Below are 136,650 nucleotides of genomic sequence, written 5' to 3' on the forward strand. Positions count from 1 at the left end.
TAACTATCAATCACCATATCATGTAATTTACAAAAAATGATCTAAAAATTTGATATCCCTAGCATTTTACTATTGATTATTCATATAGCTTGTGGCCTAATATATATATGTTAGGATATTAGTACACTCGCTTTTGACATACACTTTGACACTCATTTTGTATGGCTCATTTCGTAATGTATTTCAACGGTCCGAAACATCTATATTTTAGTCTATCATTCATAGATCATCATTGCAAAAAATTCAACAAATCCAGAATCATTAAGGCGTTCATTTGTAGCGAAGAAAATTGACGATTACGGTTCAGTAAAGTAAATGCTAAATTTAATCCAATGGTTATATAGTTTCATATCTGGGTATTATTGGTAAACATGGTCTTTAAGGTAAAACATAAACAATCACAGTTGAATCATTTATTTTATATTATGGAATGGTCCCACAAAAAACATGTTTCAAAATGTGTGTCAAAAGTGTGCCTCGGATCCCTAACCGTAAGAATATCCTGTCAATTGTCATGCATATCATATAGTCAGGCTGAAATGCCGAGGTTACAATCAAATTCATTCAAAAAAGTTCGGAATCTCGTCTATTTCAGTCAACAAATAGTAATGATACGTTAATAGTCACAGTACCACAATCGGACAGCGTCCATGAAACCGATGATACTTTTCCGACCTTTTCGCTGTTAAAGGAGTACGAAACACCGAATCTACTTTTGAAACACGAGTAATGTAGTACTATGATCCGACATGAAATCCTCGTACAGATAGCAGGGCAAGCTTGTTCACTGCTCATTGTGCCCGGAATCTGCATTCGACCTTCCAAAGATACCAGCGCTTCGCCCCTTCCGGAGAAGAGAAAATTTAACCAGACCAGAGACATGAGAGGGGTTTCCCTTCTCGGCATGTTTTTACACAATCAAGTACCATCTCTTGCAACTGTTCCTCGACGTCCTCCATGGATGAACAGGCATCTATGATCTGCATCAAGCCAAAACAAAATTTTAACCTCTGCATAATATCCGAGTAAATCAACTTACCTAGGAATTGTATACTTCAAGAATAACAGTTGCGAACCAAACAATCTAGCAGTGTTGCAGGCTTAGTTGTTTTTGAACCGCTACTGCAATGAGTCTCCACAATATACGAAAATTACCAACTTGCAGCATCGCTCCAAGTTAAAATGTGTAAACAATCGTCAGATAATGACAGTCAAGCTATGCTCTTTGTGTACAATCATTCAGGATGACATGCTCAAGATAGCATCACAACCGACAACCGGAAGCAAATATCCAGGTTCTGTATTGAACTTCAAGAATGAATCAACAAACTACCTTCCAAGTGGGACTGCAGAGGACCTGATAGTTGTGACCAACCTTCTTCTGAAACTCAAGCTGCTCGTATCTCTCACCTCCATAGCCTCCTCTTTCCGCAGCTTTCTGACAATATATAGATTCATACTTCGCATCAAAAAATGGGAAAAAAGTTACAACGTCCATCTAATTTGCAGAATCCACCGTCCAGGTTAATCATTTACAAGAACTAATATTATTTAAAAACTGAGGACCATGTGCCAACTTCACAACAGGATAAATGTAACAGCTCTCATTTTATCAACAATCATTATCAGCATAGATAAGAACCTTAAGATATCAGGAATATGTTATATTGTTCCTCTATTTGAGAACCTATTGACTGTGCAAAATCAACGCCTATCCGCTAAACTTCTTATGAGGGGCTGTTTGTGTATCTCGGAAGATATGTCAGATCATATAGGTAACGAGAAATCACCGTAACCATGTTCAAAATTAGATATATAATCATGTAGGAATTAACTGAACTAACGCAGCAAGATCCAGAATTACAGAATATGGGCGTTTTTCTTCACTAAAATTCACTGTAAACACTAGAATGGCTACATACTTCAGGGGGTATGTCAAGGTACACTACAAGATCTGGAGCCAACAGCCCAATCTCCGGAGCCTGCAAAAGAACACCGCAATTTTTAAAATATCATCATAGAGAATATAAAGCTCTATAGGGTAAAAACAAAAATAAAGAGCACTTCCCCACCTTACACCATTCGATATCAAGTCCCTTGGCAGACGAAAAAGCCACCCCCGAATAAGAATAACGGTCAACAACAAGAGTGGTTCCACTTTTCAATTTGCTATCCATCAACGATCTGCAGAGACATTATAGAAACAAAAACTGAACCACTTATTTCCTCGCCGTTAGCCATACAAAGGAAGTAGCTTTTGCTGCTTACATATCTACTTTAGATTTCATTACATATTTTATCCATCAGTATATTACATTGGTTTCTCAACGCAACAGAAGCTGAAAACTATCACTTATTGCCCTGACATCAGTTAAAACTAAACCAACAATCAGAAGAAGTGCATTCTCTCTTTCTCTCGTGAATATACAAAACCCCACAACAAAAAGAACAACACAACTAACCTCTTCTCCCAACGATTGGCACTAAACAGTAGATGGATTGTATGATCGTCCAGTTGTGATTCGTTGGAAAGATATGAAGATATCATTTTCCCAACACTAGTAGTTCTGTCAGGAAACCGCCACAACTCAGCTGAATATCCTAACCTCTCCAAGTTTGTGACTAGTCTAGCAGACTGTGTCGTCTTCCCACACCGATCCAAGCCTTCAAGAACAACCAAGGCACCTCTTGAATCCTCCTTTCCACCTCTTAGGCTACAGTTCTGATTTTTACCTTCCATCCGAATCTGCCCGACTAAAACCTTGTGAGCAAAGTATGATTGAAAACCCAATGACCTTCGTACTGCTCTGGCTCCAAAGTTCCTAGACAAGCAAATGTACTCTATTAGATAACTCCCTCAACCTCTCCTCAACCAATTTCGACCAATTTCCGAAACCTACCATTCAACGTTCATTCTTGGTTACTCAAGTTCAAATTTTTCAATAATGGCTATACAACTAAACATTTTTCAACATGGGAGGCTGAGAAATCGAAACCCGACTCAACAGTCACTGAAATGAACCAAAAACATACTATTTACAACAATTCTCTTCCTTAAATCGAAAACAGCAAAACATTATCTCCGGAAGTAAGTAAATTCATAATGTGTAAAGATTAAGAGTTACGAATTCTTACAAAGCCTTGCAAGCAGTAGGAAAAGAAGCATGGATCATGTCCCTTACAACCTACAACCTACAACCTACAAACTGGAGATTTAACATAAAAAAGGAAAATAATTCACCAAAATTTATATGATAACTGTGAACAAAAATTGATCTTGGCTAAAGATAAAAAATCACCCAGAAAAAGGAAAGATTACCTTGAACGATTTGCTCTTCTGGGTAATCAGATTGTCTATACAAATGTCACACAGAAATGACAAAGAATTTAAAGTAGGAACTTGGGGACCTGCGTGATTTCGCCGGCCAGTGAGGTATCCGTAGTGCGGGGAAGGGAGGCGGCGGGGGAGGTGGGTGATGCCGAGGAGAGTGGCGGCAAGAGGGGTGAGAGTGATGGTCTTAAGGGTTTAAACTTTTTTTAATTATTTTTTTATATCGAATGGTTTTTTTTTTTTTTAAAGAGTAATTTTGAACATGATTTTGCTAAATTTTCTATATAAAATGGTTTATAATATAAGAAAACTAATTAAAAAAGTTTGAAAACTTCGAGTTTTTGAGTTTTAACGATAAGAGCAAAATAAAGGGTAAAGTAAATAGTATCAGTATTTACTTTTTAGTGTAAAAATATGATTTTTCGTTAAAGTAAACAGTACCGATAACTTTTCGTTAAAATTCCATTCTAATATTTGTATAACTTAGACCATCTCCAACCCTTGGGCTAAAAGCCAAATTTTTTAGCCCGGAAAATTTAGCTTTTAGCCCAGAAACATCTTTTCTGCTCCAACCCTTCTACCCTAAAATTTTAGCCCGGAATTATTAAAGAATGAAATTAGCCTAAATTTTTTTCTTAAATCAATTTTTTTTAAAAAAAAAATATGTAGATTATTGTAAATTAATTTTATGAACATTTTGATCTAAAAAAATTTAAATTCCGATAAACATTTCGCATTTAGCCCGGGAGGAAAGCTGGGGGGTATTTGGCCCAGAAATAGCATTTGGCATTTAGCCTAAAATTTTAGCATGGGTTGGAGAGTGTTTGGGGGGGGTAATTTGGGGGGTAATTTGGCTTTTAGCCCAGGGTTGGAGATGGTCTTATCATATTAATTCCTGGGATTTGAATTGATAGAAACTGGTCTTGAGTTTATTCACTGTTAATCACTTTGGTATATTTGTCATTTTGGTCTTTATTTAATACAGATTTTTCACAGAACAACCAAAGTGATTGATGGTGAACAAACTCAAAAACTAGCTCTATCAATTTGAAATCTCATTGACCAAATAAAAAGTTATGAGCTCGTTTGGATGTGTTTTTAAAATGATTGAAAGTATTTTTTTAGAAAAAAATGTTTTTAGATTTCAAAAGTACTTAAAGTGTTTATACAAGAAGCACCAATTATGTGCTTCTTCCAGAAAGCATATAGGATTTACTTGCATATTTACTAAAGATTGATTCTAAAAACATTTTCACAAAAAACGCTTTCATTTATACTAAAAGCATGTCCAAACGAACCATATACCAATCTTAGGCACAGTTTTAGATAAAGAGCCTTCTAAAAGAAAAAAAATCACCCGCTAATCCGCTTCCATCAGCATAACCGCTAAATCAGATCCAACGGCTGAAATTCGAAACCTCGTCAATAGTCGGTTAAATTCTATCCAATGGTCGACACCTGTTTTAACCGATATTTAAATCAGAAGGCTTTGACAGTCAAGGCAGTCGGAGTGATATTTTTTTTTTCTGTTTTTTTTTTTTTTTTGAAGTCGTGATTTTGCTCTGCGGGAAAGAAAGAAACCTCGCATTCTTCAAGCTAATCTTCTTCTTCGTCGCTTCAGGCGGGTACGGGTAGTGATCCGGTCACTGTTCAAGTCGGGGTTTCTAGGGTGTTTTACTTACTCTGCACTCTCCACCCTTCGCAGTTTCTGCGTCTCATTGCTCTGAAGTGTTCTCGACCTCGATTTGTCATCGCGCAGAAGACTTCGTGTAATTTGATCGCAGGAGAGCTCTGGAACTCAAGTGGGCAGCCCAGAAATTACTACAGGTATTTTTCTAGGGTTGGGGATTACTTTCAATTTTGGGATTTTTTGTGATTTATGTAGTTCAATTTTGTCGAATTAGTTGCTGTGCAAGATTTAGGGTTTTAATTCAATTTTGTCCAATTTTCACTTCTTGTATAAAAATTGAGCACTGGAACTTACCCAGGACTTAATGTTACTGTTGTTAAACTTTGTGATGAATGTTTCTTCTTCGTTGGATTGTTGGTTCTCAATTTTTTTTTTTAAGATAATTTAAAATTAAGCTCTGCTAAGTTTCTTCTTCGTATGTGTTTTTTTGGTATCGAAAAGTAATAATTTTGGCGGTTAAATTGGAGAACTTGATTTTATTGCTCCTTCCTAGGCAACCTAGCTGACCCCTTTTTGTTTAACTGGAAAATCACTGTTATGGTATAAAGAATAGTGCTAGGAGATTCTTTGAGATATTTGGTCATGGCCAAGAAGAACAAGAACCCGGGAAGGGGAGGGTACTATGGCAGTGCTTTTGGGCAGGCTGGTGAATGCTCCGGTAGCTCAGGAAGAATCGACGCAGAAGTTACTGGCTCGGAGGATTCAAGTGCTCCGACGAGGAAATCTATTAGTTTGAATTCTAGTAACCGTGACAGTTTTGGTGTGCCCATACAAATACTTCCCCTGTCAAACATGCTGTCATCAGAGAAGAAGGATTTGAAACATAGGTTGAATATGGAACTTGAACAGATACGAGTACTTCGGAAGAAAGTTGAAATGCATAGAGCCAATGGTGTTGCAGTGTCCTCTTCTAGTGATATCATCAGCAATGGCCAGAATGGGCCGCATGTCAATAATTTTAGAAAGTCGTCCACAATGATTTCTGAGCCAGGTAAAAGACTGAATCCTGGGGCTTCAAAAGCACAGAAACGGAATCCGGAAACTTCTGGGAGGTTTGACTCTAGGACTGCTAGTGTGATTCTTATGAAACAATGTGAGGCACTATTGAAACGGTTGATGTCCCATCAATCCAGTTGGCTTTTCAATGAACCTGTTGATGTGGTGAAGTTGAACATTCCTGATTATTTCACTGTTATTAAACATCCAATGGACTTGGGTACAATAAAGAGCAAGGTAGCTTCAGGATCTTACTCAACCCCGCTGGAGTTTGCTGCTGATGTCAGGATGACTTTCACCAATGCTATGACGTACAATCCACCACAAAATAAGGTCTATAACATGGCTGATACTCTTAGCAAATTTTTTGAAGTCAGGTGGAAAACCATTGAGAAAAAACTGCCAAAGGCTGATTGCCAACAACCGCCAACTAAATCTGGTCCTCATGAAGGCATAGAAACTCCTAAACCATTACCCCCCTCAAAAAAGAGGACTATCACGTCAGTGCACAATGAAGTCAAGTCTGAGCCTCCTAAGCGAGTAATGACAACGGAGGAGAAGCTCAATCTGAGCAGAGAGTTGGAGTCTTTGATTGGAGAAATGCCCTTACGCATCATTGATTTCTTGAAGGAACATAGTTCAAATGGAAAGGACTCTGGTGAGGATGAGATCGAGATTGATATTGATGTTCTAAGTGATGATACCTTGTTCACATTACGGAGGCTTTTAAATGAGTATTTGCAAGAGAAACAAAAGAACCATGTAAGCGCTGAACCTTGTTCAATGGAGGTATTAGCTCGACGTCACCTTTTTCCTATTCCTGAATCAAATAGAATAATAAAAACATAGTTTGTTGTCAATATTATTGCAGCTTGTCAATGAATCAGGGTTGAGCAATTCATCCATGCAGCCATGTAAAGGTCATATGCTTCTTTATCTACTTGCATATATAAGTGCCGACTTCAGTTTTAGTTCCCCCCACCTCACGTATGTGCATTTGTAGGGAATGACCCGGCTGATGAAGATGTTGATATTGGTGGAAATGAGCCTCCTGTCTCAAGCTATCCTCCTGTAGAGATAGAAATGGATACTGGCCGTAAAAGTAGTAAAGCCATCAGCTCAAGCAGCTCCAGTGGTAAATTGAGTTTATCCCATGTTTCTTTGTTTAGATCCTTCATATGTTCTGTTTCTTGACTTTTTGTCCGTGTTTTGGGTCTTCATAGGTTTCTGAGCTTGTGTAGGGCTTGTTGAAGCAACTTTTTATTTCTCTAATTTCATGCATTAAATTGTATCATCTTTTAGCTTTATTTAATGGAGGCAGAAAAAAAAATTAGAGTAGGGCTTGTTGGAGCAAATATAGTGTTCAAGTTTGGACTTAAATTGAGGCCAACAAAAAAAAAAGGCTACGCATGCTTGTAAAAGAGAAATGTGATATTTTTTCCTGAGTTTCATAAACACTAAATGATTTTGTATCTTGTGTATGCTTTACAGATTCAGATTCTAGCAGTTCTGAGAGTGAATGTGATGATGTGAAGGCTGGAAGTCCGGTAAATGAGCATAAGCTGTCTGAATTTTTATGTTAAACACATCAAATCAATTTGTGTACCTCTCATGATGGATGGTTTATGAGCTATTATGCTGTGTGCTATTGAGTTTGTGTGGTACAATAGTGTATGGGTAGTGGTTTGACTGACGGACCTGACATTATACTTAATTATTCTTCAGGTACCAGAAACTGTGGGTTCTGGAACTCATTTAGATGAAAAGACAACAATTGATAATCCACTCGAAGGAAATCGTGAGTATCTTTTTAATAAAATTACATTCCTCCTTCCATTCTCTAGGTGTTGCATGAGAAACACAGGGTGGGTCTAGAATAGTGTGCATAGTTATAGAAAATAATAGGGAATCTTTTTGACAACGTCTTGGGCAGGAAATTAAACAGGATCATGAATAGAGAGGAAGCACCTTCCTGCTTAAAATAGAGATTAAAGTGTTTGGAAGAGTGTATCATGTTTTCTGTTGCCAGATGCAGAACATCTGATCACCTCTTATTTATAATAAAACATGTTTTCGTTTATATAATAAACATGATCTCATTTATGCTGCCATCGGATCATTTATTACCATATATAGCTTAATGATGGGGCATGAAGAATTGTCAGTCATTTTAGTAACCATCTTGGTTGTACTCTACTAATGACGTGGTTTGGACTTCTCTGAAATATGATTGTATTTATGGATTTTGAATTACTTGTGGATCATTAAATTTTCTAAACCATGGGATCTTACAGATTCTGATAGTGGGTTGGATCAAGTTGAACAAAGTTCCCAGCAGAAGCCAAGTCCTGTTGAGTCAGATTGTTGCCAGCATGGTAAGCCAAAGAGTTAAACCAATATAAAGAAAAAAAAAACAGTATTTGATTTAAAAAATAGTAGCTATGCTGTTGGTTTTGTGGTAGCATCTCATAGTTCAATTCATCTCTAAAAAAATGTAGGAGACAGTGCTCCTCCAGAGAGGTCAGTCTCCCCCGAGAAGCAGTACAGGGCTGCTCTATTGAAGAATCGTTTTGCTGATACCATTCTAAGAGCACGAGAGAAAACACTTAATCAGGTGGGTTACAGAGTCACGCTACTTGTGTACTTACCGCGTTTGTATGAATCCATTTTGCTAGTATTTTCTACCCTGGATGTGATCCGGTGCAATTTGATCTGGCTGAGATCAGGGTGATAAAGAAGATCCTGAGAAATTGCGGAGGCAGAGGGAGGAACTTGAATTGCAACAGAAGAAAGGTGCAGATCTTTACGTTTAAAGTTTACTTTTCTGTTTGCATCAATTCCTTTGTTGTGTGCATGTGTTGTATTGGGTTGGTGGCATAAAATTTTGCAACGAGTCGTTTGATTGCACACCATGTTCACCGACATCCCCGAGTTCATTGAACTGAAATGTCTGTTGGTTTAAATTAGCTTATTATGTTGCCACTATATGAGCAGAGAAAGCGCGGTTACAAGCGGAAGCTAAGGCTGCTGAGGATGCTCGAAGGCGAGCAGAAGCAGAAGCTGCAGCTGAGGCTAAACGGAAGAGGGAGCTTGAGAGAGAAGCAGCAAGGCAGGCATTGATGCAGGTAAATCACGACACCTCCTCGTATGTTGCTTAAATATACCCCTCGAGTGTCTCTGGATTTTAATTGGGAAATTGTATGTGTACAGATAGAAAAGACTGTTGAAATCAATGAGAACTCTCGGTTTCTTAAAGATCTGGAGATGCTTAGAACTGCCCCTGCGGAACAGCTACCGAGCTCTGTAGACGAAACGAGCCCTGATCACTCGCAGGAATGCTTAGGCGGCTTTAAGTTTGGGGGGAGTAACCCGTTGGAACAACTTGGCCTGTACATGAAAGACGATGAAGAGGAGGAAGACGCGGATCCTGTAAGTAGTGTTCCTCCAAGTCCTGTAAGTGCTTCTATAAGTCCTGTAAATGATATAGAAGAGGGAGAAATTGATTAAATCGTTTGCTGCTTTTGTACTCATGGACGAACCAAGGGAGCACAAAATATAATATTTTGATAAGAGGATTGAAAAAGAAGAAATGTCTGCGCACTTTTGTTGTTAATGCTTTCAACGAGGAAACTTATCGTTCGCGCGGTGTATGCAAGTCTTTCTCCGTTCACGAGTACAAGGCCAGTGCTCGTCTATTGCACCTAAAACCATCTCCAATCTAAAAGACAAAAGTTACTAGTTAAAAGCACATATATGATTGTAAATTTTGTGGTGCAACTTAGCAAACATAGTTAAATTTGACTTTTAATCTTTTAAGCAGAGGCATTAAACCGTCAAATCATAGTTAAACATAATTTTTGTATCTTTAGAAAAAGGCAAAGTCTCATTTGAGCATTAGCGTCATACTCAAAGATAAATATGACACTGCAGATAACATCAAAGTTATATATGATTATAACGTTTCCAAATTATTGAGGAAAATTTGAGTTAAGCTTAAAGTAAAAAAAAAGAAATTATAACTTTCAATTGTATAACGACACTTGGTGTATCAGACCGTGTTTCTAGCATCGTGTGAGAGTTAATTTTGTGACATAACGATTTAGAATAGGAAAACTTTATTTGGATCTATTTATTCTTTTTCTACACCTAACTTATTATTTATTATCATGAAATTCCAAATGTGCTCAATAATTCTGCCTACATCCAACAAGAACAAAAATAAATAAATAAATTAGGCATCTTTGGACACCCTATCTCCCCAAACCTCAACCCAAAAGAAATTTATGTGATTTTTTTTTTGGCAAAATTCATGATAATATCAAAATTGTGATTTTACACCTGTATCGTACACTCAATGGTCCAACCGTTAGATTTGAAGGGTCGACAGTTTCAGCGGAGTTCAAACATGTTAGAAGGATTGCGTGAAAGATAGAGTTGTAGTGTGGCCAGAGAAAGGTCGAGAGAGGGATTGATTGTTGAGATCTTTTCGGGATTTCATTGTGGGTGGTAAGGGAGGTGACGGTGGGGGATTAGGGAGGGATAGGAGTTGGTGGTGGTCAGTGTTTTCTAGTGCTGGAATTTTTTTATTTTTTTTGTTCTTTTTACATTTTGAACATAGAAAGAGAGTTCCGGCCACATTTGAAATTTTAAGATTAAAAATAATACATTAATCGTAAAAAGAGAATAAATGGATCTGAATAAAATTTTCGGCAAAGTATCGCTTTGTACAAGTAGACAAATAAAATTCTTTTGAATTATTTTATAAATACAAAAATACAAAAAATTTATTGCTATTGGCTTTTCGGATAATGACACGTGGCGCAACGAGAACGATAAAAAATTTTATCCGAAATTACAAATAAAATTATTATGTATTATTTTATAAATAAAAAATCAATAATATTTTATTGCCATTTGCCAGGGCAATTCAGTGTAAGCGTAGAGATGCAAAAGATAATTGCCAGAAAATATACTATTCATTAAGAGCAATTAGTCTTCACTAAGTGGATTAAATAATGAATAGAGTGGCGGAGGCCCCTACACTGGAGTTACTCTAAATAGAGTTAGCGGTTCAAAAGGGCACCAAATTATTTTGAACTCTCTCCAACTCAAACGCAGTCAGTCCGTATAGAGAGTCACCGACCACACCAGTCGTCGTTTTCCGTAATCTTCGCGGAAGGCCTTTGATTTCATTTCCAGCTCAAATGGAATTGGAAACCCAAAACCCAATCCACTTCCCCCTTCCATGCCTCCCCATCTTCTTCCTCATGTTCTCCATCATCTACCTCATTGCCTACTTCATCGTCTTACGAACTTGGAGCCCCAAGATCCGACCCGAAGCCTCCAGCTGCCTAATCTCCCTCGCCCACGGCACCCCCGCCGTACTCCTCTCCACTTACGCCATCCTCTCCGACCCCGCCACCGGATTCGCCGCCCCCAACACCCTTTTCCAGAACTCCGTCCTCGACTACAGCGTCGCCTACTTCCTCACCGATCTCCTCCACTACCTCGTCTTCTTCCCCAGCGACGTCCTCTTCATCGGCCACCACCTCGCCACGCTCTTCGTCTTCCTCACCTGCCGCTACGTCGCCTCCCACGGCGCATTCGCCATTCTCTCCCTCCTGATCCTCGCCGAGGTCACCAGCCTCTGCCAGAACGTCTGGACGCTCGCCAACGCCAGGAGAAGCGACTTGAAGTTTGCAGCTAAAGTGTATGATCTTTTGTCTCCTCCATTTTACATTTTGTATTCGATTGTCCGTGGCTTTGTGGGTCCGTATTTCGTGTACCGGATGGGGGCGTTTTACATCAGCGGCGCCGCCGACGGATTGATTCCGCGGTGGGTTTGGGTTTCTTGGATTGTGGTGGTGGTGGCCGCCATTTCTGTCAGCATTTTGTGGATTTCCAATCTCTGGGTGGAATTGTTTAGAGCCCGGACCGGCGAATTGGAAAAGAAAACTAGATAATTAGAGATTTGAAATTGAAAATTTGAGCTGTTTCTCAAAGCTTAATAGCAATTTGGGTTGTTTTATTAGTGGTTATATATGTAACAATTTGCAACATGTATTCTTAATCACAGTTTCATAGTTTTTTTATTCAAATGTTGTTACAATTGGCCAGACCGCAAGTCTTGGCGCAACGAAAAAGTTACTCTTTTACGATCGAAAGATCATGGGTTCAGTTGTAGAAACAATCTATTTGCAAAGTAAGGGTAAGCTACGCACAATAGCCGTTCCCCTGACCCTTGCAAAGCGGGGAGACGTGTTTGCTTGTGTTGTTGCAATTGGCTAGTTTATGCGTAGGATTGCTTGAATTCTCTTGACAAAGCGATATTCTATTATGCTCTAACTTACAATAAGGGATTCGAACTTGGTACAACAAGCAGGCACAATATTGTAACTAACTGGCATAACTCACGTCTGGATATGTTTGCCTGAATTGAAGTTGTCTTTGTTGAAAGACGTATCAATTATTGGCAAATGAAATAAATAAATTGATACCCTATTATCTAGTTGAAGAATTGAAGCAAACCCAAAATTTGAACCTTTCCTTGTTCAGCAATGTTCTTCTTCCTCCCAAATGCTTTGGTTTTGGGTGGACTTTCAACTTTGCTGTGCTTGGTAGGATGTCGAAGTTCGTCGTTCCTAACCGAAACCAAGAGAGATGGAAAACCTCGTTTTCGTGTGTCTTTCGTGGTACTTATTCGTCACATAAGCTTGCAGCTACATATAATGCATTGATTTTACAGAGTAGACTAGTTTTGTTCGTGTGCGTGACAAGTTCGTTAATTGTAGAAGTGGTATTCCTTGGCCTGAAGTATGATATTCCGGAGACCTCCGATAGGCGAGACGATCATCAGCAGGACGCCGAGTATGATGCAAATCTGAAATCGAGGACAGCAATTGTTAATGGAGGTCTGGTTTTACCACCTTTGAACGAAAGAAGTTACGTACGTACCCAGTTAATAAACCACGATAGGCTAAACTTGCGCGGTTTCTTGATGGCTAGCCATATAATGCACGGGAGCTTGAAGAACGAAATCAAACGGAGAGTGAGTGAGTGAGATTTAAACTTAGATTTGACTGCAAACAAAGAGACGGACAGACATGGGACTTACATAGTATGATGTTGGGGAATAAGCAAATCCTCCGAGGAATCCCATGATACCACCGAAGAAGGGAAAGGTCATTCCGACGACCATTGTGAACGCTGAAATTATCACACACGAAGAACATCAATTCAAGCAACGCAATACACTCAGTAATCGCATAACGGAGGTAAGTCCGTTCTCAAACTCACCGACGTATATATTCCTGGTAATGAAGCGAAGCTTCGTTGTGGGCCGAAAATTCAGTTTCTTTACCAACACAGTTTCCATCATGTCAAATACTGGCATTGCAAATAGCTGCATTGCAACAAGATTTGATCAAAATCGAACCGAATGACCAAGTTTACCAAGAGCAGACCTCTGGTGCAAATTTACCTGATAACCCCCAATGATATGGATGATGACAAACATGTTTGCTGTTACAATGAGCCATCCGGGTTTCTCTAACGAGATTAGGATGTTGTCCTCCACCGTGTTCCCAAAAGTGTAATATCCAATGAAAGCCACCGGAAAATAGCACAAGGCCACCACTATGTAGGCGATCACCACCCCTCTCCACATAGCATACTTCGATGGCTTTTCTGGAGAAGTGGGCAGTGTAGCTTGGATCTCCAAAACCACGTTGTGGCCTGCATAGGCAAAAGCTACTTGCCCCAAGGCGTTGAAGAAGTTGAAGACTGTCCCTGACGTGCTTCGAGCTATGTACCCGTACTCTACGTCTGGCTGAACACCCTTGTGGATTGAAGTAGTCCATGCTATAGTGGAGTAACTGCGACCAACACAATGAAAATCAAGTTTGTTTTAAGTAGAAATTCTCTGTGCAAGACGTCGGTTTCTTATGTACCTTAGTGACATCACCGCCGCGGCTAATGAGATGCCGGAGATGGAGTTGAAGTTGGGGAGATGGGAGAGGACAAATTCCACGGAGGCAAAGATCATGATGAAGTAGGTGAGCTTGATAGGATCCTTGTCTTTCTTCACTATCTTATGGATCTTCTGCAGGGATTGTCCACCTGTGACCATGTACAAAATGTTAACACCAACTTCGCATACGAGCTGCTGAGGCACCACGATCCAGAGGCCAAGCTTTTCGCCGAAGGCGTGTTGCCCTAGCTCATGGTACCTATCGAACCGCTTGCCGGGAACCATTTCATGCATCTCAACCATTTGCCACAACGTGAACAAAGTGATCACCCATGAGAGCACCATTACAACACATCCTGGACCCCTGAAATGAATGAAACAAACAATTAAAAGCTTGTCTGCGGTTTAGTCCAGTTGGTCAGGGCAGTGTGCTCGCTGAAACATACCATCCGAGATTGGACATTGCAAAGGGAAGACCTAGGACACCAGCTCCAACCATGGAATTGACATTGTGGAAAGCTGCGTACCACCAATTTGCATTCCTTGATGAAGTAATTGGAAGCCAATCATTTATTTCCTTCTGCTTCCTTGCCTTTTCATCATCAATGATCTGCGACCGCTTCTCCGGTCTCTCGTCCACCTGCGGTTCAGCACACAATTCTTAAAGCAAATCGATTCGCAAGCCAAATGTAACCCGAATGCATCAAAATCCAGTAAAAAACAAGAACATATGAACACGGTCCTTGAAGGCAGTATAAACCAGTCTTCTATATGCGTATGTGCGTGCGCGCGCGTGTACCTACGGAAAGAGAAAGGAGAGAGAGACTTACATTGTCGGGGTTGGAAGAATTTCCGTCAGTCGGAGCTTGAACTACCATAGTTGCAGAGAGTAGCTAAGGCTTGGCTTCGAGTCTTGCAGGAAATGGATCCAGAATTTAATATAATTATGGATGGGAAGATGAAATATATTTAAGTATTTTTTGGTCAACGACAACGATGACCCGTATAACTTAAGCTCACCTGAAGATGATATTTTTCGGTCACAGGAATAATGTTATTCGGCCAACCAAAGTTGATTTCTTTGACCTGGTATTGCTGTGCTTTGAAAAAAAACTGCTGTGAGAATAAGCGGTTGTGCTGTGAGAATAAGTGGCTGTGAAATAAATCAGCAGAGTGTTTGGTAAACTTTTTTGTAAAAGTGCTTTTAGAAAAAAAAGCAGTCTGATAGTAGATCTTTTCATTAAAGGAGCAATGTAGTTCTATGTGCTTTGAAAAAAAGCCAGTTTTCCAAAGCTACAAATTGCAGCTTCAGCTTTTTCCTTTGATTTCAGCTTATTCTCACAGCAGCTTCCAAAATAAGCCATTTTTTTTTAAGTTTACCAAACACCAAAAACACTCCCAGCTTTTTTTTCATATGAGCTTTTTTTAAAATCACCTCAACCCCAAACTGGGGCTTATGTCGATATTCCTGTTTGCTTTGTTGCCAGGATTTAATATTTCACTGGGGTAAAGTGATGGATTTTTACCAATGTGTTTCGGGTTCAAAATTACTCGTTCTCTTAATTATTATAATAATTTCAAATCATTCATCTCCTTTTAATAATGATTATTTTTTCAGAATAAATTATGGTTGGGTAAATAGTCTGCATTTTCCTTAATTCTGTAATTTTTTTTGTTAGTTTGATAACTCGTTGCGTGTTGTTTTCATATTTTGTTGATGTGAGTGTTATATGACTTACAAAATTATAAATAAAAATAAATTTTATTTATTAAACTTCTTTATGTTTGTATTTGTATTTTATTATTATTATTTTAATTAATTTGGCTACATCAACGAGTCAATGAGTCCACATCCACAAAACATTCAAACTAACAATGCCCCACGTTTCGTAAAGTTCAAAGGCCAAATCTAAAACAATCAACTCTATATATATATACACCTAGTTTCCTGCGACGACTTTGACTGTTTGTACATGTAGCTTGTTCTTTTCAACACAAAATTGTTTTCAATCTTCAATACCAACACGCATTGATTAAACATGCATATCGAAAGCGGTAAGCAATCCACAAAAATGAGAACTCTATTTCATTGATGCTGAATATACATGAATTAAGGTACAGAGTGACGGGCTAAAAGTCCACTTTCAACAAAATCTATTAACTTATTAATTACAACAGCCGAAATGTATGAGGTTTTATTACAAAATGTTTTAGTGTTAGTTAATTAAAGTAAGACATGAATATTTAAACTCTTCTTTTCTTAAAGAGAAGGCCGATTTAGTATATTTCAACAATACCAACATACAATGCAAAAATACACACCGAGAAGGCGTGTTACATAAGTTTTCTTCTGGTTAACTCTGTTGGCACATCGTTATTGTAACATCCCACATCGCCAATGGGAGTGATACTTAAATGTATATTCTCATCCCTACCTAGCATGAGACCTTTTGGGAGTTCACTGGTTTCGAGTTCCGTAGGAATTCAAGTTAAGCGAGAAGGTGGCCAGAGCACTCCCATGATGGGTGACCTACTGGAAAGTTGCTCGTGAGTTCCCAGAAACAAAACCGTGAGGGCGTGGTCGGGGCCCAAAACGGACAATATCATGCTACGACGGAGTTGAGCCTGGGATGTGGTGGCAGCCTTGGCCGGGATGCGACAATTTGGTATCAGAGCCAATCCATGGCCGGAAGTGTGCCGACGAGGACGTCGGGCCCCTAAAGGGGTGGATTGTAACATCCTACATCACCCAGGGGAGTCATCCTTAAACCACATCGCCCAGATGAGTCATCCTTAAATGTATATTCTTATCCCTACCTAGCACGAGGCCTTTTGGGAGCTCACTGGCTTCGATTTCCGTAGGAACTCAAGTTCAGCGAGAAGGTGGCCAGAGCACTCCCATGATGGGTGACCCACTAGGAAGTTGCTCGTGAGTTCCCAGAAACAAAGCCGTGAGGGTGTGGTCGGGGCCCAAAGTGGATAATATCGTGTTACTGTGGTGGAGCAGGCTCGGGAAGTGGTCTGCCCCGGGCCGGGATGTGACAAGGCGGATCACTTCCCAGGTCCGCTCCACCACTGTAGCACGATATTGTCCGCTTTGGGCCCCGACCACGCCCTCATGGTTTTGTTTTTAGGAACTCACGAGCAACTTCCCAATGGGTCACCCATCATGTGAGTGCTCTGGCCACCTTCTCGCTTAACTTGAGTTCCTACGGAACTTGAAGCTAGTGAGCTCCCAAAAGGCCTTGTGCTAGGTAGGGATGAAAATATACATTTAAGGATCACTCCCCTGGACGATGTGGGATGTTATAGTTATAAACACTAGAACCGTAAGTGTTCAATCATGGTACTTATTCGTAACATATGCTTATCTGTCCATATCTACTGCATTGAAGTTCAGGGCAAAGTACTTATGTTTGTGCCAAGTTTGTTAATTAGTTGTAGAATTTTGTAGGTACTGGCTTGAAGTATAATACTCCTCAACCCTCCAATAGGTGATAGAATCATCAGCATGACGCCGAGCGTAATGCAAACCTGCAATTAAGGAAAGCCGATTTAGAAATGACGATGGTTTTGGAAAGGGCTTTGTTATTAGCAAAGTGCGGGAAACAGTAACAACAGAATTTGAACAAACGTATGTACCCAGTTAATAATCCATGATAGGCTAAACTTGCACGGTTTCTTGATGGCAAGCCACATAATGCAAGGGAGCTGAAGAATGAAACCAAATGGAGACCATGAATCAGTGAATCAATAGTTTAGATTAAACTAAAATATTGCTTGGACAAAGGAAAAGTAGAACTTAAATTTGACTGCACATAAAGAGATTTGAGGGCTTACAAAATATGTAGTTGGGGAAAAAGCAAATCCTCCAAAGAATCCTAGAAGACCACCAAAGAAGGGGAAAGTAATGGTGATGAACATTGTGAAGGCTGAAATCAATCACACATGATCAAATCATTAATTTAATTCTTCGGGAAACGATATATGAAACACCCATTTTCCCTTTTTGCACGTCATGTATATCTTTTTCCCTTAATTTTTCATTGATTTATTCAATCTAAAGAACATAAATCAATAAACGATGGTGTGCATAGAGAGAAAAGGGTCGAGTGATTGCTGTCACTCTACCGGATGATGAGCTGAACTACTTACCGACATAGATTATTTCGGGAAACGAAACGAATAATTAAGGTAGGTCTGAAGTGTAGTTTCTTCACCGACAAGGTTTCTGTCTTGTCAAATACTAGCATTACAAATAGCTGTATTGTAATTTGGAAAGGCCAGAGCAAAACCAAAAAGATTTTATTAAAATCCAATTGAAAATTTAGCAAGACTAAATCTTCTTCTACTTTCTAGTACATGTTTACCTGATAACTGCCAATGACATGGACGACAACGAACAAGTTTGCTGTAATGATGAGCCATTCAGGTTTCTCCAACGAGATGATGATGTTGTCCTCCACTGTGTTCCCAAAAGTGTAATATCCGATGAGAGCCACCGGAAACTAGCACAATGCCACGACGATGTAGGCCAACACTACTCCTCTCCACATAGGCTTCTTTGATGGCTTTTCGGGTGTCGAAGGGATTGTTGCTTGGATCTCCAAGACCACATTGTGGCCTGCATAGGCAAAAGCTATGTCCCCCAAGGCAGTGAAGAAGTTAAAGACTGTTCCCGGCATGCTACCAGATTTATAACCGTATGCTACGTCCGGGTGAACACCTTTGTGGATGGAAGTCGTCCATGCAATAGTTGAGTAACTGAAATCATAATCAAACAACAAGTTTGAGAATAATGATTTGCAATCCAAAGCGTCACACGTGCCCAAGGATACTATTTGACAAAAAAAGAAGATGAAATGTACCTTCATGACATGACTGCTGCGGCTAACGAGACGCCAGAGATGAAGTTGAAGTTGGGGAGATGGACAAAGTGAGCGGAGGCAAAGATCATGATGAAATAGGTGAGTTTGATCGGATCCTTGTCTTTCTTCACTGTCTTGTAAACTTTCTGCTGCAATTTTCCACCGGTGGCCATATATACAATGTCCACATCAACTTCACATATGAGCTATCGGGGGCACCACAATCCAAAGCCCTAGATTTTCACCAAAGGCATGTTGCCTTAGCTCATGGTACATATCAAACCTCTTTCCATGAACCATCTCAACCATTTTCCATAAAGTGAATAGAGTGAACACCCAAGATAGTACAAGAATCACGCAACCAGGACCCCTGAAAGTTAATCAAGCAAAAAATTATCCGTCAGCCAGGTCATACAGTAGTCCTCTATTGTTGCAACTTGAAGTGTACATTAGTTGTAGCACAAGTTAGTTTATGACTTGCACTTTGTTGATACACAAAATCGGAGGTCTTGGAACAACGTAAATCTGACTGTGAATCTGCATGAAATGTAAATAACACAAGATGTATCGTGGTTCACCCTAAGGTTTGGGCTACGTCCACACTGATTGTATTTCTCTGAGAGTATTTGTGAGAGAGAGTGTGTGAGAGTTTTACTTTAGATAGGAGAGGCTTAGGGTTTGTGAGGGTGAGGATGCCCTTTTATAGAATAAGGGCTCATTCCCTTTTTACATATTTGCCCCTTCCTTTATTACATAATTACATTTGAGTCTCCCGAGTATTTATACAAGGTCTAAATACGGAGGCCTTAAGTATGGTATAAACAGTAGTCCTCCAAGTCTTTAGTCAAAAGAGTCTTTTGGCTGGAAACTTGAAATTCATTCCATGTGTAGGTCGAAGTAACTAGATGCTGTCTTGAACTGATGCTCGATATGAGGCAGTGCTTAATCTGAAATGATGCTCAACTAGAAGTAGCACACGCTGTGAGGCTGCTCGGCTCGTGGCTTATGTTGCCTTGGTTGGCTCGGCTTTGTGGCGTTTGAAGGTGAGGAAGTCTCTTTTATAGAATAAGGGCTCACTCATCAATACATGAATGATGAGCTAGAGTTAATGCTCTCTAATGATGGTGAGGGAGTCTCTTCTCTAATGATGGTGAGGGAGTCTCTTTTATAGAATAAGGGCTCGCTCTTCAATACAAAAATGATGGGTTATGAGTGATGCTCGCGGTGAGACGGTTGCTCAGCTGGCGGCGATGTTCTCTAACGAAGGTGAATGAGTCATTTTTATAAAATAAGGGCTTACTCCTCAGTACATGAATAATGGGTTATGAGTGATGCTCGTGGCGAGGCGGTTGCTCAGCTGGCGGCGATACTCTCTAACGAAGTGAGGGAGTCCCTTTTATAAAATAAGGGCTCGCTTCTCAATACATAAGTGATGGGCTAAGTCCCCCAAGTATTTTTCATGAGTGCTCTCTAATGAAAGTGAGAGAGTCCCTTTTATAGAATAAAGGCTCACTCCTCAGTACATAGATAATGGGCTAAGTCCCCTAAGTATTTTCATGAGTGCTCTCTAATGAAAGTGAGAGAGTCCCTTTTATAGAATAAGGGCTCGCTCCTCAGTATATAGATAATAGGCTAAGTCCCCTAAGTATTTTCATGAGTGCTCTCTAATGAAAGTGAGGGAGTCCATTTTATAGAATAAGGGCTCGCTCCTCCGTACATAGATAATGGGCTAGAGTTGATGCTCTCTAATGGTGGTGAGGGAGTCCCTTTTATAAAATAAGGGCTCGCTCCTTAATACATGAATGATGGGCTAGAGTCCCCCAAGTATTTTTCATGAGGCCCAGATGAGGCCCAATATATGGTACATAATGTAGTCCCCCAAGTCTTCGGTCAATAGAGTTTGTTGGCTGGAAACTTCAAATTGAATTCATGTATGGGCCGAAGTGGCGGTGGTTCGGAAGTGGTATTTGTATACCCTGCACTGAAGCTTTGTAGGTAAAGCTTTGCAAGTGAAGCTTTGAAGCTGGAGCTCTGTAAATGAAGCTTTTGAAGCTAGACTATTGTAAATGAAGCTTTTGAAGTTGGAGCTCTGTAAAGGAAGCTTTTGAAGCTAAAGCTCTGTAAATGAAGCTTTTGAAGCTAGAGCTCTGTAAATGAAGCTTTTGAAGCTAGAGCTTTTGTAAATGAAGCTTTTGAAGCTAATTGACATGAGTGCTGCTCATGAATGTTTATGTTGATTGACATGACTGATGTTTATAAATGTTGACATGAGTGATGCTCATGAATATTTATGTATGATTGATATGAGTAATGCTCATGAATGTTTATGTATGATTGACATGAGTAATGCTCATGTATAATTTGGGAGTACTGGACGTACTTTTGATCACTTGGTTGGTGGTAATAGCGGCAGGTTGTTGAATAATTTTGGAGTATTGGGCGTACTTTTGATCACCTGGTTGGTGGTAATAGCGGCATGTTGTCGAATAATTGTGGAGTACTAGGCGTACTTTTGATCGCCTGGTTGGAGCTATTTTGGGCGTATGGGCCTTCGCCCTCTACACAACATTACAACCCATTTATTTTGGGCTTTGTCATTTTTTTTACCCTCTGATGAGGTTTATACAGATGTCTCTGAAAGATAAGAAAAATAAATCACATCATACAAAAACAAGAAAAGTAAATCAAATCATTCTGGTGGGGTGTTTATTCCTTGCTTTTGCTTTCTCTTTTATTTTCTGCTTTGGTTTTTCCTTCTGCTTTCTGCTTTGGATATGTTGCTTGATGACATGATTAAGGGCAACAGGGGTAATCGTGACATAAATAGAAAACATTGTGGTAGGGGTTCTCGTGGCCTCGGTGGAGCATGTGGCTGCTTTAATGCTGAAGGGATGGCCTGGTTGCTTTTCTTTTGCTTTTGCTTTCCCCTATCTTTATTTTTCTTTCTTTTGGCTTAAAGATTTCAATCCCCAACTTGCAAGCATCTTTACCATCTGACACGCTTTCACCCAAATCGGGTGATTTAAGAAATGATGTATGGATTCGATGCGCATAATGATAAGACATGTGCCGCAAGCTCTTCTCTTTGCCCACCACCGCCAGATCTGAGCTGCTTTATTTACCCAAGATAATCTTGTTCATAACATCAACTGGCAAAGCATAAGCTGGATCTAGGGCCTTCACCCCGGGATATTCAAGAAGGGAAAGTCCAACTACACCAAAGTATGTGTGGTAGACATCAACAACATCGTCTAGTCTGTCAGAAATTCCTCCATTTTCAATGTCGTGGCATTCTAAAATGAACTTGACAAGCTTTTCCTTATCAATCAAATGAACTCTGTCAATCATGACCAAACTAGAAAGAACCCACCATGAGAGTCCAGATGAATCAAGCGAGACAAAACGCAGACCCTCTCAACGACGTCGTTTTCGGAGTCGAAGTCGGAGCGAACCTCAAGGTCAAAGAGCTTGGAGAGGAAGAAAGAGCAGCTAAAGGGATCGACGAGCTTGCGGCTCTGGTTGGTCCGTGCATAAATGAGGCGTTTATTGCCTCCGTGCTGGCCGTCTTCCTGCTCAAAGATGATATTGGGGACGAGGCCGGCCTTGCGCTCTTTGTCGGAGGTGCTTTTGCCGGAGGTGGTGCGTGTATCATCGCATGAGCTGGGGAACACCTCGTACTTCCCGTTGTTTGAATGCCGAGATGAAGACGAAGTGGCGGCGTCGGCGGTTGCATGGGTGGATCTAGTGGTATTTATTGATTTCAAATAAAGAAGTGAAAAAACTCCTGATTGTTTCAGCCGTAAGGGGAATGAGCATCTTCTTTCCTAAAGGGTTGAGGTAACGATCCTGAGACGGGCGGTGGCAATGCGGATGTTGTTGAGGGAGTCCTGGAGAAGATTGACTTGCAAATCGGTTTGTTCTTTGACGGCCTTCAACTGCTCAGGGCTCAGCTTCTCCATCTTCGCTCTCACGTTCAATCTCACCGCCTTTTCCTTCTCCATCTCTCTCTCAATCTATCTCATATTCTCTCTGCTGAAATGGATTGGAACTGAGCCCGAGCTCTAGAACCCACAAACCTATCGGAGTTTACATGGAGAAGAGCATCAGAATCTTTAATTCTGACATTAAAGGCTTTGAGACATCTGCGCACCAGCGCGATTTCTGTATATGCGCCTTTTTCTTATGGGATCTTTTGATTGTCGACGAACTGTGCAGTGCAAGGATTTGATCTTGGATTTGTTGACGAGATCTCTCGAAGCCTCGAAAAATGATGGCTCTGCTGTGATCTTAAAGTTGGGGGGTAAAGTTTTAGGTTGCAAGTAGAGAAGATTAGAGAGATGAAGGATGATATGGAGGGCTAAGGTGAGCCGCATAAGGTTTGTGAACTAACAGTTTTAAAGAGAGATGCAAGATTGGGGAGGAGAGAGATTTGGTTTCTTTTCTGTTTCCGGGTTTTTTGTGATTTTGCAGATTCACAGTGGTGAGGTTTGATAAAAAAAAATGAAAAAGAACCGACATAGTTTTTTGTGTCGTTTCCCACAGACGGCGCCAAATGTTGATGCACAAAACCGGAGGTCTTGGAACAACGTAAATCTGACCGTGAATTTGCATGAAATGTAAATAACACAAGATGTATCGTGGTTCACCCCCCAAGGTTTAGGCTATGTCCACACTGATTGTATTTCTCTGAGAGTATTTGTGCAAGAGAGAGTGTGAGAGCTTGACTCTAGATAGGAGAGGCTTAGGGTTTGTGAGGGTGAGGAGGCCCTTTTATAGAATAAGGGCTCCTCCCCTTTTTACATATTTACCCCTTCCTTTATTACATAATTACATACGGAGGCCCTAAGTATGGTATAATCACACTTATTTTGCTTATTTAGTTGTATGTGGCATCTAAGAGGTCTCACTTGGTGCGATGGCAAGTGCCTTCGCCCATGAGCGGTAGGTCTCGGGTTCGAGACTTGGGAGCAGCCTCTCCATAAATGGGGGTAAGGCTAGCCGACATTCACCTCTCCCAGACCCTGCGTAAAGCGGGAGCTTTGTGCACTGGGTACGACCTTTTTTTTTAGTTGTATGTGGCATCTAATCATCGTAGCACGATTGTATCAAGTTGAAAAGACAGAACAAAGGTACGTTAATTGATAGGGTTCCAACTTTATCATGTGATGATATGTGAGAAATTTAAAATACATAGTGTCATGCTATTGATTTAGAATGTCACAATGATGTCTTAGGGTTGTAAGTAAGTCATTTTTCTTATAGTGTGGGAAGCAGATTGATACTTCAATTAAATTATATCATATTATTAAGATTATCTTGACTATTTAGTATCATTACGGTAAGACAAGGTTGACAACATACCAAGATGATGGATGATATAATGCAACTATTTCCGACATTAGAAAAAAGTTACTATAAAAAAAGCAGGTGATATAATGTCTCAACTGATAAAACAACACAAAATGTAAGTTACAAGGCAATAAGAGTTTCAACGAGTCCGGAAGGCAAATTCTCAAGATGTTTTGGGGAGTCATGACTCATGCACTGTTTGTTTGCCTGTAAGTTGACATTGCCATTTCATTTAATGTAAGTCCTTCTTCTTCACAGATAAGACAACGAGGAATTAGAGTGTGCATATGAAGGGGAAATTGGCCTGTTTCTCCCTTTCTTTAGTTCCAGCTGCATATCCATCTCGTACGGTGCATAAATATACCTGCCAATACGCCCCCTTTCGCTTTTCCTGTGCTTATTGTGTCAACTGGCTTCAAATTTTGAAGTGTTTTTTAGTCGGGTGTAATAACAGTCGGGTTCAGACATTTTTTTTTTCCTTTAAAATGATGATTTATGTGCTTTTCAATATGAAATAGAGTTTTAGCGATAACTCAGTGAAGCATCCTGGTTGCCGGTATTTTGGGCATACGTCACATTACAACACCATAGCACAACCATTAAAGATTTCAAACCGTCATTGATAAATATATGAGAAAATGTTGCACACCAAAGAGACTGTCAACACCAAGCTACATAAAGCGAAAATGTTGTTCGAAATACTCTTTTCCTAAGCCCTATCAAGAGTACTGATTACACAAAAGACTAGATTTGTTCTCATGTATTTTAGGATTTTATCAATCTTTTCTAGAGAGATCAATTAAAAATGCAGAAAAACAAGCACAAAAGAAAAGAAATTGAGATGATACATATAAATACATGCATATATCCACAACCACAAACTGAGAAAATGAAACAAAAGAAGGATCCTTTGAAGTTCCTTCAATTGGTGATATGGTTTCAATTCTTCCCCATGAAACCAATCTGTGTTTCCAATTTATTTCAGATCTTCGATTACTGCAGGACCCTCGAGGCACATAGTCCTAATTAAATTAACTCTCCATCATCATCATCAACAGCTTCATTTTCTTTTTTGCGTTTCTGAGATGCATCTTGCAGCAACCTAGTATCCTTTTTCGGAAAGGGTGGCGAAGGACTTAATTGTAAAATTTGTAGGTCTTGGCTTGAATGATGATCGTTCTCAATCCTCCGATAGGTGCTAGAATCATCAAAAGAACACCAAGAAAGATGCAGATCTGAAAATGATTAAGTAAAATAATTATTAGGTTAACTAATATATAATTAAAAGGAAACGAAAACTTATGAACAATGAAGTATGAGTACAAATGAACGTACATAGTTGCACCACCAAGACAAGCTGAACCTCCTTGGCTTGTAGATGGCAAGCCACATTATGCAAGGGAGCTGCAGATAGTTATAACAAGATTAAATCAAAATGTACAAGTAACCTTACGCTATGTTTTGGATCAGATGTGGAGAAAAACTGCGGGCTTACAAAATAAGTTGTTGGGGCGAAAGCAAATCCTCCAAAGAATCCAAGGAGACCACTGAAGAAAGGGAAGGTAATGCCGACGAACATGGTGAATGCTGCAATAAAATGTCAATTTAGAACACTCATTTATCCACCCCAGGTAACAACATGCTCCCTTAAGCTCGTGTTATAACTTGATGGAATTAAGGGAAAAGGGTACTTACCGACATATATATTACGCGTAATGAAGCGAAGCGTTCTAGTAGGTTTGAAATTCAACTTCTTTACCAGTACAGTTTCGATCATGTCAAACACCGGCATTGCGTAAATCTGATAGCTTCCGATGACATGGATGACAACAAACATGTTGGCCATTGCAATGAGCCAGTTAGGTTTTTCGAGTGACAGGAGGATGTTATCATCGACTGATTTGCCAAAAATGTAGTATCCGACCAGAGCAACTGGGAAGTAGCACAAGGCGACTACGATGTAGGCGACGATGACTCCTCTCCACATGGGTCCCTTGGATGGCTTCTCAGGTGTAGATGGAATTGTTGCTTGGATTTCAAGAACAACATTGTGACCAGCATAGGCAAAAGCCACGTCACCCAAGGCAGTGAAGAAGTTGAGCACATTGCCTGATGTAGTCTTAGATCGGTAATCATATGAAACATTCTCTACCACACCCTTGTCCACAGAGGCTGCCCAAGCGATGGTAGAGTAACTGCATCCATCAAAAAATCAATTGAATATTAATTAAACTTTAATTTAGTCCAAAAACTAACAAAATGAACGACCTGTTAAAAAATGTTTTTCTAAACTTTTTGTGAAAGTGATTTACTGCTTTTTAGAATAAAACAAGTTAAATTTGTTATAAAACTCGAACTACTTTTATAATCCATGAACTCTTTTTAACTTTTATTTGTCAAATAATGAAATAAGTATTTTTGTTAGTCTGAAAGCACTATTAAGGCCCCTTTGGGAATGGTTCAAAAAAAACACTTGTGTTCATATGTGTTTTTTTTTTAAGCAATTCATGAGACTGGCATGAAAAATGACAAGTTTATCTATCAATAACCCAAAAACATTTTCAACTAATCCAAGCCACTAAAAGCACTATTGCTTGTGAAGGCGCCTTTAAGCTTTCCCAGAATAAATCTCAAACGAGTACTTAGTCATTCTAAAAATATTTTCAATCAAGTCAAGTTCGGAATCTATACCTCAAGGACATAACTGCAGCAGCCAAAGACACACCGGAGATGGAGTTGAAGTTGGGAAGGTGGGAGAGGACAAAGTGAACAGATGCAAAGATCATGATGAAGTAAGTTAACTTGATATTTTTACAGTCTGAGCACAGAGACTTGTGGACCTTCTGCAGCGATTTTCCTCCGGTAACCATGTATACAATGTCGACACCGACCTCGACGATGAGCTGTTGAGGCACAACAATGTAAAGGCCAAGCTTTTCACCAAATGCATACTGCCCGAGCTCGTGGTATCGATCAAACCGTTTGCCTGGAACCATTTCATGCATTTCAACCATTTGCCACAGTGTGTACAGTGTGATGATCCATGACAGCACTAGAATTACCACACCAGGACCCCTGAATTACCACAATGCGAAGGCAAATTAACCGCAGTAAAAAGTAAAAAGAATGTTTTCCGCATGCTCTTTCCTTCTAATTCATACCCTTGTTTATTTCAATGTCAGAAGTAAACAAGGGTGTACAGAGAGAGGAGTATGCGGAAATTACTTTCCAAAGTGACCTGAAGAATTGTATAATTATTTACTGGTGACAGAGGATTAAGGTTGAACTGATTGGGATTAACATACCATCCAAGATTGGACATGGCGTAAGGGAGACTGAGAACACCAGCTCCAACCATGGCAGTGACATTGTGGAAGGCTGAGTACCACCATTTTGCATTCCTTGAACCAGTGATCGGAAGCCACTCGTCGATTTTCTTCTGCTTTGCTAATTTTTCATCAATCTATCATACACAACAACATGTTTCATCAGCATCTTAAACAAAACAATCAAATATTTTCACCCAAATAAATGACTAATATCACGTAAGCCAATAAAATTAACGGAACAGTTCAACTTGTTAATTTTCATTTAAAAATTAATTTTACAAAAAATTATTTGAACTGGAGATCATTTAATTATCTAAACATATCAAATAATGGACGGTTTATCATGAATATATTATGTAGTACTATACCGTCAATTTATATTATAATTTTTTTTATCGATTTGTTCTATAAATTTGAAATAATTAAATAATCTCCGATTAAAATGATTCTTTGTTATGATGATCTTCAAATGAAAATCAAGAAATTGAAAAGTTCTGATATAAAATTTGTGTTGTCGAGAGAGGAATACAAGTATTATCCTATTATTATTCGCTTGAATGAAATCAATATGATCGGAGGTGGGTTAGCTAGAAACTTGACTCTACATAAAAAAGTTATTCTAATTTAATTGCAAATCACATTCTAACATACGGTACGAAACTGGAATTTAATTGTGAGGAAAACTAACTTTTTACGTGCACGAAGCTTAAGTATCTTCTGTAAATCAAGGACGAATGAGGGAAAAATAATTAAAAAACGGCAATGGTGTGCAATTGGTATTCCAGAGGATTAGGGGGTGTTTCGGGAAGAAAAATTCAATGAACCTTTGGTATTTGGCATCCGGATTCCGGTATCTTATTATTCTATGGGAGGAATCAAAACTCAAAAGTTGAAAAGACCTTTTTACCAATGTTGTCAACCTGTCTTATCAACATTGGGCCCACCATATAACGGGCCCAGCACTACTTGCTTACGTCGACGACCAATACAGCGGTCAAGCTTGGTTACGGCCCATTAACATATTATTCAATCCAAATCTTGTAATTTTATTACTAATTTTCAAACAAAAATTACAAATTATTCATTAATTTATTTGTTCAAGATATAGAAATCCATCCTGTGGACTATTCTAGTGACAACTGGAAAGCTAATCTTGCCAATTAATCAAGTCACATGTAATTTAGGATAAGCTATGAAATTAAATGCAACGTGGAATATACTACACATTTTGCCAAAGAGAATACAGTCAACGACATATTTTTCAGTGTACTCGAAATATGGGTGAAGAATCACATGACATTATACAATTAGAGAGAATTTTTTTTTCAGTGTTCCTACAATTGTATAATGATATGTAATATTCCGTCTTATGCACTGAGCACACCAAAAGATCTCTTAAGTGGACAACCTAGCTTGCAAATAATATCTCCTTGTGTGTTCATATTACAAGCGCACAAAACTTCAAACAAAATACAAATGATGTAGCTAAAGTCAAAATACATCAAATAAAGAGTTATGACAAGACAAAGAAATGGATGTTACACACGATGTCTGCTTTCGAATTCTCACTCTCAAATCGCTTATAATGCAAAAATATACGGTTTAACATAGTCTGCATAAACTTCTTTTTGACAATATATCACCTCGTTCCGTGAGTAGCATGTGACTAAAAGACGGATGAAGCAAACGTATTTTGCTCCATAATTTGTGCTTGATGAGAGAGAACGCGAAGACAATTATCTATATACATGTGGTCCTAAATTGTTTTAGGTATCTGTAGTCACCTCCATAGAATTATTAACTTGTGTTGTCCAGGAATTCAAAGGAGGAGGTTTAATGACACAGAAATTTAACAAGATGCCGTAAGCCGTAAGCCGTAAGCCATAAATTAATTTGGATAGGAACGTTGATCTTTCAACCAAATTTGACAGTGAACGCAAACACCAGAAGACTCAAAACCCTACAAAAAAGAGTGCATATACGAGATAACATTGATATATGATTTTTGTATTTAATATTTAGTGTGGTTTTATTAATATTTCCAACTCATTAACATATGAAATTGAACTATGAATATTTATATAATAATGCTCTAATTTGCTAGAAATACAGGTCTAATTTTTGTGTACTTTGATATATATCATGTTGCTGCATTTTCTGTTTTCTATTTTCGTTTCCGTTGCTGCATTTTCTCAGGAAACAAACACAACTTTTTTCCCAGACAAGAAACACTCACAAAAGATGATAGTCTTAAAGCATTCCAGAAAGGAAAAACAAAATATGCTAACAAACACAGGTACTACAACATCTTTGGAACTTTCGAAAGTGTCGGAGACATAGGATTTAGAGAGAGAGAGAGAGAGAGAGAGAGAGAGAGACTAACCTCTGCACGGTTGTAGTTGTCGTCAGTTGGAGCTTGGGTTCCCATGGCCGGCACAAGATTGCAAGGATACACAACAAAGACAGCAACACAGATATATATATATATATATATATAGAGAGAGAGAGAGAGAGAGAGAGAGAGAACCCGACAGGAAATGCAAGTCGAGTCTGGAGCACAGAAATTAACGAGGGTGCTCTTTCTATTTATATAATACAAAGAAGAGATTCGCATGTGAGGATTGGACTAAATTACCCTTCCAACTCAGCAGAGAAACTCAGCACTCATCTATCTGTTTTTACATTCCACGACTACGTTTTTTTGTTTGACTTTGAAAAATCCAAAGCCTTTTAATTTTTTTATCAGCAAACCCCATTGTCTGCTGAAATTCCCTGGAGATATCCAGATCCACCTCAACTCAAACACAAAAAGAAGGGAAAAAAAGGAAAGGAATTTCCAGGACAAATTTGGAGGAGGCGTGTAATTAATATATTTCATAAGTATACTGCCCGAAAAGAAATCGATTTGACTTAAGATAAATATCACCATCTGAGTACCTAGATTTTTAAAAGTGTTATCATAAACAACGGAATATGCATTTTCAAGTCACTACTTATTAATATAATAGAGACACATTTCGGAAGAGTAAATTTTATATTCGACTTATATAGATAACGCTTTTAATACTAAATTGCGCAAAAAATTGCACGTTTTACAAAAATCTAATGTAAATCGGATAAAAATTGCATTTCACAAAAATCTTATGTAAATCGGATAGTAGCTGTCATGGCTTGGTTACTAGATATATAGCAGGTGGATCAAGTTAATTTGTTGTATTATTTGCTATCGGGTAACCCCACTTGCAACTTGCATATTGATCGAGCAGGTTTCGTGCAGCCCCTTGCGGCCGGTAAGCATGCCAAGTTGCACCACTGCCCGTAGGGTTTGATCTATCTGTCGACACCGTTTGCATATTTTTCGTACATCAACGAAACTACAACTATAAAGTCTTATGTTACTAAAAGGTGTATAAATCTTATAACGTCATTGTGCTTAATTTTGCGCCAAATCTTCAATTAACTTCAAATAATTGATTTCTTTTTTTAGCCATTTAGTTTCCAGTTATTAAATATGCTTGGCCATTTGAATATATTGGGTTCTTTAAATATAGACCCTTACAACTTTTATTTCCTAATAAAAACCCACTAGTTACAAACATCAAAATAAAACCCAAATTTGAAAATGATTGCCAAGTAGAGAAGTAATTAACCTATTATTACAAAATATTTACAACTTGTACCACAATATTCAAAATAAATCAATAAATGTAATTACTCACCTTAATTACAATGAACAAATAGTTATTGCACATATTATTACCCTAACATATATATATATATAATAGTACTACTATATTTTCAAACATATTAACTAATAAATCTACCTATATGTAAATTTATGATGAGCAATAAAGCATATTTTGTAGGTAAATTAATATTGAAACAAATAACATTCTTTTATTTTGTAGGTAATATATTTTCCATGTGTTATTACATATATTTGGCACATTTTATTATTATAAGATATATGTACAAATAATAGGTAAACTGAATCAAAATAAATTGCATTATTTGTAAGTAAATTAATTTTGAATCAAATAACATTTTTTTTCATTATGTAGGTATTTTATTTTGTATGCATCAGCATATATATTGTACACATTTTATTATTATATGTACAAATAATAGGTAAACTCATATTGAATAAAATAATATTATTTTGTATGTAGGTACATTATTTTTCATGTATTTTGGGATTTACTTTATTTTGTAGGTAAATTATTTTGCATGTACTTTACATTTATTGGGTAAATTATTTTGCTTTTTTTAAGCAATCTAACATTTTAAATTTTGAAATCTAACATCTTTTTCGACTAAAAAAAAACATTTTAAAAGTTGAATAGTAGATGCACTGAATCAAATAACATTTTTTTATAGGTAAATTATTTTGCTTGAATTTTTACATATAGCATGCATGTTTTTTTTTGTTATATATGTGTGTGAAATAATTTACCTACATTTATATGTAAAATATAATTTAATTGACTAAACTAAGCATGTGTTATTCCATATATTGGGCAAGTTTTATTGTTATTATATATTAGGCAATGAATTTATTATTTTATTATTTTTGTAAAATACTCTCATTTACAAACCCGTATGGAATTAATTGTGTACATTAAACATTCAAATATTCAAATAGGGGTATTTTAGGCATCAATTTTTTTTAAACGTGTAAAGTCAAACATAATTAATGAATTTACTGATGTAGAATCTTGTCAATAGGTTTTATTTGAGTAAAAAAACTTTTGTCGGGTTTTATGTGAAGAAAATTAAGTTTTAGGGGTTAAAATCATATTTCCAGTATTTCTTTATAATTTAGCACAATGGAATCTTTAATTCTTTCAAGGCTTAATCATTAGCCCTTTCCATATTATGGACCGTCTCATTAATTTCATTGGCATGTATAATTTCAGATTGCGACATGGGCTGCTCTCACTACCAAAATTCGTGACACAAAATTGGAATGTTAATTTATTTTATCTAATCCCTCCATTACATGATAGTGATGATTATATATAGATATGACAATTTCTTGCACAAATCGTAAACACAACACGAAAATAACGAGTTTCGGATCAACACGATAACTAGTAGTATCGTTATCAGGATAATAACCCGTTAATAATGGGTCATTAACATGTTTACATAAGGATGATACGCGGGTAACCTGTTTTGACACGTTAAAAAAAAAGTTATTTTGATTATTTTAATTTGTTAAACTACTAAAAAAAACTTACTATAAAATACAATAGCCATAGGTATATTTATATATTGTATATTAAATATGTATTATTAGATTATTATTCTATATAAATTAAAAGATTTAAGTTTTATTTATTTATTTTTTTTCATGGTATACTATAGGCAAAGAGTGAGATTAACAAAAAGCACATGATAAATAAAAATATCAAGTAACTTAAAAATAGTGAACACATTCAAAAAATTATAATAATTAATTTACAAGTGCAAAAAATGTGAAAAAAAAAATGAAAACGCTCGTGATTGCATCCATTACCCTTTGATGATAGGTACATCGTCGTTTGAATTTTTAAAACCATACAAACCCTCATGAATAGTATTTTTAAGGGAGTTCAAAATAAATAAAAGTCATAAATATTTATTGATTTACCACCCTTTGAAGATATATTAATGTATAAGTTTGAAAAATATGAAAGCATATATAAACGTTCATGATTGCATCCTCTACTCTTAGACGATGGTTACATGGTCGTTTAGATTTTTAAAACCCTCCAAAATCAGATACCATAATCCATAAACCTTAGATTTAAAGTTAACCGTCGATTATCATTTACGCTTTATTCTACTCACCGAGTTTCATTTTTTAGATTTTCATTATTTATTGATTTAAAATATATATTCTTTAACGGTTCATGTCATATTACTTGATAATATTAACGGGTCAATTTCGGATCGGGTTATATTACCCGTTTACTTTAACGGGTGTTTCACGACATGACTTGTTAAGATATCGAGTATGTCACAAAAATGACACAAACACAAGGTCTAATTATATACTCTTGTTTTGTCTACAACAAAGTCAATAGTTAAGCCACTACTCATTTAAGGAATGTGTTTATATACACATAACACGCGTTCAAATTGCCACTTATAGTACTATGGTCTAGTGGTATTCTTCTCCACTTGTAAGTGATAGGTCTTATACAACTTCAAATTTTATGTGACCTATCTACTTGAGTGGCACATGTTTTTTACTTAATTTACTTTTACTTTTCAAATGGAGTTTGAATGAATAGTCAGGTCTCAACAAATAAGACAGGTCATAAGAGCCCTCAAAGGATTTTGCGTGCAGAATATTTGAACTCTCATAATACACTTTACATTACAGAGACTCACATTGTAATATGATGACGTCCATTTGCAATTAATATGCAAAGTATTTCACAAATGCGAGTTAGTTCAGTTGGTTAAGAAAATGTACATACGTCTTTTGCACCCAAATTTACTGAGAAACATGTCTTTACATACTTTACATCATAGAGACTCTAACACCTGACAACATCACCCGAAATATGATAGCGTGCATTTACAAAACGCAAATCAAGAAGTATTTCACAAACGCGAACTAATTCAACTAGTTAGAGCAGTGTACTTGTTTTCTTGCCGAAATTCAACTTCCTATCTTGTAAGAGTTGTTTAAAATACTGTATTAGCAAATACTAAACGGAAGTTGTTAAGTACCACCTCACAGGAAACCTAGTCACAATCTTAGTTAGGAATCTCATCGATTGAATCTGTATATAACTAGTTGATATATTAATAAAAACAGTCTACTAATAATGATTTTTGCCACGGATATATATAAAGGATATCAACTACGCGATAAAATATTACAAAAGTGGGGAGGAATTTACGTTATTTTATATAAGATTGCTCCCTAAATAGCGGGTGCAAGCTTGCAACATGTAGTGTGCTATATAATGTATTCTACCATAAAAAAAGGGTATAATTCTATATAATATTTTAGGGAATAATAATATCAGTGTAGCGAATTAGGGTTGATTGAGTTGGTAATAATCGTTCTCTTTGCTAAACCAAGAGTTGCGTTCGAATCTCGCTAACAACAATGTCTCTTGGTAGGTGATCTGGTTTAAAAATTAAAAAAAAAGGACTAAAACCTCCTCTGTAAATCTTCAAAAAGATTATAATATGCCCCGTTTCTGAGATAGGTAGCCTCCTCTCCTCTAAACTTTCCCGCCACTAAGAAAAATAATAATGTCAGCTTGTGCTGGGAATTTGCTGGCTACTGTTAGGGCCGGCATTGAGTAAGGAGAATGCAAGGCTGGACCAATCATATCGTGATTTTGATAAATAATAATTTATGAGAGAAGAAATAAAGTCAAATGCAAACAAGTATGCGATTCATTATATAGGAAATCGAGTAGAAGTGGATGGTGCCAAATGTAGATTCACTGGAGTATCTGGAAACCTGAGTAGAAAGTTAAGAGTGTTGAGACCAGTCGGGTGCCACATGATGATGATGATATGGAGGATATTTGTGTCTTCTTTCTAACTCATGACCTTCGAGACACTAATAGAGATTATGAAGAAAACTGAGATTTTACTATAAAATTAATTGATAATATAAAAGATAGTGTAATTATTTATAAGCACATGTAAAATCCATCTTCTCTTCAATATGAGATTCATTCTCAACACGCTCTCTCACGTGTGAAAAATTTTCAAGCCTAACACGCAACATGTAGACAACACAGCTCGAGGGACTTGGAGCGCGTGTTGCTGTTTCATTCTCCCCCTCTCACATGTAGCGAATTTTCAAGTCTAATATGTAAACAAGACAACTAGGGTGACGTGGAGCACGTGTGGTCTTTGGACTTCACAAGTGGGATAACTTGCTTTGATACCATGAAGAAAGTTGAGGTTCCACCATAAAACCAATTGGCAATATGGGAAGTAGCCAAACTACTTATAAGCACATGCAAAGTCCCTCTTCTCATCAATGTGAGATTTATTCTCAACAAATTCAAGGAATACCGTAAAATTTGAAAATGATACTATGCTTTATGGTGTGCTTACCAATCGGGAATGGAATGGAGAAGAACGGAATTGAATTCCTCCCCAAGCGTTCTGTCGTTTACTAGCAATTGGGGAATCAAATTTTATGTGGGGTCCAGCCAATTTCAGGAGTTCAATTTCGGATTTCCCCGGATTTGGATTCCCTCTGTAGAGGTGGTAATTGAATTCCGGGTAGAGAGCTCCATCACGAATCAAAGTTTTCTACCCAAAATACCCATGTATATTCCTAAAACAACTCTTATCTTCATCAATCACCCCCTCTGTATTTGTTTCTCTCATAGCACATACCACCCCATCTTCACAATCTGAAAAAATGCAGTAGCACTAAACGACGAACGCCTGCGATTTAGAACAACGATCGACTGGGGTTTGAAACGACGGCACAACAGCGAACATGATCTGGAACAACGAACGCCCAAATCCTCAAGGAAATTGCAATTTGCTGACCCAAACATAAGAGAATGAAAGAACTTTTATCACTTTCAGCCTGAAAATTGGATTTTTTTTTTTTTTTTTTTTTGATGGGGTGGGTCGTGGCTTTGTGGTTCCTCCTGAGATTGGATAGTGGGGTGTGGATAGTGCGTACTGGGGAAAGAAAGGGGTTGTAGACAAAGAATGGGGAAAGAAAAAGGGAAGAGAGAGAAGGAAGTAAAATTTTATTTTAGTATACTTTATGTAGGTATTTCTAATAGGGTTTAGGATTAAGAGTTTTTTTTTTTTTTTGAACAATCGATATTTACACTAAGGGGAGGGGTGGGCTTAGTGTAACATCCCACGTCGCCCAGGGGAGCGGATTCTCTATGCCTTATATGTATATTCTCATTTATACCTAGCACGATGCCTTTTGGAAGCTTACTGGCTTCAGATTCCGTAGGAACTCCTAAGTTAAGCGAGAAAGGGGCCAGAGCATTCCCATGATGGGTGACCCACTGAGAAGTTATGTTTGTGTGAGCTCATAGAAACAAAACCATGAGGGAAATTGCAATTTGCTGACCCAAACAGAAGAGAATGAAAGAACTTTTATCACTTTCAGCCTGAAAATTGGATTTTTTTTTTTTTTTTGATGGGGTGGGTCGTGGCTTTGTGGTTCCTCCTGAGATTGGATGGTGGGGTGTGGATAATGCGTACTGGGGAAAGAAAGGGGAAATAAAGGGGTTGCAGACAAAGAATGGGGAAAGAAAAAGGGAAGAGAGAGAAGGAAGTAAAATTTTATTTTAGTATACTTTATGTAGGTATTTCTAATAGGGTTTAGGATTAAGAGTTTTTTTTTTTTTTTTGAACAATCGATATTTACACTAAGGGGAGGGGTGGGCTTAGTGTAACATCCCACGTCGCCCAGGGGAGTGGATTCTCTATGTCTTATATGTATATTCTCATCTATACCTAGCACGATGCCTTTTGGAAGCTTACTGGCTTCAGATTCCGTAGGAACTCCTAAGTTAAGCGAGAAAGGGGCCAGAGCATTCCCATGATGGGTGACCCACTGAGAAGTTATGTTTGCGTGAGCTCATAGAAACAAAACCATGAGGGCGTGGTCGGGGCCCAAAGCGAACAATATCGTGCTACGATGGAGTCGAGCCAGGGGTGTGGTCGGGACCCGGGCCAGGATGTGTCAGATTAGTATCAGAGCCAATCCCTGGCCGGAAATGTGCTGACGAGGACGTTGGGCCCCTAAGGGGGTGGATTGTAACATCCCACATCGTCGGGGCCCAAAACGGACAATATCGTGTTGCGGTGGAGTCGAGTCCGGGATGTGGTGGGGGTCTGGGCCAAGATGTGTCAGATTGGTATCAGAGCCAATCCCTAGTCGGAAATGTGCTGACGAGGACGCTGGGCCCCTAAGGGGGGTGGATTGTAACATCTCACATCACTCAGGGGAGTGGATCCTCTATGCCTTATATGTATATTCCCATCTTTACCTAGCACAAGGTTTTTTGGGAGCTCATTGGCTTCAGATTCCATAGGAACTTCGAAGTTAAGCGAGAAAGGGGCCAAAACATTCCAAGATGGGTGATCCATTGGGAAGTTCTGCTTGCGTGAGCTCCCAGAAACAAAATCGTGAGGACGTGGTCGGGGCCCAAAGCGGACAATATCGTGCTACGATGGAGTCGAGCCCGGGATATGGTGGGGGCCCGGGCCGCGATGTGTCACTTAGCCTCACAATGGGCTAATAAATTGGTTCAAAATTGGTCTTTGGCGAGAGTTGAACCTAAAACCTCTAGTAAATAAAATAAAAGAATAAAAGTTTTACTAAAAATAATTAGCATGTAAAATAAATTAGTTAAAGTAGGGGTACTTTAGTAATCACATTAGTTACCTTTCCGATTCATGTGAATTAGTAAATAATTTATATACATCAATGTTATTCTTACTCCGATTCCAGACAATTTTGGTAAACAACTTCAACAGGAATCTAATTCTGATTCCACCTCATTCCAATTCATCATCAATCCAATTCCTCCTCAATTCATTTTCCCTCAATCTGATTACGGATTAGTAAACGCACCCTTAATGTATTTCATGCACTAAAATAATGAATGGTTGGATATGCAGTGAACAATCTATTGGATAAGATCAAACGATTAAGAATCCCTATGTATGATGCATACTAAAAGATTCCCCGAATTAGGAGAAGAATCTATACTTTTGATAAGTCAGTGTAATATTTCGGATCAATAATGTGATAACATGTGTTTTAATTGTTGCACCGAACTCACCTACACTATTGCTGCACCGAACATGTGTTTTAATTCAGACCAATAATTTGATATCCCACTCAACATCGTCTTATTCTTCCATTATCTTAGTGGGATATTAAGGATGTAGAGAATTCTCTCCCATAACCAGAAACAGGTTCATTTCATCTACTACAATCATCAAACAACTTCTAAATTTCAACTTTTCATTCCCTAGACTTATCAAGTGTTGCACGCTCTCAGAAGTCGGCATATGTAATAGACACCGTATATAGTGGCGGTTCATAGTGTGTCTACTTTTTTGTTAGTGATCGATCATCGACCAATCAACGTTTTAATTTGCTTAATTAGGTTTCAACTTTTAAACACTGAGATCACACCACACTTATATTTAAGCTGCCAAATTTGATTCTCAAGTGACACAATGAGAATAATATTAAAAAAATGTCCTCCTTTTCGATTAGGCCGCTTTATAATTTGACTTCTTTATAAGAATCTAACTGTGTTCTCATTTCCATTATAAAATGAGCTAGAAATGATATTGCCATAAGCTACAATTGTTTCTAATGTGATACATGCATAATGTATAATTTTTTTTTGGTAAATTAAATGTATACTTTTGGGGAGAATCATATGTTGAGGTGAGACATATACACTTTATTTTACATTAAAGAATTGTAAAAAATTTATCGATCTACGGTGACTCACTTAGATTTTGTATTTATAAAAATGGATCTTATCACAATTAGTCTTTGAAATTGGTCTAACTCTTCATTTTAGTCCATCAATTTCAAAATCAATTAATGTGGTCCCTGAAATTGGTTGTTGCAAATCAATTTGATCACTTCCGTTACAATTGCTAGTTATTCCATTAATTGGTTGTCGCAATAATTAAAAAAAAATTTATAATTAGATCACATCATATTATTAGAGTTGTAGACCCACATGTATACTACGTGAGCATAACTGAGGGAATTCTAACACAAATACCAACTTGATATGCGACAACCAATTTCAGGGAATTCTAACACAAAAACCAACTTGATATGCGACAACCAATTTCAGAAACCACAAATGAAGAGTGAAAATTAATTTCATAAGCCACCGGTGCCTTTATAAAATAATGCTGCAATGGTCAATGATTCAATGGAGTGCAAAGTTTGCAAAGTTGCGTTTGAAGTTTTAAACTCATGAATCTTTGCTTTTGATGGTTCTTCCTCCCACTCCCAAATTGTAGGCGTGGGTGGGACTTACAATCTTGATTCTTTTTGTTTTTTTTTTTGGTGAGGAACAATCTTGATTCATGGAACTGATGAATCTTTGCTTTTGCTGGTTCTTCCTCCCACTCCCAAATTGTAGGCGTGAGTGGGACTTACAATCTTGATTTTTTTATTTTTTTTTGGTGAGGAACAATCTTGATTCATGGGGCACCATCGAATTTGGAAGTTGGGTGGAGCGTTCTTCTGTCCAACTACAACATGTCCCATCAGCAGAAAAATCCATGTAAAATACGCGTAATATTGTGGAAAATTCAGCACAAATGCGAGTAGACTTGGACCCAGAAGTCCAAGTCAACACCATACGCCACGATGCTGTAAATTATTATTATTATTGTGTACACTAGACTTTTCTGAATAATAGAGTCGTCGAAAACTATGAATAAGGATCGTCATAGAACTCATGAATCTTTAAATCGTGTTCGTTTATCGTATATTATGTATTAAATAATTATTTTAAATATTTTTATTTAAAATTAAATATAAATAGTATTTGATAAAAATTGATTACACGATGTACGATTAACGAACACGATTTAAAAATTCTTAAGGATCCACACAAAGAGGATCAGAAGAGAAGAGGATGCTTATTCGAAAAGCATACGGCTTGCGTGTGCATTTTTGGTTTGCATACATCATTTTGGGAACAATTTTTTCTAGTTTGAACTGTTTTTTTTTTTTTCGAGTTAAAAACCATGGATTTTCTTCGTCATTTCCCTGTACTTAGTTAGCAAGAGCTAAATTAATTAGCTTTTTGTGTTGTAGATGATGGGTTTAGAAACACTATTACTGGCAAATTTATTCTGCCGATTTTTGCAGAAGTTAGTCTTCAATTAAGTAAAAACAATATATAATATATATGTGAATCATATCTCAAAGATTATATATATATATATAGTCATATATAATACGTTCACATGGGTTGTTGCCCCAATTGTAAGCTAGCTAGACCATTCACATGGTTTGATAACTAAATTTGGGGCCTGCAAGCTTATCAAAATATTAGACTAATGAACCTGAAATTGGGGATTAATGTCAAAGTAGTTGCCTTAAACCATAACCCTAGCAAGCCAATGGTTTTAACTTTCAAACAAACAACTTAGACAATTCAAGCTAATTGGTTGATACGGAATTCCGACTTCTGCATATCGGATGCTGACGTCCCATGACTGGAAGCCCCCTTTGAGGAAGAGCAAAAACCATGAAAGGTATTCACACTGAAGTCGATAATTGTAGCAAAGTTTCGTACGCAGTCCACTTAATGTATCAAAACAACAGATCAAAACAACGATAATCGAAGCCGCATGGGGGTTAATTCAACTCTATCCAAGAAATTTAGAGGATATTTGTATAATTCTAATGAACATATTAAGGTCAAGCGACGACGTAGCTCTCAAAAGACTCAAAGGGCAGGAAACAACAGGTACAATTATTTCTTGCAAGTAGGAGTTATCTGCAACTATCAGCTGATAGAGAAAACCGTGTGTCCATACTTAAGGTCCTTATTTAAGTACAAGTTTGTCAACTGCTTGAATTTTAAGACGCGAAGTTGGCGGAAGCTTGTGCTTGGCTTCACCCTGATGATGTTAACTCGAAGAATTTATTTTGGGAGCTAGCAAGTATCAAACACTTGTTTATTGAATTGGAATCAAGTTTTAAATCGTTTTATTTCGTTCTTTGCGTGAGTAAGGGGATCAGTACGCGTGATCTAGGACGCAACATAATAAATTAGTCATCCATAGTTTACTTATATGAAATGATATGATACTTTGATTTGGAATCAAGTTTTAAATCATTTTACTTTGTTTTTTGTGAGAGTAAGGGGATTAATACGTGTGATCTAGTACGCTAAATAATAAATTAGTCATCCATGGTTAACATATATGAAATGATATGATACTTAAACTTGTTGGCTCAGCTCCTAAGCTAATTAAGCTCTAAGTTTCTAGGGTTTGCTTTCGTTGCATGATTGTCACGTCTATGGTTGCATAATGTACATATCATTTACAATATGACAGAGACTGTAGGATGAATTAATACGAAAAGAAAACGGAAGTTGCAGGGAAAACAAGCAACTTCAACTTAGATATTAGATAGGACAACTAACAACAATAAACATATTTGACATTTGTTTTGTAGAAATTATTATTTTATAGTAACGGCCACATATTGATTATAGATCGACTACAAAATGATAATATAATAACAACCGATTATTTCTACACAAGAAATGTCAAAATATGTGGACGATGGAATTGTTGGTTTTTATTCAGACAAAGGAATTAAAGATCGGTTACCACCAAATCCTGTATAATATATATATGTCCTTGTGCAAATAGATCTTCTGAAAAAAATAAGGATTAGATATGGGGCCTATTCCATATCAAATTTCAACAATTTAAACAGTTTATTTTATAAATTTCGATAAATAAATCATCTTTATAAAAATTCAATTCAATCAAATCACCTTTGCTAAATATCCAACCGAATCACGTTAGTGTGACTTATTAGGCATTGATTATTAGGCATTGGGCTGATACGATTTGAGTGGTTATGAGTGTTGGTTGACAAGTTGCATCCGCTGTTTTTCTTCGTGTATTTGTGGCGTTGGGTTGTTCACATAACTTTATGTCTGGACCAGAGACTGACCGGGCTGTCTGCATGAAATAAATAAAGGAAAAATCCTAGTAGGAGTAGAACCAGATTGACGAGGCCGTACGCAGTACCCAGAACAAGAAAGTCAAAGGGAGCTTTTATTGGGCCCGGTATGCCGAAAACTTCCGTTGAATTTCGGTAAAAACTGCCGAAAGAAGTATTTAATTTCGGTAGAAAGGTACAGGGAATATTTTATATCCGGTAGATTGAGGCCAAAATCTTTCCCAATGACGTCTTGGTTATCCATTCTTCAAAAATTTGTATCAATGCGTCAATGAATGTGGAAGATGATGGAGTTGGGTTTTTGAAGATTTGGAGGGAGGGCGTGACTGGTGACTATTGTGCATGAACGAGGGTTTGGCAGGAGTGATGGTTAGGAAGAGTTTTTTTATTTTTTAAACAATAGTTCTTTTTTTGTAACAAAGAGTATGCATATGATGCTAAAACTTGTTGGCAAACCTCGACGACCTCTACTACAGTATTGGGCTGGTTTCTTAATAATGACAATTATGTTGGACTCAATGTGACAATGAGAAGCTAACAATCCGTTACAAAATTTGCTTCTCGAAAAACATGAATTAAATGAGATCAACTTGAAAGAGCACGCCAGCTTCAGAATGTTTTTTAACGACAGTGTCCAGCTAGTGAGAAACCATGATCGACATATTCCTTGTTGCATTCAGTTGGTCCAACATTTCTGCAATATATCATACATATTTTGAACTTATGAAATCATACATCTTTGCTTCTTGATTTTTGGTTCTCATATTTTTTTTTCTTTTATACAAATCAAGGAGCTTCAAAGTGAAACGTTTCCTGGACAGATTATAAGGAGGAGTGCACAAGAACCTATAATTATGCCAATCTCCTTATTAGTTATAGGAGTTGGATGAGGACCATAATCTGATCTTCCCATGATTGCAGTATCACATTGTTTTTTTTTTAATACGAGCGATACTGGGGGAGGGGAGAATCAAACGCGAGATCTCTAATGTAGTGGATGAACGATCATGACCACGTAAGCTACAAACCGTTGCACAATCCTTCAGTGCAGCATGGCGTTTGTCACATATGACTTGAAATCTATTGATGCAAGCAGTTTTTTCATTTACTCAAGTTAAAACAACAAACCATGCTATAAATTAAAAGAGAGAATAAAACGAGAAACAGATACAAGCTTTTAAACTTACGGATCTTCTTCTATGTTAGTGAGTTTGCAAGGACCAAACTCTTCACATCAAAGTCCAATCAAGCAACTGAAATAACAGGAGGATGCTTGAAACTTTGCTGCTGCCTGTTAACTGGGCTTTTCACAGACAATCGTGATGCACCAAAACAGAAATACTGTCTCCTCGACCTCTTATTAAGCGAGCCTTGTTTCGCCAAATTCGGCGGTTCGTCATCAGCTACTTCATTCGACCAAGACGGTCCTGCAATGTCAGTTTCCGTGCAAACGCTTTTCTGAATATCTAGAGAAGTAGGTGAAGAAATTGAGGATGATTTCGAAAATGAACTAGACCGAGAACGACGTGGCACAGTTATGTGCGGAATTGCCTGCATTACGCCACGCCTTATGCCACAAGCAAACCTCTTTTTCGCTGATGGACTTGACTGGTTGCTCCTCACGGAAAGTGTCCGTTTGTTGCTGGGAACTGATGAGACTGAGGGCCTCGAAAATCTCTGTCGAAGCGGGGTTGGAGCTGCATCATCTGAGCTTTTGTTGCATATTTTGATAGACTCTACTGATCCCAAATCAACCGATTTCTTGAACCTTTCGTGCTTTTTCGGTTTCATTTGTGGCCAGCCTACGACACGTTTTAGTTGTGCTGCTGCATTATTTACAGAACCAGGTTTTTTACTAGCGAATGAGCTGCCGTTATTTTCAGCAGTTGGATACGGACTGATCAGTTCGGGTGGAGATGAATTGATTCCTATGCTACGGCGATCAGCAGTAGCATCTGTTACATTTTCAATGCCAGTATACAAGAAGATTTCCGTGTCAGAGATTCTAAATGATGTTCCGGGACTACCTCCATCGCCTTGCGTCTTCAAGCGTGAAGCAATCGCTTTTCTTGCATTGTAATCCTGACAACCAAATATTCCCCCAGCCGAAATCAACTGCCTGATTAGTATATCAGATGATGCCGAACGAGGCCATTGCCTAATGTAATCTAGCGCTGTCATGCTATCCACATCGCGGGCGTTCACATCAATCGATTGCACAATCATCAGGAGTTGGACTAAATCGGAATGCACATCCCCAATGATTGCTGTGTGAAGGGCAGTCCGTCCTTCGTTGTTTTTTGCATTGATGATTTGTTCGATATTGAAAGCTTTCTCGCACACCAGTTGCTTCAGAAGCTGAATTTGTCTGTCCAGTCTTCGGAAGGCAGGGCTTTGGAAGCCGGATATAGCCTTGTGGAGAAACGTTTCTCCGGAGTTGTTTCGTGCATTAATAGACGACGGAGATGCCAATATAAGCGCTTCGGCTGCGGCTAGTTGGCCCCTTGAAGCTGCAACATGTAACGCTGTGTCGCCTTGGAGATCAGTGGAGTTTATGATATCAAAGGATGCTACAAGATACTTCACTACCTGCATAAAAGAAAAGATTGGTTGATTCAGAGAAAATAGCGAGGTGACAAACATTGAAAACAAAGACAACGCAAGTCTAGCTAAACTCAAAAAAGGAAAATTAACAAGGAGAAATCTAAAAAATGTGGAATTACAAATGGATTTGCTTTCTAAGTAAATCCATAACAAGAGTGAATTGAACTTTGGAATAATAATATGAATCAGTCATCTAGCATTAGTCCTGTGACGGAGGACACATTCAAACAGTTGATAGGACAATGATATCGTGTCGATATATTCCATTGCCGCCAACAAATTATACTGATACGTTACTATGCATTTTGACAATATCGATACAGATCCGTTCTTGCATAAAATAACATATGCATCCAACAAAAATGTAACAAGAATGCCTTGAGAATTTATGTTAAGAATTTTGTTTATAGTTTGTTTCACTATAAGCAAAATGGTAATCAAAACAACCTAATTTTCTCTTCATGCTAAAATATATGATTTTCGATAATATATATGGACCAATGCATCTGTTCCGCACAGAGAATTTATGCATCCAACATATATGGTAACAAGAATGCCTTAAGAATTTCGTTTTAGTTGTTTCATTAAAAACAACTCAAAATAAAGTGATCATCAAACCGACCATAATCATCACTTTAATTACCCTAAATTTTTATGATTTTAAGTCATCATCCGCACCAACAATTGCTACCAGGAAGCACTTGACTGATTAAGCTGATACATCCTTGTAAAAGTGTAAGAAAGAAAGCACTTTGGAAAGGAAACAAAGATTAAATCTTTGCAAAAGCAGTTTTAACAAAAGTGGGAAGCTTCTCACCTCTACCCGCCCTTTCCCAGCCGCTGCATGTAGCACAGTTGATCCCTGAATATCCCTATAAGCCAAAACATCCTCACAATCCGAAAGAAGCTCCTTCAAAACACTCAAATTTCCGCCTCTCGCCGCCGCATGAACCGCCCTGTTAACCATCTCCCGTTTATAAACACAAGGAATCTCCCCAATGTGCTCTTCCAGCTCTCCACCACTCCCCGTCATAAACCTCGGCGAAACTGCAAAGTCAAAAAGCAGCCTGAAAATCTCAACATTCTTGCTCTTCGCAGCAGCATATAAAATATCAGTCACCCCGTATTCTCCTTCCCCGAAAACAAGCAGAGGGTTTCTCTCGAGCAGTTCTTGGACAAAACCAAGCTCCCCGGCGGAGGCAGCGGTGTACATAAGCCAACCGCCGTATCCAGCCCTTATGAGAGAGTTTGGTTTTCCTTTCTTGGACTCGCATTCGCTGAAGAGCTTTCGCGCAACGCTCGAACGACACTTGGCTACATCATCATACTGAGCTTCGTCGTCCCACACTGCCTCGAGGCGGCGAATACGGCGGAGAGATGTGAGCTTGATGAGGTGGTTGCCGTCTATGCGGAGAAGCTCTCGAACCAAGTCGTAGTGGCCGTTGGCGGCTGCGTAATCGATCGGAGACGCGTACCACCATTGGTCTCCGGTGCTTTCCCACCGGAGAGGAAAATATGTAGGAGGCATCTTCTTGCAAAGGTAAGAGAAACAAGAGAGAGCAACAATATTTTTCAGAAATAGTTGATATAGAATTAAAACATGCGACACAATTCAAGCTAGCATGAAAATTTTGTACATGGGAACCGGGAACAGAATACGATTCAGAATCTGCAGTCAGTTTTTCTTCTTTTCTCGTCGTTTGATTTGTTAACGGAATTAAGGCAACCAACAACCAAAAATTGAGTGGGAGAGAGATGAAGCAATGAGGGAAGATTTAAAGCAGTTGATCAACTACCAGCTATAACAGAAGGACATCAACTAATAGCAAGGGGAGTTATTTAAATTTTTTTTAATGGTAGATGGCAAGTTTAGAGGGATGAGATGAATAATTAATAATATCAAGTAATATGGGATGGGAAACAACAATCATAGCTAACACAAATGGAAAACAGAAAAGGGAAGAGTCCCCCTTATTGGATGAATTAAAGTTGTAGAAAAAAATAATGTAATAGGCTTTAAGGTCGATCGCAGAATATTTTCAAAAGATAAGGAAGGGGAGGCAGAAGATTAGGAAAGCATTAGGTAGATCATATTTTATAATTTATATGATGGACAGTTGATAATAGAATATATATTTTTTAATGATTTAATAAGAAATTAGTCATTAACTGTCGCCTCATGTAGTTTATAAAGTATAATTAAAAAATTAGTCTCTCTAGTATCACACGATTAACATATGACAAGTACTATGCACATATATTTTTAGCTGAAAATAGGATGTTTGAAGGGAAACAAGGTCAACTTGACTGATCTAATAGCCACCGTAACAACAAATCTGTGAATGCCACAAACACGAGAAGCAACAAAATGAATGCGGCTTACAATCTGTTTAGTTTCATATGATTTTACATTTTACTATAAATTCATAATGCATATTTCATCTTAATAGTGTGTGAGAGAGAGTTTGATTTGGGTTTTTCATGGTTGACTACTGGGTAACTAATAAACCTCTTCCCGGCACAATAAACTATCCTGAGGTGAAATGTGATTCCTTTTGTACTGAGAAAGTTAGAGATAATGATGGGGGTGATGTAGAGAGAGAGATTAAGTTTACCGATATTGGTTGGAGTAATGATAGAGGAGAGGACTCTTGGTAGTGGGTTGAAAGATTTTTACGTCACGAGTGATCCTAAAAGGCTGAAAATGCAGAGTGCTTTTGAAGTTAGAATTTTTGAGAGAGTCGGTCTTACTTAACGATTAATTTTAACCTGTTTGATAGGTTTTTTTAGTTTTTAAGAAATCAATTACCAACTAGTTTAAAAAAATTAAAATTAAAAACAAATAATTATCAAACATTCTTTTATTATAATAAAGGTGACACTTCACCGAATAATCCACTTTCTTGTCTCATGAACTACTCAACCATAGATAAGACTGATGATGCTGAAAGATGCCTGAAGATCTCAAGAATAATAGTCGAATATTATCATTTTAATAACAAGATAATTAACCAGGGAACGAAAATATCAGAAAAGTTTTAGGAATTTGATCAACTTGAAAAGAAGTTGAATTTTCTAGTAGCTTAATACTGGGATGGACGGTGTGGCTGGCTGCTCAATCCACAATCCAACGTCTAAAGTTCCGGCAGTGCAATTCCATGTCACCCACAACTTTTGACGTTAATAAAGCTATTACTTGCAATATTAAGACCTTAACCAACCGTCTAATTCTTAAAAATTTTGCAGACGTAAGATGATGGTCATATGGGTTATAGTAGATGCGCTTCTTATTAGTGTAGATGTGCTCTTCAATTGTAAGCTCATATTCGAATCATTCTCTTTATATTTTAGATTAAATTAAAGTAGATCATCGTTTATATTAAAAAAAAGAGTTTGATTTCTTTGTTATATTTTTCTTTTATCTCCTGTAGAACAAAGTGTCCGTTTTTATGTGGTTTATATGCATACTTACCTGCTTAACTACCACGTGAGTTTCTTGAAGTTTACTCAAATATCATCCAAATCAATACCAAAGCATGAGGAAATGCTAAATAACAATACCTAAAAGGAGCTGTCGAAGATCCTAGTTGTGATTGTTAATCATTCCGAGAGATGCTAAAGTATATACTAGCAACTAAGCATAGAATACATGTAAGGTTGGGTGAACTCTGTTGCATGTTTACTTGGAGAGAAACTAAGGCCATCTCCAACCGAAGGGTCCAGAGGGCCAGAGGACTGAAAATAGCCCTAAAACAGTCTCCAACCGAGGGCTAGGCCAGAGGGCTCTGGAATCTGGGAGGGCCCCACGGGATCGGAGAGGGCTGGAGGGCTGGCTGCTTTCGGCCAGCCAGCCAGCCCCGAGCTGGCTATTTTTTTTTTAATGATTTCCTATTGCTGTCGGTTATAGCCGACAGCATTAAAGATATTCTTTTTTTTTTTTAATAGTTCTACTATTAGTGTCGGTTATAACCGACACTAATAGTTTGAAAAGTTTTTTAATATAACGGCTAGTAGCCGTTGTATTATTAGGCCTCTTTTTTTTTCTTTTTTTTTTTAATGAATGTAAACTTCTTTTTTTCCCCTTTTTTTTTCCTTTTCATATGAATCAAATTTTGTTTCATATTTTTTTTCCTATAACTTTTATTTCACAAAATTTGTTTCATATTTTTTTTCAATTCTATTTTTTTCGTATAACTTCCTAGGCCATTTATACAACATTAAATTGTAGTTTTTAAATAATAAATTATGTTTGGCCCTATGGCCCTTGGGCCCTCGGTTGGAGACGGTTTTTTGTGACAGGGCTAAAACGAGCCCTTTGGCCCTCTGGCCCTCGGTTGGAGACGGAGGCAAATATGGCCATGTACTGTTCATTAAAATATTAATATCTTGGAGAATCTTGGAGGGCTAGAGGGCTTAAACGAGCCCTCTGGCCAGCCTTCGGTTGAAGATGGCCTAACCCACAACACGGATGTCATTGAAGACAGCATTTCAAACCAGTTACTAATTAGACATTGTGATGCATTTTAATTATCTTGTAAAATAATATATCATTGGCTCGAGATACGAACACATCTTCATATTACATGAAATTTCTTCTCATGAGGTTGGCACTACAGAAACTCCATATGCAACTTCGCACTCAGTCTGACTGGAACACACATAACTGATAACTGTACCTAAAACAAAAGTAGAATCAAGATGGGGTGTCCATGTGAGAGGGAGGCAACTTTTTTAACTTTTGGAGTAGGTCAACATTCAAAAGCTACATATTATAGAGAGGGGGTGGGTAAAGGTAAGGGGTTACTAACTTTTTAACAACAATAATGCTTGTTTGCATGTGACATGTCATATATCAGTTCCCTTTCAACTTTTCCATCACCTCCAGGATTCCTTCGTAGCTTTGATTTTTTCTGTGCTTCGTTCTGCATGCAGTCCACTCCACCAGTAGTCTCCTTCTTTGCTTTAAAATAAGATTGGTGAAAACCTAAATCTTCACATGGGATATACTGCAGAAAGAAAAACCTATGATAATTCGCTGGTCTCCATTTCAACACAACAGCGACCTAATGCTCTGCGTGCATCTTATATCCCCAATAATATTGGAGTAGCGGACTCCAACCCTAAGGCACTACTGCTATATATACCGTTATCACTAGCACTATCATTATCGTAGATTCATACATGATCTAGAAAATATACAAACTTATAGATCTAGATGAACCACCATCACCATGAATACTTAAAGATAAGAATATATATATATATATATATATATATATATAGAAGTGAAAATAGGTGCGATCATAAATAAAGTTCCTGTTTCATACAAGTGATATATATTCATCAAGTTCTACTTATGATCGATCCCACCTATTTTGTGAAATGAAATCTACGACTATAGTTACAAGATTGAGTGAACTTCCAATGTGTGACATCTCTTTACATACCTTCATTACAACAAATGCCCCTCCAAGTTGACCTAAGAACAGAGAAAAAAAGAAAGCATGAACACTTTTGCGAAGGAAAGTGTGGAATGAAGAAAAAGTGTGCGGAAACGTGAATCGATTGGAAGATCGAATGTCAGCCACCCAACCATTGTTAAGTTCGGTGGTATAAGGCCTAATTAAGGACGACAGTAGTAGGACAGGAGATGGTGCTTTGCATCCCACCACCACCACCAACAGTAACTCCACCACCAACAATTATGATCTATAAATTATTATATTAAAAATCTTCTCAAAAGTATATGGACCCTGCAATGATTCAATCAAATTATATTAAAGTGTATATGACCTGCGAATCTGCATATTAACATGTAATTAACTCAGGGATAATATAACCATTTCATTCCATACCTTCATATGTCATCACTTGAACTCAAATAGGAACCAACACCATCAACAAAGTTTTATCTCACTAAGTAGGATCGATTACATTAGTTCTAGAACGCCACAGCGTACGTTCAGTTTTGTGCCAAGTCTTCCGTTAATTTCAAGTACTCCATGTATTCTCTTAAAGTCTCTTTCCTAGTCTTCCTAGGTCTTAATTTAGTTGTTTTGCTCTGAGCGATATGTTTCATATTCGTATTTTCAAACCCGAGCATCGAAAGGTCTTCACATCACATGTCCAAACCACCTTAACCATTTTTCTCTCATCTCATCTCCATAGTTTTTCTTCAAATAGGAACCAAATTAAGATTTACAACATCTTAATTTTTTTTTCTTCTTAAGAAAAGCCATAGTGATGCATCCACACAAACAAGACAAATGCCATAATTCCACTTAGTTAATTAGGATTTTAATTGATGACAAACAAATTACATAGAATGCTGAGATTCTCTCACCTTTGAATCACTGTGATAGGATAGGAGTTTCACTTCTTTCTCTCATCCGCAAAGTCTTTCTTTTACTGATTCAGAAATATGAATTGGATAACAATTAATAAATCTAGTGGTATTCTTCTTCAAAATCACGCATGACTTTCTGACATCCTCAAGAATTTGAAACTTTTGTACATTTTTCTTTTATTTCTCTTACCACTACAACAAACTATGATATTCATGTTTTTCAAAGTATATTTTTTTCTACGTAAAATCTTTTATAATTCTTATTTAAACACTTGTAATCAACGATTTAAAACATAAATTTAAATATATTTGAACCTGTTTTTTTGTTAATTTTTATTTTATCTAAATCTAAACTACATATTAATAGAATCTTCTTTGTCAACCAAACGAGGGTGAAAGAATATTTAACAAAACAAAATTGACAATGTTGTAGGCCTCACTACTATATTTTTCATTATTTTTTTAGTCTTCGACTTAAATATTCTACTAAATACACATTTGTTGCTCAATAAAATGTAAAAATGCTTCTGAATTCCTTAAAAGTTTCTTAATGCTTAGAAAAATATTTTGCGAAAATAAAAAATTTGCATTTTTGTCCAAAAAAAAAAAGGGTGTCACTGTGTCAGGCAAGCTCAACACACGCAAAACGAGGCAGACTTAGCTCACTTAGAATGAGGGGAACCATGGCACGAAAAACAAGGTGGGCATCGCTCATAGAAAACGGATGGGCTTTTGGCACGCAAAATGAGGCAATTTTCATGGAAAATGAGGCGGGATACGTCACACAAATCGACATCAGCCTTGCGCACGAAAAAGGAGATTGGATTTGTGCACGCCAAAATGACATGGGCTCCGTGGACGCAAAAAGGGGCGGGCTTCTAGCATGCAAAAATGATGAAAACACCTCACATGCAGAATGAGGGGAACCCAGACACACAAGACGAGGCAGGCTTTGCGCATGCAGAACGAGGGGAACCCAGAATTTCCCTCGTTCCTTTGTTAAATTTTCTTTTATTTCTCTTACCGCTACAACAAACTATGATATTCATGTTCTTCAAAGTATATTTTCGCGTGCAAAAATCTTTTATAATTGGTATTTAAACACTTGTAATCAACAATTTAAAACCTAAATTTAAAGATATTTGAACCTTTTTTTTGTTAATTTTTCTTATATCTAAATCTAAACTACATATTAATAGAATCCTCTTTGTCAACCAAACGAGAGTGAAAGAATACTTAACAAAACCAAACGAGTCATCTATTTATTTCTATTCCTCGATTTCCTTTTGATTTATTCAATTTGAAAGCTAAAAAAAATGTGCAAAAAAAAAAAAAAAAAAAAACGTGTGAAAAACACTTCCTGTCTTTCCAAACATAGTGTAAACTTGGATGAGGAAAATAAACTTGAAATTTCAATAAAAGTCAGAATTTATAAATTGACATGCACCAATTCCCTTGTTTGGATTTATAACATAGAAATTTAGAATTTCTGCGTGGAAAAAAAACTTGGAATTTTGGGCCTCCAATTTCCAAGTTTAAATTCCATGTAAATAGGTGTCATTTCCCAATTTCTATGTTTGGGAGTTTAAAATTAACAAATTCCGTTGTCAATTCCATTGTTCTTTTAAGTTAACCAAACAACAAAATTCACAAATTCTAGAAAATAAAATCCCTTCATTTCAATTTCCGTCATTTTAAAATTCCTTAGTAATCTTAAATTTCTTCATCCAAACATAGTGTTATTTTTTGGTCAAACGATATATTTTATTTTATTTGATGTTAGATTAGCCACCGACATAATTTGCATCCCCTTTCACTTTGCATATATCCAATATTCTTGACAGAACTTGGTTAAATTAGGTTTTTTTTTTCCCATAAGGGAATGAGCTATTATCGGCACTCAAGATAAAAAAAATGAAAAAAAAAGGTAATGTTCAGCCCAAAATAAATATATTGATGGGCTGATGGGTTTAGGCCCGTTGTCCAAACAAAAATAAAAGCCTAGGCCCATTTCGTAGTTTTCCTCCTGCCCAAGTAGTTAGGGGTTTATAACAAAAATCACATAAACCCTAACTCTCCCCCACTCCGCAAAAACCCATTTCCCTTCCCTCGAATCTTCGTCGTCACCAAGATGGGAAGCAACCAAGCTGCCGTGTCCTTCCTCACCAACGTCGCGCGCGCCGCCTTCGGTCTCGGCGTTGGCGCCACCGTCGTCAACTCCGCGCTCTACACAGTCGACGGCGGCCAGCGCGCCGTCCTCTTCGACCGTTTCCGCGGAGTCATCGACGACACTGTCGGCGAGGGAACCCACTTCCTGGTCCCATGGCTCCAGAAGCCCTACATCTTCGACATCCGCACCCGGCCCCACACGTTCTCCTCCATCTCCGGCACCAAGGATCTCCAGATGGTGAATCTCACCCTCCGGGTCCTCTCGCGCCCCGAGGTCGCTCGCCTCCCTCAGATCTTCAAAACCCTAGGGCTCGAGTACGACGAGAAGGTCCTCCCCTCCATCGGCAATGAGGTCCTAAAGGCAGTGGTGGCGCAATTCAACGCCGATCAGCTCCTCACCGAGCGTCCCCACGTGTCGGCGCTGGTGCGCGAGAGCCTGATTCGCCGCGCCAAGGATTTCAACATCGTTCTGGATGACGTGGCCATCACGCACTTGTCGTACGGGCTGGAGTTCTCGCGCGCCGTGGAGGCGAAGCAGGTGGCTCAGCAGGAGGCGGAGCGGTCCAAGTTTGTGGTGGCCAAGACTGAGCAGGAGAGGCGGGCTGCGATTATCCGGGCACAGGGTGAGAGCGAGGCTGCGAAGCTCATCTCTGATGCGACTGCTTCGGCGGGTATGGGACTGATCGAGCTCAGGAGGATCGAGGCTTCCAGGGAGGTTGCTAACACGCTTGCCAGGTCGCCCAATGTGTCTTACCTGCCTGGTGGGAAGAACATGCTCTTTGGTCTCAACCCTCGCTGATGGTAATTTCTCATTTCACTGCTTCTTTTGTGTTTGATTTGCTTCGTATTTTACTGTTACATTGATTTGGTAATTCATTGGTATTGTTGAATTCTTATTCTGCATCTGTATGGGATCATATCTGTAATCTATGTATATATTCGGAAGTACGATTAAACCATTTTAGAGTACAGACAATCCCTCAATGAAACCGAAAACAATTGGAAAGAGTCGTGCTCATTAGCATCGTAAGAGTTTAGGTTTTCGGCACTAAGAAAGCTAATTCATCAAGTTTGCTAGGCTCAGCTATATCATTTTGCTAAGTTTTGGCAGAATGTTTTCGGCTCCCTTTTGTTCTGAATTTCAAGGGAGTTTGAACTTTGAAGGATTGAGTTATGAGGCTGCACGTTGTACGCTTCTTACCATTATATACACAACATACATACTAGGTTTGTGTTCTATTATAGTGTAGTTCACTGGCACCAGTCCGCGAAAAGTTGCATGCCAGCTTGCATGAACTGTGACCATTTGTGGATCTCTTACAATGTTTTTCTTTACCTTTGCGGGTTCTTTCTTGTCTCTCTCATACGTTGCAGTTCTGTACGATATAGCAGACACATTACTTGGTACTACAGCTGTTCCTCGATTAGGAATTCAGATAGTTCTGTTGAAAATTTTTGGTTTTACAATAGTTGATTCCTTCGTGTGACTGGTAGTTCAGCTTCGCATTGCCTATGTGTTGTAGTTTTTAACGTTTAGGTATACTTTCCGTGCATCTAATGTCTAGTTAACCTGATTTTGAGATGGAATGAAGTGGCAATTATTGATTATTTTAAGCTACAGATCTCTATGATGACGATTGAGCAAATTGGAAAGTGAAGAGTAATTTCAATGTATAACGTAAGTAACATGTGCTTGATGTTGTGAATGAAAGGCCTAAATTTGATTTCTGTGGTTGTTGCCTACATACATGAGAAATATGAACGATTCATGATACAATAATTAAAACTCAAAGTTTCCAAGCCCTTTTTATTAGTTTTCCTTTCTTTGGGAACTTTAACGAAAAGCACATGGTACTGTTCACTTTAACGAAAAACCACATTTTTACACTAAAAAGTCAATCCTTGTACTATTCACTTTACCCTTTATTTTGTCTTTATCATTAAAACTCAAAATTTCCAAGCCCTCTTCATTAGTTTTCCTTTCTTTTTATGCCTTTACACCATATAGTATCAATATCAAAAGCCCTTCTCATTCCATCAATTTGGTCCTATCGTTTTCACAATATGAAATAATGGCATTAAGCTTTCCTATTTGATAAGCAATTGTATCGGTTTTCTTTGCAGGGTTCCAGGACATGGCATAACAAGAAGACCAGTCCGCGAATACACCGAAGTCTTGAGTGGTTTATTTCTAGAGTAATTTTTTGGTTTTTACGGGAAGGCGGGTGTCTTGAACTTATTTAGAATGAGAGATAAGGTTTAGGAAAGTGCCATGGATGTTGCGTTGATAATGCATTTCTGACTAAGTTCACCTGGATGTTAGTACTTGAATATAATTTGGTGCACTTTTGTTCATATGTTGCAGTGCAGGAGGATGTGTTATCCAAAATTTTGCACCTATTTCAATTGCTTTTTCTCGCTATCGGTTTCTTTATTTTGCTTTCATATCGATATGGCTGGGCTTGTCGTTTACATATTCTTGTGCCTCGGCTTGGTAACGCTTGGGCTTGACATTAGTACATGACGCATTGAAAGCGAATTGAAAGCCAGTCGAGGTGCGTTGTTCCTCCTCTTGTTTTGATATTTCTGCATCTTTCATTTTCTTCTTCGTTTGGTTTGGAAAATACTGTTCAGATTGGAAGTAAAGATGCAGTTAATTGCACGGGGCAGGCACAATAGCGACATTATGTTGGATTACATTTTGACATCTATGGACTCGTTTGAATGTGCTTTTAAAATGACTGAAAACTCTTTTAGAGAAAATGTTTTTTTATTTCAAAAGCACTTAAAAGTGTTTTAGCATCAGTTATGTGCTTATTCCAGGAAGCACTTGAAGTGCTTTTCCAGAATTTACTTGCATTCTTACTAATGATTGGTTTCAAAAACATTTTCACCAAAAGCGCTTTCAGTTATTTTAAAAGTACATCCAAACGATCTCTATAACTTTGCAATATTGACTATAACTTTGCAGTATTGATTGTCTCGATTGCATGTCTCTAAATGCAGTTAACCGCAACCTAGAAAATCTCTATAAACATATGCTATTAATTATTTTATTTTGTATAGGAGAAGAAGAACGATAGATAAACTGCATCTCAAGTTAAAATGTCGTGCCAATTTTGAGCACTCGGTATGTCTAAACCCGTACAATGACCTGGTTTGGTATTGCTGTGTCTGGGAAAAAAAACTGCTTTTGCTGTGATGTGAGAATAAGCTTATTTTTGCTACTTCACGTTTTTAGTTTTTTTTTTCATCCAAAACTATGAAAATAAGCTGTTTTTAAGTGTTTACCAAATATATTTTTAAGCTTTGTTTTTTTTTATACCCACTTTTAGCACATCAGTACCAAACGAGTATTAAAACTAAAGCTTCTTACACTCTTGGAACCAGTCCCCTACAAAACTTTGTCACCCGCAAAGATGATCGATTATTCCGAAAAGAAGCTTAAGCCGCCCTGCCTCCTAATTAACCCCGAGAAATGGTCGAGTCGTCTATTTAACCGAGGCAATGTGACGGATCAAGTCAATAACTCGTGAGCTGCAACAAACCAGACCATGTTTAGATCGACTTTTTGGAGCGCAGATAACAGATTCCGTTTGGAATTTATAACGAAGTAAAGAAACTGTACGGAAATTACCTGTAACCCCACTCGTTGTCATACCAAGACACAAGCTTCACAAAGTTGTCGTTCAAAGCAATACCAGCCTTGGCATCGAAAATGCTCGACCTGTTGCATAATTTCCAAATACATATGATCAACTAATAAACACACAGAGCAACAACTGCGAACAAATTGTCGAAAATTCTCACCGGTTATCACCCACAAAGTCCGTCGACACAACATCTTCGTCCGTGTATCCAAGGATTCCCTTCAGGCTGCCCTCTGATTCTTTCCTACAAGAACACAACGGAGTCGAGAAATATAGGACCATGCCAGTTATACCATCTGTTCGAAGTCCCGTAGCGAAGAGAAGAATGTCTACGATGCTTACTTGATGGCATTTTTGATGTCGTCGTAAGTGGCCTTCTTCTCAAGTCTCACCGTGAGATCAACCACCGAAACATCCACCGTGGGAACGCGGAATGCCATTCCCGTCAACTTCCCGTTCAATGCAGGCAGCACTTTCCCCACGGCCTGTAAAATCAAACACCGCGGCGAATGGAAAGCATGGTTTAAGCAGAAATATCTGTCGAGTATCAAACAATGTATCATTATCGAATCAATACCTTGGCAGCTCCAGTACTGCTGGGAATGATGTTGGTAGCAGCAGCTCTGCCACCTCTCCAGTCTTTCATTGACGGTCCATCGACAGTCTTTTGGGTGGCTGCATAACGTTGAGAAAAACCGGTGAGCAGTGAACGATCGATTACATATACGTATACACATATATACATATACATATACACACACACACACACACACTCACCAGTTATAGAATGGACGGTAGTCATAAGACCCTCCACAATACCAAACTTGTCATGGATAACCTGTCAAGTTGAGAAGCTTAGCAGTTCATCACCAAATTAATTAGTTTTTCGTAATGGTTTTAACTGAAGCAACATAGACTTAGGGCCGACTTGCTTCTACTCATAGTCACTTACGCTAGAAGTGCTTTCATTAGAAACACATTGAAATTCTTATTAAAAATCTAAGTGCTTCTTAAAGAAGCATATGGCAAACACTTTTCAAACAAAACAACCCTCGTATGATCCAAAACTACTTATAACTTTTTTCTACATTACGTAATCAAAAGTGCTTTTGGTTGTCATAAAATGCCTTTATTTCAAAATCATTCCCAAAAATGTCCCTAAGAAATTGAGACTAGATACCTTTGCCAATGGGGCAAGACAGTTGGTAGTGCAGCTGGCGTTGGAGACAATGTCAAGATCTGGCTTGTACTCCTTCTCATTGACACCCACAACAAACATTGGGGCATCCTTACTTGGGGCAGAAATGATAACCTTCTTTGCACCACCCTTTAAGTGCAGAGAGGCTTTTTCCTTATCGGTGAAAACTCCGGTGGACTCGACCACAAATTCCGCACCTGCTTCCCCCCACGGGATCTGTTCGGGATCCCTAGAAGCGAAAACTTTGACGGGCTTGTCACCAAAGAGAAGGGTCTTATCATCCTTAACCTTAAGCTCGTGGTGCTTCCATTGCCCGTGAACAGTGTCGTACTTAAACATGTAGCTCTGCATGCATGCAACATTTAAACTGTTACGTACGAGTATTGCGATTTTCAGTCTTTATCCAGGATCATTTCGTTCATGTTTCGCTCCAATTTTACGTTACAAGCAATACACATCCCTTAACTATAAAATGATCACCAAACAATGTACAAACATATATTAATTTGGTTACATTATACATACCATGTATTCGACGCTGATGAAGGGATCGTTGACAGCGACGAGCTCAATGTCATCTCTCTGGAGAGCAACCCTGGCCACCAAGCGGCCGATCCTTCCGAATCCTTCACCAGATAGACATCAAATCAACACCGTTGATGGTTAAATGGTGATCATATCATAAATACTAAATAGCAAGCAACAGAAAAATAAACACAAGAAGATACCATTGATGCCAATCTTGATCTTGGACATGATGAGTAATTTGTTTTGGTTAAAACGTCAAGAGAGTGAGAGTGAAAGGACTTGTAAGTGTGAACAAGGGAGTGTGAGAGTGTGAGTGCTATTTATAGGCTTGAATTCTCCGTTTTCAATTCGTATTTGTCGACGACGGAAACCAGTGCTGACATGGATGTCAGAGGTGGCGGCGTTGCCGTTCTTTTCGAGAAAGATGAACGGAGTTGAATTGGTAAAAACGTAAAAAAAGAACTAGTAAATGTTGGCTTGTTTTCCTAAGCAGTTCAGTTACAGAGGGGTACTGACTGCAATGACCACTTGGCGAGGGAAGCAGTTACAAAGAGGCTGTAGAAAGCACTCTCCCTTCCTGAAACAGATTAGAAACTCGCATGTCCGAGTGGGTTCAGACGAGTAATGCTATACTTACCATATTTTTCATACCACATTCACGGAACTTCTCTAATAGAGACATGACCTACCAACAAATGCATTCCGTCTCTATTAAAGAGGCGGTACAAATGCAGTAAGAGATGGGTTAGGACACCATCCAACTTTCACTCAAGGCGGCCTAAAAGATTCGGTGAAAGACCGTCCAAATTCAACTGGACCTCAATTGGATCATTTCTTAGTTAATTGTAATTGTATTTTTCTGCACAGTTCTAATAGTTGGAATACATTATGAAAGTAACTTAAGAAGAATGTCTTTTAACTTTCTTAAGAACATCGTTAACGTAGAAAGACTGAATTCGCTTTGGGTGTGTTGAGTTCGTAATTGTTTCAACCTGACAAAATCCAAAACCAAACCAAACCAAAATTCTAAAGAACAGGTAAATGTTTCGTTGACCTTCCAACCCATCCAACCTGCCGAGTTGCCCACAAATTTAAATAATTGAAATTGTTCCACAATCCATATAACTTTAAGACATTCACATGCCAAAGAAAATTACTCTACAAGATCATCAAATGTTGAGGTTTAGATGAACAAAATCTTGATCTATGAAGATACTTGGTGTAGCCGATTCGAAAACCTATGCATCGTTGTCAACCAACATTGTAGATATTCCCTGATTTTTCAACATTTTATCAATGATTTTCTTCAGTGCAGGTGCACTCACCCCACATTTCTGATCAACAAAACAAGATCTACCTTCTTCGGCAGCCTTACAAAGCTGCGGGTCCAACGGTACCTTCCCCAGAAAAGCCACCCCCATTTCCCCACACATTCTTTCAGCTCCACCGCGACTACTATCAAACACATCGGTGAAAGCTACTATGTTTGAGAATTCAGGCAATCTCTCTTTCAGCTGCTCCCTAGCCCATTCCGTGACATCTATTTGCTCAGCGGTCTCTGTCATCCTCAAAAACTTGAAATCCATAACTGGCTGGGACAAACCACTCATGTTTTCAACAACCCCAAGGACCTGAACTCCAACTTTCTTGCAGAAACTTACTTCTTTCCGAACATCAATCATGGAGACCTGTTGTGGAGTGGTGACTATGATTGCACCATCTATTGAGCCAGCATCAAGGTATTGGACAATTGAAATATGCTCGTCCGAGGTTCCAGGAGGAGCATCCACTATCAGGAAATCAAGCTCACCCCAATAAACATCCTTCAAGAATTGCTTAATGAGTGCATTTTTGCGCGGCCCCCTCCATATAACAGCGTCATCAGGATCCGGAAGCATAAAGCCAATTGACATGACCCCGAGGTTTTGCTCAACATAGACAGGAGACCAGCCAAGGTTGCTCTGGTGGATTTCTTGGCCTTCTAGGCCGAGCATCTTTGGGATGCTCGGGCCACAAATATCAATATCAAGAAGTCCCACCTGGAAGTCCATAGCTGCTAGTGCAAATGCAAGTTGGGCAGAGAATGTGCTCTTGCCAACTCCACCTTTTCCTGATAAAACCAGTATCTTATGCTTTACAGTGGCCATCCTTTCTGCAATTGCAACCACGTCTGTACCAAGATAACATACAAACCATCAAGACAAAAACACATCGTTCTTGAAGTCATAGATAAGATATAGTATTGTAAAGAGGAAAACAAACTCGCGCAGTCACACAAAGGATGAAAATCAAAGGCGGGTTAGTGATACTGTATACACTCGCATCAATTGGATGCCTTGCAAAGATTACCTAATAAAATTCTGAAATAAAGGTTGCAACCAAACCCAACTAGTGACAAATGAATCGTAAAGGTTCATACTTTGATCAAACATTCGGTTAACATACACCAATTGCTCGAATACTTGCGCAACAAAATCACAATAACAAAGGAAAGCAAGGTTCCGAAAGAAAACTTATAGTCTCTGTTCTTCAAAATTCATGAAATTAACCATGATCATCATTAAAAAAATCATCAAATTAACATAAAAGCATCCACTTTGGCTCGTTCTTCAAAAAATTTATCACAGTTGGACAAATCACAGCAACAGGATGAATAATTTACAGTAATCACAGGTTACAATTGACTAAAAAATAACAGTTGAAAGCTGCAGATAAAGGAACAAAAAGCACAGAGCGTTAGGAGCAAGAGAGAGAAAGGAAACCTGGGTCGGGGCCCTTGGGAGCAGTAGCACAAATCTGCTGGTTCGGGCATCCGTCGCAGGCGTCGGATTTGCCAGCCGAATCGGATTGTGGTCCGGGGCAATCTAAAACCAGTAGCATCCCACAAAAATTAAACCATAAGGATTCCGATGAAGAAGAAATTAATGAAAAGCTCAAGAGAATTAGGAAGAAAGGGCTTACGTTCGTTGGCGTCTTCGGGAATTTCACCGTTCTCCATGACTGACGATTTTCCGACCGACTTGGCTTCTTCTTTTTCACGTAAGCGTAGAGAGTCGGAGAGATATGAAAGAGTTTGAACCCGGTTTAGGTCAAACCAATTGCTAGACACGGAGTCGGTGTAGGAGAGTGTTGGAAAAACTAAAGAAAATTTTGAATTTTAACGATAAGGACAAAATAAAGAGTAAAGTAAATAGTATCATGATTGACTTTTTAATGTAAAAATATGAATTTTCATTAAAGTAAACGTTTTTCGTTAAAATTCCCAAAAACCAACCCTACCTACCCAGTTGTTGAAGCAATTTTTTAGTGCTGCTGCAATGTTATTCTTCTTCGTTTGTAAGTTGCTATGTTCAATTCTCGTCAAAAATGAATTTAAACTACATTTCATTGTGAGATCTAACTCATTCTCTCTTCTTAATATAAATAATACCGTTGCAAAAAATTGGGGAGCTTAGCCCAAATTTATCACAAATATTCCCTGCGTTTTCCGAAACTCATCACTAGCGTGTCAGAAAAAGAAATGTCGCAAAAGATGACCAAGAAGATGGCTAACAGAAAGCGGCACTTGAAAAAAGATGAACTTTTTATGGACACAAGTGTTATTTATTGATCATTGTTTTGTTTTAAGACAAAACACTACATCTGTGCTCTCTTCCCAAAAGAGGAAAAGAAAAACAGTAAATATGTAGGCTTTCAACTGAATTAATACTACACATTCCACCAACCATCACACAAACATCCTTAGAAATCCAACACTTCGGTCGGTCATCCAACTGGAGCATCCTACCGGCTGCGGTGGTGGCACGGGTGGTATTTCGTAGCTCCGTCCATCTCTGCCGTGACTTTCTGCTTGTTACTATACGGCTGCTGCTCTTCACCTGCACCCATAAAATTTCTCAAACTTTGAAGATGAAATCTGCTTCGACTAACAATCGACAGCTACTAACACCCACTGCTTCGACTTTCCGACATCTTTTCTCCATTGCCCTTCGGTAAGTCTCCGGGATGGAACCAAACACGGAATGAGCTAAAACATCTTCAGAATAAAGTTCTGGATCTCTTATATGTTCCTTCTTGTTTCTTTTTTTATTTTTTTTCTTTTCCAATCAACCTTTCTTGTGTAGCCCCTTCTCCTCCTCACAGTTTTCACTCTTTTTTCTATTTTTTTTTATTTTCAATTTCGTTTCCCGGGAGATTATCTCTAGCTTCACAAGCTGCAGCCTCCTCATGATAGTACAAATCCTTACTGCAGAAACAAAGCATGCACTAACCAGCTTCTGCCCACTTTTGAACACTCGAACCTTGTAGATTCGAATCCACAACTAACAGCAAACAAATACTTGATGTCTTTCTCTTAGCCAACAAGGCAAAATTGGTACCTGTTTTCCTGACAGAATATGGCGCACTTGGGAGCGCCCTTTTCTCCATGCTTCTCTTGACAGTTGAGTAGGCTCTCCAAACAATGCAAGCAAAGCAAGTCTAGACAAAATGTCTCCTCATAATCGCAGTCTTTAAGGCAGCACCCGCAACTAATACAGCGAGCTATGCAGAGCGTGCAAGCCCTGCACTTCTGATCGGCAGGTTGTTTCCCTTGGCAACTCTTAGCAGGGCAATCATAAACTAAACTAAGTCTCTGGCACCTGGGGCATGCTTCGATGTCGATGGGACAATCATCATCACAAGAGCCATACGACAACCCACCATTAAAAAACCGAGGTTTCGGGGCTCTAGACTGGATATGGTTATCTGTGGCAAGCAAGAATTTCAACTCTTCGAACTGCTTGTCTGTTATACCAGAGAGCCCACCAATTCTTAACTGCTTTATTCCGGGGTTGCCTGCAGACTTCAAGGTCCTTATGTTTAACAAGATGCACTCGACACTGATTTTAAGACATCCGGGAACACTTAACTGCACAGGGAAAAAAGTGTACATATGTAAGTTTGATGCACAAGAAATGTTTTTCACAGAAATTAAATAGGGGAAAGTAACCCCAACGATCATATGTAACTTCAGAACATTTTATCCCAAGGGAAAGCAACATAAAAGCATTTTTTTTAAATGTCACTGAACAATAGAGAGGTATCCTGTTATACAAAATCGTAATCAGAAACACAAGCAGGAATGTCGAAAATACAGAAATTCAAATACTCACCTTTGTCAACCTCGGGTTGCTGTCGAACACACCCTGCAGCCCACCATCAGTGATCTTAACGCAATGCACTAAACCCAAGGTTTGAAGTGTGCCTTGAGCCCTGCTTGTTAGTTTTACAAGAACATCATCGGTGATGCGCTCATTCAACGGCCAATCGATGACAATACTCCTCCATGGAAGAGGGTCACTTCTAACTGCATTACGAAAAGACTTGCAAACCCTTTCAACCGACAGAAGGTCCTTAACACCAAGAAAACGCAATGCATAAAACATAGCATCATGCGGAGCACTCGCCTCACTCTCGGGACACATGATGCCACAACCCTGTATTTCCTTAGTTCCAACCTGCAGTTGCTTAGCTCCATCAAAAACATCTAAGTCCCCCACATAGCTAAAACTCAGAAACTCCTCCACACTGTCATCCAATGCAAAACCTCCATCATTGATCCCGAACCCATCAAAGCTGTCATATGGGATTGATACTCCATCAAATTTCAGGTCACAAACTTCCGGCTGATACCACACAGCGCTATTCCAAACCCAATTCAGACCGGCAAACAATCCGCCATCAACCATTTTTGCCTTTCCTTCATCCCACCCAGAGCTACAAGATTCATAATTTGGTTCGAAACCTTGAAACCAACCAGTGATCGCCGTAAACGTAGACCTAATCTCCATTCCAAAAGGATCGACAGGCAATCGATCCACAATATCATCGGCAGAACGGTCACAATAACCACCCAATTCGCTCTTACAATGGGTATGCTTCAAATCCAAATTGGAACTCCAAGAACTTGACGGATCATCACAAATACCATCCAAATCCTTTTCCTTGAATTGATCCATCACATACCCATTAGGGTATTTAACAGAAGAACACGAACTATGCTCCGAGGACGGATACGCAGGCAAGATTGAGCCACGAGAGAGATTCAAAGCCATCCTTTTCAGCCAAAAGATAGTATAAACAGAAATTTACACCAAGAAGCCTGGTTTTTCTTGAACACAAGGCAAAAACTCCATACCCAAGAGGGAAAAAAAACTAGAATGGAAACAAAAAGCACCTGGATTTCTGAATCATATGAAAAACCCAACTCTCACAGGCCGATTCCAGAAGAAAAGGCAAAAAGTTCACAAATTTTATCCGACTTACGAGTACCAATCAAGCTGAATTCAGAGAAACCCTAGTGGGAATTGGGAATTAGGAATTCAGAGAAGCAAAATCCTAATGTGGGTAGATTGAAACGGATACAGAGATTAAAAGGAGAAAGATTGAAGTTTACCGAATCAGATGCGGAAGAGGAAAAGCTGTCTGACCCAACGATGCAAGCAACCGACCGACCAATCAACCAACGCAATGCAGAAGGAGGTAGAGAGAAAAAGTTAAAGCGAGAGAGAGAGAGAGGGGAAGATGGAGAGAAAGGAGGAAAACCAAAGTGAAGGAGGAGAAGGAAAGGGAGGGAGGTAACAGAATTTGGAAGGTGAGAGAGAGAGAGAGAGAGAGAGAGAGAGAGAGAGAGAGAGATAACAACAGAGCGTGCGTGCCAAAATTAGGGCGCGCAGAGAGTGTGAGAGCGGGGAAGGTTCGGAAAAAGATGCGTGGATAGAGGGAGAGGGGGAGAGAGAGAGAGAGAGAGAGAGAGAGAGGAGTTGCCGGTGACAAGTCTTCCACCTGGAATCGTTTAAACCTTCACCAACGCCAACAACGACCTTCCCTCCCCCGCCACCCTTTTTTACATCGACAAGGTTCCAGATTCCTTGTTACCCTTTGAAGGGTTTAATTAAATTCCTTGAGATTTTTTACTGTATGTTTGGACGTACTTTTAAAATGATTAAAAATACTTGTATTTATATAAAATAAAATAAAAAATATTTATAACAATTTTTTATCAATAATTTATGATGTTTGACTTTTTATCAATAAGTATTTTAAATGTTTAACGGCGTGCTTCTAATAAAAGCCGTTTTTAAGTGAAAGTGATTTTTGAAGAAGCATTCTCAAATGTTTTACGACGTACTTCTAATAAAAGTGTTTTTTAGGGCACTACTACTACGACAAGGAATTTTCTTTTCTCTTCTCTTCCACACGAAGAAAACAATAATGATTCACGAAGACATATACATTGGGGAAAATGATTCTCGTCATATCCTTTTTTTTGTAATTGTGACCGTTCATCGTACATCGTGCAGTCAGAAATCATTTCAAAATTTAAAATTAAATATAAATAGTATCAAACTAAAATTGACCGTACAATATACGATGAACGATCACGATCACGAAATTCCTAAAATCTCTAAAAAAAGGATTCGGCGGTGATCCTTTTCCATACATTGGCTAGCAATCAACTCTTTTATTTATCTACGCATTCGAGATTCTATATTAGAGTTTAGGGTTCCTCCCGTCCCGATATTCGTTGTATTATTTTCAAAAGGAACAAAACGCTCTTCAACAAGTCGTTTTCGTGCGACCCTTGTCGGCAAAGCATCCTTTTTACTTTTTTTACTGAAACAAACAAGGAAGTTACTAACTTGAAAGAAAGGAATCTAATGATTTTTTAATCAAAATGATTTCTAAATTTAGCATAATTAAAAGAAGTGGTTTTAAATTTGTCAACTGTAAATCATTTTGGTCATTCTGTAAAAAATTTATTGATGTTCTCGTTAAGTGGAGGGATTGATTTGGTAAAAGTTTTTGTTAAGTTGAGGAATTGGTTTGACCAAAATACCCCTAAAAAGAGAGTCATGTGGTTGTTCACGTGATAATTTAAGGAGAGTATTGATAAATTTTTCATAGAATGACCAAAATGATTTACAATAGACAAATTTAGAAACCAATTCTATCAATTTTTATTATCAAAAACTAAAACGAAGAGTTATGTCATTCTCGGTTTCCCATGCCTAAAACCCCGCAATTAGCCAAATCCGATTCTGATTTGGACCATCAATGAGGATGGTTGGCATTAAACCGTAATCTTTAATCTTTGACCATTAAAAAAGGTTAAAAGATAGGCATTAATTAAATTATATTATATTATCTTCCAGAAACTCCCAAATCAGTTAGTTTCAAGCACTTTAATCCGGACAAGGATCCTCTCACGATCATTTTTATGGAATTCAGAGATCAATTAATCGTGTTTATTTATTGTATATCATGTGATCAATTTTCGTTAGTTACTATTTATATTTAATTTTAAATATCCGAGGATCCTATTCCCCTTAATCCAACTTAGCATAAAGTGTCCGCCAAGGTATCTCCCATTGATTTAGAAAGCAACACCATACTCATCCAAGCACTTTAATCCTTTGCCTAATTTTTTAATCCTTTGCCTGATTTTTAATGCGACCGTCACATTCAAAATCTCGAATGAATGTATATCAATTTTTATTATTAGAGAGTAAAGCAAAGAGTTATGTGAATCTCAATTGGAGATGGATTGTCTGCCCTTCCCATGTCATACCCTTCTCATCCTCTCCTATTTTCTGTGGTCAAAGTTAAGTCACGTCAATATTTTATATTGATTTTTATAGAAATAATAAGACAAAAAGTAATGGGAATATAAAATGTTAACATGACTTAACCGTGACCACATAAATAAGAGGGGATGTGAAGAGCATGGGATGGGAGGGCAGACAATCCATCTCCATCTCAATTTACCATGCCTAAAACCCCACAATTAGCCAAATCCGATTCTGATTTGGATCATTAATGAGAATGGTTGGCATTAAACCGCAATCTTTAATCTTTGACCATTAGAAAAGGTTAAAAGATGGGCATTAATTAAATTATATTCTCTCCCAGAAACTCCCAAATCAGTTAATCAAGCACTTAATCCGGATAAGGATCCTCTCTGGATCCCACAAGAGATCAATTAATCGTGTCTATTCATCGTATATCATGCGATCAATTTTCGTTAAGTATTATTTATATTTAATTTTAAATTAAAAATTAAAAATAAATATTTTTAATAATAATTTTTAACCGCAAAATATACAATGAACAAACAGGATTAATTAATCACCTGGATCCCCACGAGGATCCGGAGAGGACCCTATTCCCTTTAATCCAACTTAAGCATAAAGTGTCCGCCAAGGTATCTCCCATTGATTTAGAAAGCAAGATCATACTCATCTAAGCACTTTAATCCTTTGCCGGATTTCCGGTGCGACCGTCACACTCAAGATCTCGAACGAATGTACATGACATATGGAATTTCAACATTTCACATCCTCGAAAAAACACGGCGTTTAGGTCTTTAGAAAACACTCTTATTCTGATTGCATAGCTTATAAAAGCTTGCAATGTAAAAACAACACTCTTTAAGGCACACTGCATAAGGGCAAGCCCGGGCCGGAAGTTAGAAAAGCGAGCATTCTACAAGGTAGGAGGGATCCATATGTAGCCATGTGTTTGTACGTATCCAGCTTTTTCTAGCAGTGCATCCGCTTCTGCAGGACCCCGACTGCCTGGTTGGTATGGAAGCGGCTTTAACTCACCGTTGTCAATTCTGTGCAGAAGCGGTGTGAAGATTTCCCATGCCGCCTGATGATCGATTAACACAGTAAATCAGTCAACTGGGAAAATGGCAGCATGGCAAGAAAATAAGTGTACAATGTTGTTGTAACGGGAAAAGAAAGCGTGCGATGTTATTACCTTCAACTCATCTCTTCGCACAAAATGTTGTTGATCGCCTCTAATTCTGTCAAAAACAAATAACAATTGTCATGATTGATGAATCTTATGGTGCAGTCCTAGTTGAGTGGATTTCAATAACTATCTGTTAATTGGCTGGAACAAAAGCAGCATATGGGGTACAATATAAGAGATTTTTAACATAGAAAGGTAGGTGCCTTACGTGTCAAGAATTAGACGTTCATAAGCCTCCGGGATAGTTACCCCTTGATAACGTTGCCCATACGACAAGTCTAATTCACTTTGGACGGTTGACATCTCGAGTCCAGGCTGCTTGACCTGCATAACAGACACTGAGCTAGTAAGTGAACATGCTGAAGGCAACGGACTCTCCTAGCGTTTCTCTGCTTAATGAACGTGATACATAAAGCGTGGGTTCGTATTGCTTGGATTGAGGATCTTACGAAGTATTCTACCAATATTGTGCAGCATTCAGATAATTATCCAAAACTTTGTCTAAAGTGAATTAGTAATTTAACAGGAAACTAAGCACCATATGAAAGCTTTGCCTGATGATATATGCACATGAAATCTGAAGATATCAGCTAAAACACACTATTATTGGACTTTATAGTGAACACATTACCGTAAGTTTCATATACATGGCTTCTGAAGGCTGCAAGCGTATTACAAACTCATTCCTCCCTTGCCTCTTACCTAAAAAGGTGAGATAACGGTGAGCACAATACGGAACATAAAAACTACCAACAACAACATGTGGAATATATGGATGATTTCATAGCAGGAAATCATGAATTTCGGTTTTGTTGCCAGAATTTCAAAAACAGTTTAGCAATAAAATTATATATACAATTGACGGAGCAATATGTTGAAATTAAGCCCTCTAAAATTATAGTCTGTGCCTTACATTTGAATATGTCACCAGGAACATCCTTAAATTGAACTCTTATTTCTGCCTTTCTTGAATTTAATGCTTTTCCAGCCTTTAGTATAAAAGGAACACCTACAGAAAATCGCGTTGATGGTGAGTAAGCTCAATGCATGATATAATTCATATAAAAGCAACCATTAAATTCAAGTCGAATCTCCAAGACAATAGTACTTCCCAAATGGGAGGTTCAAAAATTAGTTCAAATAAAATGTAAATGAACTGTGAAAATTTCCATACCTTCCCATCGTTCATTGTGGATTCGCAGAATCACGGTTGAAAAGGTTGGAGTGTTTGAGTGGTCAGGAACAGTTGGATCGTCTGTGTAGCCATCATATTGTCCAAGAACAACTTCATCATCCTCAATTGGCATTACTGATTGAAGAACCTAAATTTTCAACCGTTAATCATCAACTGATACGGCATTCTGGAACTAAGAGCACATATAATGAAAGAATATTACACATCTCCTATGGGGGCACGTTTCAAATTGATTTTTTCCTTCTTGAAACTATAGAAAGTATATCATCATAAATGAATCAGGGATGCACACACCTTTACTTTCTCGTCCCGTATATGCTCAGGTTTTAGGGAAATAGGTTTTTCCATGGCAACCAAGCATAGAACCTGCAGAACAAATTGAATGAACAAATCAGGTGAAGATTTTAATGCCTTTTTCCTGGAATGAAGGTTCACCAGGAGGGAAGGAAGAAGAAAATTCTGATGCATAAAGGTCTCACCTGCAAGAGATGATTCTGAATAATATCGCGGATAATTCTGCCAAAAAAAAAAGAAAATGATTATCGATGCATCCAATTATATTTCCAGATACAATTAGCATCAGATAATCTCAAAACAACGTTATCAATACAAATAATTCCCCAGAGACAGCAGGGAATACGGATTCTAGTAACAAAGATTACTAAGTTCCGGATAATTTAACCATAAATAACATTCTCAAGGATGAAAGAATTCTTTTTCATTTAAACAACAAATTGGGACAATAGAACTGGTGAATCATACCCATATTCATCAAAATATCCACCACGACCTTCAGTTCCAAAATCCTCCCTAAACACAATCTGCCAAATAAACATAATTAAAGAAAAAGGGGATGAAATTTACTGCATGTTATATGTCTTGAGGTACCATGTGTACTGTACATTGTCAGTGTCATACCGACATCCAATCATCAGTACCGAAGCAAGGATTCTCACCTGTACATTCGCAATGTTGTCTCGGTTCCAAAGGGGCAAAAAGAATCGATTTGCAAAACGAAGTACTAACTGCAAATTTACATACAAATAAAAAAAATAAGCATATTTCATTAATATTAAGAACCAGAAACGTCTAAGGAAGTATATGCAGACATTATAATATTACCAGATTCTGCACCAATTCCTTCCCCAAATAGTGATCGATACGGTAAATTTGTGGTTCCTCGAACAACTCCCCAATCTGATTACTCAATTGTTCTGCAGAGTCCAAATCCTTGCCAAAAGGCTTCTCAACAACAATACGAGTCCATCCACCAAGATCAGCTGATATGATCATAATCAGACAATTGCAAATATTAATATTGACCTGTCATTTAACTTCACTCTGGAACCATTCAATGCCAAAATGTATGCCTGCTTAGAAAGAATAGCTATTTCAAATTATCCATGTTGATACAGGGTTGGTGAAAACCTATGTAGCATTGGGAAAAGCTTACATCTATTCATGCAATAATGCCTGATCATCCTGCAGACAGGGGGATATACTGATGGAGGAAGTGCAAGATAAAAGAGCCTGCGGGAAGATCCTTCCGCACTATTCTTTGAGATTTCATTATCTGAAATTTCCTTATCAAGCAGGCGAAATCCTTCCTCACCATCGTAAGAACCACTTACATATTTGATCTACAGAAGAAAATTATTATGCAATTCAACATCTTTACGAAATGATATTATATAAATGGAATTGTACAAAAATGTTGCATAAGGCACTGACCAGTTGCAAAAAATTGGTTACATCTTCCACATCCTTGGGTGAAGCTCCTTTGTCACGGACAAGATACCTGCAGAGCAGTCCAGAAAAGATGAGGAAAAGAGTTGTACCTAGCATTAGTTTAATTAAGCTAAAAAAATGTAGATTAACTGTTGTAGGAAACTTAACCATTTCCACTCGTATGAATGAAATGGAATTGTGAAAATGATCAAAGAAAAGAAGCTCACCCACGTATGCGGTTTCTTAGCTCTTCATCAGAAATCTTAGTCCTTGCATATCCAAAAATGTGAACCTCTTCAGGTAGCAGAAATCCCTAGACAAACAACACACCCAATAGTAAAGTCACACTCACAGTGCATGGTTCCACAGCCTACTCTATCAACTTTTTCATCAAATTTTAAGTACAATTAAACTTGGATACAATAAGTTCACGATGGACCATATTTACGAATGCAAATACAAGAATCATGATAGAAACCTGCTTATAAAGGTTGAAGAGTGCCGGAAAAGTCTTCTTCTTGGCAAGATCACCAGAAGCGCCAAGCACGATAATCGAGAGAGACCCATTTTCGAGCACATGATCAATGTCTCTAACGGGTTCGACTCGGAAGCTGTTTCTTTTCTCCATGTGCCATGATCCCGATCCCGATCCCATTTTTTAAGCTGTACAAGCAGCTCAAAAGCTATTTCACACATCAAAAAGCTCAAATCTTTTAGTTCGATTGGATCAAGGCAGCTTGAAGCATAAGTCAATGAGGGCAAATCGGTGTCCCCGAATCAAAACGAGATTCGCATATATTCGCAATAATAGAGCATTTGAATATTAAGCAAATTCAACTTGAGTGGCTAATCTTCACTGTACCCAGTCCACTAATTGTGATTAAAGCTAATTAAGTAAATTATCAATTTTGTCAGTCCCCAAAATATTAATTTAAAAACTTAAACATCAAAAATCACATTTCACAACAAATTCCTTGTGAAAACCGAATTGCATGATAGAAAACGAAGCTGAAAATCAAAACAAAATATTAAAATCTGAAAAATAATGATCCGAGCTTTCGGAAAGCGATCAAATTTTCTGAAAAATATCGGAAAGCGATGAAATTTGCTTAAGCGCTTGCAGATTGAGCAAATTAAGTAAGAAAATAAGAGATTACGAACCTGATTACGGAGCAAAGACGGATCGAATTCGCAGAAATTGAGATTTTGCGATGCAGTGAATGAAAAGTGGGAGGAGAGAGAGAGGGGAGAAGTAGGAGGAAGTCAAGTCAGAAGTGGGTGTTGAAGTGATGGAGGAGGTTGGAAGTCCTGACTTCCTGAGAGGGTCGGTTGTTGGTGGCGGTTCCCTTTTTAAATGATTTCTTCTGCTTCTCTCTCTAAAACACACTCTCTGTCTCTGGTTTTACGTCGACCCGATGCGATTCGTCATTACCGGCCGCCTAACTTGATTTTTCTTTCTGTACACGTCACCTCCCTTCCTATCTCCGCATATTTATATTTTTGCCGCGGTGGAAAGAGAGATTTATTTAAGATGTCGGGACCTTATTTGATACTTCAAACGTCATAATATAAGTGGTTAATTATTTTTGAAAAAAAATAAAAGCTACTTGCTTTATCACACTAAGTTGGCATACTGAAAAATTTCTCCGATCGATACTAACATATTGATATGCGGAGGCAACTGTAAATGACAAACCGCAAGGGATAAAAATGATGAGTTAGTCAGATGTCATAATTATTAGTGACGGAACACCAAAAATTGAAAGAATTCAAATTTAAGACTTTCAAAATGCAAGAAAAGTAAAACAGGATATAAGTAATTGTGAAGTGACACGAGAATTAACGTTAAATTACGAGTTACACATGAATTAATGTTAAGTTGTGAGGTGACAAAGAATATACAGAGTTACTAATTTGAGAAAATCTTAATTGCTAGATCTCTAAGTTAGTCAAATGTCTTATCTTATTATATTTTGTGTTACTAATTTTATTTTATTTTGTTTCTTTAAATTATTGTAAATTATTGTCTTGCCTTATTATATCATATTCTGTTCAATGAAATGGAAAAGGAGGGAAGTTTATCACAGGAGGCAGATTGTCTGCCCTTTCGTTTGGATGTTCTTCTCTTCCTTTTTTATTTGTGCGGTCACGGTTAAGTTAAAATATTTTATATTCTTATTACTTTTTATCTTATTATCTCTATAAAAAAAATTAATATAAAATGTTAACGTGGCTTAATCATAACCACACAAAATAAAAAAAGCTGGAATGACATCCAAACTAGAGGGCAGACAACCTGCCTCCTTTATCACAAGTGGTAGACAATGAAAGATATTAATTTACTGACATTACAACATGTATATTTTTGTATTAATACGTACATTGGATCTTGTTTCAAAAAAATGTATAATACTCAGATTTTAAAAATGTTAGTTACACTGGATCTCGTTTTAAACAAATTATATTATAATTATTTTCAGCTAGTTGTGATTTTTTTTGTTTAAAGGGCTTTATAGTTCAATTTTTTTTGGTGAAGTATTGAGAGACCAAACTCTCATTCTGGCTTTCTAATATTAAAAATTAGATTTTAAAAATGTTAATTACATACTATAACATATAAATTAATAACATCGTCACTAAAAAATTATATAACTTAACTTTGTAAAACAGTGACAATAATTTTTTTTTATCATATGCTAAAACAATCAACAATGATACAAATTATCCACTAACATATTAAAATAAAAAAAACTAATGAAAATGATTTGAAAACTTTTAGTTTTAAAGATAAGAACAAAATAAAAAGTAAAGTGAATAGTATCATAATTAACTTTTTAATGTAAAAATATAATTTTTCGTTAAAATAAACAGTACCGAAATTTTTTCGTTATAAATTCTCATTAAAATAAAGATTCAAGGGCAAAAGATGGCATGATCATGTGCAAACTGTGGGGTGACTGATTAAACAATTTGAGTAAATTGTACAAATGGTCCCTCAACTTTAATCAAATTGGAGCAATGGTCCCTCAACTAAAAATTCATTACCATTGGTCCCTCAACTTATCAAAATGTGTAGCTATAGTCCTTTTCATCAAATTTGTCAAAATTTTGTCAAAATAAGCTATGTTGGAATGACCATTTATATAGTTAGGGTCCCTTAACTCATCAAAGTGTATAATTATGGTTCTTTTCGTCAACTATGTCAAAAAATTTGTCAAAACGAGTTATATTAGAAGGACCATTGCTACAATTGGGTTAAAGTTAAAAGACTATTTCTCCACTTGAATTAAAGTTCAGGGACCAATGGTAATGGCTTTTTAGTTGAGGGACCATAAATGTACATTTTGATAAGTTGAGGGACCAAAGGTAATGAATTTTTAGTTGAAGGACCATTGCTCCAATTTGATTAAAGTTGAGGGACCATTTGTACAATTTACTCTAAACAATTTAGAAGCAAACCATAAACCCAAGACGTGACCTTCCACGTGCAGTCGCGTGACGTAAGCAATGACGGACGGAGGACGTGTCACGTGCGTATCAGAAAAGCTTGCGTCCCACAATTCATATGGTTGCCGCCCCCGCCACTTCTCCACTTCTCTCCACTTCTCCACTTCTCTCACTGGAGACTGGTGAATAACTTTCAAGGGCATTCACTGAAATACTAAGTGGTGAAGCCAGCATAACCATTGGTTACTCTTAACCCCGATAACTTAAAAAAACTTTACGTAAATTTGTTTGTTTATCGTATATGATCCTTATAAATAACTAAGACAAATTAAATTACAATATCTTTCTTCTACTTATTGTATCACATTTGTCTTCATTTTCTCTTTTTTTGTGCGATATATTGCACACACCATGTGCTCGATGAAATATTTTATTTAAAAAGTCTTGGTAGTCTTCAATATTGCCCCACAGTATCATGCACCCACCCTATACAAGCTACAAATAATAGTAATCGTCGACATATGTTGACATAAACTTTCGGCATATGTTGATAGGAATTGGCAAGTGCATACCAGGTGCTCGATGAAATAGTTCAATGAAGCTTTTTTAGTTGATATTATGACCCCATTATTTAAAAATTCTAGCTTCGCCACTGGTAATACTCAAATGTTCTTGGATGACAGGAACGGTTGAGGAACGAATGGAAGCAATGCAAGTGGTGGCGGATCTAAGAAATATTATTGAGAGGGTTAATAATAAAAGAAAACTAATGAAAATATCTCGAAAATAGCTTGAAAACTTTAAATTTTAACGATAAGGACAAAATAAAGAGTAAAGTGAATAGTACCAAGATTGACTTTTTAGTGTAAAAATGTTAAAGTGAACAGTACTGGGAGCTTTTCGTTAAAGTTCTCTAATAATAATGGATACCGCAGTACAGAAAAGTTTTTGATCAAAATACCATGCAAATTGTCATCTTATTTAGACTTATTACGGCTAAGGTCATTTGCCAAGTCATAATACACATTTGTCAACAAATGTCAACAACTTCCAACTGAGCATGTCGACCAACCTTAATACCTTTTGAGTGACCATGAGACAGATGCCAACATGTGCCAAATGAGCCTATCGAAAGATGAATATAGCAACACATACAAGTCATGAGGCTAGCAGCTAATTCGTCGAGCACTTGGAGTGACAACTTTCAAGGACATCTCAGGTTTTTCAACGGCTGCATCCAGCTTCCGTGAAGGATTTGTAAGCTTGAGGCTCAGCACCCACCTTGTCCCAAGGTGGATCCGCCCCTGAGTGCAAGCACGTAAACAGCGACTGATTCCCATTTCCCAGTGCCTTAACCGGCCAAGAAGTTCGAACGGCATTTGAATTGGTTTGAGCATCAAGAGCTCGTATGGCAGTGTCTAAACCAAGAAAACTGAGCTGCTTGTTCTGAGGTTGCAGGACTTCGAGGACGATCGGAGCTTGGGGTATACAGTGCCGTTATTTTTGCTATCCATTGCGGGTTTGTTCACCGGAAGGATTTGGCACATCGAATCTCCCCTCCCGTCGACGGAGGAGGAAATAGGCAAAATGCATATGTCAAATCAATGAAAGCGGCATGCTGTATATGGCTAACATTCATACAATGTTTTGTTCTATAAAATATAAACCATCTTAGCAAAGAACACAAGCCATCTCTTTAAACTCCTAACAAGCATCCGAGGGCAAGTTGCAGACAATGAAAATCCACCCGAGCCAGCACAATCTTAAAAGTAAGGAGTTGTGCGCGTCGATTCACAGAACATGAGACGATTGATAGAGTACACCTGCGAAGTTACTAACGCGATTCATGTCACAGTTTCAGCCACTTTGGCTTAGCAGGTTTCTTCCCTTCAGGCTTCTTCTCTGGGACTACAGGGGGCGGGGGCTCCGTTATGGTTTCTGGTGCACACTGAACAGGCGGCTCTACATGCTTATTGATGAGCTCCAAACCTTTCAAAGACATGATCTCTTCCAGAAGAAAGGGACCTGACATGGCATCTGCAGCATCATCTGATGGACATGAAATAAAAATACTTAATCACTTGGCATCAAACTTTGCTATTTAAATCCACAGAAACCTATCTTACATCAGCGAAACAATTTCCAGCTAAAATTCAGATTCCTATGCAGTCACTTCATATCTAACCTTTCGGTATATCATATGAAAAGTACACAATTGCACCGGGAACAAAGCCAGCAGTGTGAAAATCCTGTGACATGTCTTTTATTGGCTTCTTCGGAGGAGTAGTATCTGCATAACAAAATGTCAGACTCTACTCCGAAATCATAAATGGAAAACTCAATATTTTGATTCAAATTTGCATACATATATAGAATGGTAAATCTGGTCGAGCAACCACTTTGACGACGAGATCAACCAAGCTCTGAACTGTTTCCGATGGATTAAAAGTGGTCTCTAATGTGTGGTTATCAGGAAATCGAACCCTGATCACAGTCTGCATACATGAGCCATGAACTTAACAAATTAATAACAAGCAATTATATAACTAAATAACACATTTGGAATACCCTAATAGGTTATGCATGGTAATGGAAGGAGTTGATCATATACAAACAACTAGAAACAATCGCTACAAAAAGGAACAAAGAGAGTCAGAATAAAGGGTACAGTAACCACCTTGGTTATTTTTGACCTGCGGGCTGCCTTCTCTGCTTCTCTTAACTTTCGCGTTTTAAGAGTGTTATCTGTTCATATTGCATTAACAAAATACAGTAAGTATAAAACAGAACGCATGCATGTTTTTTGGTTATTGCAAACACAATACTTGATGCATCGAGTAAGAAGAACGTGTTTCCCATTCATAAATAATTGCCGGGCAGATTTTAGATATATAGCTTGAAGAACCGCCGCCACATGCAAAAGCTTTTATATTTCCCCTCAAATTATAGCTTACACAGTTTCTGTCAATCACCTTCCTTTTTGGCATTCAAAACCCGATAATAATCTTCTGCAGTGAACTCATAGAAATCCTCTGGCTCCTCTGCCAAACAAAAAATGACAAAAAGAAAAGTTATATCAGGCATCTCAATGATGAATGCGCTTGCTTTGGAAAAAAATAAGGGTGTGTATAAGTTGAATTGCCTCATACCAGTTTTAGACTCTTCACTTTGTGAAGAAGAAGAAGATGCTGATGTTTCAAAAACACGGATTTCTCTCCCGAACTTTTCTTTTGCTGCTGTGAGCTTGGCCTGAATTCACTCCAACGAATCAAAAAAAGGGAACAGTAAATGTGATATCACATTATCAGATATAGCAGGAACAATCTAATCTCGAAAACAGAATGATCTCAATTTGAAAAGCGGTATTCCGGATCCTCATCCAACACATTCATAAGACAAGAACATCAGTATTTTGCACCTACTAACATAATTACTAACATGTAATTCGGATATCGTAATTACACTGCTACTAAACACCGAATTCATCGAAAATACGAAGTAGAACCACGAAAAAACTTGCACGCAACCGCAAACGGAAACCAACAAGGACACTAAATTGTACTTGGAATCCAAAACTGTTAAAACTTCCATCCTTTTGCTGCACCAAAACTCAACTCAAGCTATCCATTCCTCAAGAATTTAAAAGCATTCAAATCTTCACCGCTGGAATCTCTTGATAAGAAGCAATTACTTCCACAATTAGATAAAGATAATGAAAAATCCCGTAAATCTTATCTAATTGTGGCACTAACCCACAACTTAGAAACAGGCAACAATCACTAATCAATAATTTAAACCCCCAAAAAAAACGATTACACACAAAACCCAGATCGACCCAGCAGCAAAAACAAATACCCAGAAACAGAAATCAAGAAAATACGAATGCGAGTGAGTGAAAGTTTGGGACTTTTTGGGTAAAAGAACCTGAGCTTCTTCGGCCTCCATGGGATCAATGCTTCTGAACTTCCTTCTCTTCAAGGGTATGTGAGAAAAAGCATCACAGATCATCAGCGAGACTCCAAGAAATCCCACACCGAAAGAAAAGAATCAGAGGGATCCAAATAGGGGTTCACAGTTCGCTGCGTCGCTCGTATAATATGGCATACTCTGTTATTCCTTCCTCTTTGAGAGGCCTTTCTGGTTTTTCGACCTGGTAAGTTTTTGCACGGGGAAACTTTTTTCAAATTACAGTAATTCTGATTTACCATTCAACACTTTGTGGGCTGAAGCCCAATAACTTTATTGGGCTAGAAATTTAGTACCCATTTATGGAAAGGGATTATTTTCAGATCATTTCCATCAAATCAAGGGATTTGGACCCTTGAATTTTGATCCAACTGCTAAGATTATTATAACTTTTAAAGGAGGTTCCTGTTTGTAGCTGTTTGATCAAATTTTAAGGACCTTAATCCCTTGATTCGGTGGATTTGGTCATTTCCCCCATTTATTTGCATGTGAGCTCCTAATAAGAAAAGAAAGAACAGGACCCACCATTGTATAAGGCCTGTGGAAATAAAATCTGATAAGGGTAGAATTATTTGAGCTAAAATTGCTCTATGTGCATTTGAGCTCAGGTCTCTCTCTTTGCAATTTGGATTAGGAAAATTTTATTTAATTCCTGATTTTGTATATTTACATTCAGCTTAAATAACTTCTTTCGCAAACACCGAAATCTAAACCCACTAAAAAAACAAAACTTTTTGAGTTGCCACCCAAGCTGAGCAAAATTACAAATCCAAGTCACTCATCCTAAGTATCATATAGTATGGTTTAGTGTTATTAACTAAGGGTGGGCATGAAACTGGCCAAAAAAAGTCTAAAGTCACCCAACTTTTACTAGAGCATAGATGATTTGGTTCAATTTCTAACAGTAGAGAGCCAAACAGTCACGAAAACCAAATCAACCAAATAAAGTTGTATTGGTTCAATTTAAATGTAATTTTGATATATTACACATCATATCAATTTTTAGTAAATCACTCACAAACTGTACCACCTATATCTCGTTATATGATGGGCAATCAACTCAAAGTTAAACTATATGGGCAAGTTGGAGGGCATATGAGTTTGAGTCTCACAAAACTATATGCTTTCCTTTGCAAAAGAGAAAGAAAAATAATGTTTTTGGTGGCCAATGTTGATGGCACTAGTTATAGTATAGCCTTTTATCTTACTTAGCCAACACTCAATCAAGGTCAACCGACGAAGCCAATATTGTACATTGATCGTCCAACCACTAACGGAAATGTGGAACCATTTCGGCTCACTAACTTATCTAATGTGTTTGATCTCTTACACAAAAAATGCTAACAAGATTATCTTAAAACGAGACTCCACGAACTCTCTATCACCTCACAGTTTAACATCAATTTTCGTGTCAACGTTTTAACATATTGTGTAAAAAATATAAGGTAACAGAGAGTCCATATAGACCATAGAGTCTCCCTTGTGAGAGAATCCTGTTATCATTTCTCCTCTACATTGATTTTTACCATCAATTTCGCAATTAATCCACATGATTATATGCATGTCAATTTTGCAATTAAGACAAATTCGATATTTAATTATTATAACCTTGATTTATTGTATAACTTAACTCAACTTTAACACTCCTAAAGTAGAATATCATTGTATTAAAAAATTATGTCCACGTCGTAAGGGTTTAACACATTAAAAAATCATTGTATTAAAAAAATTTGATATTTAATTATTATAACCTTGACTATTAAAAAATGATGGCGAACATTTACTCATGAAAATCATCAAGTATTTGTTGATAATATGTCAATAAATTTTATTAGTCATAGACTCATAATTAATAATATAAACACATTATTGATAAAATACCCTCAAATTGAAGAGTATTTTTATTTTCCGTGTGTTCGAAATACAAGACGGTAAGCCACATGTTATTATGTAATTGAAAGAAGATTTTCTTTATATATTTCTTTCAAATTTATAATAATATGTGACGTTTCGTCCGTGTTCGAAGTACAATGAAAAATCTATCCTCAATTTGTTGTCTAATCTAAATGGTCCAGCGGGGCATGTTATCGCCCTCACCAACCTACAGGAGGTGACGGCACCTAACGCTTTCGGAGCTGGCCGGCAATACTGTAACATTAGCGCACGTCAGCACCTTTCAAATTCTCCAACCGGCTACGTGACTCTTCATAGTCCCTCCGGCCCCACCAAAACGGCATATTATTAATAATTAAAAAAAATAAAAAAATTGAATTCTTAAATACAGGTCCCTCCACATTTCCCTATTTCAAAAACAACCCCAACTTATTCAAAAACTCAGACGCGTTTCGCAAATACGAAAACTCCCCCAGGGACCTGCATTTCAAAAAAAAAATCCCAAACAATTGAAAAAAAAAAAACCGGATTCACAACGGAGCAGAAAAGCGAGAAACAGAGGAGAGAGAGAGGGAGAGGAGAGAGAGAGGGAGAGGGAGAGGGAGAGGGAGAGGGAGGTTGGTGATGACAATGGACAGAGAGAAGGAGAGAGAGATAGAGCTAGAGAGTGCAATGTACACTAACTATTTGCTGTTAGGGTTGGATCCGGCGATTATCGGGCTCGGAGGATCCAATGCCACTCCTCGGGTCGGACTCTTCCGCCACTCCAACCCTAAATTGGGCGAACAGCTCCTCTACTTCATCCTCTCTTCTCTCAGAGGCCCAATTCAATCCGCCAAGGTAGTACAATCTCTCGATTTCCCTTCCTCCGTATATATTTACACTGTATAATTATATATATATATATATATATATGTGTGTGTGTGTGTGTGTGTGTTTGCATCTTTGTTATACTATCTTCTGCTATGGATCACGTTCCTGACGATTTTAGATCTTTCAGGATTTCGATAAGGTCTGGCCAATCTTCGATTCCGCGCAATCGCGGGATTTTCGAAAGGTAAATTCGACGATTCCACTTTTTCTGTTGCTTCTGGTTTGATATTCCTTTAAAATTTGAACATTTGGATGAAATGAGATGATTTGGTGTTGGTGATTAGGTTGTGCAAGGGATCATTAGTGAGCTCGAATCGCAAGGGGCGCTTCCGAGGAGCAATTCTAGGGTTTCTTCACTTGCTACATGTTGCGGACCCAGGTCGGTTGATGATGCTACTCCTCCCATTGTTGTTATGAGTTTGTTACATTTGTTTATGTGCATTTCTGCCTTTAATTATTCAACTTTTAAGGTGGAGTCGGGCTTGCTTGGCGAGAAAATTGACAGAAACCCGAAATTCACATATACTAACAGTTTGCTTCTTAATTTGACGGAGGTTCGTAGTTTTGTTGGGCTCACTTGGCCAGCTATTTTGCATTAAAGTGAGAAATAATTGTTAAATGAATGCAGGGAACATGTAGTTATATGTCACAGTGAACTTGTTTTTCCCCCAAATTAGCCAATCGATGATATTGGAATTAATACTTTATGCTTAAATGCTTTGGTGGTCTTCTTGGTTAAATGACTGTCTAACTTCTGCACAACAATTTTATGGGTTTGGGTCCTTAATTCATAAGCTTCATGTGTTGACTGCAGGTTTGTGGAACTTCTGTGGCAACTTTCTTTGCATGCTTTGCGAGAGGTTCATAGGCGAACATTTGCAGCTGATGTAGCTTCTAACCCACTTCCTGCATCACTGACGGATGTAGCCTTTTCACACGCAGCTACTTTACTTCCTGTTACAAAGGTACTCTTGACCTACACATATAATGTTGAAGCACACACAATTTACACTACAGATGACATCTTGAAATCGTGGTTCCCAAATTATTGATATGTTCAGCTATGGGCATTTTGCATCTTATAATAGCATGGAAGTGTTTCACAAGTATGAAAAGAAAGAGAAAAACTTTTGGAAGTGTTTCACATTATGAAACGTTTTCTCTTTCTGTATAACTCTTAAATGAGTTTTCAGGGTTTAATCCACATCTGCATTTTTCTGTGGAGTTTTCTTCTTTGACATGCTTATTCAGTAGCAGATATTTGACCTTAGCATCTTAAACAGGCTAGAATAGCACTTGAACGAAGAAGATTTCTTAAGAATGCGGAAACAGCAGTACAAAGACAGGCCTTGTGGTCGAATTTGGCTCATGAAATGACTGCGGAGTTTCGTGGTCTTTGTGCTGAAGAGGTATAAGGGTAACAATTCACATTCCGACAATTAATTTAATTTGGTAGAAGCTTATGTGAAAAATCGTGCAATTCACCTACTACCATACAATTTATTTTCTTATGTTTTTCTTTGTAAAACATGAATCTCAGGCTTATTTACAGCAAGAACTGGAAAAATTACATGACCTTAGGAACAAGGTGAAGTTGGAAGGGGAACATTGGGATGACCTTGTTTCTAGTTCGAGTCAGAATTCCCATTTAGTATCGAAAGCTACCCGGCTGTGGGAGTCTATATTAGCCCGTAAAAGTGAGTACAAACTTTCGTGGTCCTTTATAAATTTATTAAGTTTCTATGTATTATCAAATAATGTCGTGTGATAACACCTTATATGTTTATGTAGTTATTAGAAATCTGATTAGATATGTACCCAGTTTGATGAACTCAATTAAATCTCCATTTTGTACAGGTCAACATGAAGTTCTTGCTTCAGGCCCTATTGAGGATTTAATAGCTCACAGGGAGCATAGGTAATCTACCATCAAATATCATTTTAACATCACTTGAAACCCTTCACCTACTTACTTTTGCATGCAATGGTTTCTAGGTACCGCATATCTGGATCGTCTTTGCTTGCAGCTATGGATCAGAGTTCTCAGGTTCCTTATGGAGATGTCTTATCTGTCCAGTCCGGTGACTTTACTCCAACACATGCGGATGGCAAAGAACAAAATGATGGAGCAGATTCATCCCATTCACAAGTAAACGATGAAGCACTTCATCGAGCAGATGAAAGAAGTGCAAGAGTCCATCCAACCGTTGACGTGGCAGAAATTATCAGGCGTTGGACGCATGCTTTACAGCGTATCCATAAACAATCACTTCACATGGTATGCTCATTTGTATATGTTGATAAGAATGTTGGATACACGTTAGAAAAACGTAGTGAATTGGTGTTATGCAATGTTAATTTGTAGGCAAAGGCTAATGATGGAGAGGGTCCAGAAATTTTAAGAAGTGCACAGGATGGCAGTTCAAGTGGTCATGCTGAGTCTTTAGCTGCAACTCTTGCTGAACATCAGCAACACTTGGTTAGCTTTCAGGTAATACTTTTGCTTTAGCTAAAAGTACTGGTTACAAATTTACATATGAAGTTATATGATGAAGGAACCAATACGTGAGGTAGCTGAAATGTGACTGTAAAAGATGGTCAATGCAACGAGATTGGCAGGCATCGAACCTAAACTTTAAATGGAATTATGCATTCAAGTCTTGAAATCTGGTTATAATTCTTAGCTTTTGTGAAAGTGGAATCAGCTTATTTAGTTTGAATTATTGGAATTTGCATTAGAGTCAATTGGTTTCTAATTTCTTCAAATGCTTTTTGAGCCATCCTGAATATATATGTTATTTGAGTAGTCTTTCGTTTAAGAGGATCAATTAATACTCTGATATTCACCATGCTGATATTCCATCATGCATGAAGGATTTCAAGTTGAGCTTCTTTTGGTGGGAAGTTGTTGTAATATGGGATAGTGCATATAAAATTGCTTGGAATTCTGTAACTGAATAGTCATCATAGAACAGTCAATAATGAAAGTGAGATTATTTGTCCATACGCCTTTCTTTAGTCCCCTTCATCTCTCGTGCATAATTTATTTGTTATGACTCATGACGCTATGCTAAGATTTGAATTCATAACTTCTGTAGGTTCTCATTAACCAACTGAAGGAAGTTGCTCCGGCAATACAAAAGTCAATATCAGAATGTACAGATAAAGTAGATAGCATTTCATCTAGTCTGCCTCCGATGACCAAACAACCTGGTCGGTCAACTTCACCTATTCAAGCACAGAGCAGTGGAAGGACATTGGTAATTTTGAACCTATTTCATGCTAACCTTGTACCTACTAAATCATGTCTAGACTTGAATTATTGCAGTGTAGAATTCATTTAACCTGTTTTTGTTTCCTTTGGAACAATTCAGGAAAGCAACAGTGATGATGTGGCTGAGGTGACTTCAAAATTGTCTACCTTTCAGCTCGAAAAGGTGTCATCCAGCCCTGCTTTAAAGCTCCCACAGTTGTTTAACTTGACTTCTAATTCGTCTGGGAAAGGTGCAAATATGCATAAGCGCCCTGCTTCAGTTGCTCAATCAAACCAAATAGAGAACCTTCCTGAAAGGAAGTCTGTGGAGCAGCCTCTATCAAATAATCACATAGATAATCTACCACAAGGTCTGTTATCTGTGCCTGGTTCCTCAAATTCTCATTGTGTTATAAGCGTGTCCGCTTGCCCAAGGCATTTCGTTTTATATGCGGATTATTGATGGTTGAACAGCTTTGTTGTAAAGGTTTTTGATTTTTAGTTTAATGTTATGCAGACAGTGACAATTATTATGTCCAGAATCTAAAGAGATCTGTTAGAGAAGCTGCTCTGTCACAGAATTCCTTAAGTTTTGAATCATCACGAGGCAGCCATTCTGATGAAAGCTCTGAGCATTTCTTTTTACCACTTTCATCATCTGGGTTTTCTCGTCTAGGCCAAGAATCGAAGGGGGCTTCATTAAGGAGTAAAAGGTTTCCAGCTCAGACGGAGGCTTCCTTTCATGAAAATTGTGCTCCTGATGGTAATGTGGGGAACAAGTATGCCGAATTATCTGAAGTGTTGAATGATTTAGATTCACTTGATGATTTTGACCAAGTAAATGGGTTTCTTTCCGCTGCTGGTTCAAACTGTGCTGTTTCGGACACACAGAGATCATTTTATGACTTTGAGGAAGCTCGGGAGCAGGTTTTCTCACCTCCTTTGCTAATGGACTCATCACTATTAGCCGATTATGAAGACTTACTTGGTATGTTGCTCTGGTCACCAACTAGGTCCGTTATATTGGCTTGTATATGTAGATGTTATTATCAGTAACTTCATTTTATTATTGAATGCTTTCTGTCATTCCAAGTATATGGTCATCTGTACTGGTTCTGGCACTAGGTTTTCTACCTTATATCGTCAAATCTTGGGGATAGTCATTATAGCATTGAGATCAATCACCACTGGACCCTATAACACACACTTCTTTTATCTTCCTGTGAGAACATCCTCCACTAATTATACTGCAAGTCGTAGTGAAGTCGTCGAAAATGAACCATTTGTATCATAGCTGGCTCCATTTGTGTATCAGTGTGATTAATATATGTATGCTACCTGGTCGAGCTATATGGTTTTCTAGCTTCGTGTACACTATAATTCTTTTGTTTTTCCTTATTCCCTTCCCACTAAGAGTTTGTTTGACTCTTTGCAGCACCACTTTCAGAAACTGAAACAGCCTTAATGGAGCACTGAAACTGAATTTTGAGCAACCTGAATTATCGGTCAAGGAGCTATTTGGTCACTGCGATGGTTTTGTTTCCATTTCCGGGGACACTTTCCACTTTCCCAAATTATTGTTGACAACTTGACATGCCTGTATCATTTCTTTGATGTTCTGTACATTTCCCCCCTCCAACTCAGCGCAGTTCAATTGTTTGGAGGAAACCGTGAACCTTCCTAGCAGTGCTGTTGTACATGCTTGACAATGGCTCCGAACCGAAATGATTGTATCATGTTGAAGTTCCACTGCTCCCAACGAGATGTAAGCTGCAGACATTTCCTGGGGTGATTTTGTCCATGGATGATTAGGAAACTACAATGTGGCGACTTATGCACGTGTACTTCTTAGCCCCGCCCTGTGCAGCGATCGATCTTTCGAGTTTCATGCTTTAGGTAACTGACAAGATTGGTTGTTGGTCTGATTTTTACATGTATCTGATTAATCTGACCTAAATGTAAGTTGCTGAAACGTCAAAGATGTGAGAAGTAGTTGTTGAACCATAGGGGTTTACTATCTTTGTTTTTTTGCTTTAATATTCTTTTAGAAGGGTAATTATTTCTTTTAAAATGCTGGAATTGTGAGTAAATGTCGTTGTTTAATCAAGTAAATGATGAATGATTACACAAAAGTTGGTTTTTCTGTCTTTTTCTTTGCCCTTTTGTACGAGAAAGTTTCAATCGCGTCGGCAACACGGTCTGTACAATTTTGTTGGAATTTTTAATTTTTTTTTAAGTTTTCAACAAATTATATTATTACACTTGTGCTTCAAGCTGTGTTTCTGTCACAGTGAAAAATCTTTCCTTTTATACATGTCATTTCGCTTTTTGTTTGTGGAGGGAAATGGTTGCCCTCTTAACGGGGCGCAAAGCAAGTCATAAGTCCAGTCGAGACAAAGCGGAAGAAAACGAAAAATGAGCTTCACATATGAATTATGATAATGAATGAGTTCTGTTAGCAGATATTTGCGTAGTCGCGTAGTCATATTGGTTATAATTACACTAGAAATCGCAAATTAAACTCCAGAATTTAATTAATGTAGGTTCAAATTTGTGATAATCAGACAATCTTATCGAAATTTGAACCGCTGCGGTCTGTTAAAGGTCGCACTGCACAGTGACATCTCACTCGTCTTTGTCTAGTGCTAAAATTACAATTTCAACCTTTCACTTTCTTCTCCAAAGACCCCTTCCAACTGAAAGTGTCCGTAGATTGGAAGGCTATTTTAGTCAAATGCGACTCTCGACTCTCGTCATCTGCAGTGAATCAAAGTGGGAGCAAGGAGGAACAGTTTTGGTCTTTTTTGAGGTTGAAAATTTAAATTCCTGATCAAAAGTCTTTTTTATTTATTTTTAATACATCAATTTTTTTACACTAAGAGAAATAAGAGTTCGGTTAAGCAACATAATGGATAATTTAATTTGGTATTGAATTTGTCATCCACCTTTCACTTCCAAATGAAGAAGAATACCACCAAATTGTAGTATTCAATGGCAATTCCTGATCAAAGTTAAAACAAATAAATTAATACATAATACTATAAATTTTACAATTTTATTATTTATTTTGTAATCAAAACCATAAATTTTACAATTTTCATGTAAAAAAAAAAGAAAGAAAAATCATCCGACAAAAACAAAAGAGCTTACAGCCGCCAAAGATTTGCTGTTCTTCAACACCCCTCCCACCCCACCTTTTTCCTATTTCTCTCTATCTCCAAAAGGCAAGACAAGAAACAACAGCTCCGACCTCTCTCTCTGTAAGTATCTCCGAACATTTCATTATTTTCTCCGAAAATTGACTATCTGTTCCCTTCATTGCATGTTTTTCCAGCTCTGCAATAACTTTCCACTTTCTGGCTCTGAAATTTGCGCATGTTAATCTTTGTCGGAGAATGCCAAATGGGTTTTCCAGATCATGTCCGGATCTTGTTTTTTCATGATCCAGCTGAATTTCTTGTCAATTTTGGTGAAAAGGGGCAAAATTTCAGCGTATTTTTCTTTTTTTTTATGTGGGTTTTTGCACAAGTCAAACTTTCTAATCTTGGAACACAAATTCGATTGTTTTGAGGATTCCTACATCGGGGGTTTCCCGATACAAGTTGTGATGTTAGATTGTTTGTTGTAAAAAGTCAAGCTTTACCTGGATTTTGCTTTGGCTAATGGATCAGAGATTAAAGTTTAGCAAAGCTGTTGTTTTTGCATTGTTTAGTTAATCAAAGATTGGAAATTTCTAGTAATCTGTTTAATTTTCGGGTCCGAATGGATTTTTATATGCAGCTTTGTTCTCATTTGAGGTGGGTTTGGTATCACTGCTCCGGATTTCCCCAACTGGGTTGGAACATTGGTTTCTAATTAAGGGGAAGTCACTGTGTTTACCAAGGAAAGGCATGAGAAGTTTATAGGTTTCGGTTCTTGCTTCTTTGTGCCGGATTTTGGCTTTGTGTTTCTGGGGTTTTCTAGCCTGATTGGACTTGTCTTTCGGGTATCACCGATGCTGTGTTTGCTCTAGTAGCTTTTCCTTTGTCGATTGAGTTATGATCAAACAGATACTTAATAGGCTCCCAAGGAAGCCCAAGTCATCTGAGCATCGTGTGGGAGGATCCTCTACCTCTAATTCAAATGTTTCCACCGGTTCAAGAGGCAACTCTATATCAAGTAACAAGTATGCGAGCTCGAGTACTACATCTTTTTCGAGCGCTAATTCTACTCCAAACTTTGGAGTAAATGTGACTTCGAAGCTTAATGGGAACTCATTGGCTTCTCCATATGAGGCATTGCCTAGCTTCAAAGATGTCCCGAATGCAGAGAAGCAGAATTTGTTGATAAAAAAGTTGAACTTGTGTTGTGTTGTCTTTGACTTCAATGACCCGACAAAGAACATCAAGGAAAAGGAGATCAAGCGACAGACATTGGTAGAGCTTGTGGATTACATTGCTTCTGCTAATGGGAAATTCTCAGAAACCGTCATGCAAGAAATCGTAAAGATGGTGAGCATAAATTTATTTAGAACACTCACTTCTACACCCCTTGAAAACAAAGCATTAGAGTCCTTTGAGTTAGAAGAGGAAGAGCCTTCGATGGACCCAGCATGGCCGCACTTGCAAATTGTGTATGAATTCTTCCTGAGGTTTGTTGCATCACCTGAGACGGATGCAAAGTTGGCTAAGAGATACATAGATCACTCCTTTGTTCTCAGGTTGTTAGGTCTTTTTGATTCAGAGGACCACAGAGAGAGGGATTACTTGAAAACAGTTCTGCACCGCATCTATGGGAAATTTATGGTGCACCGCCCGTTCATCCGCAAAGCAATCAACAACATCTTCTATCATTTTATTTTTGAAACTGAAAAGCATAATGGGATTGCAGAGCTGTTAGAGATTTTGGGAAGTATAATAAATGGTTTTGCTCTGCCGCTGAAAGAAGAGCACAAACTCTTTCTTGTTCGAGTGCTTATTCCACTTCACAAACCAAAGTGCATACCCTTGTACCACCAGCAGTTGTCGTACTGCATTACTCAATTTGTGGAGAAAGATTGCAAACTTGCTGATACAATAATTCGGGGTTTACTCAAATATTGGCCTATTACCAATAGTTCTAAGGAGGTCATGTTCTTAGGTGAACTGGAAGAAGTTTTAGAAGCAACTCAGCCTGCAGAGTTCCAGCGCTGCATGGTGCCGCTGTTTCGCCAAATTGGTCGTTGCTTAAGCAGTTCACATTTTCAGGTGAGCAGCCTCTCCACTTTCATCTGTTTTGTGCTTGCTAGTTTCCTCTTTTCTGTACAGTCCTGTGTTAATCTTTGTTATTTGAAACATAGTAGAATGTCTGTTGAGTTATATGTTTTCTCGTGTAGTTTGCATCCTCTATGGAATCTTTTCAAAGCTTACAAATTATGGTACCATGGAGAAAGTGATATTTTGATGAACTTCTGTTGGTATATTTCTTCGTGAAGATGCACCTTAGGCATTTTGAAATTTGAAATCTTAGATCTTAAGATGCTGTTTTGAGTTACTCTTGCAATATTTTAGGCTGTTCTGGAATCTATTAAGTTTCTCATAATTAAGTATGAAACCCGTAGGGTAAACAAGTTGGTCCGTATCTTTGAAGGGGAATTTCTGGCATAGCTAAGTCAGTTATTGAATGATCTACAGGCTTTATAGTATGTAGAAGAAAACGTGATTTTGGTTCTCAGCTGCACTGAAACTAACAGAAACCAATATTTTCCTTAATTTACTTCTGTACTTTACATTGAACGATTTCAATAAAATGAGTTCATGATAGTTTGTGCACTCTAGATTTACTGTTTCCGCTCTAAGCTCTCTTGCTCTCATATATCGAGTTGTGCTTCATTTGCAGGTGGCAGAGCGAGCTCTGTTCTTATGGAATAACGATCACATTGTGAACCTAATCAAACAGAACCGCCATGTCCTACTGCCAATCATATTCCCTTCATTGGAGAAAAATGCAAGAAACCACTGGAACCAGGCAGTACAGAGCCTGACACTAAATGTCCGTAAGATTTTCTCTGATATTGACCCTGAGCTTTTTGAGGAATGCTTGCTCAAATTCCATGAAGATGAAGCACAAGAGACTGTAAATAGTGAGAAACGTCACGATACTTGGAAACGTTTGGAAGAGCTTGCTGCAAAGAATGCTACGAGCAATGAAGCAGTGCTTGTGTCCCCCAAAGGGGCCACCAGCAAACCTTCTGGCTAGGAACTTTGAGATACCCCGTGATGTGATTACAGTGGTTTCGATGTTCAAATTATTATGCAGGCGATAAACTGACGTTGCTGTATAAGTTCTGAGATGTCAATCTTCTTGTTGTTGGCTCCTCCCCTACATGCAGAAAGTTGGGTTGTCCGGTGATCAAGTCACAGAGCATACACGTATGGCTGCTCAATCTGGAATACAGTTAGCCCCCTTTCGGTTTACCATAGCGGGATGTTGGGCTGTACATATCGGATTGGGTGTAGAGGAACAACGGGGGTGCTGCTGCCACAACACAAGCACGGTCTCGGCGGGTGTGGTGAGTAAAGCTGATCCTTCGTCGTCAGGGTTCCAAAGTTAACAAAAGGGCTTGAAAATTGACATATCAGTGGTTACATATTTTGGGGTTTGGTTTAATAGAGACACCCTCTTTCTCCATCTTCAGTTACTTGTATTGTATGTATCATCATCAATTCATCATCGTCAAACTATGTTGCTTTTGTAAAATGTATCCATCCCTGTAACGCCTAAATTCCGGAGTTCAGTCCGCGTATACGAGAGATATCTACTTACACCTGGAATGTTGCGGCAATAGTGTAAGATTGGTTTGGAATACCGTCATCCTGACATCTCGGAGGCAGAAGGGTGCATGGTTGGTTTGGAGAGAAATGATAAGGAGATCTTCTCAAAAGTGGGACTATTTTGAGACTCCTTGCCACCTACAATGTTATATAATGTTGACATGAGAATAGACATTAAGAGCAGTTCCATCGTGGGCAATAGCCCGATGGACTGGCTCTCAAACAGGGCCAGAAAGCCCGAGCAACTTGGTCCAGCGTGTGTTGGTGATTGAGCCCGAGAGGGCTCGAGGGAGAGGCCCGGCACGAGTTGCCAGCTCGAGAGCCTGAAGGCCACGTGACGCAAGGCTGACGTAACCATAATATAAAAGTAATAAAAAATATAATTAAAAAATCCAAAAAAATTTAATTAAAAAATCCATTTTTTTTAATTTTTAAAAAAATTTGATTTCATTTTTTTATAAATATGTTATCATTATCTTTCAACTTACACCATAATTTTATATTTTTTCAAATACTTTGGGTTGTAATTTCTTATTTAATGACACGTGGTACAACGAGACCGATTAAAAATCATATCCGAAATTACAAATAAAATTATTTTTTATTATTTTATAAAATAAAAAATACTAATATTTTATTGCCTATTATCATGGTTATTCAGTGTCGGGATGGAGATGCAAAAGACAATTACTATTCATTAAGGCAGTTATTGTTCATTGGAGGCTATTCAATAGTGACTTGCCCTAGGGGGCCTTTGCAACGGTGGAGTTGCTCTAAAGTGTGAGGTGTCAGAGAATCCATAAAGAGTCAGTTTGAGAGTCTCCTTAGCATTGCTGTCATTCTGACATCTCGGTGGCGAGACATGCATGATTGGTTTGAAATACTGTCATCCTAACATTGGGGGCAGGACCGTGCTTGATTGGTTTAACTACTATCATCTTGACATCTCGGGAGCGAGATAGTGCATGATTAGTTTGAAATACCGTCATCTTGATAGCTTGGGGCGGGAATTCTCCTCATGTGGCCCACTTGATTGCACCTTGTTTGAACAATAATTCATGTTTGATTCCAATTATTAATAGCCTATCTGTAGCTGACGAGGATATACTAAATTACTAATTGGTCCAATTACACACTTGGAAACAAATTGAATGAAAAGGAAATGGGAGGATGATCTGATTATTTTATGTTCTGAACTAAAAAACTGATTGAAGTTACTCGTCAAATGACGCAGATGAAGAGGAGAAGGATGGAGTGATTATGAAGTGAGAGAGACTCCTACCTTATCTCTTCAATTTTCATAGTCCAATCACGATTATCCACTTGTTTACTTGTGAGTTGTGAGTATTTTCTTTTTACCAATCGAGAACGGGATTTGGAGCTCATTTATAAGTGCTTTTAAAATGATTGAAAGTGTTTTTGGTGAAAATGTTTATGTGTTCCAAAAGCACAAGTTATGTGCTTCTTATATGAAGCAATTTAAGTGTTTTTTCAAGATTCACTTGCATTTTTATTAATGATTGCTTCCAAAAGCGCTCTTATTAAAATTAGTTTTGGTCATTTTAAAAACACTTCTAAAACGAAACCTTGAACTTTGAATCTCTTTCGATATTACAAAAAAAAAAAAAAAGTATTGCAAACTCATAATTAGCTGGTTGTCCAAGTAATTTCACATTTTCATATTTATAAAAGAGTTGTTATTAGTACTCTAAAATATTTATTTACTATAAAGAGGATTGTATGGCAACTATTTTAATCATGCGTTGAGGAGGAGAGCGGTACAACTATTTTGGAGTATTAATTACTTTGTATTTACCCAAACTTTAGCCAAGTGCACTACTCATAAATCGTAGAACTCATAGTCACCATTCAATTCAATATATTAAATCCCACACTAAAGTAAAAAAATTTAGATTTTTAATGATCTTAGCTTCAATGAAGAGATGAACTTTATTATACTCATTATTAATTAATTTATTTTACTATAGTTATTTAAAAAATGTGGTTTGAATAGCAAATTCTTAAATACATGCTATCATTGATAAATAAACAGCTTCCGAACTAAGTAATGGAGATGCCGAATTAAGATGTTAAATTTTATTTTATAGGTAATGCAACAAAATAACATTTTGTAAAGTCTCATATTCCAGCCCAACGTCAAATTAAAATGTTTTTTTCATTATTATAAAATCAAGTGGATCGTAATTTAATAATAAAATAATTAATAAGTGGAGAAAAATAAAAAATATATACGTAATGTACCCCACATTAAAGTAAAATAAAATAAATTTTTACGTTTCTTCAAATTTGACAGCAAAGTCGAATTATTTTTGTCAGAACAGTCGACATAGGATTTTTTACCTCTGATGTAATTGTACTCCACAATCAAGTGGTTGGGCGTACGCTTAAAAATCCAGCAAGTCCCTCCATCATAGCGTGAAGATGAAACACTTGATAATTCCTCTGGCCGATAAATATTTTCTTTTTTTTCAGACAAAGAAATTAGAATCCAGAATTCTCCTTCAAAAAATAATATAAATTGGAAACCATAAAAAATTGAGAAAAATAAAAAATGATAAAATTTGACCAAGCCAGCGGCAGCCATCCGAGAGCCGCCATTGAAGCCATTAAAATTCAGATTGAAAGCTCTCTCTCTCTCCGATAACAAAACCCTAATCCCATGTGAATCCAATTTCACTGGGGAGATCGATTAACCCTTAATCTCAAACCTTAATCCGCCATGAATTTACACTAACACCCAGAAAATCCCCCCCCCCCATATCTCAATTTTCCAGTCTCTGCAAATCCGCCAATTTGTAGAGAGAGAAAGAGAGAGGAGAGAGAGAGAGAAATGCCAAGCGTAGCTGTGCAGCTCTACAGCGTGTTCTTCAAGTTCCTCTTGAAGCACCGATTGCAGAACCGGATCCAAAACCAACCCGACGAGTACAACCCTTTTGGCGTTACCTCCCGACCCGAAGAAACCATCGTCGCCCCCAATCCGGTATTTGACGACGGCGTCGCCACCAAGGACATCCACATCGACCCCCTCACTTCTATCTCTATCCGAATCTTCCTCCCCGAGTCCGCCCTCACCCCACCTGAACCCGCTTCCAAGCCCAGGGTTATCGCCGCACCGAAGCGATCCGATCTCAATAACGGGCCCAACCGAGCCGATCCGGTCCGCCAGAGCCTTAACAATTTACCGGCCACCCCTTCTCGGCGCAACAGCTATGGCAATCCGGCGGTGTCCAATTTGGCGAAAAGCGAGCAGAGACGGAACAGTTACGGGAGTAGCAATGACATGGAGGGATTGAATTTGATGGCCAATGCCGGCGCCGGAGTGTACAGAGGCTACTCGCCGGGCAATTCGACCAGGACAGGTCGAAAATTGCCGGTCATGTTGCAGTTTCACGGCGGCGGTTGGGTCAGTGGGAGTAATGACTCGGTGGCCAATGATATCTTCTGTCGGCGGATTGCGAAGCTCTGTGACGTCGTAGTTTTGGCGGTGGGTTATCGGCTTGCCCCGGAGAATCGGTACCCTGCGGCATTTGAGGACGGGTTGAAGGTGTTGAATTGGCTTGGGAAGCAAGCCAATTTGGCTGAGTGTAGTAAGTCCATGGGAAGTGGAAGGGGAGCTCTCGGTGGTGTTACGGAGTTTAAGAAGACTGATTCTCATAGGCATATCGTGGACTCTTTCGGGGCGTCAATGGTTGAGCCCTGGTTAGCTGCCCATGGAGATCCAACAAGGTTATAATCTTGTTTTAATCACTTTTAACTTGCATTTCTAATCTAGTGTGTTATGATTGATGATGATATATGAGTTTACAGTTTCTTAGTTCAGTTTGTAGATTTTGATAGCGTGATTTACATAAGTGCATTGCTCGTGTCAAAAGTTTATCGGCATTTGTTTGGAGTTTACCAGATGCCTGAGTTGGTTTCTTGTTATCGGTTTCTCGTAGCTGAGTTTTGATACTTGTTTGATTGCCAATTGGTTTAATAATGGAAATATTGCTAGCCAAATCTTGGGACCAGTTTTCCCAACTTAAAATAGTTGTCTAGGCTGGTTGCTGGTGGCAATGCTTTAGTTTTTGAGTTCATTTCCATCTCCCGAGAACTTCAATCAATGTCGATTGAATCATAGGGCTAATTTCAATTTAGCAGGGCAACTGTCGGTTGATGACTGAATTTTATTTTTTTGGGAATTTGGTAAGGTTTGTATCTAAAGTAATTTCTTCTTTTGTTGCCCTGTATGATACATTGATCCCCTTATATTAGAGTATATGCTGGATTCATGTAGGTTTAGAGAAAAACAGTTTTCGTTTTCATCCTAAATTTGTTCGTAAATCTCAAGATTTCTTGATGAAAAGAGGAGATAGGTTAAGGAAGCAGTAGAAGGTGGAGCACAATGAAATATATGAGAAAAACTTCTTGTCTTGTTGCCAAGCGTTCGCCTACAGGGTTTCAATATGTGGCATCGTTATCTTAACAATTCCCCTTCAGAGAAGAATTTGTCTTCCTTTTATGTTCCCTTATTTTTTGAAGATTTACTTAGCTGTCTCTCTAAGTCAGTCAGCATTCTGCATTTTGCCTTTCTTTCTTTATGACATTCCAGTTGATTGGCGGCACATTTTCAATTCCATTTATGTTTGAACTGAATAGCTGTTTGCCGACATTAGGTATAAAGTCACTTATTTCTCTGCATGTTCTGGTTCTGTAAATTTAGTTTCTTCTGTTCTTTTTACCCCTTTTGGAATTTTAAGAAGGGTACACGGGAAATTTCTAACTTGTTCTGTTATCTCAAACAGATGTGTTCTCCTTGGTGCGAGCTGTGGTGCGAACATTGCAGACTATGTGGCCCGGAAAGCTGTAGAGGCGGGCAAGCTTTTGGACCCTGTGAAGGTGGTTGCACGGGTCCTGATGTATCCGTTCTTCATTGGAAGTGTTCCCACCCGCTCTGAGATAAAACTGGCAAACTCCTATTTCTATGACAAGGCAATGTGCATACTAGCATGGAAACTATTTTTACCTGAGGAAGAGTATAGCTTGGATCACCCAGCTGCCAATCCCCTCATCCCAGATAGGGGCCCACCTTTAAAGCTTATGCCTCCTACCCTTACAGTGGTGGCAGAACATGATTGGATGAGAGACCGCGCCATTGCTTACTCAGAGGAACTTAGGAAGGTAAACGTTGATGCACCTGTACTGGAGTATAAAGACGCAGTTCACGAATTTGCAACCCTTGATATGTTGCTCAAGACCCCTCAGGCTCAGGCTTGTGCAGAGGACGTCGCCATCTGGGTCAAGAAATACATCTCACTTCGAGGTCACGAGTTCTCATATTAGGTAGGAGACAAACACCCCCGGAGTGGTGGCGCCACACAGCACAATCATCTCCGCCTGTGTATTCTGTTAGAAACTGAGCCAGAGAAAACAGGTTTTGCTGTCTTACCTGGATTTCATACGACATTGTTTTGGTGGTTTCCTTTTCGATCTCTTGGGTTGTTACAGTTTCGAAATCGTCCCTTGTGACTGTGCCAAGTTCTGTGTTTTTGTAAGATAGAGAAGTTGCCTGAGATTAGGATTGTACATGAGGCTGTGAAATGTTTACCCTCCCTTTGTAAGCAAGGAGCGCCGCATTCGGACGTGTTCTTGCGCCATTTTTTTTCCCCTGTGCATTATGATGTACTACTGTTTCTCATTAATATAGTTCTCAATTCAATTAAATTTCTTAATGTATTTAGACCCTGCGTAAAGCGGGAGCCTTGTGCACTGGGTACGACCTTTTTTTATTTAGACGCTTATGAACCCGACCCTACTTAGTGGGATAATGTTTTGTTGTTACTGTTGTTTTATATAGAGCCTCATGAAATGAAATGATGTCTCTATGATCTCTTTTATATATCTTCATTTCGATTTAGGGTTTTTGGAGCGTTATATATTTTTAGGATAGTTCTATTCACATAAATGAAAACACCCTTATTTTTCACTATTCTCAAATTTCGGTTGTCGTATCGAATATTTTGAAGATTAATGATTAAAAAGTTAAAAAGGGGTGTTAAATGGCAAAGAAAGAGACAAATGGGGCACATGGCCTTGGAAGGGGTGAAATTCCATTCCAAATAATTGGAGTCAGGAAGTCGTGCATTAACCTATGTTTTCTCCTTTCCCCATTATTTACCTTGATTTGCACTACTTATTGGTGTTGGGAAAGCACCGAGAAAATGGGGTGGAATGATATTATCATTGAATCTGATTCTTTGGACTCTGTGTCATGTCTTCAGGATCTTAATTCGATGGGCAGTTGGGATGCTTTTCCTTTGCTAGCTAAGTGCACATGTATGGGGAAGGCTTTCCAAGATTGCCGCTGGTCTTGGGTTCCAAGATCGGCCAATAAGGCAGCGGACAGTTTGGCGTCGCGGCACTGTAGGGAGGTATGTGATTCTGTTTGGGTTAACCGACCCCCATCTTCCCTTGTTCATGTTCTGTGTAATGACGGTCTCCCTTGTCCCCATTAGGCTTGTAGTTTTGGTGCAAGGAGTGACACTTTTAGCATTTGATGCGGTGTCGGATGCTTCCTCCTTGTACTTCGTTTTCTTGCTTGGTCGTAGCTGGCCTGTTTGCTTTATTGTAAGCTTTCTTGTTCTCTTTGGCATCTCTGCCCGGGTAATGCATTATCTCGTTCACCAAAAAAAAAAAAAGCACCGAGAAAATATATATTTTAGTGTATTTTTACTTACATTATGATATAAGTCGAAAAAAAAAAACATGTTTATAAGTTATGGAAAGATTACGTGATTATGGTCATTCGTCGTACATCGGACAGTCAATTTTCGTTAGATATTATTTATATTTAATTTTAAATTTTAAATTTCAAATGATTTCTAATTACACAATTTACGATGAATGAACATGATCACGGAATCATCTGGATCCTTAAAAGAAAGATCCGAAGAAGATCTTTTTCCATAAGTTATACAACATGTTAATGTGAATTGATCTCGTTGTAGGAAAGTCTCGCTTTAATCAATGCAAAGTCATATGATACATGTTTAGCTATTTTTTTTTTTCAAATTAAAGTCCACAACAACAACAACAACAACAAAGCTTTTTCCCACTAAGTGGGGTCGGCTGAATATATGAATCCTAGAACGCCATTGCGCTCGGTTTTGTGTCATGTCTTCCGTTAGATCCAAGTACTCTAAGTCTTTTCTTAGAGTCTCTTCCAAAGTTTTCCTAGGTCTTCCTCTACCCCTTCGGCCCTGAACCTCTGTCCCGTAGTCACATCTTTGAACCGGAGCGTCAGTCGGCCTTCTTTGCACATGTCCAAGTCACCGGGGCCGATTTTCTCTCATCTTTCCTACAATTTCGGCTACTCCTACTTTACCTCGGATATCCTCATTCCCAATCTTATCTTTTCTCGTGTGCCCACACATCCCACGAAGCATCCTCATCTCCGCTACACCCATTTTGTGTACGTGTTGATGCTTCACCACCCAACATTCTGTGCCATACAACATCGCTGGCCTTATTGCCGTCCTATAAAATTTTCCCTTGAGCTTCAGTGGCCTACGACGGTCACACAACACGCCGGATGCACTCTTTCCATCCAGCTCGTATTCTATGGTTGAAATCTCCATCTAATTCTCCGTTCTCTTGCAAGATAGATCCTAGGTAGCGAAAACGGTCGCTTTTTGTGATCTTCGCTAGATTGCTCCGGTCATTAGTGTGGATAAGTATATAAATGGATAGAGATAAGAAAGCAAACACAAGATGTACGTGGTTCACCCAGATTGGCTACGTCCACGGAATAGAAGAGTTCTCATTAATTGTGAAGGGTTTACACAAGTACATAGGTTCAAGCTCTCCTTTAGTGAGTACAAGTGAATGATTTAGTACAAATGACATTAGGAAATATTGTGGGAGAATGATCTCGTAATCATGAAACTTCTAAGTATCAGAGTGTGGTGTCGTCTTGACTTGCCTTATCTGTCTCATAGGTAGATGTGGCATCTTCTCTGGAAGTACTCTTCCTCCATCCAGGGGTGGTATCTTTAACTGGTGGAGATGCACAAGATAATGTATCAATTTCACTTGAACCTTACTTGTAGTTTCAGGCTTGGTCAAGCGCGATACAAACCATGTAGTAGGAGTCCCCCAAGTCGCCGAGCTAGGGGGTTTGCTGAAAGAGGTGACAGACAAGGTAAGCAATCAGAGCTCCGACTGATTGTTCACCTTCTCCCCATCTTGCAGCAGCATGAAGGATAAAGAGAAGAAAAATGAGAAGAGATGATATGAGATACTTTTGCTTTTGAAGAAGTAACTTTCCACAGGCTTATTCTTGAACTGAGCTGGAGGGTTTTCTGGTTTCCTCCAGAGTATAAGGCCGACTGAAGAATTTGAGGGTCAAAACAAGTCCATCAAATCTAGAGTACGTTCCACCCTGCTGATATGGGATACTTTTGCTTTTGACAGAGTAATGGATGTATCGGCACGTGTGCTGTTACGCTTGTCTCCACATGCTTCCTTGTATCCTTCGCACTTGCCCTATCTGTTCCTCAAGCAGATGCGGAATCTTCCCTGGAAACATAAGATGTTGAAGATGAGTACTCGAGAGCAATGCCAGGTAAGTTATCAGGTAAGGGGTTCCAGGCAGTCAGTTCCTGGCTGGAAGCTTGATTCCAAGTGCTGACTGATTGCTCTCTTTCTCCTTGTCTTGCAGGTAAAAACAAGGCCAAAAGAAAAGACAGGGAAAAAGCATGATATGGGATACTCTTGCTTTTAACCCTGATGATATGAGATATTCTTGCTCTAGTATAGCTTGTTTGCAGAGGTATTATCGGGGGGAAAGAAAGCTGAATATTTCGAAAGGCTTCGTTGGGAGTGCCCTCTCAGATATGATGAAGGGTTGAGCATTTTTGCAGGTCTGCCTGTCCGTTGGGGATGGAGGTCGACATATATAGGAGTCTCCCTAACAACAAGTAGTAATGCTATTCCTTTACCCTGCTTGGTCATAGCACGGTAGTGGGAGCTGCCAGTTTCACATGTTTTAACTCTGTCAGAGCACTTTGAAAAAGTGGTCTGTGGTATCTGGCTCTCGAGATTCGGAGAACGATGCCTCTTCGATTTTTGAGAAAGCAATCATGCTGGGGGTCTGACTCTCGAGATTCGGAGAGCAGTGTCTCTTCGATTTTTGAGGAAGTAATCATGTTGGGAGTCTGGCTCTCGAGATTCGGAGGGCAGTGCCTCTTCGATTTTGGAGCAAGCAATCTTGTTGGGAGTGTTGTCTCGAATGTGAGTAAAGGTTGGGCATGTTTGCTAGTCTACCTTGCCACGAAGCACAAAGGTTGACACACAGGGACTTTCCAATTATCCAGCAATGGTACTGTTCCTTTACCCTCTCTTCGATTTTGAGAAAGTAGTCATGTTGGGAGTCTGGCTCTCGAGATTCGGAGGACGGTGCCTCTTCGATTTTGGAGCAAGCAATCTTGTTGGGAGTGTTTTCTCGAATGTGAGTAAAGGTTGGGCATGTTTGCTAGTCTACCTTGCCACGAAGCACAGAGGTTGACACACAGGGACTTTCCAATTATCCAGCAGTGGTACTGTTCCTTTACCCTTGTGGGTAATAATATGGTAGCTAGACCTTCAAAATTTATGTGTCTAAACTTTGTTAGTGCTGTTTCTTTGCTATTCTTTTACCTTTCTTGGTCAGAGCGATGTAGTGGGAGCTGCAAGCTTCACGTGCTCAACTTTGGCAGAGAACTTTGGCAAAGTTATCTGTGGTACCCATGAGCTATTGTTGCGTGTGGGAAGTGGGTGATTGAACAGTAAGATTCATGTGCTTTCTACTTCACCAGAAGTCTTCGACAGAATGCCCATAATTTCTGCAAAGCTGAGTGTGCGTGTGACAGGTGCTGACAAGGCTAGAAAAGTAGGTGCCTCTTCGGTTTCTGAGATCGGCCCTCGTGGTCTCTGAGCAGCCCAGCTTTTGAGAAAGCGAGCGCCTCTTCGATTGATTCGGAGAACGATGCCTCATCGATTTTTGAGAAAGCAATCATGCTGGGGGTCTGACTCTCGAGATTCGGGGAGCAGTGTCTCTTCGATTTTTGAGAAAGTAATCATGTTGGGAGTCTGGCTCTCGAGATTCGGAGGGCGGTGCCTCTTCGATTTTGGAGCAAGCAATCTTGTTGGGAGTGTTTTCTCGAATGTGAGTAAAGGTTGGGCATGTTTGCTAGTCTACCTTGCCACGAAGCACAGAGGTTGACACACAGGGACTTTCCAATTATCCAGCAATGGTACTGTTCCTTTACCCTCTCTTCGATTTTTAAGAAAGTAGTCATGTTGGGAGTCTGGCTCTCGAGATTCGGAGGACGGTGCCTCTTCGATTTTGGAGCAAGCAATCTTATTGGGAGTGTTTTCTCGAATGTGAGTAAAGGTTGGGCATGTTTGCTAGTCTACCTTGCCACGAAGCACAGAGGTTGACACACAGGGACTTTCCAATTATCCAGCAGTGGTACTGTTCCTTTACCCTTGTGGGTAATAATATGGTAGCTAGACCTTCAAAATTTATGGGTCTAAACTTTGTTAGTGCTGTTTCTTTGCTATTCTTTTACCCTTCTTGGTCAGAGCGATGTAGTGGGAGCTGCAAGCTTCACGTGCTCAACTTTGGCAGACAACTTTGGCAAAGTTATCTGTGGTACCCATGAGCTATTGTTGCGTGTGGGAAGTGGGTGATTGAACAGTAAGATTCATGTGTTTTCTACCTCCCCAGAAGTCTTTGACAGAATGCCCATAATTTCCGCAAAGCAAAGCTGAGTGTGCGTGTGACAGGTGCTGACAAGGCTGGAAAAGTAGGTGCCTCTTCGATTTCTGAGATCGGCCCTCGTGGTCTCTGGGGAGCCCAGCTTTTGAGAAAGCGAGCGCCTCTTCGATTTCTGAGATCGGCCTTCGTGGTCTTTGAGCAGCCCAACTTTTGAGAAAGCAAACGCCTCTTCGATTTCTGAGATCAACCCTCGTGATCTTTAAGCAGCCCAGCTTTTGAGAAAGTAAACGCCTCTTCGATTTCTGAGCATGCGCCTCTTCGATTTATGAAGCTCCGTCGAGTGCAGATTTTTATAGGGGCTGGCATTAAGTTCCAAAGCACACTTGAATCTCCACCAGTAGAAGCTTCATTCTTGCACTTCTAAGATCTTGATTTGTCCGACCTCTTCTCTCTTCAACACCTTTGAAAATGTCTGGCCCCTCCGACCGTCGTTTTGACTTGAACCTTGTTGAAGAGGCAGCCCCGCCTTCTCCAGACAACATATGGCGCCCATCCTTCGTCTCCCCTACTGGTCCTCTTACCGTTGGGGATTCCGTGATGAAGAATGATATGACCGCTGCGGTGGTGGCCATGAACCTTCTCACTCCCAAAGATAACAGACTACTTTCCAAACGGTCTGATGAGTTAGCTGTTAAGGATTCGCTGGCTCTCAGTGTTCAGTGTGCAGGTTCTGTGTCTAATATGGCCCAACGCCTATTTGCTCGAACCCGCCAAGTTGAATCATTGGCTGCTGAAGTGATGAGTCTCAAACAGGAGATTAGAGGGCTCAAGCATGAGAATAAACAGTTGCACCGGCTCGCACATGACTATGCTACAAACATGAAGAGGAAGCTTGACCAGATGAAGGAAACTGATGGTCAGGTTTTACTTGATCATCAGAGATTTGTGGGTTTGTTCCAAAGGCATTTATTGCCTTCGTCTTCTGGGGCTGTACCGCGTAATGAAGCTCCAAATGATCAACCTCTGATGCCTCCTCCTTCTAGGGTTCTGTCCAGTACTGAGGCTCCAAATGATCCCCCTCCGGTGCCTTCTCTTTTTGGGGCTCTACCGACTGCTGAGACTTCTCCTAAGCAACCTTTGTGAAGGCTCCCTCTTGTGTGTTTATTTTGACTCATGTATATGTACATATTTGTAGCTTATCGGGGATATCAATAAATAAGCTTTTCTTCATTTCAACGTATTGTGTTAAATACACCAAAACCTTCTTCGCTAAGTTCTTTGAATTTTCTTTTGTTGAAGCTTGTATGTTGAAGCTTTCTGAGTGGAGCATGTAGGTTGGGGTAGTGTTCCCTTAATTTCCCAAGTGAGGAAAACTTCTCGGTTGGAGACTTGGAAAATCCAAGTCACTGAGTGGGATCGGCTATATGAATCTTAGAACGCCATTGTGCTCGATCCTGTGTCATGTCTTTCGTTAGATCCAAGTACTCTAAGTCTTTTCTTAGAGTCTCTTCCAAAGTTTTCCTAGGTCTTCCTCTACCCATTCGGCCCTGAACCTCTGTCCCATAGTCGCATCTTCTAATCGGAGCGTCAGTAGGCCTTCTTTGCACATGTCCAAACCACCGTAACCGATTTTCTCTCATCTTTCCTTCAATTTCGGCTACTCCTACTTTACCCCGGATATCCTCATTCCTAATCTTATCCTTTCTCGTGTGCCCACACATCCAACGAAGCATCCTCATCTCCGCTACACCCATTTTGTGTACGTGTTGATGTTTCACCGCCCAACATTCTGTGCCATACAGCATCGCCGGCCTTATTGCCGTCCTATAAAATTTTCCCTTGAGCTTCAATGGCATACGGCGGTCACACAACACGCCGGATGCACTCTTCCACTTCATCCATCCAGCTTGTATTCTATGGTTGAGATCTCCATCTAATTCTCCGTTCTTTTGCAAAATAGATCCTAGGTAACGAAAACGGTCGCTCTTTGGTATTTCTTGATCTCCGATCCTCACCCCTAACTCGTTTTGGCCTCCATTTGCACTGAACTTGCACTCCATATATTCTGTCTTTGATCGGCTTAGGCGAAGACCTTTAGATTCCAACACTTCTCTCCAAAGGTTAAGCTTTGCATTTACCCCTTCCTGAGTTTCATCTATCAACACTATATCGTCTGCGAAAAGCATACACCAAGGAATATCATCTTGAATATGTCCTGTTAACTCATCCATTACCAACGCATTTCAAATTAAAGTCCCACTCAGACAAATTTTGTTGTGATTTTTTATTTATATTGTTAACTTTTTAGATTAATCTCCATAACTTGGGACCTTTACCCATTAACTTTTCCTGGCAAGAAATCCGACCTTTCCACCCGATCCGACCCGGAAAAGCAGTTGCTCTCTCTCCGTCTCTGTTGCTTTCTATTTTGGCCAGGCGGTGTTCGAGATTGCGAGTGTTGTCCTCTCTCTCTCTCTCTCTCTCTCTCTCGCTCGAAAATCTGAATTCCGAGCTCCACCAGCTCAAATCTCCGATCCGGTGACCCCTCGCCGTCGCTCTTCAGCTCCTCCTCCCAGATCTATCGCCTCACTCGTAAGCACTTTCCAATCCACCTTCTTCTTTCCCTCTCTTTTTTTTTAACTAAATTTCTGTAACGGATCTCTCTCTCTCTATCTTTTTGAAAATTGTTATGGAAATTTCAGTTCAATTTAATGCTCTCGTCCTCTCATTTAGTTTCCTAATTAATTTTTTTTACAAGGAATTTAATCATTAAATTGTGGGTGAATGCGGGGATTAATTAATCGAGCCGCAATTTCCCGCTTTCACAATGCAACTGCAAGGATTTAAAGCCCAATCCAGAGTAGCACTGCTCGTCGCCTTCCTCTTGTGTGTTTGTTTCGCGGGTTTATATGATTTGTTGAAGCCCGTCTCCAATGGCTGCATCATGACGTACATGTATCCCACTTATGTTCCCATCCCTACCACGACTCCCGTTTCGCCTGCGAAATACAGCTTGTATTTGTACCACGAAGGATGGAAGAAGATCGATTTCGAGGAGCATCTGAAGAAGCTGAGCGGCGTTCCCGTGCTTTTTATTCCGGGAAATGGCGGCAGCTACAAGCAGGTGAGGAAATGGGAGCTGGGTTTTTGTTGGGTTTTCGTTGAAATGCTCGCCTTTCATGTTTTTTATTGGCAATTATTTTTGGAAAGTTTGTGTCTTTATGACAATGGAATGTTGGCTTTTGTGTTTGTTCTGAATTTTCGGTTTTTGTAGGTTCGATCGCTTGCAGCAGAATCTGATAGGGGATATCAAGCGGGGCCCCTAGAGCGTACATATTATCAGGAAGCTTACTTAACTCCTGAAGAGGGAGGGGAGGAGATTGATGTGACTTCCTTTAAGTTGCCCAACCGGTATGATTCCAGGTTGGACTGGTTCACTGTGGATCTCGAAGGGGAACATTCTGCTATGGATAGTGCTATTCTTGAAGAACATGCTGAATATGTTGTCAACTCCATTCACAGGGTCTGTCTCGAACTCTCATTATTTTCTTCCAATTGCATACGAAGATGAAACTTTTTTGTGCATGGTAAACATGTCTTTGAGATCATATTACATTTTCTTAATATTGCATTACGAGGAAGTGTTATGGAGTAAATGACACAAATATTACATGCACTTCTCTACGTTCAACAGAATGTGTTCTGTAATATAACTACTTATATTGGAATTTCACATTTCAAATAGTCCGAATGCTAGCCTTCATCCTTGACATGATCCAGTCCCATCCAAATTATGCAGGGTCACAGAAACTGTAAACAATAATTTAATGCTCTGGTAAAAAAAGACGTTACAACACATAACCAAACCATCTTGTCAATTCTTCTCCCCTGTTGACAGTCTTTTCTTGGTCATGTTGTAGTTTATCAGTTTTCTCACGTTCTTTTAGTTTATAAGAGATGTTTAACATACAATCTTGTGTGCAGATTTTGGATCAATACAAAGAATCTTATAAGGCTAGACAAAGAGAAGGTGCTGCAACCTCTGGGAGTTCTCCAAAAAGTGTGATATTGGTTGGTCACTCTATGGGTGGTTTTGTTGCTAGAGCTGCAGTTATCCATCACCGTTTGAGGAAATCAGCAGTTGAAACAATTCTTACTCTCTCCAGCCCCCACCAGTGAGTTTTTAGCTCCTATGATAACTCTCATTGTCAAAGTGAATGCATGAATTAGTGTTTGATGAAATGTACCTATTTCATTCAGATACCCTCCTGTGGCATTGCAGCCTTCCTTGGGTCACTACTTTGAACGTGTTAATGATGAATGGAGAAAGGGATATGAGGTCCAAACAACTAGAGCAGGACATCACGTGTCTGGTCCTGTTCTCTCCCATGTTGTTGTTATATCCATTTCTGGTGGTTATAATGATTATCAGGTAAATACATATTTTTTGTATTTTCCTGTGTTATATAATCTTTGGGGAGACGGGGTGTTATAATTTTGTGTCACTATGGGGGTTCTCAGTAGTTTTTGCTCAAACTTCATTTTTACGTACACATCCGTGTATACTATATAAGTATTTTGTGTTTGTGGTACTATAAGTTCTTGCTATGTGCGTTGACTCTGTGGCCGCTGTTACTCTTGTTTTTTGTCTTTAGGTAAGATCCAAGTCGGAATCCCTTGATGGCATTGTGCCTCCCACTCATGGCTTTGTGATCAGCAGTACAGGCATGAGAAATGTGTGGTTGTCAATGGAACATCAAGCTATTTTATGGTGTAATCAATTAGTTATCCAAGTAAGTGACTAATTGAACCCAGATTTAATTATCATAAAAACAGTTCTTAAGTCTTAACACATGCTCTTATCTAGGTATCGCACACCCTCCTTAGTTTGGTAGACTCCGGGACAGGCCAGCCATTTTCTGACACTCGAAAAAGAACAGCGATATTCTCCAAAATGCTTCGTAGTGGGATACCCCAGAGTTTCGATTGGAGGATGCAATCACACTTATCTCAGCAGTCAATACACATTCCTACTAGAGACGTAAAAGATAAAACTGGTACTGTATTGTCACATTGTTTGTTTGGATAAATCCATTGTTTTCCTCTTTATAGTATGCTAAAGTTTTGAATCTGTTTTTATAGCTATTTTAGCAATGTTGACACATAAAGAGAGAAAGTAGTCATGATGTTATATCATTGAATTACATGTGTAATATGATTGCAGAATCGCTGTACACTTCCGCTGCATGTCCTAGCAATGTTCATTGGAGTGATGATGGCCTTGAGAGGGACCTATACATTCAGACAACCACCGTCACTGTTTTAGCTATGGATGGTCGAAGACGGTGGTTAGACATACAAAAATTGGTTAGCATCAGCAAATTTTCCATCTACTCAATACTGAAATCATTATGAACTTAATTTCAAGCTTATTGCTGAGTTAGATACTTTGTCCTGATTGTTCTTAATCTCCTTTTTTCTCCACCCCCTCATATACTTTTTCATCAACCTTTCCAAGCTAGGTTCTTTAATTGTTTTCATTTAAAAAACATGATCTGGAAATTAGTTTGTTGTATCTTGTGCATGTACAATTTCATTGACATAGAAATGATGTGTACAACAATTTAATTTATACTGTGTTTGCATGAATATGACTGGGGAAAAATACTTTTGATACTGGACCGTGATATATTCTTTTTCCTTTCCACTTGTTCTTGTCACGATGATAGAATTTGTTAATTTTCTTTTATTTTTTGAATTTCCAATATCTGATAGTGCTCGGACTTTAATCAATACGTGCAGGGGTCAAATGGAAGAAGCCACTTCATGTTCGTGACAAACCTTGCTCCGTGTTCTGGGGTTAGACTTCATCTGTGGCCAGAAAAAAGAAACTCAACTTCAGAATTGCCTATTTGTATAAGAATCCTCGATGTGACATCAAGGATGGTGCGCATTCCATCAGGACCAGCACCAACACAGGTACTGAGTTTTGCATTCATGACCATGTTTTAATGGGATAATTGTTGCATTCTCTTATTTGTGGATATGCTCTGTCTTATTAGATTGAACCTGGAAGCCAGACAGAGCAAGCTTCTCCTTCTGCTATATTTCGCTTGGGACCTGAGGACATGCGTGGTTTCAGATTCCTGACCATCTCAGTTGCACCTCGTCCGGTATTGTTTCCCCTCATTGTTGATGGTTGGTTTGCTCCTTATGTCATTGTAGTAGGCTTTGCTTAGGTGAACTGGCTATCATCTCCCTTTGTCTTTCTCTTCTGTCCTTTTCATGGTTTTTTAAATGAAAAAATATTTGAATTTGAACTGGTTAGTTTGGCTTATGTTGAATAATACTTCCCCTCTCTAGTAAAATGTTGACAATCGATTGATCAGACTATTTCAGGCAGACCTCCACCAGCAGTTTCCATGGCTGTCGGGCAGTTTTTTAATCCAGAAGAAGGGGAACGAGAGTTCTCCCCTTGGTCTATGCCGCTACCTAGTTATTCTTATAAGGTTAATATCTCTAGATGCTACCTTATTATGGAATATTTAAAATTGTTGAAACTTAAAACTCAATTCGAATGGTTTAATTTTAACTGTTCATGACTTGGGTTCGATGCAGGAAATGTCTTTGAAGGAGGATCATCCTCTTGCTCTGAATCTATCATTTACCACGAGCTTGGGCCTTCTGCCTGTCATGTTCTCTTTGAAGGCTGCAGGCTGTGGGATAATGAATTCTGGACTTCCAGACGAACAGGCTGGAGATGAAGATAATAGCAGTAAGGATTTATATAAATAGTAGTTTTTCATTTTATGTTTTTTGGTTCTATTTGTTATCATGGATAAATGTAAAATATTATTAATGAAAAAAATGGTTGTAATCTGTTGATATTCTTGCACAATATTGAACCTAGCATTATTTTCTCATATCTTTTTGGCTAAGCTAGTTCTTTCTTGGTACAACAGAGCTCTGTAAGCTTCGCTGTTTCCCTCCTATAGCATTTGCTTGGGATCACACGTCAGGTCTCCACATATTCCCAAATATGTACAGTGAGAAAATTGTTGTTGATTCTTCACCAGCACTATGGAGTTCACCTCAAAGTTCCGAGAAAACCTCTGTTATGTTGCTGGTAAGGTCACCTAAATTTTCATTATTATTGTAATATAATATGGCACAAGATATTTATAATTTACAGATTCTATTCAGGCCAAAAATGGGGGGATTCTAATGATTTATTCCAATCGTTTGTTAAAATCGAAGGTGTTTATGTTTGTCTACCTCTGCTTCTGTTCAGGTAGATCCACATTGTTCATATAGAAGTTCCATGACTGTTCCTGTAACTGCAGCTGCCAGTAGGTTCTTGCTTTTATATAATTCACAGGTAATGATTTTCAACTTTCTCTCTCATTGTTTAATACTTCTTAATAAAGAAAGAGGCATGCTTCTTATTTCGTTTTTTGATGCTCTCTTGCAGATTGCTGGTTTCTCCCTTGTTGTTATCTTTTTTGCACTAATGCAGCAAATATGTACGTGGGATCTTGACCAACACATACCTTCGATTCTTACGGCTGTGGAATTTAATCTGAGAATCCCATTGCCATTTCTCTACCTTGCCATTGCCCCGATCTTGCTTTCTTTTTCCCTCTCCTTTTTGATTTCTCAACCATTTCCTTCATTTTCTAGCTTCACCATCGTCTCGGTGACTTGTTATTTACTTGCTAATGGCTTCGTAATAATTCTGATTTTGATATCCCAACTCATCTTCTATGCGGCCGCTGTTGTACATGTTTTCATCAAGACAAGGTCAGTAGGCTCTTTTGACCCCTCTTTATTTACTTTCCATGACTTGAAAATCAACTAGCTTGAGTATTCTCAGCCAGTGTATATATGCATGTTCACTGTTTTTTGTGCTGAATGACAAGAATTAGTCTGTTGCCAGGTTTCAGTTGGGGGAAAAAAGTGTTCACCGGTTTATTAATCTTTCTTCGGGTTTCTTTTCATTGAAGGTATATCTTATCCTGTGGTATAAATGTAATCATTACTAGCTCAGGTATCTTTATTTCCTTCGTTTACTATGGGAAAAGGTTGGCAAATTTGCTCATTCACTTTCACATGGGTTTTTCATGGACAGCTGGTAAGGGTTTTAAGAGCCAATCCGGTATTCGTTACAGCACTTGTTGCAATTACTGTGGCGTGCTTGGTTCATGCAGCGTTCGGTCTATTTATAATCTTGTTCTTCGATGCTTTGAGCTGTCACAGTGCACTTTGCAGGTATGTCCTCACTTTGTTTCAGATGGATTTTTGTAGGAATTGTGCACAAAAGCCATGCACTTGCTGTCCAATTGCATGTGAATTTAATGTGGCTTTTAGTTTTTTTAATATTTATTAGTCCTCGGTGCTGACTTGCTTGTTGATAAATAATATGTAAAGCCTCTTGTGTCATATTACCTTCAGCGTAGGTGTGATAAAAAAGATCCTAAGAGTTGCTTTATGTCTGTGTAACAGTTTTTTGACAGCTTCATTTCGCAGTCATGCACGAAGACATGAATTATTTGACTGTAAAAAAGAAGACAATGGCCTGTCCTGCCAACTTCCATCCAAAAGTGATGGTATATCAAACCAGAATATTCATTCTGAAGATTGCTGCTCCAACAGTCCAAACTCTTCGAAAAGTTTTGGTGAAACACAGTTAGAGTTATTCCATCATCGGCATGGGCTGTTTATTTTGCATCTTGCTGCAGCGCTCATGTTTGTCCCGTCACTTGTCGCCTGGTTCCAGGTACAGTAATCCAGATCGATATGTTTAAATTTCAAACCTTCTATGCCTTTTTTTGTTCTTCGTGTAAGCGAGCTGGCTTTTTACAAAAAGGACATTTTTCTCCGGTTGCAGAGAATAGGGATGGGTCATAGCTTCCCATGGCTCTTGGATTCATTTCTTTGCACAGGTGTGATCCTTCATGGAATCTTCACCTCAAAGCCCGAGTCCAGTTCCTTCTTGGTATCTTTCCCTGGCTTCCGAAACTGTGAAGTGAGGCTGAATTTTCTGTACCTGCTAGCTGGATACTATTCCTATATCTCTTCCCTGGCCTTGGCTCCGTACAGAGCATTTTATGGTATGGCTGCTATAGGCTTTACTTGCTGTGCTTTGACGATCTTACAAAGACGGAACATAGAAAAGGGAGAGCCCCATTTTGTTAGCCGAAAGCACTCCCACAGGCACTAACTTCACCAGAAACACGCATTCACTGAGCGGCCAAATCTTCGGTAAGGGTTCCTTGTACAAATACAGGTTATGAGTACATTGTCTCGAGAGTGGGATGCGTTGTGCGCATGACTCCAGTATCTACAGTTTTGAAATCAGAATCGTCACACGGAAGCAAGCGACCCTGTCCACTGGTGTAACACGTAATATGAAGCGAAAATTTTGCAGCGTGACAACTATGAGTTTGCCGCCTTTTTTTCCGGTTAGGGTGGTTTTTCTTTTTCTGTTTCCGTCGGGGTAGTTTGCCTGACTGTTTTATTGGCTCGACCTGTGTGTATCGTGTTACTGATTGAAAACAAAGATTGGGAAATGAACATTCAAATTTGTTGTTGTATTTGATTAATTTAGTTCGCGACTTACGTTGGAATGTATGTGCAGTCTCAATATTTGGGGGAGGAAGGGAGATGATCAAAATTAAGCACCAACCAAACAGACCAGTGAACTTTTTGTTTTCTGAATTTAAATGTTTCGGAATTGGTTTTTATGTTCGGCCCCAATGTGCCGAAATCGAACACAAAAGTTGAGTGGTATAGGGCCGAAGGGTTTTCCTTTCATGCACCGGAGAGAAAAACTGTCTACTGGACTGGTACAAGAGTTTCATTTGGAATGGTTTGTTGTGCTGTACCCTTTCAATGAACACTCGCGCACATAGAAGAAACATCAGACACAGAATGTAAAACATATCCGTCTTTTTGCTAAACAAAATGTATTGAACTCATAATTCATTAGATACTTTTTATGAATGTCAACTACGTATCGTAAGTAAATTGCTCCTGGTTGTTCAATCATTTGATAACCATAATCATTTTTTGATAAATGGTCACTATGAGTCAGACTCAATAGAATTTGATCAATCCTTTTTTCTGTCATTAATGTGGAGAACTGAACCAAGAATTCTCTTTCTTTATCATCAATTGAATCACTGTTCGAGACTCACGACACAGGAATAACCAAGAACGGTGGTTAATTTGTAAGACTTGTTAAACACAATGCAACGGATGTTGAGAGCAGCAAGTGTTTCATTCAAGCAACAGCAACCGAAGTTAGTTTACAGAGCAAGGGAAGCTAAACGACTACAATTACTAGACTACCAGTCAGTAGCGTCACCGGAAATGGAAATTTTGAAACCGAAAGAGAAGCTAAACGACTACATATGTCGGGTAAAACGATGGTTAGTAGCTCTGGATGCCATGGCTCTCATGTTTGCTCTCGCCGAAGAAATCCAAGAACTACTATATTCATCAGGGGTTCCCCTAAAAGCGTCCATAAATTCCTCCCTCTGCAATCTTAGAGACAATGCAGCATCCTCGTCTTGGCTTGGGATCCTTCTACTACTACTCCTCGCATTCATCTCTCTGCTTGATGCCCTTATAAACCGCATACTTCTATCAGCGCCTTGTTCTGGGTTCCGATGCTCAGCTTCGTCCTCTTCATCTTGGGTTAATATTACCCGTCTTCTCCTCATGGTCATTTCTCTGCTGCTGCTGATGCTTGATACCCCCGATGCCCTTCTACTTTGAACATTCCTTGTGTTGTACACAGCCTTTCCGGGGCTTTGACGAGCAGTTTCTCTACCATTTGAGGCTCCAACAGCTTTCCTTGCTTCAACTTCTTGTGGAAACAGAAGCTGTATCGTGTTCCAAAGAACCGTGTTGACGGTGCAGGATCTACTATTGCTGCAAATGTCAAGCAAGATAGAGATAAATCCAAAAAGCACATCGCAGCATTGATCATCAGCCGATTAATTAACCAATTAGCATGGAACTATGTCAGAAGCACACCTGATTAGCTGCCTGCACTTGGGGCACCTCTTCCCACATTTATCAGCGGCGGACCGCAAGCATTTCTTACAGAAACTACAATCAAACAGTCGTACAAATCAGGATAAATTGATCGGCTATTCGAAGTCAAGTGGCATGTGATTCAATCGTCCAAGCCCTCATTTGGATCATCGAATGGCAATAAGATCGATAAACACAAATTTTAAGCTATGCTTTGTTGGTTTCGAAATTACCTGTGGCCACAAGGAGTAGTACTTGGTTCAAAGCAAATCTCCAAGCAGATCTGCCAAGAACATCAGACCCACTACGTTAGAAAACAAAATTCATTGAAACCCGTTTGATCGAGTACGTCAAAGTTCTAACTGCTAACTATGCAGGCAGGTTAGAAGGTTCTTACAGCGCAAGAAAGTTCTTCCCTGAGCTTATCCGAGCAAGGAAGTTCCGAACTTGGCGGGCAAGAACCACCAGAGCTCTCAGCCATTTTATGTTCTCCCGTTTCCTTCTCTTTATTCGCAACAACTTTCACTTCCACCTTCTTCTCTTTCCCACTCTCTGCACGCCAAAAATATTACCCACAAGATTTTATTTAAAAATTTCACAAAATTTCAGGAAAAAGGTGCAGGATTTCCATAACCCAAGTACCCAAAAGATCAAATGGAGAAAATCAGTACCATCTTTCGCAGTTTCTTCTGCATCATCAAGATCAAGAACAGCTACAGGGATTGAAATCGGGCTCCTTCTCTGAGCTCTGCGCTTTCTAAAACACGAATCACATTCAAAACTAAATCTTATAGAAAAAAAACTAATGACCCAAGATTAAATCTTGGAATTGGATACCTATAATTATTTCATACCTTCTTGATGAATTGGTGGTTGGGGTGTGGGAGCCCAAGACGGAGCGTTTCTTGTGTTTAAAATCTCTCTCCGGCGTATCATCGACCACCATGCTTGCAATTAGAAGGCTCTCTTCGTCCCAACCGGCCATGGCGGCCACGGACTTGAATCTGGGGCTGAATATAATAGCATTGCCGCTGGTGCCATTGGTTTCGACTTCAACCGGGCCTGATTTTCTTTGCTGGTTTTTCGGGTTTATCGGACTCTGTTTTGGCTCTTCTTCTTTCCTCGCCATTTTTGTTGTGTCTTTGGATGGACCGAAGGGAAGGGGAACAATCAAAATCCAGGAGAGAAAGAGGCTAACGAACAAAAGAGCGCAAAAGGAAAGTGGCGTGTCGAGGGATTTTGGTCTTTTGCTAACGGTCAAATATTTGAATCGCATGTTTGTTTTTTAAATTTCCAACGGCTATAGATCCGGCTTTGAAAATTGTGTAAGAATTAATTTACGTGTTGTAATATGAGCAGACGATATAGTTGATATGTTATGAGTTTGGGGTATTTTATTATATCTATATCAACATGTTACGATATAAGTTAATTAGTAATATCACGTGACAGTGTGACAGTTACACTTAGCTAATGAGTTAAAATTCTTCAAATAAGGTTTAAATGATGTGAAACGTGAAGAAAATATTTAAAACATGTCTTAAAAGGCAGATTTTAAGCAAAGAATTTAAATTTTACGATCAAATTTTCAAAAATGAAATCAAATTTACAAGAATAAATTGACTAATGAAATTCAATACATAATGAGAAGTTGGGACTAAGAAACTTGAAATTGTATGTGTATGATCATTTAGAATATACCATATTGCACAATATCCTCATCTCTAAATCGTACAATTAATCCTCTCTACGCAGTAATGCACAAACTAATTAATCCACCTACTTAATTACCATTTCTCTACAAAAACTCAAAACAAAACTATCTGCTTTTTCCTTGCTCTTCTCCTTCTCATCATACTCTTTAACTTTCGTTGTTCCTGTTGTTCTTGTTGTCGGTGTTGTTGAAATTGTACCTCCACTTGAACTTCATCATCCTCCTCTTGCCACGGCAAAAGACGGGTGCGCGGATCGACAAAATCCTGCAGCACTCGATCTCTAAGCCCTGTGTCCTTAACCTCGCAGAATCTATGTGACCAATCCGGTGGCTCCACGGCTCTCGTCCCCAATCCCGGGGCCCGGTCCTTGGACCCCACATTCTGTTCCTCCTGCCAATCAGCCACGTAAGTCGCCACCCTCCTATAAAACTTCTCCTTGAACACTTCCCACACTTGGTACTTGTAGTGATTGATAACCATCACCCCCATATCAACATTCACGGCCTCAAACCCGTCTCTAAGATGAAAATGATGCACCACGTTAATCATCGTCGAGTTTAGGGCCTCCGGCCTCACTATACTCTTGTGCCTCTCAGGGCCGCCCATCCGACATGTGTAACCCACCGTTACACCTTGTGTCGGGAGTTGTTTGAGGCCGGAAGGCCCAAAACTGTAGCACGAAGCTCGGATCTCTCCAATGTAACCGTAATTGGACTGATTGCGAAGCACGTCGTGGATCAAGAGCCCCGAAGGCATGTGGAAGAACTCGTCCACGTCTATGAATCCGACCCATTGGCATGCCTCTCGTGCCCGTAGGGCGCAATGGGCGAACCCGGCTTCCTGGGTCTTGATCCAAGGCCATACGTGTCTCGTGACATTGTAATTTGCTTGTCGTAGCCACTCAATTACGATATCAGAGTCGTCGTCGCTGTTGTTGTCGTACAAAAACCACCGTTGAACCCCCATTCGGGCGTGGTACATGACCCATTCCTTCAAAAACCGACCCTGATTTCGAACCATGGAGCACAAACACATCTCGTGCAGCTTCCGCCGGGGCGGGTTGGCAAGTACGGGTCGGAGTCCGGGGCGGGCAATGGAGGGTAGTATTCCTCCACCACCTTTCACTCGAACGGAGACCTTGACTGAATTATTGACGCCACGTGGAAAATTCAACACGCTTATGGGGGTTCTGCACCGCACGATCTCCTGAGCGATCGAAACGACGTCGGCTCTCAGTAAATATCTGGTGGTTCTGAAATCCCAGCCGTAGACGCACTCGAATTTGGTGGCGTTGGAAACTCTTTCCCGCCGTAGATTGAGGCCCTTCACGAACACGATCGTGGTGTCGTCGCGGTCGACGAGGGCGTCGTAGGCGAGCCAGTCCCAGCTGTACGAGGGAACCGCCGGGACCTCGTCGTCTGGTCTCAACGCAACAGAAACTGTTAAACCACGTGGCTGGAGCGGGCACCGCACGACCTGATTGTGGCGATCGTCGCCGTCGATGTCAACCGGGGGCTGAGTGAACCGGGGCTGGGAGGAGGACGACGAGGAGGACTCGTTGGCTGAGAAGTAGACGCAGTGGAGGTCGTCTTTGGTAAATAAGCCGGCGGCGGGAGGGTAGTTTAGGAAAACGAGTGCCTGATCGGGAAACATAACGACTTCTCGAACGGAAACGGTTTTGTTCGGTGGAGCTGGCCATGTTAGCAGCAGTACTGGTTGAAACGTTTCTGCACGTCCGTACACATGAATTAACCGATCAAAATTTCAGTTAAATGAAAAATAATTGAATTAATAATAATATAAAAACAAAAAAAATTAATTACGTACTGCCGAAGAGGAAGCGGAAAGTGGAGAAGGTGAAGCCGGAGAAGAGGGCGCAGTTGATGACGACAAAGAGGGTGCACCAGAACAAGGTGTTCCAGGAAACGACGTCGCGCGGGGGTCTCTTCTTACGGCCAAAACCCTTGGGTCCCTTCATAACTTGGGCCCGCCGCCGCGGCTATGGAAGCCTCTGGGGGAGGAGAGAAGCAACCCAGGAGGAGGAAGGTGCTTTTCGGGTGGTACTTGTACTGTGTCTTTTCATTCATAAGATACGTACTTAATTACTGGATTTTTCTTCTTGGATTAATCTTAATTAATCACTTTTGTTTTGTTTTGTTTCTGTACTCAGAATCTCAGATAGAGAGAGAAAGAGAGAGAGAGAGAAGGTCGGAAAAGAAGAGGAGAAGAGAGAGAGAGAGAGTGGGAAACGGGGGGTGGTACGACTTTGACGGGAGAGAGAAAGACTTAACGACCGTTCAGAGTTGGTTTATTTGTGCGGCCGTTAACATGTCACTTTGGTTGCTCTCGTTTTTGCATGGTGCGTATGCGAATTAAATGAGAAAAACAAAATCATTATCTTTGAACAGTTATTGTCAGAACAAAATCTACTAAATAATTCTTCACAAAACAAGAACATTATCATTACGTCCAGGATTTTTTTAAAGAAAACTAATGGAAATTGTTTGAAAATTTTGAATTTTAACTTTAAAGATAAAATAAAGGGTAAAGTGAATAGTACCAAGATTGACTTTTTAGTGCAAAAATGTAATTTTTTGTTAAAATAAACAGTACCGAGAACTCTTCGTTCAAGTTCTATTTTAATACAATTGTCACACAATTAAGTGAATTTACTAATTTGCGTAAACTAATGCATTCGCATATCATAATAAGAGTGAACAACGTAATTGAAAATTACACAAATTTTGTTATTTTAATGTACGAATGGTAATTTGGAAATCATTATCTTACTTTTGTCTCTTGAGTGAATCTTAGATTGAGCTGCCGTATAATGCAACTTGCTCACAAAGATAAGACCCAGATAGGGTCGGATGTGATTGAAAGGTTCAGGTTTTTGCGAGGTTGGCTAGATCACCTACAACAACAACACAACAACAATCAAGATTTATCTCACTAAGAGGGTTGTTTATATAAATTATAAAACGTTATTGCGCTCAATTTTGAGTCAAATCTTCCGCTAACTTCCAGTATTCTATATTTTTTCTTATATTCTTTACATGAAGCTTGACCACCTTCTGAGGGCTAATTAAACTTTGTTATCATTATGGTCTAAAAGCCACTAAGGGTGGCACAGATTATCTAATTATATGTTTATCGACTATTTCTACCAAAGGGCAAAAAAGAAAAAGAAAAAGTGAAGGTATATATTCTGTCCACGTAGCCACGTGTCCATGTCGTTTTCAATAGGTGTTAACTTTGTCAAAAAAGGTGGCACATACTTAAGGGACAAATAATTATTATTTGCCTTGATTATCATTACCTTACCCTTTGCCAAACACTTTAGCAAAACGGATACGACATTGCGTTTTTGCTTTTTTTTTTTGGGTCGTGATACGACACTGTATATGCATGCAGTTTGGGAAGGCCAACTTGACCCAATCTTGCCAGTTCGGCCTAACCCAAGTTGATATAATGGCCTAACCCAAGTTGATATAATCTTAGAGGGCCTAGACCAACTGGAACCCCACTATTTTGAAGACTGATGATCAAACTAAGAAGCCCCACCCAAGTGATGTTCGAATTGAGTTGGGTTGCAGTTTGAGCTTTATTGGCAACGATTACAAACGATATTATTATTGAAGTTACATTAAGGTCCTGTTTAGTGAGGTGAATGAGATAGGTTGTGATCAATTAAAATGAATTTAAGTCTAGTCTCATATTTGTTGTGTCAAAATGTCAAATGTACAAGACTGGACATGATGAGTTATGAATCCAAAATAGAGTGAGTTATTTAACCTATCCTTATACATGAGTTACAAGTCCCTGCCAATTCAATCTTATTCAGCCCACCGAACTGAAGAACTGGGACGCAATCATTTGAAGAGGAAAAGTCAATCCCCTCGAGCATTCCACCACTTTCGATCTTGATTGGCATTGAATACTACTACATTCTTATATAGTGAAATGCAAGGACAAGGACGTTAGTTGGTCATGGTCATTAAGCATCGATAAACAAGGATCTAAATAGACTGATACTTACTATTCACGCTTGCGAAACTCACAAAACATGAGCATTTACAATCAACTTATATATGTGTAGACTACTGATGCTAGCATTCCTCTTGTAAAAGATTCAGTATTTAACTATGACGAAAATGACGAGACTTGAAGGTAACTAGTGACAAGGACGTTAGTTGTACCTAAACAAGATGCTAAATTCTCAAGAAACAATTGATCTTTTAACTCATCATCATATATTTACGTAGTTGTCTTTGAGATTTTTTGTCTGCAGGTGTGCATTTCTTCCGTAGAAACAAAACAAGCATCGCCTTAGAGCTTGGTTGTATTTGTATATACCCCGACAAACATTCGTCATTCTTATCCTTTCTTCTTCTTACGATTCAAAGATACCTTTTTAGTCTTTCTCAACATTAATTCCATCACCCTAATTGGACACATTGGTCTTTTTCTTAATCACTTTGTTTACTTGCTAATTAAGATTAAAACTTGTTTTCATCTTTTTGTCAGCACCAAAAGCAAAAGCATCAATGAGCCAACTTTAACTACTTGTGTTAGTGACCACTTAACGTAAGGCACAACTTATATTATTTTCTTGCAGCTAGGGTTGCTACTTGATGATGCCTTCCAACTGGACGTCAGTTTTGTCACCAGCTACTAGATCTTTGTTCTTGACTTCTTTCGCCTACAACGATGTCATGGACTCCGATTTGTCCATCCAAACCTCTACTTCATATTAGAAAAACTAAGAAGATATATATGGAAATATAGGGTTGTATAGAGATTCTCAATTCTCAGTAGTTGTCATATGACGAGAGAAAGAAAAAAACATGAACATATGCAACGCAGTGATACGATAAATTTTCTGAAGGCAATTCTATAATGTTGGTAAAAGGTTTTATAAAGATTCTCAAGACATGGATACAACTCTTGTCAAAAGGCTGTGTGGCATTTGGGGAAGTTCAAAGTTGCATGCACCTCTAGGGCCTTGGCATGGAAACATTATAAACATGTCGACGTGCAGGTGTGTACCTGCAGCATTCAAATAAAGCAAATCTAGGGCTTTTTCCCCTTCTTTTTTCTTTGTTCTTTTTATTTTGTTTTTTCAAGTTTTGGTAACTAACCCTATTATTATTTGTCAACAGTTGATGCTATTCACACACATTTTTTTTTTAACTTTCACACACTTTTTGAAGAAAGTGAAGGTTCCAACATAAAATTAGTTGGCAACATAGAAAGTAGCTCAATTACTTATAAGAACACGCAAGGTACATTGTGGAATTAATATTCTCAACACATACCTCACGTGTGGCAAGTTTTTAAGTCTAACACGTGGACAACACAAATCGGGTGACGTGAAACACGTGTGACTGTTTGGCTTCACACAATTAACGTGCTCTGATACCATGAAGGTTCAACCATAAAATCAATTAACATATAAAGAATAACCCAATTACTTATAAACACAAGATCCTCTCTTCTCCAATGTCAGATCAACACCCCCCGTTGTAATATGTAATATGATCTTTGACAATCACGAATAGTCATCCTTGGAACACCAAGATAATGTTTCCACGCCTCAGAGGTCGGCCCCGCAGCCCCAAAATGTATGCGTTTCTGATGACTCTGCATCTCCAAAAAGATCATGGGGAATATTCCTGTGCATGAACCCAATTTAAAAACCATATATATATTGCTCATCATTTGGTAAATAATATTATTCAATATTTATATGCTAAAGGATTGTCAACTGGAAGTGGTATTGTAACGTATTTAATTCAGCACCATTGTTGCAAATTCATACTTTTGTATGTACACAGACATCTTCTGAATTCCACCAAAGTCTATATGTTCTTCAAACTCGGCCAAAACCGTATTCCCTCACTATAACAGCTCTTTTTTTTTGAAGTTTAAAGGTTTTGCGCATAAAATCGACATGAGAAAAGTCTATGTTTGTGAATAAAAGTAGTTTAGTATATCAGCAAAAACAAAAGAGAGAGCAAAATGTGTATGGAGCACATCATATTGGTAGGGTTTGTACTCAAATCATCGAACATAAGTGACCCTGCAGGTGTCTAGGAATTATGGAGATTATGGTTACGCCATCGTGTTTTTTCATACCTTTTCTTTTCTTTCTTCTTTTGTTTTTTTTGCTCAGATCGTCTTCATAGACATGCTTTTCAAGAAAAAACAGAGTAAAACGGAAAGAGAAAAAAGGGTATCATTGTTCCCAAACTCATTAGTAATTTGCAGCATGCAAAGCATTGTAGATGAAGACTCATCCGATTTCTACCATGCTTGATTTTGCTTGCTAAACAATGCTAATTTGTGCATGTATTGACAAACTCAAATGGGATAAGAAAACACAGTATTTTTAACTGCAAATCATAGTTTGACATGTATACAAAAGTATCTCTTTAAAATAGTAAAAAAGAAAAGTTTATGCACACATGTAAAACCTTAATTTTTGTCTGCAAAAAGAACGAAACCGAAAACTGATCAATAAAATAAAATTTATGAAAAGAGAAATGGAAATGTTAATATTCTGAGCCAGAATCGTATTTTTTTAAATATAAGATGAGGAATTCAAAGAAGAAACTCTTTGTTCCACTCAAAACGTAACCTTGTCATTTCATGTAGCCAACTTTAATTGATTCATGTTTGAAATTTTTATGATACCTCTCTCTCTCTCTCTCTCTCTCTCAACTTCGTAAAATTAAACAAAAGAGTCGTTTCCAACGACAAAAGTGGCCAGCCCTCGAGCAACCAGGAACCTTTCAATCTCATTATTTTTTGGCTTCACATAGATTAAAGCCAATGTCACAGAGAGAGAGAGAGAGAGAGAGAGAGAGACTTAAGTTGTTAAAATTAAAAAAATAAACATTTGAATTGAATGAAGGCGACCCACGTCTGTTTTTTTCCTCTTTAATTTTCTCACGACTTTGTTCGATTTTGGGGTGGTGTCATTTTTATATCTATTTAGACTGAAATGCTTTTCTCCAATTCAATCATTTATCTCCCCTCTCAAACAACAACGTTCTGATTTTTTAATGACGGAATGAACTGGCAAAGCATCTTTGCTTGGATTATAAGGCTCCCTTTTTAAGCTAGCCCTCCCACTTTATTGTTCACTTAGGAATTCAGGCTCTCTCACTTTTGCTGCTCGGTTGAGTTTTCTTTTTTCTTCTCGACAATACTAGGGAGATCGAGTTTGTGACAATGGGAAGACTACCTTGTTGTGACAAGGTCGGATTGAAACGAGGACCGTGGACGATCGAGGAAGATCACAAGCTCATGAATTTTATTCTCAACAATGGTATCCATTGCTGGAGAATGGTACCTAAACTTGCAGGTATATATATACTACTATTTAATTTACATTTTGATCATGATCATGTAGATTTCCTTTCCCTTCATCCCTTGCGCTGTCTCGATCCTCATCATCGATAATTTTGTATGGTGATCTAGGGTTGCTGAGATGTGGGAAAAGCTGTAGATTAAGATGGATCAATTATCTAAGGCCGGACCTTAAGCGAGGTGGTTTTACTGAAGCTGAAGAGAATCAAATGATTCAACTCCATTCATGTCTTGGTAACAGGTATAATTTGCCTGCTTTTATAACCCTCCGTTTCCTTATCTGAAATCAGTCCGATTAGTAGTAAGCCGCTCATCTCTGAAATTTTGACATCAATGTCAGGGCATATGTACTAACTGTTAGAGCTGGTGTTTTTAATATTTTTGTGTGCAGGTGGTCTAAGATTGCTTCACATTTTCCTGGCCGGACCGATAACGAAATAAAAAACCACTGGAATACCAGAATCAAGAAGAGGCTAAAGCACCTTGGCGTAGACCCTTTGACCCACAAACCAGTTGAATATCAGAGTGCGTAACAAACAATACTAACAAAGTAAAAGAAATATTATTGATATCAAACGAGAATGCCGAAACGGCTACAAAACCCTAAGAGACTACATTGTGAATGACTTGATTTCTAATGAATAACAAAACACTCTATTTATAATAAACTAACCCTAAACCCTAATGCTAACGGGCTAAGCCCAGAAAACCAAACATTAAAGTAAACCTAAATACTAATATTTTCCAACACCCCCCGTCAAACTCATGGCGGTATACAACATGAGTTTGCAAACAAGCAGATGTGGATGCAAGCTCCATTAGGCGGACAAGACAAGACAAAGCGAACAAGCGAGCAAACAAACGAACGAACAAACGAGCAAACAAACGAACGAACAAACGAGTAAGCAATTTCCATACTACCAACTCCAATCCTCGCGGGCATCTTCTTCAAACGTTGAAGAAGCGGGTGGATGCAATTCAACAAATTCCAGTGCTAATGCCAATGCCGATTCTGATGCCGAACAAACAAACAAAAAATTCAACCAAATATACCATATTTCTTTCTTTCTTCTCTTTTCTTCTGGGCGAAACCGATTGCAGCAAACAAGGCTTGCAAAACCAATTGCAGCAAGCTTCAAAACTTCTAGTGCAAAGTCAACTTGCAGAAGGGGACTTCATTGGGTTGTGACAGATCCGACTGGTAGGAGTCGGTGCGGGTACCGTGAACAGGTGGTAGCAGCGGAGATGGTGGTGCGGGTTATCTGGACATATTGCAGTGCGGTGGTGGTGACAAGAACGGCTTCGACTACGGATGAGCGGAAGACGACGGACGAAACTAATACCCAGTAAACTGACAAACAAAACTGATACAAACAAATTGACACTAATCAAGAACAGATTAAATCCCAAAGGATCAAACCTGCTCTGATACCAAGTTGAATATCAGAGTGCGTAACAAACAATACTAACAAAGTAAAAGAAATATTATTGATATCAAACGAGAATGCCGAAACGGCTACAAAACCCTAAGAGACTACATTGTGAATGACTTGATTTCTAATGAATAACAAAACACTCTATTTATAATAAACTAACCCTAAACCCTAATGCTAACGGGCTAAGCCCAGAAAACCAAACATTAAAGTAAACCTAAATACTAATATTTTCCAACAAAACCCATTGAGGAAAAAGAACACATTGAAGAAAATAAAGACACAATTACTCAACACTCAAACATTACTTCTTCATCATCAGAAGAAGGACTAGAAGAGTCACGAGGCACTGGCTTGGAGGCTAAGCTACTGGAAGATAGTAATGGAAACAAAGGGTTTCCAGAATCCGATGAGAAATCGCAAAATGAGGTTCAGTTAACCACGTTGGATGACGCGAATGATATCTCGGAAAACTATGAAGTTTTTTGTGGAAGCTTGGATTTGGGAACATTGATGTTGAACCAAGGATTTCCCAACACCAGCAGCATGTCTAATTCGTATAGTACCTCGTTTTCAGTGGAAGATTCTAACAACGCTTCTATTTCGATAGGGGAAACCATGCAGGAAAATTGTCTTCAACAGTGGGTTGATAGTGTGGATTCCATGCTCTCATGGGATGGCTTCAATATTTTCGGACAAGACCTTTTCTTTTTTTGATCGAAATAGCCATAGGTGAACATTATTTATGATCACTCAAGCTACAAAATTGTTGCAACAATTAAATCAGAAGATATGTCATTTTAATGTGTGTTTATAGTTTGTAATTGCGATCGATATTCTAATTTAAATTATGAAAAGGAGATCGACCTTGGGTGCGACACACTGTCTTAGCCAAGTTGACTATAAATATCTGTTGAGATAGAGTTCTCTTCCATCTTCAATTAGAATATGAATAATTGGAAGCAAACAATGCCCCCGGGGTTAACATTATTACTTTTTCACAGCTTTATCTTGAATTAATAATATATAAGAAGCTACTGGAGCAAGCAATTGCTAATTTTTTTAGGTCGTGCCAAGCACTGAGGATTAAGTGGAGTAGCTCCCTGCCTATATATACAAAGAGAAAGGAAGTTGTTATCAGTACTTCGACAAAGTTATATATTTTAAATATTTAAGATATAAGGAAGAAAATAGCGTTTGAAAGATGCATGTGTTATGATATTTTTAGAGCATAAATAACTCCCCTTTGTTTTCGAGCTTCATATATAGAAGGTTTTTTTACTTAATTACGTGCATGAATTGTGCTTGCAAACTGCTCAATGAGCCCCACGTGGAATCTCACGATATCACCTCCCAACAAAAAAGGAGAATCATCTGAAGCCACTGCAGACGCTATTCATTAATATTCATTCTGGAAAAATATGACAAGCGCGCGCATATATATACATATATTATAATTCAGTATGTGTTCAATGCAAATTAATGTATACTAAATTACTAATATGTATTTTAGTATAATAATTGAAGGAAGTTGGAGAGAATACTTGTTGGCTTTAGTTAATCAGCTGACCCTATTACTCAGTATAAAGTAGCATGGATTAACTTGGGTAGTTAGGGTTATCGAGGTTTGGTTTAGAGAGCATTTTTTTCGTTGAAAATTTCTCATTTTCTTTCGTGTAAATTACCCTGCAACGAATTAAAAACTGATTCGATTATAAGATGGTCCATGTACGTATGTGGTTTGCGTCATGATTTCACACATATATTTCATTAAGCTTTAGCCAAAAGGCCAAAAAAGGTATTGTATTTTATTAAGCCACTAACATCATCATCTTCAATTCTCAATATAAGTACAACCAAATTGAGAATATAAATTTTTTTTTTTAATAAATATACAATCATAACCAAGAGGGCGAGCTTTGGCGCAACAAAAAGTTTGCTCATTTGTACCGAAAGGTCACCGATTCGAGTCATGAAAATAGACATTTGGCAAACCAAGAGTAAGGTCGTGTATGATAGATGTTCCTGCCCCGGCCCTCGCAATGCGAGGAGCCTTGCTACTTGAGGTTGCCCTTTTTATACAATCACAACCTAAAGCATTGATATATATTGGTGTATGGGACATATATATTAAGTATTTCTTTTTCAAGTTGGTATAAGGGACATACAAGGAGGCTGGCTGATCAGATTCTTTATGCTTCTTTCTAGTCTAGGTTTGTTTTGTTGTTTTTATTCTTCAAGCTTTGTGGTTCCAATTTTTAATACTTAAATAGCTATTTATTTATCTTTTAAAAGGACAGAATAACAATTGCAAAGCTAAGTTTGTAACTTGATGTTTGGCACTTATATGATTCCTCTCTTTTTTCCTTTCCTTTTAATTACCTTCTTGTATAATACGTTGGGTCTAAATGAAAGTAGAAAATCATACTACAAGTTAGTGATTTTAACACTCTTTAATACAATTTTTTTAGAGCATCTCTAATGAGATGTTAAAATCTTACGTGGATGTTTTGACAAAAAAAAAGAAGGTGATTTTATGATTCCAAAGGAGATGCCAAAATCTTACTGGATTGACATCGACATCATCCACTTTGCTGCCAAATTTGAAGGCAAAGTCAAATTATATATATATTTTTATTTTAATGATGGCCCACATATTTTTTTTTTACTTATTGGTTATTTGATTAAGGGACACTTTGGATGCGGTCCTTAGCTATCAATATTCTTTGATTGAAACCTTGTTAGTTTTTCGTTTTTGATTGAGGTCCCTGACATTAATGTAATAATGTAAGTTACTATATTTTTTAAATTAAAAATTAAAAATTGAAATTTGTAATTGTTTATATTAATGAGATTTTAAATAAAACCCATAATTTATGGGATTAAAAATAATAAAATATAAATTATACTCTCTATTATATTGTGTGTGTGTGTATACATTTATGTATGGGTACATTAACCAAAATTAACAAAAAAAGTTATTGTACCAAAACATGGATACATTCTCAAATCAACGAAAAAGAATGTACCCATAAAAGTTTAAACATGGATTAAAAAATTTGAATGGATTTTATATTAAAAAAAAGGTACATTTTACATATAACAAATTGATATATTTGAGAATGGGTACATTTAAGATTAAAAAAATTGAAAAATTATATGAATGGGTACATTTAAGATTAAAAAATTTAGAATCTTTTTATATATATAAAAAAAACTAATAGGTACAAACTTAATTTAATTTAATTTTTTATTATTTTCGAAATGTTTGAATTGAAAATTAATTAGAAGTTTAATAGTGGTGTGAGTATTAAACCCTAAATTAATTACCAATTTTTATATTAAAAAAAATTATATAATAAACATGTAAATTCATTATCACATTAATGATAGGGACTTGAATCAAAATTTGAGAACTAATAAGGTCTTAGTCAATGAACAGTAAAAACTAGGGATCAGATATTAATTTTTCCTTTTATTATTTATTAATATAGTCTGACCTACTTGATTTTATAAATAAACGAAAAGTATTTTAATTTGGCATCTCAGCTGGAATACTTTATAAAATTGTTATTTTGCCACATTAATTACAAAAATGAAATTTGACATCTCTATTGGAGATGGTAGAGATGGTCTTAGATGAGTACGAAAATTCGATTGATGTTCACAGAGTTCAAGAATGGATATTTAATATGGGGTGTGGATTGCTAAAAAAAGAGTGTTAAAACCATTGTCCAATTGAAAAGATAAATAAATTGTAAAATCATAACTCAATCGATGCTCACAGGGTTCAACACTGAATATTCAATTTGGAGTGTAAATCCGTAAAAGAGAATGCGTATTTTTATTTTCAATCTTTCTCTCCCTCAATCCTTATAACGAATTATGTGCTCCTGAGTTCGAATCTCTCCGCCAATCATATGGTGGTTAAAAAATAAAAATAAAAATAAAAAATCCTCATGATGGACCAAAAGGCCTACAACTGATCAAAGCCCAATAAGCCCGTAACTGAGTTAGGCCCGGTCAGAGAGAAGTCAAACCCAAACTCGTACTTTGAGAACCAATTTGCCAGAAGCAAATCCAAAGAAGAAGAAGAGCATGTCAGCGATTCAAACAGCGATTCGGAGGTTCCACGCCACCGCAAATGCTCCGAGGCTCACCAGATTCTCCCTCCACGCGCCCAAATGTGTAAGCTTCCAGCTTTTGACCTCCGCCGGTGGTTTTTGTAATTGGATTTGAATCATATTGTTGATGTTTCTGAAAACGGTGTTTTTGAATCTGAAAATTGGTGTTTCGGAATTTTGGTTTGGTTTCAGGTAGGGGTGGAGTTTGGAAATGGAAATGTTTTCAATTTGTCAGCTGAGTTTCTGAGAATCCACAGCCCAGCTGTTGATGCCAAGATTAGGTCAATTGCTGGTGAAAAGGTCATAATTCCCATTTCTCAAATCAATTTTTAAAAGCCCTTTTGTTATCATCACATTGAAAATTTTGTGCACGACTGGTTAACTTGACATGAAACAACGAAAAAATAATAGGTTTTGCATCAACCTACGAAAAAATAATAGGTTTTGCATCAACCTATTAATGATCGGGTCATTAACGGACCACCCGTTACAGAGTCGGGTCACATGTTAAGAATCCAATAAGATATCGTTTTTAACTTGACATGAAACAACGAAAAAATAATAGGTTTTGTATCAACCTATTAATGAGTCGGGGTCATTAACGGATCACCCGTTAAAGAGTTGAGTCACCCGTTAAGAACCAAATAAGGTATCGTTTTTCAGATCTAGACATTAGATATGATAATTTCTTACATGACTTTTTAGCCGACATGAACTGATACGATCATACGACCCAATTCTTGATGGGTCTTTATCGGATCACTTGTTAACGACCCGTTAAAATAACAGGTTAGACACGACATAACACACACAACAAACATGACCTGTTGGCCAGGACTAATTTCAAGCCACTAATGCAAGGACTCTCTCCACGTAGTATTGTATTAGTAGTCCAAGACACCACAGTGGCGGTGAATCCGTTCCATATAAGTTATTCTATTAGCTCCATATGGTTTAGTGTCCATTCGTCTTCAATTGAATATATTTACACCATCTTGTTATCTCCACAACTATCGTTGACGTTATTTGGAAGCTTAGTGCTGCGCCAACATGTTGATATTGTAACCTTGTTTTCGACTCATATGTCGATTAATGCAGGTGATATCTGGGCGGCGTCACGTCGGAATCATGTCTGCGGAACCTGTAGGAAACTATGGGGTAAGGTACTTTTACATTCCGGATATAATGGGGGTTGCAAACAATTTGTATATCGGAAATGTTATGTTGTGACTGGAATGGTGGAGTGAATGTTTCAGGATTGTTTTCGATGACTTACACAACACCGGAATCTATTCGTGGGATTACTTGTATCACTTGGGAAGCAACAAATTCAGCCTCATGAGAAATTATATCAAAACGCTCAACAAGTACGGGCTCAAGCGCGATCCACCTAGAAGAAAATGATTCAGGCTTTTGTTCCCTTGCTCTTGATTTCAAACGATGACCACCAATCAACCTTTCCAGCCTGTCTGTAACCGGAGCATGGCCGGATAATATGGGGCACGGTTTAGTTTCGAGTTCATTGCGTAGACCTAAGGGCTTACAGAGGAGCTGCATTGAACGTCATTGCCATTTATTGTTTGTTTGCTTGCACTGTAATCTAATGCAATTGCTATGTACATGTAAACTAGTTGGCCACTATACGTCGAATCTTTGTGCCAATGTTTGAGCGGATTGAAAAGAATTTATTTGTTGAAGAAAAGCATTTTAAGCTTCTTTCTAAGCTTCTCTCTCTCTCTCTCTCTCTCTCTCAAACTCTATGAATCTGAGAACGATATCGACATGGCCGAAAACCAAAAGAGAAGGCCCTTGAAAAACACCAAGACGATCAAGCAAAATGGGGCGAACAAATCATAGGCATTGATGTACAATGAACAGAATCCTTGTAACATTCGATACATCAAATTTTGCCTTCGCATTGCCAAAAAATGTTGTTCTACGTCTACACTGAAATGATCAAAATTCAAATTACAAAGCAAATGGAAGAGCACAGCTTTTACATTTTGTGACTACGATAGACTGCATAGTATCTCTCTCTTTCTCTGTTGCTTTTCAATGAAAAGCGGTAACTAGGAGGGTTTTTTCTTCCTTCCGATTGGCGTGACACGCTTCAGTTCTTGAGTTCCTCTTTTCACTCCCCTGACAGAAAAAAATATACTTACCGTTGTGAAATCAATAGAAAAGCGGCCAAAGTCTGGCAAAATGAGGAGTACGGATGTAGATACCTGCTGTACATGTAAATGTAAGAGTAGAAAAGGAAGAGCAACGCCAGAGTCAGAATGGAAATAACAAGGTAGGATATACTCGCCCTCTTCTGCACATTTGACACATAAAGGAGAGAAACAACGAGGACAAGTTCAACAAAACATCATACGGGCATAACCAAGAAACATCATAACAGGTTCAGGTTTTATAACGAAAAAGATTTAGGATGATTTAGCGTAAGTGTATACCACCCAAAGTGAACTTTACCTTCCTGCGGCCTCGAGAGAAGGGCTTTTGACGTCCAGTACAAGTGTGGGAATCACAGAATTGGCGCAAGAAGAACTCTGCCGTATTAATCATCAAGAAAGCAATACTATAAGTTGATAATTTTGAAAAATAAGCTTGTTACAGCTTTCTGTTGTTATGATAAATATAGATATAAATTTACCATGAAGACGGCTTGCTGCTGGACCCTGTTTGACTGGAAAACAACTATCAGCTAGACCCTGCATATAATGGGCAATTTATGAATACAAAGAATGGTGAAATTCAAATGCGAACGTCATCAGTCAGATGCCACCTCACACAGATGTCGATTCCGTGCAGCAGCAGCAGGATTGCACTTAGTTTTCTTGGGTGGTACAGAATCCATCTCGAGATCACAATGCAACGCACCACAAACATCTGCCAAGCACCTGGTATGACTCTGATTCAGCAAAGGTATGCCATGTTTCAATTAGAAATGACCAACTTAGGCTAAACAAATCGACAGGCCATGGTTGCCAATGTCCAGTTATAATTTGTAGAAAATTAGCTTAATACAATAAGGTAAGGAGATGAGCAAGTGTACGGGTTGATGTAAAACAATCTTTTGGGTCATGCTCTTTCTATTATTCTCTGAAGATATTAGGCTTGTATTATTCAATGCATGCTAATTTAGTTAATTCCGTGATAACCTTTCACTCTGAAACAAAATATCGCCACACGTATCGCTACTAGGAAAAGAACATAAAACCAAAGGGCACTTACCACATTCAGCAAATTGTAATGCCTGTTGTCAAAATGCTTATCGAGAAATTTATCGTCATAAAATCTCTTTTTACAATATCCACATTGCCATTCGTTTAAATCTACTTGGATTTTGTGCTCTTCCTGATCTCTGTACAGATCATTGTCAGGGTGCAGCTTACATGTTCTTGAAATCTGATACCGCTCTTTCTCTACAAAGGGCATCAAGTACTGCTCCACCAAGAGCGAGAATGATATCAGTGACCGAAACTACAATAAAATGTACTAATTACAAGAGTCTATGCATGATTTTCTTCCATACCTCCTGAATTATTTTCCATGCCGCCTTACTCCTTTCTCTCGAACAATGTACCTCCGGTGGATCTCCCAGCTCCTTGTTTATAGTTCTACACATCAAATTCTGTTATTAGTAATAGACAAAGCTTCAGAATTTCAAAGGGAACACAAATAATATGCAAACACCTACTTGAAAAAACTTGTTCCAGCAAGGATTTTAGTTGAATGACACGAAATCGACATCAATTTCCAATTCCCATAAACAATTAGGCCATCTCACAAAGCAGGTTGATTCTCAGGATCGTAAACAAAATTGCTAGCTTAATCATAAATGAAAATATATATTCAACATTTTAGCAAGAGTACCTTGTGGCTGCAGAATCCTCATGACCCTGTGAAAAACAAAGAAACAAGCACCAAGTTCAAAAATTGGATTGAGCCCAGATAATATCATCGAAAATTGGATTAACCCATAAAATAATTTCCAGAGATTGAATGCATTACAAGCTGGATTGTTGATATGAGCAACAATGGAGGAAAGCAAAAATAACCGAGAAAAGTTACCTGATTTTTTGTAGAAACACCACCGAATTGCAGAGAAACCGATAAGAACAGGTACAGAAGACCAAGCCAATTCATCTTCCACCACTTCCTCTTCCTATTCTTCTTCTTCTCTTCTCTCTCTCTCTCTCTCTCTCTCTCTCTCTCTCTCTCTCTCTTGTAATGCTAAGCCGCTGCAGCATTCCACATCTCCGCTCGCTTGCTCCCTCTCTTCCTAATGCAACTTCCTGAGACGACCTCCGACTGCCAGTCCACGCCCCAGTAACCAATCATAACTTGCCGCGTGGAGAACTTCAGCTCCGATTTGGGCTTGGAACACCATTTGACAATGTTTTGGGCTTCACCCCTACATTTTTCACATATCTTTTTAGTTTTTGGCTTTAAATATTTTACTAAATATATATTGTTACTTAATAAATTGTAAAACAGCTTTCAAATGAAATTTTGCATTTTTGACAAAAAAACGTGGGTACTCATGATTTTTAGTCGATTTTGCAAATTCGTACCAAAATCATCGTTCAATATATTTATTTGTACTTTCGACTCACCGTGAAGTTTTAAAAATTAATGTAAAAGTTTCCTTTTACATTCTTGAGGGAGGAACCCGTTTTTGACAATGTTTTGGGCCTCATACTACATTTTCACTTATTTTTTTAATTTTCGGCTTAAATACTCTATAAATATACATTTGTTACTAAATAAATCGTAAAACCACTTCCAAATGATGTACATAGTTTTCCTTAATGCTCACAGAAAAAAATTCGCGAAAATAAAAATTTATATTTTTTACAACAAACGTGGGTGCCCATGATTTTTAGTCAGTTTTGCAAATTCGTACATAATCACCGATCAATCTATTTATTTTCATGTTTGCTTCACCATGAAGTTTTGAAAATTAAGGTGAGATTTTCCGTTGAGATTCTTGGGTGTAGAACCCATTTGACAATGTTATGGGCCTCAATACTATATTTTTCGCCTATTTTTTTAGTTTTCGGCTTAAATATTTTACTAAATAGACATTTGTTGCTCAATAAATTGTAAAACTGCTTCCAAATTCCTCATAAACTTTTCCATAATGCTCGCGAAAAATATTTCACGAAAATGAAAAATTTACATTTTTGACATAAAACGTGCACAGTTTCATTTTAGTGCAATGACACACCCCAACCTGGAAAGGTCGAAGCATGTTGGCCGTCACCGTGAGGTGACGTAACCATAAGGGTAAGTGATGCAATAAGTGAATAAAATTAAAACTAATTAGAACTAAACAATGACAGAGTGCGTAATTCGTGGGTTGAACCCACTACAATTATTCAGAGTGTAATAGACAGGGAGACTACGAAAGAGTAGTCAAAGCAACCAAAGTACACTTATTACATAATAGTGATAAGTTCATACGTCTAAACAAAAGGAAATGTCAGAATTGTCGTGATTCCTCGAGTGCCACATATAGTACAGCTATCTAGGTCCTGGAGGGGCGAAAAACAAAGTTGACTGGGTGAGCAAAACAATGCTTATAATGAAAACCTTTATCTTTGAATATACTAACCCCTCGCTGTAAAACAAGTATAGTTTCCTCAAAATATACTACGTAAGTATGAAATCCAATATATAAGCCATATAACCAGAAATATGCCAAGTAAATGATGTATCATATGCCACAATAATAATCATGTGATAATCAATATAACTAAGTGCTCATCCATCTAAGCTGGCACAAAAGTTCGAACAAATGGTTTCTGACACGAACAGGACTGGGTGTAATCAATATGCTCTAGTACTACGATCACGTGAAGACTGGTGCAAAAGCACATCACATACAAGATGGTTCGCCTAATGCAATCTACCCGACAAGACCATCACCTAAACTTGGATCCAAGGTGAGCGAATGGTATGGATGTGAGCATACACGTGAAGGACTGGCCCTGGCCCTGGGGCGAGTACTAACACCGAGTGCAGCAAGATGAACATGTACACAGGTACGTATGAATGCCATGACAGTAATATCACAACCATATAGCATCATTTATCACAATTTATATCACAATAATGATACTAGGCAATATAGGCGTAAAAGTGAAGTAAATACGCATTTATGGAAACTATAAATATATATAGGTATAAAACAACTGCCCACTCATAAGTACGTCGCTGGGTCGTAGCCCCCGAGCCTAGCTTGGCCTCGAAAATTCTCATAATAAGTTTCCCCTATATGTGAAATAACTAAATAACATTAATTAAAGCACATAACGGAAACCTAAATAAAACCCTCATAGTTTGCTCAAACCTAGGGTATAAATATATGAAATCGATCTACTCGACGACACGAACACACACGTGTCAACCACACACCGGCCGGAGGCCGGACGCGCCCCCACGTGCTGCCTAAAGATCTATCCACGCGCACCCACGCGCCCCCACGAGTACACTGTATTCACCTTCTTCGTGAAAATCTGCAGTTTTGTAGATTTTTGGGCCAACTTCCAGAGCCCTTAACGAGCTTGATTATCAACCAAATTCACTTCTACAAAAGCCAAATTAAAGCTAGGAATGTGATCTACCAATCCCAATTTACAGAAAGTTTGAATATGGTATGAGTTAATCGGAAATTTGGCCTGAAAGTAGCCAAACGACCACGGTTACAAATTTTCCAGAAACTGAAATTTTCTTCCTTACTTCCAGAGTTGATTTCTAACTCGTTACTTAACCAAACTCAGTGATTCAAAAGCCATTTTGAATTTAGGAATGTAGAGAACAAGTTTGTACTTAGAAGAAGTCCAATTGTGGTCGAGGTTGACCAGAAAAACGGTTTGAATGTGACCAAATGGCCACAGTTCTTGAGTGAAAAATGGTAGGTTCTCATTCTTCTCGAGTTTCTGGGTAAAACCACACATTCAAAACACAAACAAAAGATCAATAACAACCCATAGAAGTGAAATGAATGTTCTAAGGGTTTCTCAAGGCTTACCTAAGCCATGCATGGCCTGAAAATCGATATGTCGAACTCGCCGAGTCGACCTTCCGAGTTGGTGAGTCAAAACTCGTCCACACCAGATTTCAAGGACATGGTTGTGATAGTGGGACTGAGATGAGCATGATAATGTAGTTTGTTTGTTCGATCTACAAGCTTTGGAGCTCGCTCATGGAGTTGCAGAGGAATAGAGAGTTCACGGGAGAGAGAGAGAAAGAAGAGAGTGAGGTTTTGAAATTTTCTTTGCTTTTTTTTTTTTGATAGAGGGAGGGACATAACATACAGAAAAGATGGGATAGGTGAGACTGAATGATGAAGGAAGGGTGCACGGGTAGGATTTAAAAAGGAATCCAAGTATAGGTTTTTAAATTCCCTATAGTAAAAAAAGGAAATTGAAATCTATCTGAAGTAGATATTTTACACTTTAAAATTTACGCATACTCGTACTAGCGTGTACAATTTAAATGCGATAGCGAGAAATAAAAAGGAAAGCGATAAGAATAAGTCCACATTACTTGCCGATAAGGGCATAATCGTCAATACACATACTCGAGGATAAGTTACATATGAAAATTAGGGACGGGTCGTCACAAACAAACTCTATTATAATTCGTATTTAAACACTTTTAATCAACGATTTAGCACTTGAATTTAAAGGTATTTGAACTTTTTTTTTTGTTAATTTTTCTTTTAACAAAATCTGAACTAAATATTAACAAACCCTCTTTGTCAACCAAAAGAGGGTGAAAGATTATTTAACAAAACAAAATCTTGCTATTTTTTGTTTAAGCCCCACCTACATATGATTTTAATGTCTCTAATTAAAAAATAAATTAAATATGTTGTGGTCTATTTTATCTGACAGAGAGACTAGGGCCGGCGGCAGAGAGAGAGAGGAGAGAGATGTGTGTTTGTAGAATTGTAGGGGAATGTGTGTGTTGTTATCCCTCCTACATTGTGCCTTTATTTATAGTAGTAAAGGGAGAGAAGATATTCCTTCTCCTCCAAGTAATACAAGTTATAATAGGAAAGGATAACTAGAAGCAAATCTTATCTAGGATTTACACAATCATACTTAAACTATGAATGTTTACAACACTCCCCCTTGAGTGGGTAAATACTCAAGGTAGATTCAGCATCATGCAGAAGTTGAGGAAGTCGACTCGTCGGCATTGATTCCAAGGAACAACGCTTATTCTCAATAAGGTAGGAACTTGCATAAGTAGTAAGTCTCACTAAAAAAACCCTAAGGCTATGGCAAAAACCCGAGTAGGGACAAAATCCATAATCTAAGGAAAAATGCGTGAGAAATGCAAAGTCAAAAGAAACGTCTACAGGACGTCATCAGGGATATGACCAGCCCAAGGTGGGTGCCTCGTTAAAACCTAGTTAGGTAGCAAAAACCCAGTGGGAAAAATGCTCCTAATCGTAGGGAAAAAGAGTACATTAAGATCAAGCAAGTATCCAGAAGATACTCCCCCT

The 136,650-nt window shown here is 38.4% G+C and overlaps 20 protein-coding genes and 1 pseudogene across 33 annotated transcripts; 9 read left to right on the forward strand and 12 right to left on the reverse strand.

Annotated features, from left to right (window-relative positions):
* Positions 1–500: 500 nt before the first annotated feature.
* Positions 501–3,524, reverse strand: LOC103411128 (thymidylate kinase-like). 5 transcript variants are annotated; one of them, XM_029107653.2, is made up of 8 exons: positions 3,320–3,524; positions 3,136–3,206; positions 2,901–3,011; positions 2,463–2,822; positions 2,073–2,184; positions 1,923–1,982; positions 1,334–1,438; positions 501–980 (listed from the first exon to the last, which is right to left on the reverse strand). In XM_029107653.2, exons 3-8 carry the CDS (start codon positions 2,912–2,914, stop codon positions 864–866), a joined length of 768 nt encoding a protein of 255 aa, XP_028963486.2. In that variant the 5' UTR covers positions 2,915–3,011; positions 3,136–3,206; positions 3,320–3,524; the 3' UTR covers positions 501–863. The 5 variants fall into 5 exon arrangements, with proteins under 5 accessions (XP_028963486.2, XP_028963488.2, XP_028963485.2 ...); XM_029107655.2 differs by having other exon boundaries at positions 3,136–3,199; positions 3,320–3,502; XM_029107652.2 differs by lacking the exon at positions 2,901–3,011.
* Positions 3,525–4,803: 1,279 nt separating this feature from the next.
* Positions 4,804–9,607, forward strand: LOC103442158 (transcription factor GTE8). Of its 2 annotated transcripts, none has more exons than XM_008380920.4 (11): positions 4,804–5,158; positions 5,570–6,806; positions 6,889–6,937; positions 7,021–7,152; positions 7,509–7,564; positions 7,743–7,815; positions 8,312–8,392; positions 8,516–8,631; positions 8,744–8,810; positions 9,012–9,142; positions 9,228–9,607. In XM_008380920.4, the coding sequence occupies exons 2-11, from the start codon at positions 5,604–5,606 to the stop codon at positions 9,522–9,524; spliced, it is 2,205 nt and encodes a 734-aa protein (XP_008379142.3). In that variant the 5' UTR covers positions 4,804–5,158; positions 5,570–5,603; the 3' UTR covers positions 9,525–9,607. The 2 variants fall into 2 exon arrangements, with proteins under 2 accessions (XP_008379142.3, XP_008379143.3); XM_008380921.4 differs by having other exon boundaries at positions 4,835–5,158; positions 5,570–6,779.
* Positions 9,608–10,956: 1,349 nt separating this feature from the next.
* Positions 10,957–12,181, forward strand: LOC103442727 (TLC domain-containing protein At5g14285-like). Its single transcript, XM_017334615.3, has one exon. It carries the CDS (start codon positions 11,222–11,224, stop codon positions 11,978–11,980), a length of 759 nt encoding a protein of 252 aa, XP_017190104.3. The 5' UTR covers positions 10,957–11,221; the 3' UTR covers positions 11,981–12,181.
* A 146-nt stretch (positions 12,182–12,327) lies between these two features.
* On the reverse strand, positions 12,328–15,004 carry LOC103442157 (lysine histidine transporter 1). Its single transcript, XM_008380919.4, has 8 exons — positions 14,817–15,004; positions 14,433–14,626; positions 13,967–14,350; positions 13,498–13,891; positions 13,314–13,419; positions 13,132–13,223; positions 12,972–13,040; positions 12,328–12,897 (listed from the first exon to the last, which is right to left on the reverse strand). The coding sequence occupies exons 1-8, from the start codon at positions 14,862–14,864 to the stop codon at positions 12,799–12,801; spliced, it is 1,386 nt and encodes a 461-aa protein (XP_008379141.1). The 5' UTR covers positions 14,865–15,004; the 3' UTR covers positions 12,328–12,798.
* A 2,378-nt stretch (positions 15,005–17,382) lies between these two features.
* On the reverse strand, positions 17,383–22,202 carry LOC114826793 (lysine histidine transporter 1-like; annotated as a pseudogene).
* A 2,600-nt stretch (positions 22,203–24,802) lies between these two features.
* Positions 24,803–30,479, reverse strand: LOC103411133 (lysine histidine transporter 1-like). Its single transcript, XM_008349782.4, has 7 exons — positions 29,916–30,479; positions 27,509–27,666; positions 26,895–27,278; positions 25,899–26,398; positions 25,699–25,790; positions 25,539–25,607; positions 24,803–25,438 (listed from the first exon to the last, which is right to left on the reverse strand). The coding sequence occupies exons 1-7, from the start codon at positions 30,144–30,146 to the stop codon at positions 25,340–25,342; spliced, it is 1,533 nt and encodes a 510-aa protein (XP_008348004.2). The 5' UTR covers positions 30,147–30,479; the 3' UTR covers positions 24,803–25,339.
* Positions 30,480–42,881: 12,402 nt separating this feature from the next.
* Positions 42,882–46,899, reverse strand: LOC103421455 (uncharacterized). 3 transcript variants are annotated; one of them, XR_011584052.1, is made up of 4 exons: positions 46,484–46,705; positions 45,664–46,377; positions 43,430–44,831; positions 42,882–43,322 (listed from the first exon to the last, which is right to left on the reverse strand). XR_011584052.1 is itself a non-coding variant. In XM_029107661.2 (3 exons), exons 2-3 carry the CDS (start codon positions 46,372–46,374, stop codon positions 43,488–43,490), a joined length of 2,055 nt encoding a protein of 684 aa, XP_028963494.2. In that variant the 5' UTR covers positions 46,375–46,377; positions 46,484–46,899; the 3' UTR covers positions 43,326–43,487. The 3 variants fall into 3 exon arrangements, 2 of the variants coding, with proteins under 2 accessions (XP_028963494.2, XP_028963495.2); XM_029107661.2 differs by lacking the exon at positions 42,882–43,322 and having other exon boundaries at positions 43,326–44,831; positions 46,484–46,899; XM_029107662.2 differs by lacking the exon at positions 42,882–43,322 and having other exon boundaries at positions 43,326–44,831; positions 45,664–46,374; positions 46,484–46,786.
* Positions 46,900–53,223: 6,324 nt separating this feature from the next.
* Positions 53,224–55,716, forward strand: LOC103411134 (prohibitin-3, mitochondrial). Of its 2 annotated transcripts, XR_525486.4 has the most exons (3): positions 53,248–54,162; positions 54,983–55,039; positions 55,486–55,716. XR_525486.4 is itself a non-coding variant. In XM_008349784.4 (2 exons), the coding sequence occupies exon 1, from the start codon at positions 53,324–53,326 to the stop codon at positions 54,158–54,160; it is 837 nt and encodes a 278-aa protein (XP_008348006.2). In that variant the 5' UTR covers positions 53,224–53,323; the 3' UTR covers positions 54,161–54,162; positions 55,486–55,716. The 2 variants fall into 2 exon arrangements, 1 of the variants encoding a protein (XP_008348006.2); XM_008349784.4 differs by lacking the exon at positions 54,983–55,039 and having other exon boundaries at positions 53,224–54,162.
* A 725-nt stretch (positions 55,717–56,441) lies between these two features.
* Positions 56,442–59,023, reverse strand: LOC103442164 (glyceraldehyde-3-phosphate dehydrogenase, cytosolic). The gene is made up of 9 exons (XM_008380925.3): positions 58,938–59,023; positions 58,735–58,835; positions 58,192–58,554; positions 57,789–57,849; positions 57,589–57,686; positions 57,354–57,496; positions 57,172–57,255; positions 56,999–57,088; positions 56,442–56,898 (listed from the first exon to the last, which is right to left on the reverse strand). The coding sequence occupies exons 1-9, from the start codon at positions 58,963–58,965 to the stop codon at positions 56,853–56,855; spliced, it is 1,014 nt and encodes a 337-aa protein (XP_008379147.3). The 5' UTR covers positions 58,966–59,023; the 3' UTR covers positions 56,442–56,852.
* Positions 59,024–59,781: 758 nt separating this feature from the next.
* Positions 59,782–61,891, reverse strand: LOC103442730 (cytosolic Fe-S cluster assembly factor NBP35-like). The gene is made up of 3 exons (XM_017334703.3): positions 61,699–61,891; positions 61,500–61,601; positions 59,782–60,907 (listed from the first exon to the last, which is right to left on the reverse strand). The coding sequence occupies exons 1-3, from the start codon at positions 61,733–61,735 to the stop codon at positions 59,976–59,978; spliced, it is 1,071 nt and encodes a 356-aa protein (XP_017190192.2). The 5' UTR covers positions 61,736–61,891; the 3' UTR covers positions 59,782–59,975.
* Positions 61,892–62,318: 427 nt separating this feature from the next.
* LOC103428996 (F-box protein SKIP14-like) lies at positions 62,319–65,669 on the reverse strand. Its single transcript, XM_008367138.4, has 2 exons — positions 63,891–65,669; positions 62,319–63,646 (listed from the first exon to the last, which is right to left on the reverse strand). The coding sequence occupies exons 1-2, from the start codon at positions 64,830–64,832 to the stop codon at positions 63,092–63,094; spliced, it is 1,497 nt and encodes a 498-aa protein (XP_008365360.3). The 5' UTR covers positions 64,833–65,669; the 3' UTR covers positions 62,319–63,091.
* A 2,301-nt stretch (positions 65,670–67,970) lies between these two features.
* On the reverse strand, positions 67,971–73,077 carry LOC103428997 (glucose-6-phosphate 1-dehydrogenase, cytoplasmic isoform-like). Its single transcript, XM_008367139.3, has 16 exons — positions 72,620–73,077; positions 71,937–72,141; positions 71,686–71,771; positions 71,462–71,528; positions 71,184–71,370; positions 70,853–71,010; positions 70,687–70,755; positions 70,493–70,551; positions 70,210–70,246; positions 70,025–70,096; positions 69,710–69,857; positions 69,449–69,544; positions 69,167–69,237; positions 68,744–68,859; positions 68,542–68,587; positions 67,971–68,430 (listed from the first exon to the last, which is right to left on the reverse strand). The coding sequence occupies exons 2-16, from the start codon at positions 72,111–72,113 to the stop codon at positions 68,263–68,265; spliced, it is 1,557 nt and encodes a 518-aa protein (XP_008365361.3). The 5' UTR covers positions 72,114–72,141; positions 72,620–73,077; the 3' UTR covers positions 67,971–68,262.
* Positions 73,078–76,499: 3,422 nt separating this feature from the next.
* Positions 76,500–79,057, reverse strand: LOC103442167 (plant UBX domain-containing protein 1). The gene is made up of 7 exons (XM_008380927.4): positions 78,830–79,057; positions 78,055–78,154; positions 77,878–77,946; positions 77,583–77,650; positions 77,271–77,400; positions 77,091–77,195; positions 76,500–76,954 (listed from the first exon to the last, which is right to left on the reverse strand). The coding sequence occupies exons 1-7, from the start codon at positions 78,911–78,913 to the stop codon at positions 76,755–76,757; spliced, it is 756 nt and encodes a 251-aa protein (XP_008379149.3). The 5' UTR covers positions 78,914–79,057; the 3' UTR covers positions 76,500–76,754.
* Positions 79,058–81,178: 2,121 nt separating this feature from the next.
* LOC103442168 (AUGMIN subunit 6) lies at positions 81,179–87,022 on the forward strand. Its single transcript, XM_008380928.4, has 13 exons — positions 81,179–81,604; positions 81,765–81,821; positions 81,922–82,016; positions 82,452–82,602; positions 82,921–83,046; positions 83,178–83,334; positions 83,495–83,555; positions 83,633–83,915; positions 84,003–84,128; positions 84,736–84,897; positions 85,012–85,261; positions 85,408–85,878; positions 86,326–87,022. Exons 1-13 carry the CDS (start codon positions 81,389–81,391, stop codon positions 86,364–86,366), a joined length of 2,196 nt encoding a protein of 731 aa, XP_008379150.3. The 5' UTR covers positions 81,179–81,388; the 3' UTR covers positions 86,367–87,022.
* Positions 87,023–87,955: 933 nt separating this feature from the next.
* LOC103442169 (serine/threonine protein phosphatase 2A 57 kDa regulatory subunit B' theta isoform-like) lies at positions 87,956–91,672 on the forward strand. The gene is made up of 3 exons (XM_008380929.4): positions 87,956–88,150; positions 88,671–90,115; positions 90,747–91,672. The coding sequence occupies exons 2-3, from the start codon at positions 88,928–88,930 to the stop codon at positions 91,104–91,106; spliced, it is 1,548 nt and encodes a 515-aa protein (XP_008379151.3). The 5' UTR covers positions 87,956–88,150; positions 88,671–88,927; the 3' UTR covers positions 91,107–91,672.
* A 2,513-nt stretch (positions 91,673–94,185) lies between these two features.
* LOC103421458 (probable carboxylesterase 11) lies at positions 94,186–97,405 on the forward strand. Its single transcript, XM_008359498.4, has 2 exons — positions 94,186–95,428; positions 96,487–97,405. The coding sequence occupies exons 1-2, from the start codon at positions 94,533–94,535 to the stop codon at positions 97,022–97,024; spliced, it is 1,434 nt and encodes a 477-aa protein (XP_008357720.3). The 5' UTR covers positions 94,186–94,532; the 3' UTR covers positions 97,025–97,405.
* A 7,354-nt stretch (positions 97,406–104,759) lies between these two features.
* LOC103421456 (uncharacterized) lies at positions 104,760–112,033 on the forward strand. 4 transcript variants are annotated; one of them, XR_011584053.1, is made up of 19 exons: positions 104,760–105,032; positions 105,199–105,564; positions 105,715–105,963; positions 106,425–106,615; positions 106,701–106,872; positions 107,096–107,233; positions 107,308–107,497; positions 107,665–107,807; positions 108,243–108,419; positions 108,503–108,613; positions 108,830–108,949; positions 109,059–109,215; positions 109,403–109,566; positions 109,732–109,818; positions 109,912–110,240; positions 110,377–110,443; positions 110,569–110,708; positions 110,954–111,216; positions 111,328–112,033. XR_011584053.1 is itself a non-coding variant. In XM_008359495.4 (19 exons), the coding sequence occupies exons 2-19, from the start codon at positions 105,268–105,270 to the stop codon at positions 111,658–111,660; spliced, it is 3,339 nt and encodes a 1,112-aa protein (XP_008357717.3). In that variant the 5' UTR covers positions 104,760–105,032; positions 105,199–105,267; the 3' UTR covers positions 111,661–112,033. The 4 variants fall into 4 exon arrangements, 3 of the variants coding, with proteins under 3 accessions (XP_008357717.3, XP_017183903.3, XP_008357714.3); XM_008359495.4 differs by having other exon boundaries at positions 110,943–111,216; XM_017328414.3 differs by having other exon boundaries at positions 110,967–111,216.
* A 667-nt stretch (positions 112,034–112,700) lies between these two features.
* On the reverse strand, positions 112,701–117,323 carry LOC103421595 (glycosyltransferase family 92 protein RCOM_0530710). The gene is made up of 8 exons (XM_070827365.1): positions 117,023–117,323; positions 115,394–116,922; positions 114,335–114,588; positions 114,152–114,237; positions 113,878–114,032; positions 113,714–113,763; positions 113,481–113,555; positions 112,701–113,375 (listed from the first exon to the last, which is right to left on the reverse strand). The coding sequence occupies exons 1-8, from the start codon at positions 117,171–117,173 to the stop codon at positions 112,847–112,849; spliced, it is 2,829 nt and encodes a 942-aa protein (XP_070683466.1). The 5' UTR covers positions 117,174–117,323; the 3' UTR covers positions 112,701–112,846.
* A 4,926-nt stretch (positions 117,324–122,249) lies between these two features.
* LOC108171802 (myb-related protein 315-like) lies at positions 122,250–124,882 on the forward strand. Its single transcript, XM_017328479.3, has 4 exons — positions 122,250–122,564; positions 122,681–122,810; positions 122,961–123,075; positions 124,243–124,882. The coding sequence occupies exons 1-4, from the start codon at positions 122,432–122,434 to the stop codon at positions 124,717–124,719; spliced, it is 855 nt and encodes a 284-aa protein (XP_017183968.2). The 5' UTR covers positions 122,250–122,431; the 3' UTR covers positions 124,720–124,882.
* A 3,161-nt stretch (positions 124,883–128,043) lies between these two features.
* On the forward strand, positions 128,044–129,849 carry LOC103442175 (uncharacterized). Its single transcript, XM_008380939.4, has 4 exons — positions 128,044–128,190; positions 128,319–128,426; positions 129,225–129,289; positions 129,383–129,849. Exons 1-4 carry the CDS (start codon positions 128,101–128,103, stop codon positions 129,528–129,530), a joined length of 411 nt encoding a protein of 136 aa, XP_008379161.3. The 5' UTR covers positions 128,044–128,100; the 3' UTR covers positions 129,531–129,849.
* A 115-nt stretch (positions 129,850–129,964) lies between these two features.
* On the reverse strand, positions 129,965–132,442 carry LOC103442174 (uncharacterized). 3 transcript variants are annotated; one of them, NM_001294136.1, is given in 10 exon segments: positions 129,965–130,265; positions 130,352–130,440; positions 130,599–130,675; positions 130,780–130,837; positions 130,912–131,037; positions 131,361–131,570; positions 131,662–131,746; positions 131,827–131,835; positions 132,003–132,028; positions 132,201–132,373. In NM_001294136.1, coding segments are annotated over 10 exon segments (825 nt in total). In that variant the 5' UTR covers positions 132,276–132,373; the 3' UTR covers positions 129,965–130,195.
* Between the last annotated feature and the right edge of the window lie 4,208 nt (positions 132,443–136,650).

This window comes from Malus domestica, chromosome 09, assembly GCF_042453785.1.
Source record: "Malus domestica chromosome 09, GDT2T_hap1".
Taxonomy (NCBI): domain Eukaryota; kingdom Viridiplantae; phylum Streptophyta; class Magnoliopsida; order Rosales; family Rosaceae; genus Malus; species Malus domestica.

Bases quoted from the DNA above. Each gene is read 5' to 3' on its own strand.
- LOC103411128 (XM_029107652.2), bottom strand. From the start codon at position 3,173: ATGATCCATGCTTCTTTTCCTACTGCTTGCAAGGCTTT. The intron at 2,185-2,462 runs GTTAGTTGTGTT...ATGTCTCTGCAG, and splicing joins GCCAATCGTTGGGAGAAGAG to ATCGTTGATGGATAGCAAAT. The intron at 1,983-2,072 runs GTGGGGAAGTGC...GTTCTTTTGCAG, and splicing joins TTGATATCGAATGGTGTAAG to GCTCCGGAGATTGGGCTGTT.
- LOC103442158 (XM_008380920.4), top strand. From the start codon at position 5,604: ATGGCCAAGAAGAACAAGAACCCGGGAAGGGGAGGGTACTATGGCAGT. The intron at 8,632-8,743 runs GTGGGTTACAGA...GGCTGAGATCAG, and splicing joins GAGAGAAAACACTTAATCAG to GGTGATAAAGAAGATCCTGA. The intron at 9,143-9,227 runs GTAAATCACGAC...GTATGTGTACAG, and splicing joins CAAGGCAGGCATTGATGCAG to ATAGAAAAGACTGTTGAAAT.
- LOC103442727 (XM_017334615.3), top strand. From the start codon at position 11,222: ATGGAATTGGAAACCCAAAACCCAATCCACTTCCCCCTTCCATGCCTC.
- LOC103442157 (XM_008380919.4), bottom strand. From the start codon at position 14,864: ATGGTAGTTCAAGCTCCGACTGACGGAAATTCTTCCAACCCCGACAAT. The intron at 13,420-13,497 runs GTAAATTTGCAC...GTTGCAATGCAG, and splicing joins ATATCATTGGGGGTTATCAG to CTATTTGCAATGCCAGTATT. The intron at 12,898-12,971 runs GTACGTACGTAA...CCTCGATTTCAG, and splicing joins TATCGTGGTTTATTAACTGG to ATTTGCATCATACTCGGCGT.
- LOC103411133 (XM_008349782.4), bottom strand. From the start codon at position 30,146: ATGCGAATCTCTTCTTTGTATTATATAAATAGAAAGAGCACCCTCGTT. The intron at 27,667-29,915 runs GTTAGTCTCTCT...TGTGTATGATAG, and splicing joins ACAACTACAACCGTGCAGAG to ATTGATGAAAAATTAGCAAA. The intron at 27,279-27,508 runs GTATGTTAATCC...GTGGTAATTCAG, and splicing joins GCCATGTCCAATCTTGGATG to GGGTCCTGGTGTGGTAATTC.
- LOC103421455 (XM_029107661.2), bottom strand. From the start codon at position 46,374: ATGCCTCCTACATATTTTCCTCTCCGGTGGGAAAGCACCGGAGACCAA. The intron at 44,832-45,663 runs GTGAGAAGCTTC...TCTTTTATGCAG, and splicing joins CTGGGAAAGGGCGGGTAGAG to GTAGTGAAGTATCTTGTAGC.
- LOC103411134 (XM_008349784.4), top strand. From the start codon at position 53,324: ATGGGAAGCAACCAAGCTGCCGTGTCCTTCCTCACCAACGTCGCGCGC.
- LOC103442164 (XM_008380925.3), bottom strand. From the start codon at position 58,965: ATGTCCAAGATCAAGATTGGCATCAATG. The intron at 58,836-58,937 runs GTATCTTCTTGT...TATCTGGTGAAG, and splicing joins GATCAAGATTGGCATCAATG to GATTCGGAAGGATCGGCCGC. The intron at 58,555-58,734 runs GTATGTATAATG...GCATGCATGCAG, and splicing joins TCATCAGCGTCGAATACATG to AGCTACATGTTTAAGTACGA.
- LOC103442730 (XM_017334703.3), bottom strand. From the start codon at position 61,735: ATGGAGAACGGTGAAATTCCCGAAGACGCCAACGAAC. The intron at 61,602-61,698 runs GTAAGCCCTTTC...TACTGGTTTTAG, and splicing joins TCCCGAAGACGCCAACGAAC to ATTGCCCCGGACCACAATCC. The intron at 60,908-61,499 runs GTTTCCTTTCTC...ATCTTGGTACAG, and splicing joins TCCCAAGGGCCCCGACCCAG to ACGTGGTTGCAATTGCAGAA.
- LOC103428996 (XM_008367138.4), bottom strand. From the start codon at position 64,832: ATGGCTTTGAATCTCTCTCGTGGCTCAATCTTGCCTGCGTATCCGTCC. The intron at 63,647-63,890 runs GTGAGTATTTGA...TTCCCTGTGCAG, and splicing joins GCAACCCGAGGTTGACAAAG to TTAAGTGTTCCCGGATGTCT.
- LOC103428997 (XM_008367139.3), bottom strand. From the start codon at position 72,113: ATGGGATCGGGATCGGGATCATGGCACATGGAGAAAAGAAACAGCTTC. The intron at 70,756-70,852 runs GTAATATTATAA...GTAAATTTGCAG, and splicing joins AGGAATTGGTGCAGAATCTG to TTAGTACTTCGTTTTGCAAA. The intron at 69,545-69,709 runs GTATGGAAATTT...GATTTTCTGTAG, and splicing joins CCACAATGAACGATGGGAAG to GTGTTCCTTTTATACTAAAG.
- LOC103442167 (XM_008380927.4), bottom strand. From the start codon at position 78,913: ATGATCTGTGATGCTTTTTCTCACATACCCTTGAAGAGAAGGAAGTTC. The intron at 77,947-78,054 runs GTATGAGGCAAT...TTTGTTTGGCAG, and splicing joins AAGTGAAGAGTCTAAAACTG to AGGAGCCAGAGGATTTCTAT. The intron at 77,401-77,582 runs GTGGTTACTGTA...TCATGTATGCAG, and splicing joins GCAGGTCAAAAATAACCAAG to ACTGTGATCAGGGTTCGATT.
- LOC103442168 (XM_008380928.4), top strand. From the start codon at position 81,389: ATGACAATGGACAGAGAGAAGGAGAGAGAGATAGAGCTAGAGAGTGCA. The intron at 81,822-81,921 runs GTAAATTCGACG...GTTGGTGATTAG, and splicing joins AATCGCGGGATTTTCGAAAG to GTTGTGCAAGGGATCATTAG. The intron at 83,556-83,632 runs GTAATCTACCAT...AATGGTTTCTAG, and splicing joins ATAGCTCACAGGGAGCATAG to GTACCGCATATCTGGATCGT.
- LOC103442169 (XM_008380929.4), top strand. From the start codon at position 88,928: ATGATCAAACAGATACTTAATAGGCTCCCAAGGAAGCCCAAGTCATCT. The intron at 90,116-90,746 runs GTGAGCAGCCTC...CTTCATTTGCAG, and splicing joins TAAGCAGTTCACATTTTCAG to GTGGCAGAGCGAGCTCTGTT.
- LOC103421458 (XM_008359498.4), top strand. From the start codon at position 94,533: ATGCCAAGCGTAGCTGTGCAGCTCTACAGCGTGTTCTTCAAGTTCCTC. The intron at 95,429-96,486 runs GTTATAATCTTG...TATCTCAAACAG, and splicing joins GCCCATGGAGATCCAACAAG to ATGTGTTCTCCTTGGTGCGA.
- LOC103421456 (XM_008359492.4), top strand. From the start codon at position 105,268: ATGCAACTGCAAGGATTTAAAGCCCAATCCAGAGTAGCACTGCTCGTC. The intron at 109,567-109,731 runs GTAAGGTCACCT...GCTTCTGTTCAG, and splicing joins AAACCTCTGTTATGTTGCTG to GTAGATCCACATTGTTCATA. The intron at 110,444-110,568 runs GTATATCTTATC...TTTCATGGACAG, and splicing joins CGGGTTTCTTTTCATTGAAG to CTGGTAAGGGTTTTAAGAGC.
- LOC103421595 (XM_070827365.1), bottom strand. From the start codon at position 117,173: ATGAAGGGACCCAAGGGTTTTGGCCGTAAGAAGAGACCCCCGCGCGAC. The intron at 114,589-115,393 runs GTACAATTTCAA...AAAGAAGAAGAG, and splicing joins ATGATGAAGTTCAAGTGGAG to CCAAAACAGAGTCCGATAAA. The intron at 113,556-113,713 runs GTAATTTCGAAA...GTTTGATTGTAG, and splicing joins ACTACTCCTTGTGGCCACAG to TTTCTGTAAGAAATGCTTGC.
- LOC108171802 (XM_017328479.3), top strand. From the start codon at position 122,432: ATGGGAAGACTACCTTGTTGTGACAAGGTCGGATTGAAACGAGGACCG. The intron at 122,811-122,960 runs GTATAATTTGCC...TTTTGTGTGCAG, and splicing joins CATTCATGTCTTGGTAACAG to GTGGTCTAAGATTGCTTCAC. The intron at 123,076-124,242 runs AAACCAGTTGAA...TATTTTCCAACA, and splicing joins GCGTAGACCCTTTGACCCAC to AAACCCATTGAGGAAAAAGA.
- LOC103442175 (XM_008380939.4), top strand. From the start codon at position 128,101: ATGTCAGCGATTCAAACAGCGATTCGGAGGTTCCACGCCACCGCAAAT. The intron at 128,191-128,318 runs GTAAGCTTCCAG...GTTTGGTTTCAG, and splicing joins CCCTCCACGCGCCCAAATGT to GTAGGGGTGGAGTTTGGAAA. The intron at 128,427-129,224 runs GTCATAATTCCC...CGATTAATGCAG, and splicing joins GGTCAATTGCTGGTGAAAAG to GTGATATCTGGGCGGCGTCA.
- LOC103442174 (XM_029107486.2), bottom strand. From the start codon at position 132,275: ATGAATTGGCTTGGTCTTCTGTACCTGTTCTTATCGGTTTCTCTGCAA. The intron at 130,838-130,911 runs GTGGCATCTGAC...CATTATATGCAG, and splicing joins GGAATCGACATCTGTGTGAG to GGTCTAGCTGATAGTTGTTT. The intron at 130,266-130,351 runs GTATCTACATCC...TTTTTCTGTCAG, and splicing joins TACATTTACATGTACAGCAG to GGGAGTGAAAAGAGGAACTC.